Below are 110251 nucleotides of genomic sequence, written 5' to 3'. Positions count from 1 at the left end.
TGTAGTAGTAAGATCAGAAACCTGGCATAAAGAAAGTGATTAATTTTATTTCCTTTGCTCAGATTGCAAGTGCTATAAGTTTATTCCCTAACTATCTCCAAATTGTGAGCTCTAGTGCCAATCCAAATGGAAAACCCTGATATGAAAAATGAAAAGACAAACAATTACAAAGCACAAATTTCTCCAAAACAAAGTTCAGTTCACTTAGAACAGGATGACTCAACCTTCCCTGCTAGAAAGTTAGTGACTCTTTCACTGGGGAATCGGAAAACTCTCAGAATGTACTGTTATGCCACCTCCTGTAATGTAGGATTTTTCTTTCCTTATGCAACTGGTCCTGTTTGTCACTCACAACTTCTCAACCTGTGATTAAACATGCAATCATTACCTATTTATTGACTCAGCTAGAAAGGAATCCATGGGCCTGCTACTTAAGTGACATTTTACAGCTGTGTTGATGTCTTTGTTGTTCTGACTTCAAGTCCAAAATGCAACAGATGTTTACTAGGATTCCTCTTGAGATGATTTTTTTTTTATTATTATTATTGTGTCATTTATGTCTATGAAGACATTGAATGAAATGGCACTCTAAGTCTCAGCAGACTGGAGAGTTATCTGAAGTGTTGTAAACTGTTTTTCATTCTTTATGGAAACAAACACTGGCTAAGGTTATTTTCTCTATATTCCAAATCTTAAGAGACTCCTTTAGACTTTCAAGCATGTGCAGTTGGTTTCTCTTTTATGTGTTAAAAATCCATAAAATTCCATGCATCATTGACACATTAGTTCTTACAAGTTTTGTTAGAGAAAAAATGGAAGATTTTTTACCATGTTTTGGCTAGGCTGAGTTCATAGGGACTGTTGAAGGAAACCTTCAGATTAGCAGAACCCTATTAGTTACTTTGCTATCAGTAAAATATAGTTGCAGTTACAAAACAAGTGTTCCACTACTAACAGGCAGAATTGGTAGTTCAGCTGCTGACAGACAAGAAGTGGTGAGAGGCATTAGTGATTTAATATTGTCAGTGATTTTGTTTTTTATGGCAACAACAAACAATTTATTAATAAAATCCACAGGGGGCTCATGACTAACAGAAAGTAACCAGCCCTCAACTTTCCCATACAAGGCTTACTAGTTAAAAATAAATATATGTGAGCTGAACTGCTGTGGCCTGCATTGAATGCCTAATCAAGTGGGGTGGGATAAAGTTCAACCAAATAAAAGAAAATGAAAAATTAATTTGTATTAATCGATCACAGAATGACTAAATCTCCAGGAAAAAAAGTCTAATGTCTAGGCAATCTTAGGATGTAGTAGGAGAGGCATTTTCAAGAGAATCTGTTCATGTTTTTGCACACAGCAGTGGGATAACAAATCCAAAATGAAAAATGCATACAGTTCTGCTCCCCCATCTTTGAGGAAACTTAGGGGACTGGCACAAAATTACAGAGTTTATCAAATCTAGTGAGGCAAAAGTAGAGAAGAATGTACAGGTTTTTTTCTTGAAGCATAGCCAGAATAAGAATCAGCGAGGAAAGAAGAGACATACAATATGAAGAATAAATCATGAATTTAGACTCTTAAGTTAAAAAGTTTCTGACTCTCAAAGGAGTGAGTTTCTGAAACAACCAATGGGAACACAAGGAGAATAAATATAACGCAGTTGCCTGCACCTCAGTTATATACATTTGGTGAGCTTTTAAACTTTGTATTTGTGTAACATAAATAGAAAGCAAGGAAGAGGTTAAAGATGAAATTTTAAAGGAATGTGCCTTGGAATTTTTCTAAACAGGCATGCTTTATTTCTTAGAAATGAGGAGTAACATGGAAAAGCTTTATGTAAACACGCAGAGTTAAACACTAAGCCAGTAGCTATTCCTTTGCTGGAAATCTGAAAAATGACAACATTAAGATAACTATTATCAGTAGGCAAAGTTTATTAATCTACATTTATACAGCACCTTTTCTCTCAAAGGATCTTTAAAGTCTCTTTAGACCTCACCAAACTAATAGCCTGTGTGAAGACCTAACCAAACTGAACTACACTCGTGTTTAGAAAAGGTGCCGGTGAAGATGCTGGTTTCTGTCCCCGCATAGACAACAACCACTCTGAATCTGTGCAGTCTATAAACTTTAAAGATCAGTTTATCTACTCTTGTCTTCTTTATTAGACTTGCTATAATCCTGCAATCTCCTTTTTTTGAGATGGAATATGAAGAATTAATCACAATATTTAAGGTGAAGCTGTACCATTACTTTAGACCAGGGAGCTGTATATTTTTCCACATTCATTCCTGTCTCATTCCTTATAAAGTCTGACATCTTATTTGCTTTCTTGTCAGCAGCTGAACGTGAGCAGAAGCTTTCACTGACCATACAGTTAAAGCTTTGAATGCAACTGCACAGACTTGCAGACCAGTGGTTTTCATTGCAGTTTTACTTTTTCCCTTTCCTTTTCACTGCTTGTTTGTAAATGATACAAAACCAATTCCTGTTTATCTTGGCATTCAGATAACCCACAAAAACTGAGAGGATTCCAGCATGGACCAAGGTTGCCTATCTCTGTAAAATGCTCAATACAAAGCTGCTCAATTTCTCATGCTTCCTGTGTGCTCTGAATTCTAATTTATACCTAACTTATAGGTATTTGAGGGGTTTGAGAAAAACTTTAAAAAATGGCAGCTTAATGTTGCCTCGTAATGAAATATAATGGGTGCCATTTATTTATTTATTTATTTATTTCTCCATGTCTTTACCTATGTTGCATTGGTCCCTGGGAACACTGGTCAGATGCTAGCCAGTGTATGGAAGTAGAGAATGAGGACCCAAACACCTCAGAAGATAAGGGGTGGGAAAAGAGAGGCTGTTGAAGAGAGACATTGCTGGAGAACTGAAAGGAATCAATCAGCCAGTGATTGTCAGGACAAGTCAGGACAATGGCTGTTGGCATTATGTACCAGTCCCTAAACAAGCAAGATCTGATCCATGGCAGAGGACGTGAGGGGAGAAGCACTCCTAGGCCAGACAGGGTAGCTGCAAAAGCAATGCCATAAACAAAGAAGGAAAGAAATGGATCTTATCTCACTGAGAGCCAGGCACTTGAAAGAATAAGCTATGGAGAAAATCTGGATAACTGAAATTTTATTAGTCATGGAGCAAGCAGCTAAGATACAGCCAGAGAAGGAATGACAAGAGAAATGGGTAGGTGTAAAGTGAGGAAAGGTGATAAAAGAGATATGGAAGTAGGAACAGGAATGGTGGAGAAGGGAAGATTTCGAAGGAAAAAGGTGAAGGCAAACAGTGTGAGAAGAAGATAGCAAAAGAAGGGTATGGAAATGGGAACTGAATTTTTGCTGCTGGGAGAAGGCAGGGTGATTAAGATAAAAAGCAAGAAACCGACAAGCTTAGACGACACGAAGCATGGGGAGGAGAGAGTAATGAAAAGGAGCGGATGGGATCAGTATGGAGAAGGAAGGCAGAGGAGGTCTGTAAAAAAGACTGTCCAAGTGTCAACTGTGGCCAGTGTCACAGGAATATGAGCACACTATGAAAGTTTTAAAAACTGGGCAGCGTGGTGAAGGTGTTCCTGTGCAGACCTGCTAGGTAGCTGTTTTGTTGAGCATAATATTCTTGTCCATGACTGAATCATATTTTTCCAAGTTGAAGAAAAAAGAACCTGGGATGTTTTCTTGAGAATCTAGCTGATGACAACATATTTACTGAACTTCTCACAAAAATCATCACATAAATATTTGACTCTGATTGTGATTTCAGCAAGTTTATTTCCAAGAGTTTGATTTATAGATAAAATTCCATGTACCGAGTCTCCAAGCAAAACAACAAAGACTGAGAATATAAGAGAGACAAAGTTATTGGGGTTTGTTGTAACATATTATTTTCAGCTACTCTTTTTTATTTTTAGGATATAAATCACAGAAACTAACTGAAGCTGGAGAACATCCTTTCAGTTGTAACAATTTGCATTTCAATATTAACTCCTTCTGCCCCGCGACAAATGCCTTCTTGCAGTTTTTAGATATAAAGTCCTGCAAAGCAATGCAAAATCTGAACATTGCTGAATTAAAAAATTAAAGTAATGTAAGACTATTCAGGCTAACGTAAATGTAGAGTACCAGTTATAGTCTGATTTAAGTGATTGCATAATGCTGAGACTTTGTTTATATCAGTGGAGTAAATTCCTGATTTACAAGGGAGACCTGAATCAATTGAAACATTTCTAACTTTTTCCACAGTCATATTTTTAGAGAATGAACTGTTGGCCATAAAGAGGCATGCAAGGAAATGAACAGGTTCCACCTTCCATCATTTCAGAGCTGAGCTGCTGTCTGCTTGACAGCTAAGTTGAGTTTACTTGCCACTCAGCTTGATGAAAATAAGTGGAAAATCTATTAACTCTTTTGCTCTCTACTTCTTTTGGATCAAACTCTCATTACTTTAAAGTAGCATTGCTGAAACTTTTTGAAATCATATGCTTGAAGTAAGTGTCCTTGTTACTTGAAATCAGTTCTAATTCTAGCAGTAGCTAAAAGAAATGTAATTTCAGGAGTGTGAACTGGTGCAGCTGAGATTATAAACTGGCACTGTTCGTATCCTTTCTAGTGCATGAAAGCCAGTGGAAGTTTTCTCTGGCTAAGGACGTAGTATCCAACATGTCCGGGCCTCATCCTGGCTTTGCTCTTGTTTGTACATTTTGCGCATTCTTTTTATGAGTTGCCATAGAGCATGTATGAGGACCCTATTCTTTCCTGAGGACTGAAGAAACCTTTCAAACACTGTTAGCAGGCTATACATTTTCCTACTTCTTCATGGCATCTAATTTTAATATCCCCCAGAATTAGGTAGTAAGTCGTATGAAGTAGAGGCTGATGAGCTGTAGTTTTCTCAGCCCTGCCATAAAGGAAGCAGTCAGCTAATACAGGAGATGAAAATCTTTTACTCTTTTGCTGTATCCTAAAAGAAAAACAAGGTCAGGGAAATTACACTGGACTGTACAATATTTGGGAAGTGAGCTCTGCACAACGTAAATTGAATATACGAATGTACAAGCTTGGTAAAGGAATCCTAACTGTGTATATAAAATATTTCCCTGATGAATAGTCAACAGCTCTGGTTTGTGTTTAATGTCTACACTCATGCATCTAGGAAACCAGATTGGAAAAGATTCATTTCTCTTATTACCAGATTTACTGGAACAAACAGGAACACATTTACTGTGAAGAAACTCTTTCTGAAAGAGGCACTGAAGTTGTCCTGTCAGGCGGGGAAGACATCCTTAGTCTGTGTCATAGCCTCCATAGAAAGGCTGGCTGAAAAGGTCAGGATGCACTGAAGCAGCATGACGTTTTGTTTTCCCAGAACATACCACCTGCTTAACATGATAAATCACACCAAGTTTGAATATCAGATGCGCGCAAATGGCAACATTTTATCATTTAGACCTAGGTCTTCATCGACAAACATCCGATACATTTGGCCTGGAAATGTCCGTAAGAGTTATTCCTGCCTTGATGAACCCTGGGGACTGCTGCTCTCTAACAGAGAAAATAAGAGCACAGCATGGCCTTCACTGTGGCCTAACTGCAGTGCCCTGACATGTCTGTCTCATTTTACCAACCTATTTTTAAAAATGAGCAGCATGTCATTTGAAGAAACTGTTTTCAGCTTCTATTGCTGGGGTGTATTTAAGAGTCTCTTTTCTCTTTACTAACCAAACAAAGGGGGTGAACCCTGTAAGAAAGGTATCTAAATATATCCATTAATTGATGAACATGCTCACTTTGTTGCTTGCAGGACAATAGAAAACTGATCATCAAATAAACGCTAGAGTAAACAGAGGATTTAACTAGGAATTGTTTTTGTGGGAAACTGGAGTTGTGGTTGTGGCATAAAACAAATTCTTTGAATACGTAGAAAACATTAATCATTGGCATCTAAAGAGGAAAAAAATGTTAGTGATGTTTATTGAGGGCATCGTTAAATGCCACAGCTTATTATAAAACATGAAAGAAAACAAGCTTCAACAAACCACAGTAAAAGGGAGAGAATTTTTTTCTTACATTACTAACTTTTGGAAGAGCTCAGTTTCTGCTTTTTGAGAGCAAGTATTTCCTACTCCATCTTCAACCTTCCAGTAGGACAAAGGTACTGCAAAAATAAGTTAGATAGGCAGTACTAAAACAGTACACCATTCCCTGACAAAACATAGGAGAAGCAGGAGTGGTAAACTTGGAGGCAGAGGACATGCCACCTCAATGTAACCGGCAGTACAGTCACTAAGAATAGCAGATCTTTGCTGTGCCTACTTTCTCATAAAATAAAATAATAGAAAATAAGATAGACTAAACTAAAAGCATCCAGCTTTTTTGGATTTCTGTATAATGTCACAATTGAGAAGTTTTTCTTCTGAGCTAAGGTGAACGAAGGAGTACAGCATGTATTTCATCCTTTGGTATGAAGAAAATATTAGTAATGAATGGGACCAGCAGCTATTCCAGACTTAGAATAGCGGACCCAATTTTTAAAAAATATATATCTGTTTATTAACCCTCAAAAATAGCATTTTAATACTCCTTATTTCAGTATCATAGTTATCCTCCATTGAGTAATAAAGTCACTGTATGTTATTTAAATATTGAAACCAGGTGTTTTTATTAGATGCTGTTTACCATACATTTATAGCGAGATCACCTGCATTTCCAAGAAATAAAGGACAAATGTATGGAAAATTCAAGACAAAACTTTCTTGGCTTCCCTTTATCCTTGCAATTCTATCCATATTTTGTAGCTTTTGAGCAGTTAGAAGGAAAAAGTTTGACTAAACTTCAACTCTGGGCAACTCTGGCAATTTCTGGAGTAAGATCTCATATAAGAGCAGATGTTTTATAGCTTTTTATTATCTTCCTGTAGCGTTGTACCCAACCAACAGTTAAAGGCAATAGCCATTTTACAGATCTGTGTTCCAGACCTTTTTGTTTTTGTCTTTTACTACATGAAGAGAAGCAGCCAAACCTATAAAAGGCCTATAACAAACTACTATTCCATGCCACTGTCTAAGATCATCTGGATTTCTCCCATTAGTAGTGTATCCCAAACATTCCTAAACAATGAAAAAGGTTACTGTCCTACCCAAAGTCAGCATAGATTATTTTAATTCTGTCAGCTGGTATAAAAATAATCTATACTGTAGAATGGATAGCTATTTTTATGCATCTGAGGTATCCCTTGTTTTGTTGAAGTAGCCACAACTTATGCTTCATCTGGTACACGGGGAGGCTGATGTTATGTGGTTTGTCCGATGTTTTGCCTTTTAACAAACAATAAGAGCTTCTATATTTTTACTGTTGGCTTGGATACTGTTCCTGGACACAGGCTAAGTTGTTTTTTTACCTCCTTACTATATTGTAGCTCAGAAACAACATCACAGCAGTAGCAATTTCGCAATTTCTCAGTTGTTTTGCTTCTCATTAGTATTGTAACACTTAAGTAATGTTCTTGTATTCTCTGGATCCCTTGACTATGGGGAAAATAATTTACCCTTTAATACTCTTTACAGAACTGCTCTGACATGGAAGCAGGTTTTGGGCCTGATTTAAAGGATGCCTTGCTGATGCTGCCAAAAAGTACTGTACAATCGGCCTGCTCTGAGCAGTACAATAGACTAGATGAACTTCAGAGATCCTTTCCAACCTACATAGTTCTGTGTTTCTATGTTCATCTTACAGTTACATGCATGAGTATGTACGGTATGTGTGTTGCCCTACCTTTAAGAAACCCATACTCTGGATCTACTTTCAAATCTAGAACACTTTCCAGTTTTATTGTTCCTGTAACGACACTTGTTTTCTGTCTCAATTATACTAAGAATATTAAACAATCCTAAAGCTGCAGCTCTGGAGCTGCTGGACTCTCATATCTTCTCTTTGCTATATTGTTGCTACGGCTGAGCCAGCATGCTGGGAGGGTGCAAGCTGGATGGACGTGTAGCCAAAGCAGCCCCCAAAAAAACTCTGGCATCTTGTGCAATCATGCAGTTAGCATATGGGTGGATGCAACAGGGTTCTCTTGTTTCCTTTGGCCTGTTCATCAATGTCTTTATGTATATAACAAAGCAGATAACACTCCTTACCAATAGATAGAATAGATAGCCAACCTATATCGATCAGTAGCCAAGAGCAGCTGATTGAGAAAAAGAGTACAAGAAGAATGAGGTACTCAATCAATGTTCATATCAGTGCAGACACACACAAAAAGGAATAGACAGTTCTTTCTCTTTCCAAATTATAAGAAGATGGTTAGATTTGCAACAGCAAACTATGGTAAACATAAAACCTTGCAACTTGACATCACAAGAAAATGCAAAATGAAGCAGCAATTCTCATGCCTATTTCACTTTATTCAATAAAAAAGAATATGTCTGGTGAAATCTTTTCAATATTCTTTCCATATTTATCAAGAGATAAGAGAGAGAGTGATGGCACAATTTATTGCTCAGTTACTTTGGTTTCCTGCAGAGTTAGCATGTTCCCTTAGAGTTAGTATACAGTTCCTGCAAAATAGCATGTGGTATTTTATCTTTTCAAATCATTACCTTGCATTCTTTTTTTCTACTCTAAAAGTGAAGCCTATTAAAAGAAAATTCATGAAAAGTGTTAAATCAGGATTTGTACTGTTATTTGGTAACAGATGATGACAGAGGCTGCACTCCACTTCAAAGACATATCAGTCTTTTTAATAACATGCCAGCGGTAATCTTTCTGTGAGTTTCCAAACCAGAAAATGAGAAACACGTGAGACTGTTCTGCTATAAAGAATTGTGTGTTAACTCTTCACCATTCTATTAACAAATGATAAACTACATGAATTTCTACCAATGAGAAGAGAGACGGCAAAGATGATGTAACCTGGCTTCTGCTTTCATAATTAAGTAAATAAAAATACCAGTTCCCTAATGCCTCTTTTTGGTCTGTCAAACTAAACAAAAGTTAACAATAATGGAGCATTTGATTATTTCAGTGGTGCAGCCAGTGAAATTTCAGTCATTCATGTTCTACTGTCCTACTGTCTCAGAGGAAATCCTGTGTAATCAGAAATTTTTGGTAGGAACTAATTCTGGCAAGGATGAGATATGAAATACATACTTTCATCCCAGGAGTAAGAATCAATTTCCTCAAACCACTGGCCATACAGAAATTGGAACTGTAATCTTTACAGTCAATATATACATACATATGTATGTGTTTATGTATATTGTATTTTAATGTGATGCTACTGACCAAAAACCAAATGGAGTTTTTTCATTTATATTTGGGCACATAAACACCCTTTGGCTAATATGTGGCTTCCAGTCAAATTATGAGGAATTGGCAGTGTATCGGACCACCTAAAATAAAGCTATTATTTAGGTATCTGGATAAACATTGAAGTTTTAATCCTAGGTCAGATCTTGGGTCACAGTTTGTATAAGTAAAGAGTATTATATACTGCTTCTGTAGTAAAGTAAAAGCCTTTAAAATGTGATCTATCTCCTTTCAGCTATACACATAGAAATATGCACACACTGAAAAATGCATGCATACACTCGCAAACACACATATATGTATAAGCATAGGAAATAAACTTATGTAAATGTGCATAGGATTTCCACGAGAAGAGCTGTACAGCCAGTTTCTTCCCTAGGTAATACCTTTTTTGGGGATTTGAAGAAAACAGCTATTCCAGTTAAACCATTCCAGCTCAATTATAGCAAGGTTTACTATATCTGTGTCTTCACTAGACATTCGTGGACTCTTTTTTGTGGGGTTTTTTGTGATTCAAAAGCAAGGGAGGAAAGACCTGAATTTGACACCAGCCTAGAAGTTGCAGAGTAAAGAAGGAAAATCATCATAGTCTGCAACAGGTAGTTGCAGTAGGTACCCACTTCAGGGAGTACAGCTGTGCTCTGCTATCCTATCCACATATTCCAGTTGTTAAATGCATAAGTAAAGATGAATTCATGCAGAGATGATGGTGGAGTACTATGCTTTTTTATGCAGAATCTTGTCTTTTCAGGATTCAGAGTCAATTACCAGACAATAAAAACAATGTAGACTGAATATAAGCCTCCCATCATGGTAAGAAATTATATGCTAGAAGTACATGCCACATACTGAGATGAGAAAGGAGCAATGTATATATGCCTCACTAACCACTGCCTTTGAGTATGGTCTTAATTCATGAAATCTGTCTGTGGATAATGCCAACTCAGAAAAGGACAGAAAAACTGGTTTTGGCCAATAGTTTGTCAAGTTCTCTCTGTATCCTGGGCTGTACATATACACTACAGTTTACATCATAGCTGCTACAAATGCTTCAACTTGCAAGGTGGCAAATCCTCAGAGAATTTTGGGGCTTGTTTAGATTTACACATGTAATAAATACCATTGAAGTTAATAGGACTAGTGCCTTTAGGCTGGAGTGCTCAACACTTACAGTAACAAGCCCTGAGCAAGCCAGAGGAACATGCTTTTGTAAGACACTGAAAACTTATTTGGATTTCTTTGAGCACTTTCCTAATACAGCTGTTTATGGGCAACCTCGAAGTTTTACATCTCTTAGTGACTTAATCTATACATTTACTAATATAAACATTTCTTCAAAAAAACAAAGTGAAAGATTTTTGTTTCTTTTTTCACCATCAAATCAGACTCACATTCTGAATGGATCGTGACTTGGTCTCAGAAGCAAATCTGTAGTCCTTCCTCACTATTGACTGTCCAGCACCATGCACCTACATGAATCACTCAATCTTGATTATTTTTAACAGCAAGCCAGTAAAAAAATTTGTCTTTAAACTTATCACTTCTTATCATTCTGATCTGCCATTCTCCCAAGATGACTCTAAGAAGAAATAATTCATCATTGTGACTAGTGGTAGATTCAAATTTATTACAGTTATTTCAGAAATAGATATCTGCTACAGTGGGGCTACAAGACAACATTAGTTTGTATACAAGAAGCAAACAATAAAAATAGATATACAAATGCTCATCTCTCGTTTAAAGGATTTAATATCATTGAAAACAAATCATCATCTACCCACATAAGTAAGAACCATATCTCCGTTTTGAAGAGACTCAAATTTCTTTGTTAAAGAAACACATGCAACTGCTGCTGTGTGCCTTTAGCCAATAGCTTCCTGCTGAACAAATGCTGAGGGCATTCCTGACATTCCCAGAGGAAGGCTCCTGGCCGAGCAAGCTGTGGCGGCTCTGTCCGTCCCAGTTATGTACTGAGGGCTGAGCTGCACTCACGCAGAGGCCGGCTGGGAGCCTGCGCATGCTGGGATTTCCAGGCATATATGAATAACACCCCTGTGCAAACATGGTGGTCATCTCCCCCGAGCACGAACCAGGACTGGAACGCGCTGAGGTCTCATGTTATAGATTCCCAATGATGTAATCGCATGAATCCAGCACCTAAATTTGGTAGCTACATCACCGAGGCGGAGTGGATGGATTTTTTCTTCCTTTGTTGTTTTGGTTTGGTTGGTTTGGGTTTTTTTAATTAAATAAAGTGGAAATTATTTAAATAAAGTGGAATTTATTCAAAAAATTTCAGCATTTTATTAATTTTCCTAAGCTTTTGACAGAAATATCATGGATCTGCAATACGGTTTCTTTTTCTCAGCAAACTGACTAAAATAATCATTCATGTTATTTAGCAACTTGAATCTTCTTCCAAATGCTTTATCTTTACAAATCTGACTTAACACATGGAATCAGAAAAATAAAATAAGCCCCAATTTTACATCATCCTCTCTCATGTCTGTGGAAAACTACTGCTTTCACTAAATTTCTGAATAATCATAAAGGTATATTTATGACTTCTTTCAACTTAGAAAACTGAACATTTCCATTCAGAGAGTCACTGGTAAATTTTCTTCAGGTGGCAGAAATATCAAATGTGCATGAAAAGCTCTTTATCAACAGAGCATTTTTGGCAGCCAGTTATAAATGTGTTGTCACCCTTTTCTTCAACAGTAGTGGCTACCCATTTCTTTCCTTCCTTCCCAACAGTTCTGGCTACTCTGAAAGTGTAGTCATGTTACTCTGAATACAGAAGGAATCAAATAACAAAATCCACCACTGTCCCCCCGCCACTCCACTCTACCCCCTTTGCCACCTCAGACCCAGTGTTGTTCCCAGTGTTGTTTTGTTTGTGTATGAGACTTATCTTGTTATTTATGCTCTTTTCCTATCCTGTATTGCCAGTGTTTGTGCTAGCTGTCACTGCCATTTCTTCTGTCTGCTTCCAGGGATTTAACTGTTTCTTAGTGTCTTCAGTGACAACTAGTACTTACATTCAATCCAGAGTATATACACATATAAATTGCCAGTCCTTGTCTATGTTGTCATGAGATCCCTGGGACCTTGAATTATGTTGCATATGTGGAATAGTCAGCACCAATATGAAGGACCCTAGGTATGGTCTAACATTGAGGGTTATTAGGATGGTTTGCTGCTACAGGTGATCTAGGTTAAAATGTCAAGCAGAGAAAATAAAGTATTCCAGCACGGACCGAGCTTTCTCAAATTGGAATATATGCTACAAATACTAATTGCTCTCAAAGGCATGTTCTGGCACTATTTGCCTCAAGCCATCGTTTATATGCAGAAGCATCCAGCTGCATTTACATGTTAGCTAAAGGAGAATCAGGGGGTTTACACAGCATACAAAACTTTTGTAAAATACCTATAAAAATGTACCATTAACATGACCCATTTCCTTCTCTGTGATCCTTATGCATGGAGACTTTATTAGTTTTGGTGAGGAGCACAGCAGAAATGTAGCGATAAGGTATATTTAAAAGATGCTATGAGAATTAGATACAAGTTTCACAGTGAAAGTGCCCAGAAATAATTCAAACGCCTTGGATGAAATTTGGCTTTGTAACATCAAGCTTTTTGTTCCAGCACAATGTATTTAGGAACTATAATTTAAATTAAAAATAATGAGACAGCTAAAATACACAATAGTGTAAGAATAGATTAATTTGTCTTCTTGTTCTTATTCAATAAATCCCAATTTATGGGCTTTCCCTGTACTTGCCCACAGCCCTAAATTCTGAGGCAGAGATTGTCTTCTTACTGTATGTTTGTTTCATGCTTAACATAGTGGGCCCATGGGCTAAGATCAGGAGTCCCTAGGAACACCAGCAGTGCAAACAATTAATATTTTAACTAAATAGGGAGAAGAGAGGCAAATGACATAATACTTTTTTTTGTTATATTTTATTCTCTTTGAGCAAGGAGTATTTATGTATGAATTACTGTAATGTCCATTACAAATGGGTATACAAAACATATACCAAGCTATAACAAAAGAAAGGCCCTTTCACTGAAGTGCTCACTTGTCTAAGCTGGGACAATGTGTATATCTATCTAAGAAAGAGAGAGTGAAAACAGGATAAAAGTAAAACTCTTGGATTAACATGGTAATCATAGCACATCCCTTGCTTATTTTTGGTCTGTATGTATTTCTACTAAATGGAGATGAACAAGTCCAACCAGGGATTAAATGAAACCCAGCAGAACATCCAACAATTGCTTTTCAACTACATAGTGTTCTAAAAACTTGAGGCTTCCTGATCAGAAAAATGTCAGGAATTATTCCAAATCAGCTAATGTCCTGGTTACTGTATTTTTTATCATAATATCTCGAGTGACATTAAAACTAAAAATGTTAGTTTGCTCTGTCACATGTTCTCTGAAGCCAGAAACCTTAACTTGTTATTTAAGCGTTTCAAAGTACTGTCAATTAAAATTTCATCAAAATGTCTCATCTCATCAAATCCAAGCTTTTTTAGGAGATCAACATTTTCAACATCAATCAGTTTTTTGTGGTAACTTTGGCATTAGGAAAAAGGCCATCGGTGCTGCCTCTCATTCCATTATGTCCAGTATAACTGCTGTGCTGTTTGTAATCCATTACAATGTCCTGCATGTTTCTACATCGCTGTTTAGCTAACGTATGTATTTTCTGCATATATTTTGGCTTCAGCCAGAGAAGTTTCTTTGAATCTCTAACACATTTTGATTTGTCTCTACCCTCCCGGCACCTTTGCTTGATGGGCATTCCTGTGGATATTCCACAGCTACAGTGTTAAAGAGAAGACACAATCTTACATCAGTGTTTGCATTTCAACAAACTTTCTTCGACAAGGCTTCTTAGATTGATGTATTCAAGATCACTCCTGACCTGAAAGAGTTTACCATAAAATCATATGTAGGGCATAAAGAACTGCAAAAGTGAAAAGAAACTTTCTTAAATGAGCATTTACCAGGCATCACTAAGAGGTAAAGGATCCACACCATCCTCCTGGTTTGGAATACAGAATCACATCGAGCAAATGACTCTCCAAGAGAGAGCAGAGGATAGGGTTGTTTTTTGTTGGACTGGGAAAGAAGCTGTCAGCACATTCTTCAAGAATAAAAAAAAACCCAACCCTGCCATCTTTCACACAAGCCCTGCGCATAAGAGGGAAAAAATAGGCAACAGGAATATGAGGGTTCCCCCGGTACATACAATAAAAACCAAAATAAATGCCAAAGCACTGCTAGAACAGAGGACCATCCCTGTAAGCAGTGGACTGTAGCTTCCAACCAGCATTTCAGATGCCGGCTTCCAAGCAGGCTGTTGAGACTAGATCAGCTGAGACTGTCCAGTTAACCTAGTCAAGACGAAAGCAGAAACTTAATTTGAAGATAGACCCTGAGAAAGGAAGGAGAATTAAAATAAAGCAGTTCTTAGAAAAACCACCAACTGAAAAATGCATAGTCCAGCTGAGCACATACAAGGATTTAACGAGCATCCTAAATGCAATGGCAGAATAAAGCAAATTCAGATTTGCCAGACTAGAAGGCCTCTAGAGGAAGGAATAGGAGTCAAAGTCTTTCTCCTATTTGCATGACAAATAAGAGAGTGCACAGTAACCTCAGTGTTTGTGGGAATTTGCGAGTATTTGTGACTACAACAGTGAAAAGTCATTCACTTCTCAAACAGGTCAAGGACAGTGCCTTCGTAATGAAAAGTAGTGTGAGGCAAGACACAACAAAGAGTAATTCTAAGAAATGTGGCTGACATGATTCTAATCCTGACTGGAAAACGCTGGGGCGTGACTGAGGATCAAAACCAGCCCATTCCACAACCTTCAGGCTGTGAGACGACTGACAAAAATGCCACATCTCCTGAAGAAAGTCCAAGAAGGAACTAGTATTATCTCTTCAGATAGCTCGGAAGCCCACCCTCTTTCATTATTGTATGCTTTTAAACTGCAAACCATGCCTCTCCTCTTCAACAAGCTCATCCCAGAAGTATCCAGTTGCAAATGCTGAGTGGCAGGGAAGGAATAGTGTTTTGGCTAGAGATGAGAAAGTTACAATTAAAAAATTCTTCCTTGTTCATATTTGTTAATATTGTCACGAATAAAAAGCAGCAGCACCATTTGCTTTTATTTATGGTGCCATACTGAGATTGTGAGTAATAAGAAAACTGCAACAACCCCACAAAACTTTTCTTAATCCTACAAGTTCCTTAAATTTTACCCCACCTGTTTATTCACTTCACAATTCCCATCCAGAATATATCTGTTACTTTGTTTAGCCAGAAAAAATGATCTTTCATGAATTAGGTGACCAGCTATACAACACAAAAGAGACTACTGAGCCATCAGGGCAAATAACAGCAGATCAGAAATTCTCCCAGATAATTATCCAGGCAAATACTGAAAAATGTCAAAACCATGTGAAGAAATCAAGATCAGCTCGTAAGTGATTTGCTAAACAGCAGGGGAGAGTAATTCACAATAAACACTGATGTCTTTTTTCTGACATCAGCATCACCCCTCTGCTGAGCTCTACCATGTGTTCAGGACCTTGTGAGGGGAGGCAGAAAGAAGGAAGAGAAATCTTGGTAAGCTTTTAATGCCATTTCTTTTGCTTACAGCATACACCATATGAGGAAGAAAGCAAAAGACCTGCTGCTTGCCAGGATCCCTTTGCAGAGGGGCCCAAAAGAGACAGTATGGTTGGAATTCGCTCATGCTGAGCTTGTCCACACAGTCAGAGAAGGAGCCCGGGCGAGTTCATTGAAACCATGAAGGCTGGTAATGTAAAGTATGCAAAAATGACAGTCTCAAAAGCTGTCATTTTTTTTCACAGAAATACATTGTTGAAAGAATTCCTGTTTCATTCTTATGGCAATGGAGGTGCAGCTATATAAAGCTGGAATGTCTGAATAGTTTTCTTCTGCTCCTGTTTTCTTTTGGACTAACAAACAAGTGAATAAGTAGCAGAGAGAATCAATGACTGGCAGGCAAGCAGTTAACACTAAACAAACATGGTAATACTTCATCTCTCTTTGTGGCCATAATCAATAAAGGGTCAATAAACTGGACATGCAACAGCTGTTATTGTGCTTTTCCTGTATGTCTTTCTCTGTAGCAACTCTACCAAAGAATTAAGGAAGACAAGCAATGAGCTTATAGGTCAAGGCTCTCCAGCAATCTGAAAACTTATGACAGTCCTGAAAGAAGATGACACAAGAGAGATTTTAAATGAATAAAAAAATGATGTGAAATGTTTTACCACCATATTAATCTGATTTAATTCTGTTATCCTATATCCTCCATAAAAGCAATTTGCCCAGTATGATGTTACCGGTGCAGAACATGGGCAGATTACCTTCAGCAACGGATGTCTTTCTCCCCATCCCCCATTGCATTCTATGGGAGAACTGACAATAGGTAACATGCTGATGGGAAGCTCTTGCAGGGGGTACTGAGGGGTGAATAATGAAAAGTTCCTGCAGGAGGCACCTTCCAATAATGAAATCCATAGAGCGGAAATCCTTTTAGTGATGAGAAGAAACTTCAAAGATACTTCCCCTTAAAGAGTGTGAATCATTTCACAGAATCTGATTCATAGATCCAGATAATGCTTGCTATCAGTACTGAAGATGACCAAAAAAACCTTATACACACTTGATGTTGCCTGTTCTTCTTACGGTACTATTTTAATTTTTTATCTCTATCCATCTACAGGAATTCATTGCTATACTTTTTTCAGGCTCATCTGTGGCTGTGTACAAATTTGTTAGGAGACATAGCTGCTTGTCATTAGGCATCTGTCCAGGCTGCAGTGTCTGCAGTGCCTGAGCCAGGCACACTAATAAGCTCATGGTAATTATTTTATACTAATACCAGACATTTTTACAGAGCAAGATGAAAATAATCCTGTCAGATGTAAGCTGTCTTCCTAGTAGGATTCTGGGGATGAAAAAAACAAAGGCACACTTCTTTTTCAAGAATTGCAATACAGACAGGACTGCTGCTCGGAGGGAAAAATCTGTAGTAGCAAAACTTTGATATGTGTGGCTGAAACTGGAATTGTACCTTTTAAGTAGATTTATTCCCAAGGTTGATGCAACTTTCATTAAAAAAATTCCTTAGATCATATGAAACTCATTATATTCCATTTTGGAAAGGTAAAACCAGGAAACTTGTGCAAAAAAAATGAGAAAAATTATTTCAAATGAGCATGACTGCAATCTTAAATCAGTCTGTGCTGCAATTTGACAGATCACAGGGTACCTTATGGTTTGTGTAAAATAAGTTTGACTCCAAACCCATGCCAAATGCAGAGTTACTACTAAATTTCTAAACAAGTCTGAACAGAAGCTGTTTAGACCTGGACAAATCTTTCCTTCTCTCACTGATCTTTAAAAGTTGTTTTTTTAATGATATGCATGTAGACAGGTGCATAGTATAGTTTGTCAAAGAAATAAAATCCGCTTGCTGATTTTAAATAGTTAAAATTACTGATTTTAAATAATCACGATCAGCTATGTTTCATATAAAGTAAGTATATAGGGAAGGTCTTTATTGTTCCAGAAACATCACTAATTCTCATGGCCATCACATTTAAGTAGGAAAAACATTTCTGTGCACCACAGTTCTATTCCTTAAGCCATCATCTTCTGCAGCTTACCTTATCTGTCTGTTGAACCAGATATTGCAGAGTGCCAAACAGTGGACAACATCTGTGTGAATAGAGGAGATTTCTCTTCCCATAACCTACTCTGCACTGGCATTTAGAATCTGTGGATGGAATGTGGAGAGCCAGAGATAATACATCAAAAAGGCAGGTCAATAATCGAGACTAAAGAGCTCTTAAATCTAGTAGTCAAAGGCATATAAAAGCCCAAAGGCTGGCAGCTGAAGCAAGGTTCAACTTGGAAATAGGACGGAAGTTTTTAACAGCAAACACAACTGGCCACAGCTCTGCTAACCATCAGCTGGAGTCTTCTATGCAAGATGTCCTGCCCTTGAGAAAGATAGGCTCTAATTCAACTGCGGGTTTTTGGGTTTGATGCAGAAATGACTGGGTGAAACTGTATGGCCTCAGTTATGCAGGAGGTCAGACATGCTGTCCAGAACAGACTCTTCTGGAAAGGAAATTTATAAAAATAGTAACAGAAATATGTAACCCAGTGAGGGTATCAAGCATTTATTTAGGACTTGGGTTCAACACCTCGAATGTAATGTACTTTTCCCCCTCAGATTCCTAAAGCCATTTATATCAGGCCAGCTTCTCATGACTACTTATATTTATAGTTTGTCTGCCTGGTTGTCACTGGTCACATTTTTAGGCTTTGCATTGCATTTTAAATCCCCTGAGTCATTTCATGTTCATGTTTACCACTCTTTTCCTTCTTTTATGAGATTTTTCCATGAACCTGAAATTAAAAACATCCTTTCATCCTCTCTGTTGAAAAGTCACAGCCACAAGTCATCCATCACAGCTCCAATTTGTCCCTTAAAATTTTCTCTGATCCCTCACAGAAGAGGCATTTCCAAGCAAGAATTTCAAGCTCCATTTCTCCCTATTTCTCAGGAGAGCTGAAAAGAACTTGCCTTTCTTCCGAATATTTAATTTCCAATTTTTTCTTCAAATTCTGTGTAGAAAATGAATTCAATGAAAAATTGGTCTTTTCACTCCCTGGCACCTCAAGCACTTGCAGTTCCTTTTCATTTTTTTGAGTGGTTTTTAAGCTGGAGGGAGAGAACTGAGAGGAACAGGCTACGCTGTGGTTGTGTCCATCATCTCTCTCCCTCACACATAGTTCACCTGTTTCAACCTTCAAAAACTCATTGCCTGCTTCCCTTTGTTCCTTGAAAATAAAGAAATAACTCATGCACAGAGTGGAAGAAAAGAGTATCAAACAGTATGTCCAGAAAACACTGCATAGCAGCCTTTTCTTTAAAGAGCTCAGCACATTCAGCTCTGTGGTGTACTACAGGGTCAACGTGCTGATGCCAGGGATACAGCTAATATCATCCTGCATTTTACTCTGAATTGTGAACAATCTCAGGCCTGAATGAGATTTGTCACCTAAAGCATCATTCTTCCCACATGTAATAAACTTTCTTCCTACAGCTTTCTGCAGATAGGAATAGTTTAGCAGTGCCAGGTTATTACATACATGTATGATACATGGACAGCCACAGGGTCCCGTGCAGGGGACCTCAGCGAGGCACGTGTGCCTCCAGCTTCCTGGCACTTCGGCAGTGCTGTGGCCCTCACATCCAGGATAGTAAGCACATGAGTAAGGTTTGCAGTTGACTCTGTTGGTTTCTATATCTTCACATTTAGCTATCGGTTTAAGAGATGACACAATACAGAGGGAAAAATAATGTGATGTGTGGGAGCTGGCAGTAGGGATTTTTCCCAAATGCTTGGGAGGATCCCATTTCTCACAGATGGTGCTGCCAAGAAACAGCCTACTTTTCTTTCAGAAAATAAGGATTGTTAGCAATAATCTTCTGCCTAAAGTATTTCTGCAGTCCAAACGCTAACCCTACTGTAAAACAAGAAAGCCTTATTCAAAGATACTTATCAAGTAGGAGAAGAAAGCAAAGAGGCCCAACAGGTAGAGGTGAAAGGATTAATCTGACAGCAACAGAGGTAACTACAAAACTACCTTGCAAAAGACCTTGAAGGAGTGGAAGGGAGGAGAGAGAGCAGACTCCTTCCCAAGCAGGAGGTCCATTGCCTATCACCCTCAGCTGCAACTTTGGGAAATTTTAAAGCTGTGTGTGTCCAAGATCAAAGCCTGACCCTTTAGAAAGGAGGCAATATAATATTATCACATTTACTTTCACAGACCCATACATGGTTGTGTCATGCCTACTCTGTTTTATTTGTTGTTCTTTCATATTATCTCTCTTTTTACTTGATTGATAGGCAGAAAAAGCATTTCCCTACCTTAAGGAAAGATCAGGCAGGATGGCGAGTCATACACTTTTATTCTTCTGGCTGCTATTCAGTGCATTAATAAACAAGGAATGTAAATTTCTGTATATGGCTGGGGGAGAAGTCCTGTGCTGCAACTGCTGAACAGAACTGCTGACAGTGAAACCCATGCAGGGCACTGTGCAGGCCCTGGCCTTAGGAACAGGAGGGAGACAGACACTCAGCAGAGCCTGCTACCACCAGGTTGAAAGGACAAAGTAGGTTTCCTCCTGACTGAATAACTGTCAGTGATCACTCCCAGTGAAGGAAAGTCAGAAATCAGAGCAGCGTGACCTGTTTGACTTAACTACAAAAGCTAATTCAGAAGCCCCTGACGCTGCCAAAATTATGAGGACAAAAAGTTTGGCTTAAAGACACTTTCTCTCTCTTTCTTTGTAACTGAATAACTCCAAGGTGGTGTAGAACATAAACCTGCTAGAGAAATATGGAAGTCTGCAGGTTGTTTGTCATAACTACATCTGATATAATTATTGGTAGCAGAGATGAACTTGAGTTAGAAGCTATGAATCTCCAGTCAAACCTCCTGAAAATTTAGCGTGTGTTTGGGAGCGAAGGTTTGGGTTGGACTTCTCCCTCATGGGCAGACAGAATGTACTAATTCTGAGTCCAATTCCATGTTTTTCTTTGTTTTGGTTGTTATGATAGTCATGGCTACTGCTGCAAAATTAGGCCATTAAAAAAAAGGCAAGCAGTCCAATCCAAATGGTTCCCATTTGAGCTAAACTCCTTGGGCTCGGCAATAGACAGAGAGGTACCTATTTAGGACATGTGTTTTCTACTTATTTCTGCCCTTGACTAGTTTTGGATGGTACAGCTAGTTGACAGATGAAATTTCCTTCCTAGGGAAAAAGGCTGATATTTTCAAAACTATTTTCATCCCAAACTGGCATTTTCAGAGACCAATATGTTTAGAAAAAAATCAGTTCAGAAATGTCAAAATATTTTTTTTTAAATCAAACCCAAATATTCAACATTTCCCAACCTGTTTTAAGCTTGCTCCCACATGAGCTGGTGTGTGCTCTTAGGCTGGAGTCATGTTGCTTTCCTAGGGAGTGGCAAGTGCATTATGCTTACATTTACACCTATGGACTACAGTCAATATACCATCAAATTTTGAGCTGATGGAAAGCTGCTCAGAAAGTAGAATCAGTATGGGAGACTTACACTTGTGCAATGCAACATGTTGCTAAATATGGTAAGGACTGGCAGAGATGAATACCCTGGTCCAGCACTGATAGATCTTCACAATGCGGAGACAGTATTGGATCAAGAAAGCAACCTAGCCATATTATCATGGCACAGAACCCAGAAATGCTTCACTCCATTTCTCAGCCAAACAGTGTAAAAATTCCCTGTGTCTTTCATCTGTTGCTGCAAAGCTTCTATGGTGCACAAGACAAAAATCACGATCAAAAAGTTAGCAGCTGGTCAACCTTACCATAGACCTAAAACAAGTTGTTCCAGCACTTGCAGAACTAAAGGGTGGGAATGGAATGGTCTCTTAGGATCTGCAGAAATGAGGGATGGTATTATCTGAAGGGGGAAAAAGTAAAAATATTCAGATCCTGCCTTCAGAACAATTAGTGGTATTTTCTACAGGTTTCATGCTTGTTCTTTAGCATAAACTGTGCTTTGAGGTACATTAGTTTTTATATCTTGAGTAAAACATGAAAAATGTTCCTTTCTTGCTGGTTTCCCCACCTTTTAAAAGATATTGTGAAAGTACAGTATTCTCATAAGACCATTTTAATGAGAGAGAAGTGCAGCTATGTCATCTTACAGACTTTATTAAATTGTGCTTAGAACTTACTCACTTTGTTGACTGAAATTATGGAAGCAATTCTTGTTATAGGATTGTTTATATGTCCCAGAGCATTCATAACTCACTAAGTTCAGCCATCTACAAGTGTTTAATTACAGACTGTCTGTTTCTTGTAAAAAAATGTTTGCCAGCAGTCTTTTGGCAGAGTAAGGAATGAACTTTGTAGAGGAAAACTGAGTTGCTCATGAGCGGCGGCAGCAGAAATAGGGAAAAGAACTTCCCCAGAGTTCCTTGAAGATTTAGGTTGCTGGATCCTGGCATGATTTGATCTCTGATATAAATCTTGCTGGAATTGTGCTAAATTTTGCCTTGAAATTTATTTTTCCCCCCCGCTACTACAGCTGTAAATGTATGTACATTTAAGCATAGAATTTGAAAATTAAACTCACAGGACAGCATTGTACAAGATGTGAGCTCAAAATTTGTCCAGAAAGAAAGAGAGCATCTAGTCTTTGAAAATAATATTTCTTTGTTCTTTTTGAAAATATAAACACAGATCATCAATATGTTACTAAAGTGAGGCTGCATTTCACATTTCACAGGCTCAAAACATAAAAATGTCCTGTATTATTTAATCCCTGAACTGACTATTTTGAATATTTGAACTGAATAGAGGATGGAGGTTTCTTTAGCTCCATATTTCTAAACTGACTTTTTTTTCATGGTAGATTTCTATGAAAAATGTTGTCTTGCTGTGAAATGCTGAATTTATCTGATGGAGTGCTTTTAAAGCTAAACCTGAAGATTTGGGTTGAAAAAGACTGGTTTTTTTTTTTTAATTTGGAAATGCCATTGTCTTGACTCCTGGGAGGTTTCATGCGAATACCTTATCTCCCGTCTCTCTGCCTTTGGTTTAAGATTCATGGCTGCAGCTGCTGTGCAAAGCAAAGTTTCCATCGAACATCCATTCCTGAAGCACAATTTCTGCCATTCTTAACTGCTGAAGTTCAAGATCCTGCATTGGGCCAGCACACCATATCGCAACCTCAGCCGCTGCTACCTGAGATGCTGCTGCCTCACCTTAGCGAAGAAACGTGTGTAATCCTTTGTTGGTAGACATTAGATGATACACCAAAATATGTGGGACTTATTTGGAGAGTGATGTTGTCTCACCTCTGTCCAGAAGACAGAATACAAAATCGAAACAGGCAGGGCTTAAAGAAAAAAATCAAGTTATTTCAGTGTCCAGTATCTGAGGACTAGCTGAGCAAGTTTGTCATACTGCAAGCGGAATTTTTATGGGAAAGGTGAGGAGAAGGGTTTCCGAAAGCTACAAAGGTAAGTGCAGCGAGTCTGAACGTAGGAGAAGGTGCCGTTTGCACCATGTATGCCAACACGGAATCATTGTGGCCTTCCCATTTGTATTTTGGGCTCCTGGATCCTGCTCCTGACCCGCCACGCGAGGGGCCGTGTTGTGGCTGCAGGTGGTGCTGGCAGGGAGGCCAAATGCCCAGGAGGCCCAGAGGTGGCAGGAGCTCTGGGGGGAAGGCCCCGCTCCGTTGCTGAGAGGAAGGGGCAGCCCCGGGGCTCCCGGCCTTCCCCCCCGCCTCCTCTGACAGCCGGGTGCCCACCGTGTGCCGGACCGAAACCCTCGGGCAGCAGTCAGCCACGGGGCTCTGGGCGACGCGCCGGGGACCGCCCAGGCCGAGGGAGCCAGCTTCCCGCCCCTGGCCCCTGGCAGCAATGCAGGGAAGTTCTCCTTCAAAAGCAGTGAGTTACGCAGTTCCGCACCTGAGTCCTCAGCTGAGAGGGTGGAAATGGCCTCTTCAGGCTCTCAGCAGCCAACCGGCCAGAAGGCGAAGGGCCAGTTACGAGAGAGGGTGAGGGTGAGTTACTCCCCTCTGACGGCTCCCGTCGTGGGCTCGGTCCGCTCCCCTCCAGAGCCTGGCTGTGCTCCGAGGTACCTTGAGGTACTCGAGTCCTTGCAGTGTGAGCTCATTTGTTGTCATTTCCACTTCTGGGAAGAAAAGGGTCATAAGAAGAGATCAGTAAATGTGCAGTGTTCATAAAACACGGCCTCTAACAAAACAGACATATTGCAGTGTTATCATATCCAGGAAAACAGCAGCAGACAGCATAACTTCAAAATACCACCCAGAAACTCTTGTTTGGAAAGGACAACTCATAGCATCAAAGCCTAAATATATTTGCCAAACCATACTTCAACTTACTGCCAAGACACCAAATTTATCCCCTTAATAGCGATGATCCACTAGGCAACATGGTGACTGCTACAGCAAACTGGACATGGGTTTGTTTCACAGAGGTCAGGATTACGGAAAGAGCGCTTATTAATATCAATATTAATACTTGGTGAGAAAGGTAGGGGGGTTCCATATGAAATTAGCCTGGTGCTAGTTTGTTATTCATAGGAAGAATACAACAAAATCAATATAACACCTAGCTGTCAATTCTAAGGAAAAATATTTATGAAAATTTCAAATGTTTAGATAAATAGTTTCAGACCAAAAATAAATGAGAAATAAATGTCTAATAGAAATTGGATTTAGGAAGGGTAAAATTACAGCACAAGGTGTATATAACCATACACAAAAAAGGAAGGGAATGCCCTGGTTTCTACCTTGCTTTTTCAGACTGTCCTTATCTGCAGTCATTTATATGGCAGCGTATATGGAACAGCTTCCTCCTGTATCAGCAAAGACTGACTCCTTCCCTCACTGTTCCCCTCAGCATGCTGAACCAGCCAGAAAGCAGTCACCTCTTCATCTGATGTAGACTGATTAACACCCGAAAATCCTGCAACAGTGTGCTTCACATACTGAAACACAGCTCTGCAAGCACAGCCTGGCCCCTGTAACTTCTCAGACAGAGTGCATCCAAGTCAGGGCTTGTGATAATTGTAATCACGGTATCAACTGACATTCTGACTGTGTGCATGGATATGTGTATACATAGCTCCAGAGGGAAAATTCTGAAGACTGATATGCCTGACATTGCCTTATGACATTTGTGTATGATGAACTTGTGCATTGTGGTACATTTCTCACTCTGATTGCCAGGAACTTTTTGGGGGAGACGGGGGGACAAGTGGTGGAGGCAGTTTGCTTTTGTAATGTTGCTTTTCTTCTTATCTTTCTTCCTAGAAATGCATTTTGTACTCTGCACGCATCTTTCAGTCCTGGTCCTTGGACTTCTGAAAACAAAAATGTGGGTGTCATAGCCAGCTGGAATGGAAAAAGCTGATAAGGGGTTTAAACAAAAAAAAAACCCACCCAAAACCAAAACAACCACAAACTGTATGAAAAATAGATACTGCAAATATATGTAGCACAGACTTTTTGTATACACACACATTGGTGTGTGCATGCATATTTGTCACATGTGCAAATATACATGTACCCACAAAGACATGGCATTTATAATGTGCATACACACAGGCAAAAATCTTCCTGAACTACACTGAAGTGCTAGTCTTGGTCAGTAGGGAGTAGACCGGTTTTGCTGTTTAATATTTTACCATCTGAACTCAGGGGATAATAGTAAGCATATGTAATTTTGAAACTGAGATTGGTCATCTAATACTTTCCTGCAAGTGCTTGGTCTCTTTGTATCTTTTGGGGAGTGTTTGTAAATGTCCACATATACTTCTGGGAACTAAATACATGGGAGCTCAGGGAATCAGTCTGTTCTAGGTGTAATTCAAGTTGTTGATACTGATCAGCAGGACCTAAAGCAGAGTTCACTGGTTTTTGGTTTTTTTTTCCTTTGACTTCCTTTACTCTGATACAAGGTCTTAAATACCATGTTTAGATTCTAATAACCTGAAAGGGCATTTCTTAGCATAAAGGTGAAATCAGGTGATTTTTTTTTTGATGGTTATTATTGACTTTAATATGGGAGCAAAATATTCTGTATAGAGAACTGATGAAATTTATGTCCCATTTAATTATAGTCTGTACATGCTCACTCGCAGGACATAGGATTCAGGTTTATGAAGAGCAGGAAGGAGAGGGTGGTAGTTGCTACTCCTATTCCTAGCCAAAAATGACAGTGTTTGCAGATTTAATGGTGCTAACCAACCAAAGAATAATTTTTTGCTTTCTAATATTTCTATATCTGTGCTCAGAAAGAGATAGCTATGTTTTAAATCTTTTTCAGCTCATAAACACATAGACTTTAAGGAGACTTATCTCAACCGCACTACAATTTTCTGAGCCTGGCAAGTCTTACAAATTCCTAATCACAGTTGCATGTATTCCATAACGCAGAAAAGTCCAAATCTAAGGAGTAACGGTCGAAATGTATGTATACAGGGCTAACTGGTTTCAGCAGTTATATGGCATAGAAGTAATAAGGTGCCAGGCTGGTTGTAAGGACACCTGGCACCTGTTTCTAGCTCAGCCATGACTTGCCCTGTTAGTGATGGTAGTCCTTCACCACTCTTTGTCCCTGCTTTCCTTGCCTTGGTTTGGCTGTCGCAGCAGACTGTAAGCATTTGAGAACAGGTACCTCACTGCCTGTGGAAGATGAGGGTGCAGGGTGGTGTGGTTGTGAGTGGCTCCTCCATTCTTACAATGCTCATACTGTTACATACAATTGTAACAGCTTATACTTGTCGTCAGTGAAGTAATCTGACAGAAAACTAAGAACTTTCCCCAGACTCTTCTCTGGTAGGGAGATAACGATAAATCTATTTTAACAACACATTGGTTGAACCCCAATTTAGAAGTCCTAACACTTAACGTCTGATTGATGCATTTATATACCATCAGATGCAAATTGTTAGGAAATGAATCTTGTCTTATGGGAATTCTTTTGCTGATGAGGTAAGTTTGTGGTGTCTGAGCTACGATGTGTTTTTGGCTGGCCATGTCTTTAATTTGGAGTAATTCCACCTGTATCATTATACTTATGTGACTGTGCAGTCACTGACAGAGGCCCTTAAACACGAACATGGATGAGTTCCACCAGCATGGAATGATAGCTGCCCTTAGTGCAGCATGTAAAATTACTTGATAATATATGGCATAGTATTGAACAACTTTCTGGAAACCTTAGCAGTGCAGAGGTTTGAAAGAAATAGAATGGCCTGCAGTTCATAAACAACACAGGCTGAATAAGCTGCTCCTAACTGCATCAGAAACTTTTGCTCATAGATTTATCCTTTACTTCTAGAACTAAAAGTGCTAAAAAGTGGCACGACTAAAAAGGCAATGCAGCAATAAAAATTCCAGTTTGACTCTAGGGATAGCTTCAGAGACATTGTGGTCAGAATTTTCTCCATTATTTGCAAGTTGCCAAAGAAGAATGTTCTTTATTCTGGATTGGCTTTGGGAAATCTATTAAGATTTTTAATTGCATTCAGAAATATTCTTATGTTTTGAAACCTAGTCTGCAGGACTTTTAACCAGCCCTTCATTAAGGTCTCTGAGTGCGGCTGAGACTTGTGTATTAGCAAGGTGCTTTGCTTGTCTCTGCCCAATAAAAATACAAGGAATAATGCCAGTTTGGGGAATGAATAGAGCAGAAGGCAAGCGGGGGAGGGGAGGGCGGGGAGGAACGACAAGTTATGAGCTGCTTTGGTCTTCATACTCAGGAAGTACTTACCAACTTCCATTGCCTCATCCCATCTCTTCCCTTAGAAGGCCTTTATAAATTACAGGAATAAGTGGCCCTTAGCAAATAACTTCACAACAGAGAGCAACCAAATGGGACTGAAGCAGAATAGGAAACTCCCTTCTGCTATTGCAGATAGTTCTGAGCTACTAGCATTTTTTCCTCTCGGATCAGGATGAAAGGCAAAAATCTCAATAATTTCCACAAATTGAAAATCTGAAAAATGTGTGAGCTGAGTGCAGACAAAGCATTTCATTTCAATAATTTTGTAATATCTTGTTACAATGCTGATCTGTCTTTAATAATTTTATGTCTAAATTTGCTAAGATTTCAAAGGTTTTACTTTTGTAAAAAGTTCCAGCTTAAAGGAAACAAAAGCTTTCTGATTCAAGAAGTTGAAACAGGACTATTTTTAGTGTTTCTTATAAAGAATAATAATTAAAGAGCAATGGGAAATGGAGCCTTTTCTTAGCCATTAGTCATAACTCAGATCGGTAACAAATGCTATGTGTTTCAGTGTGATGCCTCTTCAGTGACTAACTTTTTTTTCCTATATCTGGTTGACTGCAGCAGCATTTGGATCAGGCCTAGTAAGATGGTTCTCTTAACTGTGCCAATACTGGAAGAAGGCTTCGCTCATATGCTGATAAGTCAATGGAACATCAAGAAGAAATATTTATTTTTTTAGCCAAGAACAGTGGAGCTGATCACAAATGGTGTGTATCTTTTGGCAATAAAAATTTTCCTTTACAGTCCATTCCATGATTAAGTCAAAGCCACTGCTTTGTTCCTCCACCTGTCTCTGTGAGTCAGCAATGGTTTCCTCTTGCTTTCCCTCCAAGTGGGATGCCAATGCCTCGCCTGGACTGCAGAGGCACAGGTGTTGTGCCCACATTTGTGAATTGTTTAGCTTTTGCAATCTTGGCAGCCTGTCTGAGCTCTGGCAAGCTTTTTACTAAATGAGATAGAGAATGGAGGGGACAATCCACTTTTCATGCTGCTTACGGGTTTTTTTACTCTAAAAATCAGGAGTTTGAAAAATCTCATCAGAACCATCTGTAATTTGTTTAGAACTGTGACTAACAAAAATGTTAACTTTTGTTCATTAACAGAAGTACTGAAATGTTTTAGAGTTTAATTCCGTGGGATTCTAAAAGTCAGAGATGAGATATACACATCTGGGCCAAATTTTCACATTCAGTTTGTGCTGTACATGCAACTCCAATGACTTCACAAGCATATCCAATAGGTAGTTTCGTACCTGTGAGTTATGCTGCTGTAATGGACACTTCTCTCATTTACTATATACATTTTAGCTTATCTCATAGCTGCATTTTGCACCCAGTTCTCTCCACTAAGGTACGTATTTGATGGCTTTTGCCAAATGTTCTTCTAGAGCCAATATGAGTATGAACAACATGAAGTAAGAGGTGCCACCTCTGCAAGGGTCATGCCAGCCCAGGCAGAGTGCTTCCCACCTAATAACAGTGGGAAAGAATCTGTGTGACTCAGAGGCAGGGAAAGAAAAATAAGTGTCGGACCTCTGGACTGAGTGGTCATCTTGCCAGGGAGAAGGGCTATCAGAGCCGGTGAACTCTCCACTGCCTTATTTAATAGATTGTAGATCCATGATTTCTGTCCCTATGGCATCCATCTCCCCCCCAGAAACACAGTTCTGTACCTGGTTATCATTGGTTCAGTGATAGCAACTGATCCAGACACTTTAAGTGTGGTGTTGCTATTACAGCCAGTAAGCATGTCAGCAAACAAGTCAACCCCAAAACACAGAATATGCATGTGTCCGGTGTGTGCGTGCACAAACTTTAAACTGAATCGGCTCATGCCATACTGATGAGCAACATATTCTGGCCATTCCTTTCCCATGGAGGCTTAGCATGGCTGATTTGTGTACTCAGCACTGAAACCTACACTTTTCCCAGGACCCATCAGGTCAGATTGCCCATAACCTATTTCTCCTTTGATGGCTCTCATCCTGCTTTCAATTGATGTGTCAGCGCGTGAATACATATGACCAAAAGCTTGATATAAACTTCGTTTGTCTAAACACTGGCTATTTATGTTTGATGGCCTGAACAATTATTAATCCTGATTGGAAATATAAGTCATTGTGTCTACAGTGTCCTGTCACAGCATCCCTGTTAGCTCCCCTGAGGCCAAATTCTCTGACAATGCACACAGTGTCCGGTTCTTTCTGCACACAGTACCATGCCCTAGCTGAAATCCCAGGGGAGGAAACCTCTTTTTCTGTATGCTCACCAGTGTGGATGATCCCCAGGAATTTTCCTGGTCTGCCAGTGTATATCCAATAAGACAGGAGACAGACCTTGCACCACTGTGTACAATAATTTCCATGGTCTCGCATACTGTTCAAAAATGCCATGGCACATGCCCTCCTCATCCTCAGTGGGCACAACATGCATCCTTCCTGCCAGGACATGAGCTCCCACACTAGCCCTGTGTCTGGGGAGAGCCCTGAAGGAACTGGAGCCTCTCTTAACCTAGAAAGAGAGTGGAAAGCTCCAGAGCAGCAGCAGGCCTGCTCTTTGTGTTAAAAAAGCAATATATTCCTCCTCACTTCCCTCTAATCTCTGAATTTTCACCCTTACTTGAAGAATCTGCTCCACCACTGCTAATGCAATACCAAGTCCAAGGTTGTCAGATGACCTACATCTGCCCAGCAAACAGTCACATATGAGACCCAGTACAGCGGGCACTAATCACCCTATGTCTTGCTGGCCTGCACCTAGTACACACATTCACCCAATGCTATTTTGTCAGTAGTTATTCTACACAGCCACCACTTGCCAGCCTGTGCACAGCCCGGCAAAATACAGAGGCTGTCCTGGGCAATGGTACCTGTTACTGCTGAGGGGGGGCTAGTCCGTACTAGGTGCAAAGGATTCCCAGCACTGCGTGGCCCCATGGCTCCTCTCTCTCCCTGCGGCACCAAGCCGCAATGCTGCGATGTGGTAGGGGAGCTCCATGGCGAAGAACCCCACACAAACCCACAGATATGTCTCTCTCCCAGGCCAGGAAATGGCTAACAAAGCCAGGGGAAGCAGTTCAGACACACATAGCTCAGCTGCTGTGGAATATCATGGTTTGGGTTCTGTCCCCAAATACCCCAGGGCTGTTGAGCATTTCCTTGGTCTGGTGTGACGGGAGGCTTCTAGGCAGCCATGGGAAATGTGGACCCGCGTGGGGGCTGGCACTAAGGGTTTGCTCTTTGCACACAAATGAGGGAAGCAAAGGTACTTACTTCATCTGTCACAGCATTTTTTTTTCTGATTCTTACAAGAAATATGTGTCTGTTCTTGACGTGTTTTGTCTCCCAGCACACTGCCCTGGGGAAGTTCTCAGCTCCCACATTCTCGCACAGGCACGCACACTGCAGGGCTCTCCCCTCCCAGATTTCCAGCAGGCTGAACCATGCCACACCACATTGCTGGTCTCCAGGATTCCTGGACCAAGTCCCTAGCTCCCTCCAGGGAGAGAGCATGATGAGTGGCAAGGCATGAATGACGCAGTCAAGTCAGGCAGGGCTGTTACTAGAAATCTCTTGCTGGTTGAATGAGAGGGGGAAGGATAGAAAAGAAACGTAGAGCAGATACTGTCCAAAGGCACACCAGGCACAATGCAGCCTAGACACCCCTGGAAAAGTGCAGAGATGATTTATGGATCTGCAAGGTAGATTGAAACAGGGTGTTTCTCCATTCTCTATTGCACTTACTGGGATAATTATCAGGAACCCTCTAGCAGGGGATTGCAGTAATGCTGTGAGAGGCTGAAGGAGTTAATGTCTCAAACTTTGTGGTGGGGCAAGTTCTGCTTAACAAGGAACGCTGCCTGGCAAGGAACCCCAGGTGAAAAGCAGCCCATCAGCAACAGGAGGGGAGGGTGGTGGGAGGGTGCACAGCTCTCGGGTCTGGTGTGCTCTTCTGATGCGCTGAGCAGGACAGCTCACCATGTATGGCGAAAGATCACATCTGCAGGGAAGGGGAAGTTACTCCCCAAACGACCCCCAAGCCCATGGACCTATTTCCCAAAGGCTACCTAATTAGCCTAATGAGTTTGAGTGCCTGCCCGAAGGAGGAGCAAGGATGATAAAAGGGCAGGAACCGAAGCCCCAGGGGCGCAAGCCCACCAGAACGACCCCTCAACTGACTGGACCAACGCTGGACCCGGGACCGGTGAAATCTTCATTGACCAGGTCTGGGACCGGGAGTGGATCCAGCCACTCCTGGGCCCTTCTCTGAGAAGGAGTCTAGAAGGGGAGGGGGTCCGCTCTGAACCTCCTGACTCAACAGGAGGGCTCTCCTTATTGTCTTCCCTGAGCTGATTCCCAGATAAGCAAGGCCTGTAGTATATGCTTGGTGATGCATGGTTAGCACATGTTACACAGTTTACTGACATAGTTTCATGCCAATTTTTGTTGTGAGCATGCCAATTCTTGTTGTGAGCGAATAAAAGTTGAGTTTTGTGAGTTAAAGGATCCCTGGTGTCATTTCACCTTGATCCTGACCTGGGAATCAGCAAACCTAAGTCATCGTCCTGAGAAATTGGGACGTGACAAATGCGTAAGAGAAATACTGATTTTGAATGTTCAATATTGTAGAAGACTCTTCAGCTTGAGTACATCATTGTAACTTCATTTTGACGTCAGTGGGGTATTCCATTTTCCATCAGATGAAAATGTTGCCCTACATATAGAAATACCAAGGCTGGTTGTTTGGTGTTTTGGTTTGGTTTGGTTTTAATACTGGGTGAATTAGAAACCCACTGTAAGACTATAAATAATATTTTATTGCTAACAGCTAAAATTCCTGGATCTTAATCCAAAAGGGACTATAACAACCATTTAGTCAGACCTCCTGCCTGAAAATGGGCACAGACTGAATGAAGGAGCATTGTACCTCTGGGTATATATTTCTATATTTCCTATTTCAGTGACACAGAATTGAGAACATGGGAGGTTAGCTGTGCAGCAAAAGCCAAATGTGCTGTCAGCTGATACTCTTGCATTTCATATAAACTTTATTGAAATGCCACGTTTCCTTTGCTTACAGTGAATCAATACAAGGATATAATCTGCTATAAAGAACACAGTTCTGGAGAATCCAGAAAGCACTTTAGTCAAAGAGTAAGTTAGTTAAGTTTCCTTAAAGTCTGAATGAAAATACATACAGAGTGTTTGTTGGTTTTTTCCATATGCATCATACACTTATTTGCTAATTTTACTTATGTTTTCTCCAAACAAAATGAAAATCATTTAGTGAATTCCTAAAAGGTAATAATGACTCTATCAGAAACACCACAAATATTTTTTTGATTCTTCCAGTTATTTTTCAGATTAGTGTCAAAAAAGTGGTAAAATATTCTATCCAGAAGCTTACACTGTGTAGATGATTATGATTAGGTAAAACTGCACACTAAATAAAATCAGACAATTTTAAGCTGAATTTATAGTAAGGTAGAAGAGGTTTGATTTGGGGTTTTTTTTATGTTTTGTTTTTGTGGTTTGTGGGGGGTTGGTGGTGGTGTTTGGGTTTTATTTATGAAATGAAATATTCTGTTTGGTGAACTGATTAAATGATGGAGTTGCTCCTGAAAGTCATTTGTCAGTGAAAGGAGTAATGAGAACATAATAGCTAATCCCTCAAAAGTTCAGCTGGATTAAAAGCAATTTGAATTCTTTTTTGGAACCAAAAATAAAGCTATTTGCAGATGGTCTTCATTAGAAATACTGGTGACAAGAATTATTTCACAGCTCTAATAGTGTGTCTAGCCAATATCCCTTAGGCCTTAATATTTTCAGTATCAGAGATGAACATTCTCTTTGTAGTCATCTGCTTGCATTAAAGAAATATACTTAGCATACACACATACAGGTATGATATACATATATATACATATACACATACACACACACACACAAAATATTTCTTTAATACAAGTAGATAACTATATGTATTAAAATATTTTCATGTATTTATATTACAAGAAAAAGAGAGAGATACACTTGTTGCTGAGAAACTTACTGGTTCAGACTAATTTTTCTTTTTTTGAATCTGCAACTCAGAAGGTTAACAACTTATTTTATACTATACTGATAACATAAATTATGCGTTACTATTGCAAAAACAATTTCCTGCTGTGGACAAAATGGATGTACCCTGGAGAACATATCAACCTCCATGTCACCCCACTGCCTTCACTTAGCTACAGTACCACACACAGGCAGGTAGTTAGATATATAGTTATCCAACCTGCATATATTATCTGATTGGCATGTTCACTTGCTCCTTGACTGCCATAAATGAGTGGCTGTGCAGGTGCCATTAGCACATGCATCTTTTTCTGAATGCACCATTGTAGGAGTAGCTGAAAAGCTGTTTGTACTACAGAGTCAGAAAGTTGGCAGCAATGCTGGGTGAAAAATGGCAAGTATGTTTCAAGAAAAATTCAAAAAACTTCATGTTTACTCTACATTTTTTAACATCTCAATGAGAAATTCAAAATACCTGAAAGTATTGAAATGAAATACTTTTCAGGTTTTGATTTAACAATTATTGCATTTTCTTCTTCTTGCCTTTCTTCCTTTCTCCTCCCATTTTCTTTTGCTATTTTCATTTCTTGCCCTTTATTTTTAATGATCAAGTAGAAGGGAATGAAGATAAAGGAACAGAAGGAATGAGAGGAGGAGGAAACAATACCTGGGAAGCTGTAACACTTTTAGCAGGTTAGTTTAATAGAGAGGCCTTCGTATACCTGTACTAACATAATAAATGTGCCAGTAGGTGAAGCCCAACACTACACAAGATAGTTTACATCTGCCCAATTTGACAGAAAGCTATTTAGCTTGCTCAGGATGTGTCCATTCAGCTGGTTGTAGGTTTTGCTGCTATCCTTTTGCTCTCTTAAAAATGGAATAGTGCTTTGTTAGGCAACACTGTAAAAGTTACTGCCTCCTTTGGCTTCATGACTTGGGGTGTTTACAATTTATGACCTGAATCGGTAGATATATATGTTTCATGCATATGTATAACATTTATGAAAACTTGGCAAGATACATCTTTGAGTTAGCAAGGAAAAGAAACAAAATGGTTACAAATTTGGGCTTAAGCTATTCCTCCATTTCAAGCTTCATTTGTTTTCTTTCTATTTCAGCAGCTGCTGGAAAGAGTAGCTGCTGCTACTCTTCAATAGGAACCAAATAAATCCATACCACCTGTCCTACTCTGAATTGGAGGCCAAATCTTTCTGTTACCTATCTCGACATTTAAGAATTAAAAGAGCATCTCAACCTCAATTTCCATGCCATGAAAAAAAAAATGGAAGAGGAATAATAAGAGCTTTGTTAGGCAATTTGCAAGCATGTGACTTTGAATTACAGTAAAATCTTCACCATTCTCCCAAAAAATTGTCTGCAATCTGAAGTACAGTGTCTTCCTCTCCAAATTTGGTAAATGCCAATATGTTTTGGCTGGAATTTAATGTTGACATATATCTATTTTATTACAGCTTAAATTTTTAGGTCTTTTGTTATTTAGCCTCTCCCCCGATATGTCTTATGGCAAGGCAGCTGTGAAGCAACATATGGATTTGTGGGTATAGAAACAGTTATCTGAGAAAACCATCAGGATTCTCCCAGAACCACACGGCACGTTTATCCCTACAGACTTGAAAGTTATTCTGCTCTAAACTCTGCAGGTCTCCCACACAATGTTCATAAATAAAAGCAGATTTTGAATCCCTGCCTTTAGTCCTAAATCCCAAGGTAAGGATTGACTGGAATATATTGGAACAGATCTTTAGGCTTGGACTAAATGCTAGTCTTTGGTCATCACCATGCCTTTCAAGCACTCAGAAAAACTACTGTAATATGTTATTTTGGTACTGGGCCATGCAAATCTTGCCCAAATTTTGAGTGTGTGAGCTGTCAGCAAAGAGCTGTATAGTTGTGAGCAGGAGACAGTTCAATGCAATTCAAGTGAAACTTGTCCCCCCATTTCATTTCAAATCAGCTGATTAGAAAAAATGGCTTATTGTGCCAAGATAAAAATAGATAAGCCAAACTACTCATTTGTTTTTCCAGGGAGAGTTTCATAGTTTATTAAATAGAGAATCCAGAGCAGTAATCAGCACATTCACTGGGATGTTAATGGAGATATGGTAAAGCGGTGTATGACAGCCAAGGGACAGAGAGCATTTCTTACTCACTCTCTCCAGCCATGAAATCAGTAACTCAGATCATTTGTCTAAAAGTCATCTACTGTTACTTTGGAGTGAATCAGTGCACAGAGGTTTAAGGACATCCCAAGCAGATTTGTTCATTTAATAGGAAAAAAACAAAACAAAAATAACAACTGCTTTATTTGAAAGCCAGGACCAAGGGAGATTTAGTTTAGCTAAAGCAAGGTTTGACTCCAGTTCAAGTTGGGCAGGAGTTCAGCCAGAAGTTATCATATGATTGGGTTTTGGGGATTCTATTTTTTTTGGAAGTCTGTATGAAATGATCCAGTAGTGGTCTCAGTCCAAATTGCAATCCACGAGTGCCTCTGTTCCTTGCAAAACCCCACAATTTGCACCATTGTTAAGAGCCTCAGAATAGAAGGCAAGAGCTAGAACCCATAGTGTGCTTGGGGTCTGCCCTGCACATCTGAAATAAGGAAGGGCGGGGGGGGGGCGGCATGAAATGACACCATTACCTTTGCTCTTTTGATTGTCCTCCGTTAAAAAGAAAAAAACACTGCTGAAAAAAAAAAAAGAAGTACCAGCTACGCCAACTGCTCCATTCATATTTTTGTCCTTGCCCTGACTTTTTTCTTAATTTTAGCATAAGCTAAAGTTGACAGTAGGATCTCAGCGAGCACTTTCTGGCATTGCCACACTGTTATTGAGCCTGGTTAAGAGTCAGCAGGATCCACACTGTGAAGATGAAAAAATTTGCTTTGACTTATTTTTGAGCCATTTGAAGAGCATGTGCGCCAAAGTTTGTTCAAAGTTAACTTTTCAGTCATTTGCCTTCTATGAGATGTAAAATAAAAATGTAAAAAAAATACAGAGATTAAGTAGAAAATATCATGAAAAACACTGGTGTGTTTCAAATATTTAAAGTTATACGGTTTTAAGGAATGGTTTTTTATGTCTTATACACTCTAGACTTCACTGCAACCAATGAAACATTTAATCTGTATTTAAAGTAAATATCCCATGGAATAGCACGTTCAAAGTACAGGAAAAGCTTTCACTAATCTCTCACCCACAATGCAGCCTTGAACTACATAATTTGCCCACTCCTTGTAGAGTTTTTTAGACAGTGCTTCTCAGAGCAGTGTAATTAAGAATGACATTTTCTCAGTCCTATTGTTGCTGGCCTCCACAAAGAATAAACTATATTTGTAAGAGTGTATCAGGACAATTCAGCACTTAAGAATACTTGCAAACCAAACTCCAGTAGGCTAGAGAGTAATGCAAAATGCATGAAGTCATTGGATATGTTCTTTGCCAACACCAGCCATAACATGCCATTAATGATTCTATACCATTTCCTCATCTGTTCATTGAATTGTTTAATCTCTCTACCTCCTTCTACACCTCCCCTCCACCTTTCCAAATGAAATTATGCTCTTAAAAATGATGCTTGTCACTCAGGGTTTCAGCTGAAAATGAAATTTCAAATTGCAGAACATGCCCTCAACTGCAGATAAATGGCTAAAGTACCATTAAAACAGATGTTGAAATCAACAGTAATATTCTGTATTTATGTAGTTATATGTGATCAAACTTTGGAGTAGTTGAGAATGTCTTCTCTCTTCAATAAGCTTTACCAAATCACACACAACCAGATACTAAAATGAAAAAGAACTGAAAATTATTTCTTCTCTGCAGTTTCATTTTACTCTTTCTTATCCTTGAACCATATTGAAAACAATAGATTGTACTGAAAAGATTTTAATCTTATTTTATGTCTGTTCTATTGAAATGTGCCATGCAGACTATGTGGCTTCAGACTACTTCTGATTCATATAACTTAAACAGGAGTAGAATCAGGCCCATGTAATCCTGCAAGAATTGCAAAGATATATGGTTTCCTTGGCATTAATCAGAACTGTTGGATAATGGCTCCCCTCAGAGGTAGTATAGGAAGCATGCACCAGTCCAGTATGTCTCCTTGCTACAAGCTGGCAGGAGGAAAGAAGATTATGCATGGTGAAAATGCACTGCAAACTCCCTTCTACAAAGCGTTAGAGATTGCCAGTTTAGTTCTTGTCCTTTATGGGAAATGACTGTAGCTAATGAATACGATCTGTTATAATTAACGATGTAAAAATATATAGGAATTTAGAAATGAAAAATTGGCATCAAGGATTAAGCTTCATTTTACAAAATATAACCAGTTTTGAGGTTGTATTAGAAGCATGCAAAAGAGAAACTTACCTGATTACATTCTAATACTTCTAATTTCTTCACAAAACTAAAATGAAGGCAAAATAACGAATAAAAGATTTCTATTGATTTAAAAGTAAATTACCTGCAAGCTAGAAATTTTAACATTTGTCCAACCAAATGTTTAGAGTGGCTCTGTGCCAGGATCAGCTATGTTTGGGAGAATTCTTTCACTCAGTAGTGTCCCATTCAGTCCTTTAAAGCTTGCAAGCAAATTCTCTTGCCTCAAAGCTGTTAATTTAGGATAACACATCAGCATGTACTCTATCCTATACCTGTTTGAGGGATTCTATTAAGGAGCACGGAAATTATTTCTTCCAATATTATCTCCTGCCACTTTTATGAGATGCATAAAAATGTTCTTGAACTGACTTTTTAAAAAATATCCTAAAAGATTTCTAAAAATTACTCACAGTTTGACCACCAGATCATTGTAGAATGTATTATTTTGACTTGTTTCTTAAACAAGGCAGTAGAGAAAAAGGATAATTTAATAAATGGAACATTTATTTGGAGGTCTACTAGTTCTTCAGATTTCTCCAATACAAGAAATAGAGGATATCAGATGAAACCAGCATGTGGCAGATTCAAAATAGCCAGGAGTAAGTGGTTCTTCATAAATGAGGGGAAAAAAATCCAAGTATATAAAATGAGAGTTTCTGAGATGACCACCATCACCACAGGAAAAGTCTGGAAGTTATAACAGGTGTAAGAACTAGGAAAACATCAGGTCAGTTCTCAGTAGCAGTTGAAGTAGCAAATAACATTATAGGAATTATTAGGTAGGGAACAAAGATTAGAAAAAGCACAGAGCATTGCCACAGTGTAAACCCACACTGCATCTTGAATTCTATGTGCGGGTGAGTCCCTAGTCTCAAGAAGAGGTACAATGCAGTTGGGAGAGGTACGGAGAGGGGCAGCTGTAACGCGAGCGTTGTGCGCCAGCTGCCACGCACGGAGGAGCCAAGTAGCTAGGGCTCTCGTGCCTGGAACGGACTCAGCTGGGCAGAAGTATGACAAAGCTTTATAAAATCATGAGAAGCAAATAAAAGGTGGATTGGGACTGATTGCTCATCACCTTTTCAAATATAAGAAGTACGGACCATGAACGGAACCTAATGGGTGGCAGGTTCAAAGCAAGCAGCAGCAGGCATGTCTTCACTGAACACGTCGATAAGGTGTGGAACTGCATGCACCTGTGAAGCTTAAGTGAGTTAAAGAGGAGACTGGAGAATTTCATGGAATAAATAGCTGTTAAATGTCTAGCTTAGGAAATCCTTTAGTGACAAATTGCTGGAGTCAGAGGGAGAGTATTTTATTTTAAAAGTTTATTGTTATTCTGTCGATAAAGCAAGGGTCCAAGTACATTTTTGATCTCTAAAGGAATTTCAGGTTTAAACATAATCTGTAATGGACAAAACCACACAGAGAGAAATTTTATATTCTCTTAGAGCTTCTGAAATGGCAAGCATCACCTGGAAAATAGCAAACCAAGATTAAGAATAGTTTCCCTTCCATCCATCTTTGCATCGAAAGTTCTAAAACACTTTTGCTCACATACACTATTTCTCACACTGTTCTAAGATGGGCCAATAGCATTTTGCATTTGTTTTTAAAATGGCTGAATAAGATAAGGAAAGACTGATGTGTCCTCGTTTTCAAAGGTTTGGTCCATCCCTATCTCTCACTGAAAGGGAAACCTGTCACTATAGTTGTCAGGTTACAATGGATGGCAAGGGAATAGTAAAAGTCTTACTCAGTACATACATCTGAACATAAACCAATAAAAAAGTTGTGCACAGTCCCAGAAAAATAAAAATCTGTTTTCTCCCAAACAAGCAAACATAAGTGATAACATGTGTGTAAATTGCTTTGTGCATCTTTCTTCATTCAAACAATACACTAATTAATTTCCTGGCCATAGAAGCTGGAATAAACTAACACTAATTAGTGCACTACAAATTTTAAGGGCCTAATACACTGCAACAGCACAACATTTCACATTTCTTCATTTATTCATGTCCCCTTGCTGAATGGAAATTGGAATAGAAAGATGGAACAAGTCCAGAGGTTGTTCTCTTTAATAACATATATAATGCTAATTAAGATGAAACATAAGATCTAAAATACCAGGAGTAGTGTTCCTCAAGCACTTTCCAGAAAGAAAACAAAACTGGTGTTTTCGTAACGCAGTGAATTTCTTTAATAAAAAACGCAAACCCCCAAATGTCAGTATAATTTTAGGGCAGCCATTTAGCTAAGAATATTACTGCTAGAATATATGTAACAGAACTGCTATACTGTTTAGATCCTCTAAATGTCAGGATATTAACAATAAGATTATCTGAGAGAATCAAGACATCATTGTGGAGTCTGAGTTCAAGAAGGATGCTTAATAATTCCTGAAAATCAGGATCCTGTATTTCAAACTATATTTCAAACAATGGCCTATTAACCCACAGCTCTGAAAATCACCAGTCCTCTTCAAAAGCCTTAATCTATGTTTTGAGTAAGTTAAGAATTCACAAAAGTTGCAAATACAATCCAGACAATGCACCTCAATGACAGAGTGATAGAATCTCACTCTCCAGGAGTGAAAGAACAGTTTCTTCCCAATCGCTCACATGAGTGAATGAATTAGTGCCATATGATCTTCTGGCATTTAGACATCTATCCAGTATGAAGAGAATTAAGACCATTATCCAGCGAGTATTCTTACAGCATCATCTGTTCATCACTTTCTGTCAGCTTTCAGTTCATACCTATGTAGTTTAACTCCTATTTTTGTATAATCCAGAACGTAGAACCTGAAGTAGGAAAAAGTCTACCTGAGCAATTTTGTTTTACAGTTTAACTGTAAAAAAACCTGTGCTTACATTTAACATTACGTTTCTATGTCCCACAGCTAAAGAAATAGCATATACCAAGGAGCGAGGGGAGAACCTGGGATGCAAGCGAGGGCCATGCTCTTTCAAAGGCATGGCTGTGGTATTAATCGCTGTGAACATGGCGGTGCCATGCAGTGCTTGGCTATGCAATGCACGTGCCTTTGTGCAAGCAGTGCCAAAGCAAGTCTCAGAGATATTCTGCCTCAGTGAGGAAGAACGAACGGCTCTTGCTGCTACCAGTGTGTTACAGCTAACACTGTTCTTTCAAATGACATATGGAAGCATTATGGGGCTGTCTTTGGCCAGATTTTTCCTGCCTGCTCTGGATGTGCTGTGAGGTGCCCTCTCTTTCCAGAAGTCTAGGGATAGAGCAGTCCAGCAGTGCTTCATCTCGCTACTAAATGTTCTCACATGGCTGTTGCCGAATATGGCCATTACTGGCTTCAGAAATAATGGCTTCATGCACCACATTATAAAAATAGAAATTAGTCAGTTTTCCAATTCAGCTGGCAGTTTTTGTTTTTAATATTTTTATTACTGCAGACATCATCGTCCAGCCATCTGCTAAAGATGAGGCAGACAATAACTGAGCAGAACTGGAATGGATTTTGCTGCATCTGCAGCTGGGCATATCATTACTGTACTCTTATGGGGAATTGATGGGGGGAGGTATTTTGTTCTTTTTATAGAGACAACCAAAATGTGATGCACAGCAACTCTTCACTGTGAAAAAGGTTGCTGTTGTTTACAGGAAGACTGAATGACCCATACTGACCTTTGCTCACCACTGTCCTATCACTGTTATGAGGGGAGAAGCAGCAAGTCTGTCTCAGTTCCTCCTCCTGTCATTCCTGAGGCTCTTCTGATCACTGAATTATCGAGATTTTTTGCAAATTTGAGAGAGAAGGCAGGCTAACCCACTCCAGATGCCATAACTGTCCTGTATCTTGCTCAAGCTCCCCATGCTGCTTCCTTTCCCTCAACTCCCCTTTTTTAGTTTTGCAGATGAGATCCTCCAGAGGAACAACCGAACCAACCTCCCTTTCAGAAACTGGCAGTCTCCAGGCTCTTCCTTGCTTAAATCCAAAATTACTCCAGAATAGACAATTAAGATGGGTAGCTTTGGCCAGCTGTAGGCCATTTTGATTTTTAAAAAGGCAGAACACTCACACTGAGATAAGCATGCTTTTCTATGAAATAAAAATCTCTAAGAAAAACACACATTATTCCTTTTTTTGGTTTTAGTTTGGCAAAAATCAAATAAAACAGTGCCTGTCGGTATTGATATTAAGTCCAAGGTGGAGGGTGGGGGGGTGCCCTGAAGATATGCAAGGACACAGAGCAGTCTTCTGCACACAGAGGTTGAAACTGAAACCTTGAAGTCCTGTAGCAGCTTTTACATAAGTTTCTCGGTTTTGGTGGTCTTTAGCCAAAACTGCTCCTACACAGTTGTCCTGTCCACCTATGTCCTCTCAGCACAAATACAGTTCTTTTTGTTGGCTCTTTCTATGAGATCTTTAAACAACTGGTAAAACTCACTGGACTAAAAGATACTTATAAATACAAAATTTGCAACTTGTGTAGAATTACAAAAAAATGCAAGAATTGCCTCTATCAACTTCAACAAATCTCAGCATGAAAACACTGCAGAATTAAAGAATGGAGAAAACACAGCTAGAAGTAGCACATAAATGAGCCCTGATCCACTGCCCATTGATGTCAGTGGAAAGACTTGCACTGACTTCACCAGATCAGGCCTGTTGTGAAGGTCTGAAAAATGCTAATGGTATCTTTATGCAGGGTATTTTCAAAACCAAATGGGATGCTTTTTTTTTTTTTTTTATCAATTGCTTATATAGTATGACATTGCTGCACAGAATGTCCCTGTCCATAAGAAACTGTAGCAAGGAAAGCGGAAGATGGAAAATCTCTTTAATTAGCCTTTAATTAGTTGGAAACTTATCTATGCCAAGAAGAAATATAATTGAGAACAATATGTGGTAACATATTAATTACAGTTGTTCATTTTAGAAGACACAAATAAAATAATTTCATTGTTACTTTTTTATATTTTTACTTCCCCCCGCCCCATACCACATTTCTTTTTAAGAAATCCCTTAGCACAGTTAAATTGGAAGGCTATACAGGAATTCTTATGCCTTTTTATTATTTTACCAGATGAGGGTTCAGGCATGTTGTCAGGTCATTTGACCTCCTTAAATGCATTGGCAGAGCTCTGATATTCATGGCCAAGAAATTGTCCTTGCTTCCTTTTCTTAAAGTTGTTTAAGTAATAATTTGTATTAATTACAGGAAGTACATTCTTAATTAACTGAGGAAAGACTTGTTTTTTTCCCCAGGCGTCTCACATTTTAGCTGATGAATCCAATGATTAGAGAGATGGAAGCTGATTTGTGAGCCTGTTATTTTGTCTCATTGGTAAAAGGAATGGGAGTGATGAAGGAAAAGGTGATCAATACACAGAGAGAAGATCACATATGCGTTTGCAATTTGAGTCCAAAAATACAGATGTTAGTAGGAGAAACTGGAAGTGCAAGCTTCAAAAGATAGCCCATATTTTATGGTGCAAAGTGATATACAGGATCTTGATTTAGAAAGGATTCTGCATACTGCAATGAGTAAAAAAAACTTAAAAAATTGACAGGGACGACTGTTCCAAACTGAAGCACATACCTGAGAGTGCACATTGCCTATAATATCTATTCACACCAAAGGAAGGTTGTACCAAATTGGTGCATTTAAACCAAAACAGAGGTGCCCTTTGTTAGAGGAGTATGCTTCTGGGAAGAACAGGATGTTATTAAATGTAAATGAGTCTCTCAATCAATTATCCAGATAATTATTCAAGCTTATATGCCTTTTCCAAGAATACTTTTTTTTTATACTTTAGTGATGGAAGTCAAGCACAAAAGACATTATTGCAAATAATACAAAATAAAAGGGCCTGGTTTTTACAAATGCTATCAAGATCCAACACATATCTGAAGCCAGTGTTAAATAAAGCATTTACTACCACAGAAGTAGTCTACCTTTTCTTTTGGCTGTAAGGTAAAGATTTCTGAGCTTAAATTTTTATTCACAGATATTACATTTTTGTCCTTGCAACTTTTGAGTACATTTTCAAAAGTGCTTATGCTATTTAGATGGTTTTCAGCATCTAAACCTCTGTATTTAGGGTAGAAAACTTGCAGGATTGGAAGTGGAGGAGCTGTGAATTTGCACATTCTGCAGCTCCATCAGAACAGCCTAACTCAACAAAGCACCAGTCTGACAAAGCACTTACCTATGTGCTTAATTTCTGTCTCATCCATGATCTTGGCTATTTCAGCAAGGCATTCGCACGCTTTAAGTCAAGTGCTGGTTTCAGTACTTTGCTGAAACAGAGCTGAAAGGTTGCTTCACCCATTCAGAGTGCCAGAGCACTTCAGGTTCTCACCCTCTCTCCGAAGGCCCTGTGCACTTTGCAGCCCTGTTAGCTCTTCTTTCAAGAGCTGTTCTTACACACTGCTCCAGCCTCCTTGAATGCGCCATATACAGACAGACAGTATATACCAACACTCCTCAGAGTGTCCTGACACTTTAAGAGAATAGCAATTTTCCAAATCCAATATATATTTTGCACTCAACTCATGAAAATAACTAAATGATTGAAAGAGTCTGCACATGACCTTAAAATGCATGAATTCCTTAGTTCAGTACTAATATTTCTTCAATTTCTGATTACATTCATAGACTACAAGAAAAATAATACAGTTATGGATACAAAATGCAGAAGCGCTCATTCTAACATACTCATTTACCATGTTAATGAACATTCACTAATTTAGCACTGTTCTGGATCTGTATTAGGATGGTTTGAGAGGGCTTGATTTTGGCTGGCTTTCTGCAAATGCATCACCAGAATAATCACAGGAAGGTATGGAAATGAGTGGTCTCTCTTTTCCTTGAGAACAGGTTGCTACCACAATGAAACAAGTGTTGTATGAGTAGGAAGTGTAACCTCTCTGTTTTGGTATGCAGGAATGGACAATCAAAAGATCCTCAGCAGTGCAGGTGGACAGAAGCAGCTAGCTTCACATATGGGATGAAATATGAGAAAATACTAATGGACTAGTGACAAACTCACACTCTTCTAGGGCAAACAGGTCCAAGACAACGGGAAAGAGAGCCAAGTAATAAGAGTTGGCTTCAATAACATCTTTTTTTTCCTCTGAGGTTTTGGGATAGCTTTTCTTCTTTCTAGACAGCAACTGAATTGCTTGATAAAATGTATTATGGACCACTTAACATTTCTTCATATTAAATTCTTCAGAAATATGTAGGAATCCTTAGATGTTACAAACTGTGTTCGCGGACAGTGTCAATTCAGGTTTCTCCCACTGAAAGAGTGAAGAGCAAAGATCAATGCAAAGTCAAAGCTGGACTTTAGAATAGGTATGCAACTTTATTAGTAAGGCAAGTATGTTAGCCAGATAGGGGGGGAAACTCATGAGGGAAGGAGAGTATCTGTCCGACTCAGGCAGGAGCACTGCCCTGTTCCAGTGATACGTTCCAGCACAGTCTCAAAATGACCAGCTAACTTTATAGAAATGACTTTACAACCTCATATCCAGATCAGATCTCATGTCTAAGGTAAGGTTTCCCTTTTACACCCCTCAATACTTCACCTCTTCTGTTACCGTCAGTGGATTATCACAAGCTTTGTTTACTATGTGCAACTAAGGATCTTATTTAAGTAACATCAGCTTCACTGGGAGTTGAATCTAGACCACAGAAATGTTTGAAACCATTAAAAGGGAATGTATTTACATTGCTGAGCATGTACCCAAATACAGATCTTGCATATTCAGGTCCTGAGAAACAGTCCGTAACTCCTCTAAGACTCTCAGGGTTACCATTCTGTTCTCCATAGATCCAGCTACTATTTTTGTTGCTAGTGTTTTAATTCATTTCCAGCTGCAGAACTGTTCTCAGCAAATTTTTAAATTTTTAGTACAGATATGCATGTAATATCATATATATATGGGAGACAGCAAAAACTCAGCTCTACAATTTTCTTTTTTCTAAATGTAGTTAAAGCATTTTTATGACAGTAATCCTTTCATATGTGAGGTGGCCCGTTATACATGACTGACTGAGAGTAAAACCCTTAATATGTGTCCTTCTATCACATTGAAATTCATCCTAGATAAATGATATGCAAGCAAAAGTTTAAGTGAGGACAGGTGTCATAAGAGTGGTATCTGAAGTAGGTACCTTTTACCTTTCTTAAAAAGTTGTTTCATACTTACAAATTTATTTAATAAATAAGGTCATGACCTCCAGAAATAACTTCCTAGGCTAGATCCTATCTAGGATTTCTTTCAGATAGTTGACCATTTTCTTTCTAATTATGCAAAGATGGCCTTGTCAAATGTCCTGTCTGCCCAAGTAGGAATTACGCTGTCACTGGAAAATATGCTGAACAATCAACCCTGTTCTCCAATATACTGTGATAAAACTTTTGATGGTTTTTTTTTAGATTACATATAGCACCTGTCATGCTCTGCCAGAGCATGTACTATACTGGTATTCTCCTTCTGAAGACCATTGCTATTTCATCCTGGAGCAAGAGTCTCAGACATTGAGGCATAAGAGTATGTAGTGAGACTTTGCATAGAACAAGCCGTCAATGTCTCCAGACAATGAGCCAGACACAAATGAATTTGCAGGGAAGTTGCCCTTTGGAATTCATGAGAAAATAGAAAACAATTCTAAAAACTAAGCAGGAAACCACAAGTTAAGTAGGGAGATTAAATTAAGCACAAGCTTGCAATATACATACTGTAAAGAATGGAAGAGGAACAAACAGCTTCATTATTAAATGTATCAGAATACTAAAGCACCTGCACAACAGGTGCATTTTTAATCCTTTTCTCTGACTGGAGCAGCAACACCAGGACAAAAGGATTACATTATAGGCCCCCCCCCCCTTTTTATCTTGAGCTTATTGTAGCCCATTACTAGTAATATTTGTAAGACTTATACCCATAAAAAAATAATATTGAATTCCATGTTGAGCAATACTATTTATAACAGAAGGTGGTTGTTAAACTGACAAACATCCAGAAATATAAAGGGTGTGCATAAACACTGCCAGGGATGGGAAGCCTGGATAGGTAGAGAAAACTTGAGCATTGCCTGCCAGAAACAATGAGAGCGGTATTCCACAAGGAGAAAGTGCGCTGCAAGCTACTACTTGTGGCACCTGAACCACTTCATCTGGCTTATCACTAAGGTTAAGAATCACTGTGCTTCCCTGGAAAAAGCTGAGGAATCACCCAGGCAGTGAAAGATAAAGCCAGGGAGTTTGCAACAACTACTCCCATGAGAAAAATGATAGACAATAATCCAGACGCTCTCTAGGCTGGAACCATGTGCCTTGTCAAATGAAGATAAGGCCTGAGAAAAGGAAGCATATTAAAAATAGAAGCATCCTGAAGAATTGCTCCTGTATTTCTTCTCTGGAGAGCTAATATTTCCAGATCAAACCACCATTCCTCAGTTTAGTGAAGACCAGGAAGGGACTGCATACACTTGTCACCCTAGAAAGGCTGAACACAAAGAGAAAAATCATTAAAAGTGACAGGGGAAATCAGAGGGTGCTATATCATGTAAGAATTACAAACATTCAAGTGTCCTCCATTTGCACTGGGTGTCTCCAGAAGACAAGCTGAAGACAGGGTTCCTAGCACAGCTCCCGGTATAGCACATGTGCTCCCTCTGATATGACTTAAGGGGTCGGAGTATCATTTATGGAAAACAGTCTTTCACTGAACCCAAATCTTCAGTTATAACAAATGTGCTCTTTATAGTTAAATCATTAAAAAAACATATATTGGCCAAAATGATTATATAACTCCTCAGGGAAGTGCACGTTTAAGATGGCTTATAACAATCTGCATCTAATTTGGTTTAAAAAAAAAAAGAAAATTCTCAGAAAGCTGCAGCAAGTGAGTAGATTACAGACACAACTACACCGAATCAAAGAAGAGGTATTACTATCTCTTCTTAGCTCATTAAAATTTATACCTTATGAAATTAAAAATATAAATTGACAAACCCTCTTTGGTTCTATATTTATATCAGAACTTCCCCTGTGTGTCTGAAAGTCAAATATTGCAAGCAGCTTTACGTCTGAGTTTCAGAAGGAAGTTGAAATCATGGAAAATACCTAGAGGTAGAAAAGTACAATGTGTTTTCTAATGGTTACAGGAACAAAAATCTGTGAACTAGGATTCTTGGGTTTGATTCCTGATTTTATCAGAGACTGGCTTAAGACACATCCAGCTTAGATGTTTCAACAGCTGAAAGATGCTTGGCCACAGTAAGAGGATTCAGAGTGCCAGTTAGGAACCTGTCTCCTTAGTCATTCAGCAAAGAGATTTTTTTGGGATACATGTATTGCCAGGATCCCAAGATAGTCAATGGAGACTGATAGGCTGCTTTTAAGAATGAGTCAGAGCAAAAGCATCAGACGGTTATTCCTGTAATCACACTCTGGAGAAGCCCATCTCTCACTGTTGGTTGGAGAAAAAGTGCATGAGAAGCATCACTGAGTTGAGTTAGCCTCAGCTCAGTCCCAGGGGAACCGATCCCTCTGTGTCTCACGTGGAAGCTCAGCCAGCCGAGGACATTGTCACGTCAGACGTAGGACTGAGCTCCCAATCACTGAATACACAGCAAAAATCACGAATACACAGCAGGACCTAATGTAAAAGAACACTTAAATATCAGAATTAATAGACATAATTATTATTTTCTATTGAGATGAAGCTACCGTTTCAGCAGACCCTGTGCTTTTAAACTGTGGGTTTCATAGTCTAGATTCTTTCTGATTCAGAATCACTTTTCTAGGCAATGATACTTCTTCGTCTCCTCTGAGCTTGTCTCCTGATGTTATAGATATTCCAGGATAAGGATTTCAGCCTCCTGTCTCTTGTCTAAACTATGCACTTCAATTTCTCAACCACTGCCATATGAGGGGGCTTCAAAAGCAGAATCACTACAGCTGCATCCCCACGGACCAAGTAGTTCTCGCTTGTGCTGCTCCATGAGCTGTGCTGCCAGAGCTGCACTACACCATGTGGATGCTGGCCTAAGGGCCTCTTCTACTGCACTCTCTTGGTTTCTATGCAAACACTCTCTATATCTGAATATAAAGTATGTTTTGTATTGCCACATCATTGTTCATTATCAAAGGCTACGCTGACCTGCATACGACATATTCTCAGTGCTCTGAATGTATCAGAGGGGCTTAATTCACATATTTTGGTTTCTAGAAGAAACTATTTCACAATCCTATGGATCTCAACATTTAAGAATCTTTGGGTTTCCATTTATGAAATCAGTAACCTTTTCTTGTTTTTAAATTTTTATGCACCATAGCTGTACAAGTGATTTTTTTCATTAATTATCACCTTTTGCTGCTAGCAGTTTAAGATTGAATTACAAAACCAAAACCACTTTCTGAGTAGCGAATCCTTCCAGACTGTGAAAAACTGTTGATACCAATACAGCAGCACTGATGTTAATATGTATATACTGTATCTTCTGTGCAGTTAGACTAGAGTCTGGAAAGCTCTCAACGTAGCCTCTTTCAAAGGCATGTACAAAAAAAAAAAAAGCCCTTTTGTTATAATTAAGAAAAATAGCTAGAATCCAATATACTATGAATGGCTGTTTTTCAGTAAATTAGAAAAAGAAAAAAAAACAGAACCAGTTAAAAACAAAGAGGGATAAGTTACTCTTGAACTGCTTGAACACTTGAATCTACAAACAAATTATGGAAAATCTGACAGATTAACCTAGGTACAATGACGTAATTTCATTTCTGCTTCTGGGGGAAGAAAAGGAAAGGGGAAAACTATTGTGGTTTTGAAATCACAGCAGAATGAACTCACTCTCATTCTCTGACCTATTCATTTCTCAATACTTATTTTTATAGCTCATGTTACGAAGTTGTGTAATGATAATTTATAGGTCAGCTTGACAGAACCAGGCAGGCAACACTTAACATGATCCTTACTGTTCCGGCCCACAAATCCAACAGCCTATATTGCCTCTCTTCTTCCCCAGACTATTTGAACTTTTCTCACAGAGGTGCGTGATGAAAAGAAACACATGAACAAAAATACGGAAAAAAGGGGAGAAAGGGCAGACTTTTATATAACTCATTCAAAAACATTTCTAAAAGCCCCAAGAAGTAGTAGTCAGCAAGGATGCTGCATTCCAAATGCAATTCGGAGAATGCCTACAGAACTGGTGCCCATAACAGAGATAGATGTCTATTTTTTCTGAGTTCATGTCTAAGACTCCGGGTTCAGCATTTCAGCAGCTCATCGGTAAGCTTCCAAAGCGATGCAAGTGTGGCTTGCCATGAGTGCAGAACTGATAATTCATCTCTCACCAGCAGTCACATCCAAGCCTGCCCAGACAGAAACACCCACACCAGAGGCAAAATGTGGTTCCTATGTATAGGAAATTCTATTTTCAGCTACTGAGTTACCTAAAAATAAACTCCTACTCAAATGCAAGAGTATCCTTCAGTCCATTTTATTAGTACTATTAAAATACGAAGTACAATTTTGATTTGCAAGAACTATTCCTACTCTAGCAGTGTCAGGTGGCTGGGTTCCAGTATCCTGTGAATATACTTTACATTCTTCTAAAGAACTGGGCATTTTCAAAAGGACAGTACTTTATATTTTGAAAAATATCCCTCAGTGATTTGCTGCCAGCTGAAGCATCCAAAGAGTCTGCCCTCAAAAAAGATTCAGTGTTTTTGGCAGCATTTGCAAGCTAGTCTGTTTTTTCCAATCCAGAAACATTTTCTTTGCCAGACAGTCATCTGAAATAATGTTCTTACACAGAAAATACATGTTCAGTATGTTTTGCATTTATACACTGTAAAGAGGCCAGTACGCAAGAAGTTCTGAGGTCCTAGAGGCTGGCACTGGATTACAAGGGCAGTTGCTTTCCTTCCAGATTGAAAGTGAAGACACTGGAAGACGGCAAAGGTGGTAAGAAAGCACTGGGATTTCTAGGACCGTGACTAGGACAACATCACTCTCAGGACTGCAGGGTCATGGGGCAGTGATGCTAAAGAGTGATACAGGGTTACCCTGCAGTGAAGGCTGTGGTAAAATGTCAGCCCCTCACTGTGAGGAGGGGAAGAGGCCAGCAGGTTCGTGATGTTCTGCCATGGGGCAGCAGTACCCTGGCTATGTAACCGGCATACCCGCCCAAGTTATTTCCAAGGTGAAAATGCTGAAGGATTGTGAACAGGACAGCAATTCTGATGATGTGATAGAAACCTCCAAATTCTATATGACAAATGTTTTCCTCCCTATTCTATGGGACTTTCCAGAGTGGTTTTTTTATTTGAACATTGAGCTAGCCTTACAATTCAGATTATAGATTACATTGCTCATTTTATGAACAGAAGTTCCCAACCAAAATAGGATTTGGAATCTACCATGATTACAGATTCTGAGGTATCTGAGTGGACCTCTCACAAGCCATAGTCTGCATTCCTTTATAAAAAGGAGCAAATGCAAAGAATTTAAGTATGTGAAAAGATTTTTCAGATGCAAAAACAGTGCACAGCACTCTAAAGGTGTGGTCAGACATAGTTGGTCAGACTGTCTGACAAATCTAGCTGCTTCCCCAGCTGCCTGTTCCGTTCTGCTGACAGAGGTTATCACCCTCTCAGCAGAGCAGGACTGGTACGCGTTCTTTATCTGCTTCTCTGTGAACACAGATAGCTCTGCTTACTCCGTTCTTCTTTGACAGGATTAGCTCAGATTCTGCATTTTGCACTGAAGAGGTTAAAAAATGTGTATTCACTACACACTGCCAGATACCTCTTCTGCCCTTCATTCCAGAGGAATGCACGGCCCAACAACTTGCAGACCAATCTGTCTATGGTCTAAAACATCATCACATTCAAATTTAGTAAGAATGTTGCAGCATTATGACAACTCTAATATCCTTCAGAACTAATATTTTTGAGGGGCAGCCTTTCCTTTTAAGTTTCATGATGACCTTGTTTTATTCCCTCCCTCTCTCTTTTGGGTAAAAGAAATACAGTTTTCTGGGGATGTACAAATAAACAGTACTGAAATTAAATACACATACTTCCCACTGACAGTCATCCTGAGTTGTTTTTGGTTTTTGGTGCTGAGGGTTTTTTTTCATTAAAATATAATCTCAGAATTTAAAGAACTCGTTAATCATGCTCCAAATTCTCACAGGGAGCCTGCCCCTTTTTTGAAAAGACAGACTATCTGTTCTCAAGGTGTAGTATAAAATGTGACATAAACTGTCAGTGTGTGTCCTTCAAGAAAATTACCCACCCACAGCTATTATGAAAAATATTTTTTAAAAAAATCACTTTCTGTGTGTATCTTTATGAAGGATGTAAGCCTTTTGCTTTTCTTCTGTGAAAATATGTGTGAAATGCCATGGCGTATATTATGTGTAAGAGCAGATGCGATAGTCAAACGGTCCCAAACACGCATGTAGGAAAAGGTCTGTCCAGAAGACTGTTCACAGAAAGGAGGTGTTTTTCACATATATTCACAAGAAACATTCAACACCTTCTAGGCACGGTCAACCTGTCATTCCTACAGCCAAGGAGAAGATACAGTGCCTGTGTGAATACAGTTCGAATACACACAGTTACAAAAAGCAGTCTTTGAAGTGACAACGAAGCATCAGCGAGCCATCCCTGGGCCACTCGAACACGTTTTTAACATCACACAATGGACACAAAAAAAGACCGGCCTGCACTGAGCCTGCACAGGCATCATACGAAGGGCAAGGACGGCAATGGGGACTGCCGGGGCCTCCGGCCGGAGCTGACCTGCACCGTCAGAGCAGTCTTGAGAGCCGCCAGGAGCCCACAGCCCCCGCGGCAGACATGCTGCAACGACTACGTACGGGTGGCCTGCGCAGGAGTTAGGTCATGCTCTGCCGTGACGTGGGCCAGGGCCAGCATATGCAGGCTAGCTGTCTGGCCAGACAGCAGATACGATCTCCAAGGCAGCCGCAAAAGGCAGCCTGCAAACAGGATCCTTGTGCAGCTTGTCTGCTACAAGCTGAGGGACTCGTCTGACGGGAGGCTTGGCACCGGGCGCAGATCACCTGGAAAAGCAGGAGGTGAAGGGCCGGTGTGAGCGCAGCCCGTGGTGCCAGGGCGCCCGCTGTAAGTGCACAAAGCCATGCTGAAGACCTGTGGAGCCCTTCCCGGGGAAGAGATTTTCAGGCTCTTGCAGCCCACCATCCACTTGTGCTTTTATTCCAGTTTCCCATTTCACATGTCACCCACTGAAAAAAATCGAGTATCATCTTTTCGGTTCCTCAGATTTCACTTACTTATCACACTTTTAGCAAGTTTTCTCCATTGCCTTCCTTTTGTAGCACATTTCTCCATCTCAAAGGTCCTTTGCACTGCTTTTTCCATCAGTTTTTTTGTTCTTGCTCTCAGGTTGCTCTGACTAGGCTCTAAAATAGCCATTTTCAATTCTTTCTCTTCTACTGATCACTAGATCTGAAAGAGTACTTCTGGGACCTCCAGACATTTTCTATCATCTCCTTAGTCCTCCTTCCCTTTCTGAGATCCTGCCAAAGGTGGCAGAGTGGTCACTGGACTTAAAGGGTCAGTAACACTGTACAAAGGTTTTGTTAAATAAATTTTCCTTAAAAATAGCCTGCCCAGCTCTATTTGTGACAGTGGCCTGATATTTTTAGGCTCTTGATTTAATAATAAGAAAAACAAAGCCCAGCTAAATTCTCCATCTGATTGTTAAACCAGCAATCTGAAAGAGCATTTCCTCCTCTAGTGACAGCTGAATTGAGGTCCAACTTTGGTTTAATTTCTCCTCTGGCTTCAATACTTGGATAATGTTTTGTTTGTGTTTTAGAGCTTGCTTACCAGGCAGTTTCTCCAACCACTCATCACTATACTCTTTCTTTCAGCAGTATATACTTCAGATGTCAGATTTACTGACTAATCAGAATATTTGGCATTGGCAAAAAAAAATATCCAGTGGGTCTTTTTAACCAAAGAAAGAAGCACAGGAAATAACCTAATGTGATATTAGTTACCAAAGAAGTAATGGTAAAAAAAGCTTTAGCCATTGGGTCATGACATCTCTAGCTGTATGTTTCTGCATAGAATTCTTCCCTTTGGGTTGCTTTACAGTAAAATAATAATGCTTCTTCGACATGCCACACAGCTGACAGTCTTTAAAAAACATAATTTTATCATAGAACTAATTCTTAACACGATCGACCTTAGTTGCTTAGTTCTCTAATACACTGTCACATAGAAGCCCCTGGTGGTCAGATTTAATCACATTTCTGTTGTGACTAGCCCTTGGGAGACCACGGCTAAGATTTTCTTCGGTCCATGTAACCAAGTTTTGTATGACTTTATTCACAAGTGTTGCTCAAAATTAGACAATCTGTCTTTCTCCACATGGTGGAACATTTTAGTAGTAATTCTAAACTACCTCAAATACATGTTGTAAAATGTTCTGCATCTGTGTGGTTTCTATATTCCAAATATGCGTGTGTGTTTCCATATTACAAATGTGTATGGCAGAATCTAATAAATCTAATGGTTACTGCAGTGTTGCACATTAATATTGTGACTGTAAGTCTAGGCAACAGGCAGTATTTTACTAATTTTGAGTATCACATTATATGCAACCACCATGACTGCAGGAAGAAAAGTAGCGTAGCAGATCAGTAAATTAACTACTGGACATTGTGACATCTCGGTGCAAGGCTATGGACAATCTAGGCAAAGGGCTATGGACCAGCAAAAGGGAGTCACAAGATCTGGGGAAAGACTCCATGCTATTTCTTCCATCATACCCCCATGTTAACAGGCGACAGCACTCAAAGCAATTATACCGAAGTATGCCGTGGTACTGAGGGAAGAGGATATCTGGACAGGCCATGGCAGACAATGCCGTGTTAGCAGTGAATGTTGAAACAGTCGTCATGATATATTATTACAGAATGCCAGACTCAGTGAGAGCTTTAACAACTCAAGCATTTAGCAACAAAGGCAGCCAAACAGTCATATTCACCAACAATATGTAAGTTATACACAGTAAAGGAAGGACAGAAGAGAGAGAAGGCAGGGCGGAAGAGAGGGAGGAAGGAAGGAAGGAAAGAAAGAAGGAGGGAGGGAGGGAGGGAGCCACTTTGGAAATAGTTTTGAATTTACAGACAAGAAAACACTAAACAAACAAATAAAAAAGATCAAACTAAGAAAAGAAGCTTAGAAATCTAAGGCGTAACTTCAGAATATCATGACACATTGTTTCCTGAGAGTTCAGGCTCAGATACCTAATTCACACATATGAAATATGCCTCTGACCAAGTCCTCACATAATACAGTGCAGTCATTCAACTGAGTGGATTAATGCTTCATGGGAAACTTCATCTAGGAAAAAAAACCACCTCAGAGGGTAGAATGGGACTGCTCCCATTCTCAAGAGGTAATTTGGAGGAGATAATTTACAACTCTAGAAAAGCACAGTTCAGTGTGAAACTGAAAAGAAATATTTCTGGTCAGTTCAACAAACCAAATCAAACCATTTTCATTCTTCAATATTGAAATATGTCATTTTAATTTAAAAACAAAAAACATAACAAGATGTGGTTATTTCTGCGTACCCATTTTGGAATGTTTCATCGCAAGCGAAAAGAAAAATTGTATTTCAGTTACTTGATCTGATAGGGATTGAAATCAAGCAATGAAATGCTGAAATTTCCTACTGGGTGGACATCCAAATTTGTATCAAGTCTAGAAAACAACTGTTTCTTTTTCAAGGAAATATCTCATTCAAGTAAGCAAGGGTTATTGAGGCTATCATCTCTGACACAGAGATAACAGCAACTTGGTTTGTGAAAGAAGGAAAAATTCTAAGTGTGCTTACATAAATCAATGAAGTTCAAAAGCCAGAAACTTTGTTGTGCAATTATTCTTCTGCATTGTTCAAAAACAAAAGGTTATTGGCCAGAATTTTGGAAGACTTGTTATCTCAGTGCTTTGAAACACAAATAAGTTACCCTGGAGCATATAAAGCATGGTAACACTCTCCACGCTATTTCCCCATGTGACACTGAAGCATAAACATATGGTTATTTATTTCTCTTCTAATAAAGGGTAAAGTCTTTCACATTTACTGTGGAATAACACTGTGCAAACAAGCAGAACAGCTGACCCACAGTAATGTTTCCCAGCAATAAATTTTTCATATGTCAAACCTCTCAATAAGCAATAACTACACAAATAACATTGTTTTTTTCAGGTGCCACTACCTCAAAGATCATAGCTAATATGCTTTCAATGATGAACAGTTCCAAGCACAGGCAGCCCTAATAAATAAGAACATAATTTTGTTATTGTTTTGTATTAAGAAGAGCGTGACGAGGGAAATATTTGGAGACAAGTAAGAGTGCATCAAGATACAAAGTTGCTTCTAGGAGGTTTTATTTAACTTGTTTATTAAGACTGGAATTCAGCTCAGCACAAAACTTTCTGTGACTTTCTGGAAAAAGTTTTCAGTCAAATGCAGAACAGCTGTGCTCTCCTGCAGTTGCACTAACCAACAATATCTGTCACAGCGTTCTAGCAAAAAGGGTCTATTCAGTTGAATGCAGTGTTGGGGATAGGAGGAACCTCAGAATGTATCTTAAAATGATGCCATTTTAGCACATTGTCAGCGACTCAAGAAGGAACTTGTGTATGATTCTCCCATGGGTTCAGAAGATCCTACTGCAGTCAAGGTGGTGCTTCCCAGCTGTAGTAACAGAAGTAAGCCAGTCTGAGTTTTCTTAAGCCATGAAGATGTGCTCACACTTGCATGGTGCAAAGCACTGAGGAATAGAACAGGCATGGTTAAGAGAAACAGTAGCAGAAGCTTTGGGCTGAGTCCCAACCACATGCAACATTAGGCTTAGTAGAACATATCCCAGGATTGTTTGAATGTTAAGAAATGGAGCTACCTAATGTACTCCTTCCCAGGAAATGACAGAAGTACTGTCCTTACTAGGAAAACAAGAATTCTGATAAGGCATGAGGGGACTGGCATCACTTGAATTTCACAGATTAGCTCCCATGTTGTAAAGTGGTCAAACTAGCAAGGGATGAATTTTCATTAGAGCAGCTCTAGTGAAGTCAAGCTCTGAATCAGTTCAAAACTGCTTTGAATTAAACATTTTGCTTCTAGCAATCTGTTGAAATAAGTGCCACGATCTGCACCATTGCTGCTGCTTTTCTGCCAGGTCCTGTCAGCATCCAACCAAAATAAACAAGCAAAGTTTATATGAAACTGTGCATTTCTCCCTATGATCATCATTAGGTACCAGAGTTTTATAGAATAGACATAAGTTGTTTTATGTTTGATTTTATAATCTGCATGCAAGAAATTAAAAGATAGGTACGATGGTTAAAAAAAATACCAGCACTAGAAATGGATTATCAGTCTAACTCATGTCTCTAAATAAGTTCATTAATACCCTCAAAATGTCATCTGATACATAATTAGCAAATCACAAATCATTGACCTCTCGAAAAGGCACATGCCTTATCCCAGTCTGAGATATTAAAAACCTGCTCAGCTATTATTTAATGTGGCATTTCCCTCACCCCTATCACCCAGATAAATAGCTCGAAGTTTAGCCTGTTCATCTGGAATTTAGATATGCACACTTGATCCTGTCTTTGTATGAACTGAATCAACTCCTTGAGCCTATTTCTCCTTCCTCCATGTGCATGTTTTAACCAGGATAAGCAGGTGAGCTCTATTTATAGCCATTACGCCTTATTACGAAGTTGTTTGAAGTAGAGAAAAAAGAACTGAGAATGACTGCATAGTGCCTTGCTGCCTTGCAGGTCCTGGATTCTTTCCTTAGCCCTAATGGGATAGGGAGGCTCTGACAATGTGACATAATGATCATAAAAGTCTTCTGTTCCTGGATTTAGTACAGTTTGTTATGCTGGCTGCTTGAGATGAAGCTGCAGAGTGTTCAGTTTTACATGTGTCTATTTAAAAAATTTAAAGAATACCTAAAACAAGGCTGTATGGATTGCTGGAGTATATATATGTGTGAATCTAGATAAATCAGTAAGTCATGCCCCCTTCTACCCGCCCCTGCTCAAACAAAAAAGAGTTACAAGAAAACTAAAGGATAGGGAAAAAATAAAGAAATGCCAGAGAAAAACAGTAAGAGACTGAGAGCAATCCTGTGACATCCTATCAAACAGGTACTTGGACATGGAGAGTGATTATCTGTATTTGAGGAAAACTGTGATTGGAGGTCCTTTAGGGTATAAATATGTACAATGAAGATGCAAAAGTTATCCAGTTACTTGAAACAGAGCTAGAAAATTTAGATTAGAAATGAGATTCGCTTCTTATTAACCAATGAGAATAAATACCTAGCAGATTACCTAAGGTTCTAGGTCTGTTTGTTGGCCTGTTTCTAAAATAAATGCTGCAACTCAAATGAGGATTAGTCAGGGTAGTACTTTTGTTTATTTTTTCACTGCAAAATTATATTCACAACACTCCCCCTAGTTTTACAATCTGTTCATCAGTTAGATATGGCAAGGGCATTAATAACTCATGTTCAGTACATTCATAAAGCAGTTGTTTCAGAAATCAATCGCAGTCCATAATTTTATCACATCTTTGTGTATTTGATAGTATGACTACATTAAGCACTCAATATGGTAGATATTATTCAGAAAATCCCAAGAAAAATATTTTTAAACTTAAGGATTGTTGTAGAAATGCCAGCTGTTAATATAGCAGTGTTAGCAATTTGCACTGTACTAGGCTGGATGTTTTCATTCAGGAACAAGTCAACATGAGAGTGACGTGAAGATAGCTTCCTACCACATCTCCAGTGTCACTGGGCACAAAGTATCCTGTTTTCAGCTGGGATAGAGTTAATTGTCTTCCTAGTAGCTGATACAGTGCTATGTTTTTGAGCTATGTATGAGAAGAATGTTGATAACACTGATGTTTTCAGTTGTTGCTAAGTAATGTTTAGTCTAAAGTCAAGGATTTTTCAGCTTCTGATGCCCAGCCAGTGAGAAAGCTGGAGGGGCACAAGAAGTTGGCACAGGACACAGCCAGGGCAGATGACCCAAACTGGCCAACGGGGTATTCCGTACTGTGTGACGTCCCATCTAGTGTATAAACTGGGGGGGAGTGGGGGGGGGGGGATCGCCGCTCGGGGACTAACTGGGCATCAATTGGTGGGTGGTGAGCAATTGCACTGCACATCATTTGTATATTCCAATCCTTTTATTATTACTGCTGTCATTTTACTACTGTTATCATTATTATTATTAGTTTCTTCTTTTCTGTTCTATTAAACCATTCTTATCTCAACCCACGAGTTTTACTTCTTTTCCCAATTTTCTCCCACATCCCACTGCAGGGGGGGAGGCAGTGAGTGAGCGGCTGCATGGTGCTTAGTTGCTGACTGGGGTTAAACCACGACACCATTTTGGGTGACAGGGTATGTTTCCCCATAAGATATCTTTGGGGTTAGACAAATTCTTTGGGCACCAACCCAAAAGATGGAATCAATCCCAACTCCTCTTTTCATGCTGCCTTCTGACCTAGGCAAAACCATCATGGAACTGGTCTAAAAATCAGAAAATGCACTTTTACTTAGTATTTTGAAAGGAGGGTTAGAGACAGAAAACATACATTGTTTTCTTTCTAAATCCAGGCAATGGTTTTTTTGGGGATAGCTGCTTGATTTGTTCCAAAGATAACCCTCCATATTTTTTTTTTCTTATGTTAATTCTTTCTCCCTTCTCCTAATGTTTTGCTTAACCATATTCTTATGCATACATACTATGATCATAAGCGCATTAAAGATGGTCACTCTAAAAGCCCATAAAACTTTTCAGTAATAGTACTGAAAGCAAGAAAACAGGGGAAATAAGGACACACCATTAAAAGCAAGATTCCTATAAAGCTCTGTCTTTCCCAGCTAGGTGTGATATTGTTTATGAAGCAGCAGGAGGATACTCATTTTCTGGCTTCCAACACTCTGTCTGCCCTGGGAAATTTAATCTAACTAACAGTAGGCAAAAATATTATACTTTGACCAGACTTCACATACCGTGAAGAGAGAAAGGGTTGGGACATATCTATTTTTAACCAAAAAGTTTCTAAAATTGTATCACTTTTGTGTTCCCGCTCAGTAAAGAAAATAAAAAACTATTACTTTTTGTGGTAAGCCACACAAAAATAAAAATCTGTTGGACTTTGATTGGAAAGAAAAAAAACAACACAGCAATAATACACCCAGTAGCAGATTCAAAACATAATAAATCTTTTTTTCTCTTTTATTTTTATTTTTTATTTTTGAACAGCAAGGAGTGTCAAATTCTAACCTTTTGCCTGAAGAAGCTCAAAACGACTCATTGCCTTTCTCCCAAGTATGGACATGCGAAGAGAAAGGATTAGCTAACAGCAGAAAGGCAGTTTGGCGTTATGCTGGTTTACCTCCATCAGTTAAGTAAGATGATAAAGATGCCACTAGACCCACAGGTTCTCTCTCTAGTTTTTCAGCAGGTTTATGTATGCAAGAAAGACACAGAATATAAGCCACCTTTCAGCTTATTTGCTGTATGGCTGTCACGACAGAAGGAACTTTCAGAATTGTGCTGCTGATTTAGGATTAGATTTAGATGAGCGACTTTTGTTTATTTTATTAATGTGTCCTAATTAGATGGGTTTGATATGATACCTAGCATGACAGCAGTTAAGCGCCTGTGTGGGGTGCCTGCACGTTGCATCGTCTCTTGTCCCTCCCGAGAAACAGAAAGGAAGTATCTTATTTCAATTCTTACTTGAATGCCTTCACAATATTTTCCTTGTATGATCAATCATTTAAAGGCAGTACAGCCTAACAGACTTAACAAAGAACTGAAAAACAAGAACTCATTCTCAATTTATCACTAAAGGAATACTCAGCCCTTGGCAACACTAATAATTCTTTGTGAACATTTCCCATCTGTGTCAGAGCTGTATCCAACAGTATTAAAATTAAGATTACTTAATAGGTCTCATTTTCTTTTTCCTCAGCTACATGGCTTATTCAGATAAAACTATAGTGCAATCTCTTAGCTCATACCATCAATATATGTTATAGGTTAAAGCTTAATATGTTTGTGTGACGCTATGCAGATGTAAAGTGCTAGCTGAGCTCCAAGTGTTTTCACTGCCCTAAATGGGACTGGCTTTATCTGAAGCATGTGCAGAATTATGCTTGAAGGTCAGAAACACGGCAGATAATTTGGAAGCTTATTCCACAATGGACCTTCCTTGGCAACATATTCTATAATTGTCACATACTACAAAAAGTCCAAAGATCATCCAGCTTCTATGCTAGATCCTATATCAAGTTATTCTTACTGTCATCAAGAGATTTGTTTTCAAAACTAGGTGTTACACCATATTGTGGCATTTGTGTCATTAACGTGAAAGGCATAGCATTTGCTCTTCTGATGTGGCATGTTACCCTACTTGTTCTACAAACATGTGTGTACAAAAACAAAGCCTTAACCATAACCTTGAAGACTTAAGTGACTGTATAACATTCTAGCTGTGGAAAGCACCAAAAGAAAAGCAGTCTTCAACAGGAAAAAAGTGCAGCTCTCTTCTTGTGACAGGCTGCAACAATTCTGCAGACAAAGTGGCAGAAACTTTGTGGTTTACCTTCTGAAGTTCCTACATTTACATGAACTGCTGATAGCATATGACTTTCAAGACCAAGATGTAGAATGAAGAGTGATCTATGTTTTACATCATCCAAGAAATTTCAAAATCTGATTGCACAAATGTTAATTTTTTTAAAAAATGCTAAAATGAATCCATTAATTTGGGAATGTTACTTTTTCTACATGTTCTGCTTATCCTTGTGAAAAAAACATCCTGCAATATTTAGATTTCAGATATATCTGAAACAGTGCTAGTATGGCATAGCTTTTCAAAATTACTTCAGAAAAAAATTATTTCTGCTTAATACTAACTGGTCTACAAATGTCTCCCTAAGACAAAAGAAACACTGTCATATTATACATTTAGAAAAAGATGAGTTAATCCTTCTTTAGATTATTAGAGATCAGATTTAACACACCAAACATTCATTTTCTGGCAATACCAACCATTTTTTGTCACTTCCAACCGAGTCTGAAGAATGCATAGGATTTCCCAGTACCTGTGAAATCAAGAACATGTTTTGTTCAGCTGATCCTAAGACAGAACAGTAATTATATATCAACAGAAGGGAAAGAGAAAAAAAACCTTTACATACCCAGCTGGATGATAAAAGTGTAGTGTAACACCTGGATAAAAAAGCAGATTTAGTTGTTCAGATACTTTAATAGTTTTTTGGCTGATTACAGGTAAAACACAGGATTTAGGAAAAGGTCACTTCATTACGAACATAGATAGGCCTTCTGTTTTCTCTATCAGTTGTACTGAAATACCACCCAAATACTATAACCAGTCTATTGGTGTGTGCTGGCTAACATATAGACAGACATGGCTTCTGCTCAAAACCAGACTGCTCAGACTTCCACCCTACCCTACGCTTTGGATGTGACAGATATGATTAATAAAACTTTACAATGTTGCATGCTTTACCATCCATTATTATTTAACCTAAATCAATCAAGCTGCAGGGTTCCATTTTTATAATTAGATTTATTATCTACAAATAGACATCCTCAAATGGAAAACCTCAGAAGTTCCAAAAAGTTACAATTTAAAAAAAAAAAAAAAAAATCCCTCTATTTTTTTCCTTTCTTCTAGTCCAAACCAGACTTTTTCTATCCTTTAATTCCATTCCCAAGCAAGCCTCCTACTTTAGAGACTCAAGCCCTAAAATGCAACTCTTGGTTGTTTGTATGAGAGGGTTTCACATTCCTCTGTACGGCCAGACAAATAGTTACAGTCAGACCCAGCAATGAGTGGAACTGTTCCATGCCATAGAAATCCAGAATGAATCCAACCAATGTGCCTTTTACATGGGATGTGAGTCAATCTGCATCAGAATAGTTGGCAAAGTCTCAGTAACTATTGAAAAATACCATTTACTGAAATGCTACTGGAGCTGAGAGAGATGAAGTTGAGTCTGGCTCAGCTCAACAGACCAAGATGCATTACAGTTGGAGTCATATCTGCAACTCCTGCCAGATCATTCACTGTATTATACAAAGCCCTTTACTGTGCCTGACTGCATGGAAAGTGGTAATGACAGCTGGTTTTCTGCCTGACTGTCTGGGGACCATTTTATATTCTAGTGTCTTAAACAGTGGATGTAGACCTATATATGTCAGCTTTTCTTAGAGGTACAGAGGTCTAAAGCTGACCTCTTATGCACTGTACCCTGCAGTGCATGCATCCCAGCTACTACCCGGCTCAGCCGACTGAGTCAGATCTAGGCTGGATCTAGACAATCAGAATTTTGAAAGGATGGACTGCTAGGTTTCTCTTGATTCATTCAAGGGGAAAGGTTGTACGTAATTTTGTTCGGAAGAAATGTATTTTGGGGTAACGCTATCTTTCATTTCCATTTTGCTTCACTATTTCATGCAGTACTGTTATTGAACATAAGCCAAATTCTCCTTTCAGTTATATTTGTGCATGCGTTATCAACAAGCAGCCTCCGGTTGCCTTGTAGCTCAGCAGTGAATTTGGCCCATTTGTTTTAATTCATACAGGCAATTGACAATTATTTTAAACTTGACTGAGCTACTTTGTGAGTTTAGTTCAGGAATACCACAAAAGTATTACCTTCTAGCTTGAAGCAAATAGAGCACAAGAAGTCTTGTAAATTATTTCAATAGGCCACTCAAACCACGCTGGCCAAGGAGCACAAGCTGAACAAACTATACAATTCAGAAAAAGGCTGGTTTTACTGGCACTTGGGCAAAAGAGACAGTACCTGCCTTATCTTGTGACCTTTGAAACTGTCTGTATCATATCAATCCCTTTTACATTTCCGAAATGAAAACAGTAAGGACTTGCTCTTACCTTCCTTACTAAAGGGAAGTTTTACAGTGTCTGAGTGGGGAAAAAAAGAGAGTGATGTGAATCTGGGTCTGATCCTGATCTTTCTTAGTGCAAATCAAAAGTAATTCCACCAAATATAAACTGGCTTAACACATAAGAGGATTTCAGAATCAAGCTTAATAGGTTATTCATGAAAAACTATAATCATGATGAATAATTGGCAGTAAATTGCTATAAAACTCTCCTAAGTAACTTTCCCGGTGTATCTGTAAATGTTTACATAATTATGTTCTGACTTTATTAGAAAGTCAACTAATAGGCAACCTAGCAAGGGAATAACATCCACTGTATGGACTTCTACCAGCCCAACCACAACAGCTTAACAGAAAAATACAACTCTAGGCCTGGATGACACACTCTGATGACACTCTGTCCATTCCCTGGCAGGATCAACTGTCATGGTTCAACCCCAGCCGGCAACTAAGCACCATGCAGCCTCTTGCTCACTCCTCCCCTGCCCTGGTGGGCTGTGGAGGAGAATCGGAAAAAAAGTAAAACTTGTGAGCTGAGATAAGAACAGTTTACTAACTGAAATAACAACAACAACAATAATAAATTATTAATAATAAATTAATAATAATAATTAGTATACAATAACAGTAAATAAACACAGTAACAGTAACAATAAATAGTAACAGTAACAGTAATAGCAATAGTAATGAAAAGGAAGATAAAAAAAAAGAGAGAAATAAAACCCAAGAAAAGACAAGCGATGCGCAGTGCAATTGCTCACCACCCGCTGACTGATGCTCAGCCAGTCCCCAAGCAGCAATTGGCCCCTCCTGGCCAACTCCCCCTGGTTTATATACTGAGCATGACATTCTATGGTATGGAATATCCCTTTGGCTAGTTTGGGCCAACTGTCTGGCCATGCTCCCTCCCAGCTTCTTGTGCACCTGCTCGCTGGCAGAGGATGGGAAACTGAAAAGTCCTTGACTTAGGATAAGCACTACTTAGCAACAACTAAAACATCAGTGTGTTATCAACATTCTTCTCATGCTAAACTGAAAACACAGCGCTGTACCAGCTACTAGGAAGAAAATGAACTCTATCCCAGCCAAAACCAGGACATCAACACAAATCAAACACAGTTGAGATGTTGGCAACTGAATCTTGAAATAAAGCACATAAATAAATTTGGACTTGTTGAGAGAAATGTTATGGCCGGTATGGGACTGTACGAAGTCCTTGTTTCACAAAGCTCTTCCTGTTAATCATCTTGCCCTTCTATTGAATGGGGTTTTGACAACGTTTAATAGCATGATAGGTGAAAGTAAGCCTAAGAAGGTTCCAATTAAAGATAAAATTGACCCACTTCAACACTAGCTTAAACTATCCTGCATTTTTCCAACAAGCTTGTTTCTAAGTAGTAACGCTCTTCTGTTCAATGCAGTCACTTAGAGACAAACTTCCAATGATAATGGAAAGTAAGGTCAAGAGAGCTTTCCCTACTACATGAATAAAGCCCACCAAGCATGATGTGGTTAGGCATAAAATCAGAAGGTTAGTTGCCTCTAGAAAAAAGAAAGTATAATAAATACTATAAATAATATAATAAATATATTATATATATAATAAATATATAATAAATATAATAAAATATAAGAAAGTGGACGTCAGGCAATATCAGCAACAAACAGCGAGTGATGATTCTGTTCAAGTGCAAATATAAGTCACTTTATAACTGGGTCAGTTACAGACCTACACAGACATCCATATTAGAAAGTTTATGATAGAAAGAGACATTACTCAGTCTCCTGTGTTTGGAATCTACTTTACTGAGTCAGAGGATCATTAAAGCCTGCAGAGTTTGAACAACATCCAGATACAGGACTCTGGCAGGGACCTCTGAACGTACACTTGGAGAGCAGTTCCAGTTTTCAAGTCCTTCTGAGAAGGTTTACTGGACACATGTAGTTTCCCAGAAATATCCTTGGTTTTGAATGGGAAATGGCATCCATGACTTCAGACTGTCTCACGGCCCTAAAAAGTCAGCTATTTCTCATCCAACTAGAGGGTTTCTGGGTAATTCCAACCTGAAATATGGAATCCTTATTCATGAGGGCCAAGGTCCCATCCTGTCCATGGATTTGTGCAACAAAGCTGAAATGCACTTTCTCATAGAGCTCCAGACACACAGTACTTCACCTTGGGATTTTAACTCTTCAAGACATGCAAAGACATAGATGGAAATAGGCAGAGGAAGACACTTCACAGGAATCTGAAAAAAGATAGAGAGAAAAGACTAACTAAAATACATGTACACATCCATGTCCTTTTCTCTGCATCAGTTTTCCCACCATTCCAGAGATATATTTAGGCTCTAATCATAGCTAAAATGCCTAGGGTTCCTCTGCACCTTGCTTGTGTTTTTAATTATGACGCTTCCATTCACAGTTCACTTGCTTTCATTTACCTTCCTTGAATCTATAGTTAAACTGTTTCCTTCCTCCTGCCATTACAACCAATCTCTTCCTATGCCCAAGCTACCTTATATTCCAAGAGACATATGCGCCCACATAGCCTCCTAGGGTTTTAAAGACAAGGATCAACATATTGCTCTTCTGCTGTTTGAGATTTTCCACCTGCAGAGAAATTATGGGTCTGTTCCTCACATCTTTATTCATTGCATTGTCCCAAAATACTTCTATCAAAGCAGTTGTCCCAAAATACTTCTATCAAAGCAGTTGTCCATTAAGATTTTACCCATGACCTTTTCCTCCATCCAGCAGAGATGTGAAGCAGCCAAAGTTTTCAACTGACTGACTCCACTTTCACTGAAGACACTAGCAGCATAACAGTATGATGGTAAGACAACCATAACTTGAACTAAGATTCATAAATAGTGGTTCCTCAAAATCATCATATCCTTGAACCAGACACTGTCAAAAAAGAAGGATATGTGGAACTACTGTTACAGTCATACTAGCCATCTGCTTCTTTCTAGAAGGTTTTCTGTGGGCCTAAGTGAGGAGATCACGAAGAGGAATATTTGCTTCCTTTTGGTGTGAGCTACTGTGAGGGGGAGAGAGATATGTGCATTTCATGACCACTTTATTTCCCTGTGTAGGGTTTGCATGGCAAGGTTTTGGTAGTGGAGGGCTACAGGGGTGGCTTCTGTGAGAAGCTGCTAGAACCTTCCCCTGTGTCTGATAGAGCCAATGCCAGCCGGCTCCAAGACAGACCTGCCCCTGGCCAAGGCCGAGTCCATCAGTGACGGTGGTAGTGCCTCTGTGATAACATAGTTAAGAAAGGGGGGGGAAAAACTTACTGTGGAGCAGCAGCCGGAAGGAGGAGTGAGAATATGTGGAAGAAAACCCTGCAGACACCCAGGTCAGTGAAGAAGGAGGTGCTCCAGGTGCTCCAGGCACCAGAGCAGAAATTCCCCTGCAGCCTGTGGTGAAGACCATGGTGAGGAAGGCTGTCCCCTTGCAGCCCACGGAGGTCCACGGTGGAGCAGATATCCACCTGGAGCCCATGGAGGACCCCACGCCGGAGCAGGTGGATGTATCTGAAGGAGGCTGTGACCCTGTGGGAAGCCCACACTGGAGCAGGTTTGCTGGCAGAACTTGTGACCCTGTGGGGGACCCACACTGGAGCAGTCTGTGCCTGAAGGACTGCAGCCCATGGAAGGGACCCGTGCTGGAGTAATTCATGGAGAACTGTCACCCATGGGAGGGATCCCACACTGGAGCAGGGGAAGAGTGTGAGGAGTCCTCCCCCTGAGGAGGAAGGAGCGGCAGAGACAACATGTGATGAACTGACCCCAACCCCCATTCCCCGTTCCCCTGCGCTGCTGCGGGGAGGAGGTACAGAAAATCGGGAGAGAAATTGGGCCTGGGAAGAAAGGAGGGGTGGGAAGAAGCTGTTTTAAGATTTAGTTTTTATTTTCTCATTATCCTACTCTGATTTGATTGGCAATAAATTAAATTAATTTTCCCCAAGTTGAGTCTGTGTTGCCTGTGATCGTCATTGGTGAGTGATCTTTCCCTGTCCTTATCTCGACCCATGGGCCTTTTGTTGTATTTTCTCTTTCCTGTCCAGCTGAGGAGGGTAGTGATAGAGCGGCTTTGGTGGGCACCTGGCATCCAGCCAGGGTCAACCTGCCACATCCCCTTTTTACTGAGATGAAGCAACAGGGTACAGATCACCTAGCTTAAAATAGTCAAAGATGGATTTCAGAGGGAAAATGAACATAAGATAGTTTCTGGTAGTTCTAAAAAGAGTCTTTGATTTAAGAGCAAGACGGACTAATCTAAAAAAACACATTATCTTTAATTACCAAGTCCTTGGCAAGAAATCTGAAAATATCTTTAGTAATCAGTTGGAGAAAATAGTTTCAATACAATAGGAATCATAATAGCAGGGCCCCCAAGAAAGGACAGTGGGGAGAAAGGGTAGGAATTAATTTCCAATGAAGGGAAGGGACTGCAGTTGCTTCACATGGGTTTGCCAACCAACGCTTAAGGAATCAAGGAAGATCACACCATGGTGCAGCACAATTTGTAGTTTTAAGGACAGGACTGTGTACAGTGTTCACTACTGCAGCATCCTTTCTGTGAGTATGATTCATTTGAACAAATAGAATATAATGGTTTTCCATGTTGGATACTGAAACTGAACAAAATCAAGTAGCTATAGCACTGCCAAGAAATGGTTTTCAGGTTAAGACCCACAAGAAATATATGTCAGACATTGCAGTGCATGCTTCTAATTTTTCCTTGATAGACTTGCTCCCGGTGAAGTCAGAGCACTCACTCTGTCTCTGTTCTTCTGGTTGGAGAATGATACAAGCTTTCAGGTGAGCTCTTCTGTAAGTAAGGGAGAGAGATTTTTAAGAGAAAGGTTGGAATCCTGCAAAATTCACATATGTGAATATCTGCATGTTCCTTGTTAACGAAAATATGGAGCAGGCTAACTTGCTCCTTTTAATTTTATTGTTAATGAATCCATAATGGCTGGAGATATTAGAGAATAAATATCTAAAAGGAAGCCATTTCCAGGCTGGGAATAAATACTGATATCTACTTTAAGCTTTTAATTTTTTTTTTATTTCTCTGAGCAAATGCTTCAAAAATTTGGGGCTAAAAACATAAATAGAAATCAGCAACATAAAACTCATTAATAAAATTATGATAGTAAACCAGTCTGCATGAGCAATACAACAGAACAAATATTTGGTCCTGAATGTATTTCTGTTCAAAGCATCCGGGAAGATTTTATAAAGATCCAGGTTAAAGAGACTGTACAAATTATTAGCATATTTTCTAAGTAGAATATGAACTGTTAAGGAATTGCTCATAATATTTCCAGTTATGCATTCCTAAGATACAAATAAAAATTCTTCTGCGTATCACTCAATTCATTATGAATGCTTCCCATTGAAGGCAGAGTTAGTTTTTGCCTTTTATGGACAGTTAAGAGCTGCACCTGCTTTATTCTGTTTTATGTAACAAAAGCACATTATCTTTTTTTTTTTTTTTCCCTGTAATGTTTAACAGCCCATTTTTAAAGGCACAGCTTGAATGACAACTAAAAACCAAGCCTGTCTTCCATTTCTGGATTTGCTTTTTTGGTATTTGTTTCATGCAGTAGCCTATTACTGTCAAGGTACAGTAGCAAGTTACACCTGTTAATAGAAAAAAGGGAAACAGTCTAAAGCAGTGATACTCAACTAAATCCAGTTCATCTGAAAAAATGCTGCTCTTTTCACTAGTCAGTAGTCCCAGTTCTTTGCTCATTTATGTCAGCTATGGCATTCAAGCAACTTTTCTGAAGATCTTGCTTGAATACCTGGTACGGTATTATTCCTGTGTAACATACTCCTAACCAAGGCTATCAAAATATAATTTGTCACATTCCATGAGGACATAGAGAAGACTGAGACCACCAAAGTCAAGACTTTGGGGGATATTAAATTTTTTGTACCCAAATCACTGCACCAGACAAGTATGTTTCTATCACAGTAATCAACAGCATTCCTTATAAGAAAAAGAAGCATTACAACGTACCCTAGAGGAAGGATTTTAGTCTTGGGTAATAATAGCAATAATAATACACTTTGATTTGGGGTTATAGTTTGAATGACACTAAGTGCATAAGTCATCAGATTTACTCTTCAGTCCACAAAGTAGCGTGGGAGGCAGCAAACTCTGAAGGATACTCTCAGTAACCCAGTGAGTTCTGAATGTTGTTCTTTGTCCTCTACTGCAGTTCAGACATCTGGCATACCTCAGGCGAAACTGCTCTGCTGCACAAACTAATCCCTTCCATTGCCTCTTCAGTTGCTCAGTGTTTGTGGAAGTCCATAACGCCCTCTCACACTGCTTTCATTAGCCTTTAACTTCAGCTGTCTGTTACCCTTGCCTTTCACTGCTTACAGCTTTCAGTCATTTAGACATAGTGGGCCAGATTCTGGACATTATTAACCTTGTAAGAGTGCTTTTGAAAACAGAGTGAATTTAGTCAGCTGGGAAAATGCACAGTTTGGTGCATTGCTTTGCAGGCAAGACTTCCCAAAGAAATCAGATCTGCAAAAGTGCTGGTCTACCACCTATGCCTGAAAACACCAGTATGTGGACATTTTTCTGGTTAAATCAGTTCACAGTACAACAGAATATCTGTTTGCATTTGTGGTCCTGTATTAGACTGCAATACACAACATACCTGATCCTATAGAAAAACAGCTGTTGGGGCTATATTCAGGTTTTGAAGGAGTTTAAGGCAGGTTGAGGTAGAACTTGGTGAGTCTGTGTCAGTTTTGAACAGATATGTGTCCTTCTGCCTAAAGAGTTATGAAACATAAGTGTGACTTCCCCCCAGCAAGTGTGGGCACTATTCATTTGGACTAGTCGGCTGAAGACCAAGAATTTTCTCCCTTCTTCACAGAAGATATGGATGATTGGTCTACCAAAATTCAGTTATTCTAATTCACAGACAAGGGATCTGTACAAGAGGCATTTAAGGGAAGAAGGATCCATGGCTTGGAGAAGAAAGGGAAGTATGGAGTCGTGCTCCTCAGGGATAAGAAAGGAAAATGAGGGAGGCTGGAAGCATTAATTTCCATCCTGCTGGCTCTGTGACTGCACTGAATCACCGGAGCCTAATTAATTCTCAGAAAATCTGAAGTTTCAGGCCTCAACCCCCTGTTTTTTTTTTCTAGCAGAGAAAAAAAAAATATCTAATTTTCTTTACTCCTGGACATCATAAGTATGCTATAAGGTTATACTAGCAAACTATTTGAGATGCTTTCTATAAAAGGCAGTGAGGCGAGTCTGAGTATGGTCAGCCAGTGTTTATGGGGCTATATTGTTTTAAACAATTTTTGGAAAATGTGTTATAGCCAGCATTTCAAACATGCCTCATGCTCAGCGTAAAAGAGGCTTTCCTGTATTAATTCAAAGCACTCTGAAGCCCAGACACAACACAACACTCAGCAGCTCATAAATTTGTCAATGGATGAATTTAGCTTAAGAAAAATAAGCTGCATGAATTATAGGTGTGGCAGGGAGCACCACCTATATTCTTCAAGTTGCTTTGACCCTTTCCAGTTGGTTGTAACTTGTTATAACTTTGCCAAATTTTCACTTCCAGTTCAGAATTTTTTCTAATTTTAGCTAGAAACCTTCCATGCAGTTATCTGCTATTTGAGCTATTTGGGGAATTTTCAGTCAAAACAGCTCAGCGATTTCTGAGGGCAAGTGAGGGGAGAAAAAAAGAAAAAGGTTTTTACGTCCAGGGTGATAAATTCCTTTGCTCTTCAAGATGACGAAGGGGTCCCACGCTATGGCGCAGGATGTCCCATTCCTAACTCTGTGCAAAATCCACCATTCCTTGTCCAAACGACAAATGTTTCAGAAGGCACAATTTGTACATGAAACTGTAGTAGGCATTTGCTGATCGGCAACCGTTTCCTAAAATCACTGCCTACGCTGAAGATGCAGTGCCCCTGAGCTGAGCCAGTCTTAGCCTTCTAAATGGGGTTCCCAGCTCCTGTGGGGAGCATCAATGCTGCCAGGGTGCGGGGGGTCCGGCAGCTCCCTGGGGCCAGGAGCCGAGAGTGCCAGGGGTTCCCCATGGCGGCGCTCGGGGCAGGGCCCGGCAGCCAGGGCCCAACTCACCCCCCTGCCAGAAGCAGGGCAGCGGGAGGGCACCACGATGGCCCCAGTCCTGGGCATCAGGCACCCCTCTGGGGCCAGGCCGGGGTGTAGGCCTGCAGGGGAGCCCAGCTCGGGGCCCATGGCCAGGCAGAACAGAGCAGTGGGGAGCTGGAGACTGGCCCTGCTGGGGCATTGCTGGGGCAGGGGCTGGTGACCCCGGGGGGCTGGCGTGGGGCAGGGTGGGGGGAGCCCCAGGGGCTGGCTAGGGACGGGAAGGTCCATGAGTGCCCTCAGGGCCTGACGAACACAGTGAAAAGGAAGGCAGCCTCTTCTGTACGCTCCGGCTACGGGGGCATTAGGTATGAGCTGACGGGGGAGAGAAGAATTGAAGTGGAAAAGACGTATGGAAACTGTGAAGGATGAAGGTGGGAAGGGTGAGCATGAGGAAAAGAGCGGAGTCGGAGTGAGAAAAATGGGGGAATGGGGCAGTAAGCTGGAGACAGAGATGAGTCTGTGACACAACCTGGTGGGCAGGCTAGGACATAAGGGCAAGAAAGGTTTGGCTCAGCTAGTTCACATTTCTTTGCAAAACATGGAAATGAATCAAAAATTGCTGAACCTAAATACATTTCAGCTCTCAATAAACAGCTGTAAAATACATGCCTGAAGTGCTACTGAACAAATACGATGATAGCCTACTACTTTAATCAGGATTTCCTTACTAATTTGAGTGGTGTAGGTCTATGTAGTGATCTATAAAGCCTCTATTCTGACAGTAATCAATGGAACTCTCAGCATGATACCACTTGAAGAGGTTCCTGCATGTTTCAATGTCCACTTTCAAATGCCTGCTGTTAGTGTCGCAGGGTAGGAGACAATCTCTCTGGGCGGTCCTGGATTCCTTCCAAACCACCTGCTCATCCCTAGTAGAATAAGCCCACCTTGGGCTTCAAATAAAGCTTTTGTCTGTGCTACTAATAGACTTCATCAGTGCATACATTTTCCACATTACACACATCCATTTAAAAATGCCATTATGTCAAAGTCGTACTGCGAAGTTTAATATTAATACCTGAGGTGTGGCAACCATGGAAATAGCTGGAAATGTGACTCTGAAAATGAATGGCCAAAGGAAGGAAATAAAACCACAACAAAATTCTGAGGTATATGATCCAGAGGCAGTAACAATGAAATTAATGAAAAAAACAACCGAGTATTGGAATCAAATAAGTAATAAATAGGTCCCTCAGAAATTGCTAGATAATAAAACGGCAGCTGAATCTGTGCCTGTTTTGAGCACTTAGCTCAGCATTAGTTTTAAATTGGTCTATTTTTCTATTATTACTATGTCTATGTGGAGCTGTAATCCACAAAGATTCAAAAGTATTTTGAAGAGAAGCGCTTCACTTTCACCTGAAATACTGCCACTTTTGGTGCAAAAACCCTCCCAAACAGGCTTTCCACAACAGAGAAATTCTTTAATTAAATTAAAAGAAGGAAGTGAGGAATAATTTTCTCCAATTGAAAACAGGTAAGTAATTTAGGTAGGCTAAATGCAATGACCAGAACTGGAATTTATAAGGCAAACAAGGATTAAACACTGTGCTGTTACCAAACATTCCTTGGATTCCTTTGAAGCCACAAGGGACAGATTGTCAGTTTTGTATCTCCTCTGTTTGACTGGGGCCGTGTCTACAAGGGGACTTGTTGCTTCCATGTCAGACTAGAAGGACCCAAAAGCCTATCCACTTTTTTCAGCTATAAAAGACAGTGGTTTGGTTCCCACTTTATTTGCCAGCATTTCTTCCTTTGGCACCCATGTTTTTCTGGATGTCTCCTCTCCATCATTGTCAATGACCCACTCTGGTAGTATGCCTCACACTTTCAGATTTATCATCAGTTTCCTGCCATTTATGCACCCTATTTGAAATACAAGGATTTCTCATCTTGAGTCAGCTGTTGAGTTCTTGTGAACAGAGACTAATTTACCAGAGAAGAAAGATTACTTCTGACTTCACTCATACCAACAAAAATGGAAGAATGTTTCCTGGTTGTGGGCAATGCATCTGGACTAAAACCCCTCTCTTATATTTCACTTGGTGTTAACTTTAAGAAAAGTCAAACATTCTTAGGCCAGAATATTACAGTTTCTGAGAACATAATAATAGAGGGAATTCCATATTTTGTGACTTAAAATTATAAACATACTAAAATTTGCATCATAAGGCAGTGGACCAGTTATATGGATTGTGCAGCAATGGAAAACTGGTAAGAAGGAGGAGTTGCCCATCAACTGGTATGGTCAGATGGGTTCTTCCATTATGCTATTTGTGAAGTGTGATACTCTCTTCTTTGTTGCATTGCCTGATTGCTATGATGATTTTATTAGCAGCACTCCCTTGTTTTAGGATTTTTGATCTGCACTGTTCAAAGTCACTCACCAGTTGCAGTGGTTCATAGGTGAAAATGGCTATTTTCTGTGTAGCTTCATTATACCCAAACTGCTCATGTAGTTCTCAATTAGCCTTTTATGCCAGCTCAGGGTTTTACTCCTCACTACAAAATTAATGAGTAGAACAAGTCACAAGGACAAATGTGGGGATTCAGGTATAATTAACAGAAACAATGCCACAATATCAGTCTTTTTCCTGACATTTTCTGTATCTTAACCTCCTATAGAGGCTCCCATTGCCTCTGGTGGTACTGGCTCTTGATTATTCCTCATACCATTCCTCTGAATCATGGAGCAAATTATTCAGAAACTCTTGATCAGAGTGCTACCATTTATCCTTCTGCTTCCACACTGAATAACTAAAATTTTCAGTTAGGGAAAATGAAAGGAACAAAGCAAGTGTTTCATGGATGTTAAAAGAAAGAAGATCCTAATGCTCAGAGCTCCTGATAACCATCACACAGCTTTGTGACACCAAATCAGTAGGCAGAATGAAATTTTCAAATAAGAAAAGGAATATTGTCCTTGAAAGCTCAACATATCAACGTGTATATGTGGTGAAGAGCTATGTCAGATTCCTATATTCTGAATGTCCCATTGAGTACAAATGAAGTGAAACACTCGTAAGAAGCATCTGAGAGGCCCACATTTTAGTATCTGCTAATAAAATTCTCCCACAGTGCCTTTTTCATAAACAGAAAATCAAAACTGCACATATGCTTGCACACATGTATGCATTCATGCCTGTGAATTGGTCACAAAAATAGGATATACCCTCATATATATACAAATGTGTGAATTATGTATAAGTTGCAGGCATTCATTATATTTTTGGTTGGATGCTTTTATGCATGTGATAGCAAAAACATTCCTTAAAGCTGTACTGCTATGCTAGTAGGCACTGTGTCAAGACCAAACAAAGAGCCAGTTTAGTAGTTCTGCTCTGTAAGTTGGAGTGTACAGAAGCTTCCCCATTTTCCTCCACAGGTGAATTTTGTGGATCTACCCTCCCTCTGCGTTCTGTGGCTCCTTATTAGTTACAGTATCGAGGACTCAAACTCTTAAATGATTGCCATTTTACCCTAGGAGATCATGGAAACCTGGCAGCAAGATGCTTGGCTAGCTGCACCACAGAAAAAACATACTGCTGTGTTTTAGAAACTCAGTGTTATAACACAGCAACTATATCACAGGGCTTTTTTTACATCTTTCCAAATCCTACACTGTTTATAACATTGGCATGATAAATATGTCTGAAAAAGTAAGGTTTGAAAAGTGCTTCCCTGGTGCCAGTTAACTGTTAGAAGGATGCCCAGACCACTGTGGGAAGGGATTTAAACACTTAGTGTCCTCTTAGTCCAATTTCATTCAGCAAATGGATGTTCCTCTAATTAGTTATAGTTCAGAAACTGTTTCAGCTACATTCAGCCAACAACATATTCAAGAATGTCTGTGACCAGGATTTGTTCAAGTAGCAAGGCCATGCCTTCAGACATATGTTCCTCCAAAGACTACCCTTGGAATAACAACTTGTTTCCATCCTATGTTTCACAGACTAATTACAATGACACTTTATATTCTAAAGGAGATTTCAGGGATGGTTCTACAATGCTGACTACCATACTTATATTTCTGCCCCATCTATCTGTATGCATTTGTCAGCTATGATCTTCCTGCTTGAGTGTAAAATCTCCTTTTCACTTTGTAGTAAGGCAGAGCAGGAACTGGACCTGTCTGGGTGAGCTTCTGGCTACAACGCATAAATAATAGTCATTCTCCATATATTTTCCACTCAGTGAACAAATACCTAATACACTGACTATTTTCATCCAACATTTAACTGACCAAAGTTCAAGTAAGATACTTGAAATTGCAAAGTAATTACTTCATCTGTCAGTCTACCTGATCATCTAGAAATACCATGCTAGAAATTGTCTTTCGTCTGTCCCTTTTTGTGCCAGGTTTGGACTAGCCTTTGTTACTTTTCTCCGAAGCCTCTTTGTTGTACATGTTGTTGGGTATTTTCCTTGTTTAGGCAAAAGTGTACAGAGAAGAGGCTGTTCAGTAGTTGCTGTTTTTTTCAATACGGCCACTTCCTTTTCCACAGACACAAAGTAGCTCTGTTTGCAGTAGAGCATTTCTGGTGGACCAAATGATTGCTCTAACAGACTTAGCTTTTGGCAGTAAGTGTATACTATTCCTAATGCCTGCTGTCCTTTCAAATACAAGTCATACATATACATATGTATGTATTTTAAATATAATTTCTATATGCAGACTAAGCTCTTGGGAGATGTATTTTCAGTATCTAAATAAAACATATTTTTAAATGTAAATATCTTGCTTTAAAACCTAAATTTCAGAGAGCTCCACAAAGCTGTAAACGTGCTTTAATTTCCATTTCAAAATGCAGTTCATAAGCCATCATATTCTCCAAATTCAGATTCTTCCTTTAATTTCTTTTGCAAGGACCATGAGGTATCAACACAAATAACAGTTAAATCTGAAGGCCTACTTCAGTAAAGTATTTAAGTGCTAGTATTCAGCTGAATACTTAAAGACATGACTAACTTTAAGTGAGGTTTAGAGCTAGCCAGGTGCTTACACCCCATGATCAAAGAAAAATGCTTTGCTCTCTGAGCAACATCTCAGAATGGTTGATCCAGCTGGTAGAAAATAAACTTCTTAATTCCCATTGGAATTGTAAATTGTTAGTGACAGAGGATCTTTTTCCTATATAAATCTATGAAGTACTTACAACGTTGTTAGTGCTCTAAAAATAGAGATTATCATAATTATGAACAACCATAGTGCCAGTTTTCATAAATATGCTATCAGAATATGTTCAGTAGAGACCACAACTGAGCACATATGCGCTTTAAGTTTTGATAAATAGGGTCTGAAAACTTCCCCAACGGCACTTACCTTCATATATTCCAAGTGCAGATTTTTTTTCACCAGGGTTCAGAAATTTGAGGTTATCTTTTATCTTTCGTGTACTTAGGTTCCCTTTAGACCTGATTCTGATTGAAATTGAAAGAATACAATTAACATCAACAAGGCTTTTCTTTAAATATTCCTGCTGAGATCTGAAAAGGAGATGACAAACCACATGCAACAAAAATTATTCTCATGCTGTTGAAAGTCCAGTTTTACTGCCTGGTGAACTTCCATGCTGTTTAATGCACATTTTCTTGGTCTCCTGTAATCCCATAGCAGGAACTTCCCGTCCCAAAACCAAAGGAGACTTGTGCATTACCGGTGCTAGCCACATACATTAACAGACAATTTTTAATATTTAAATAGAAAAAGGTTACATACTACTCTCAGTCTTTAATTATAGTCTTCCATATCAGGAGCCATGATTTTTTAAATTTTTTTTTTTAAATCTAGCATCACAGATTGAAAGTCAAGCTAATATCTAGTTCAGCAACTGCTACTGCAAGAATAGCTAGAGTAACGCAGACTCTATAGAGTGCATGCAGTAACAGAGGCACAGCTGATAACCACTGTTTCCTAGATTAACTGATCACAGGAAAGCAATGCTTTATTTGCATGCATGAGAAAGACTGAGTTTGGTTTTTATGAATTCATATACAGCCATGCGGGAAGCATGTGGTCATATTTTTTAAGGACTGGTATTTGTTTTCTCATTATTAGGTAAGTTGTTGGACAGTAAAAAGAAGCCCAATAGCAAAGGGGAAATTAAAGAAATCTGTGGAGAAAAGACAGCCCTGCCCAGGAAAAGTTGCTGAAAGCATTTATTTTCAATCTTATTCCAATAATGTTCTGTTTAGCTTTTCAAGTGTGCTCTCCATAGCTGTGTATGTTCCTGCCGTCTGTTCAGAGATGAAGTTACTTTTCAATTTTGTTTTTACTCATCTTTTTTTTTTAAATAGATGTTACTCTTATGTGAGTGAATTGTGAGTGGCAGAAGTAGAATGGATCAGAAAGAAAGTAGTCTCTTAACTTGAGATTTCCTGAACTTTTAGTCTCTCTGTTAGTCAGGAATCGTCAACAACATGAAATGCATGTTAACACTTCTATTTTGAGATGGTGCTCATTATTTCTGAGTGTATATTAAAAATGAGGACCACAACAGAATTCTTACTGCAAAATTTTTCTTCTGTTTTTCCTAGACTCTGTGTACTCCTTTCATACGTTGACTTCATTATACTAAAATGGTTTTCTTCTTCATAGCAAAATGTTCCATCTTTATAGCAAAGTGTAGCCATCAAATTAGCTTATTTTAACTTTATATATCTTGATGAAAAAGAAGAAGAGATGGAAAAACAAGGTAAGTCTTTTGTAACTTTAAATGCACCTATCCTCTATTGCAGATATTATCACTAGTACTTAAAGATAGACAGTTCAGAGCTTCAACATTAAAACAGAAATGTTCAAAGGAATTGTGGAGAATAGTTAATAATTTTCAAAATATTTTGTTTCTAAAATAGACAACGTTTCAGAAGGATCTTAAAAACCATAAGTTTTGTTTGCAAACAGAGGGAGAAAATATCTTCTGCATTTTTAAAAGAAAAATAAAACACCTCCACAGATTTTATCCGGGCTTTTCTACAGTTTTGGCTAAGCAATAATGAAAAAACCTCTACAATTATGGCTAGGTACTGCCTGTAGGGTTAAAAGGAAAGCATATTATATACCAAATCTATCACAAGAAATGAGACAAACACGTTTTTCTCATAAATTTCTTCTGTCCCATTCCTATCCTTATTTTTATGTTGACTTTCCTTCAATTAATAGCTTAAATCAGACTGTAACCCACTAGAAAATGTCATATTTTTAGCTCACTGTTGAAGTTTCCAGAACAATTTGTAATCCTGCAACAATAATAAAGCACCGGATAACTTTTATTTTCTAAAATTTTGTCTGGAAATTTGATGGAAAGAATCCTTTCTGACATTTCTGAAATTCTCAGTTTTAACCAGTGACAGTTACTTTGTTCAAGTTTAGTTCTTTTTGCCACTGATATCACAGAAAAAAAACAGACGAATGAAAATGCTGTGGAGAGCAAAAGTAACCAAACCGCCAGGGCTTTTTATGAACTCTGCTTGAGTTTTGCATTATGTTTCAGTTCTCTGAATTTTTTCTTACCACTGTATCTGTAATTACTAGTAAGAAGGAACCGTAGTACTGTTTATTACAAGTATCGAGTGCATCTGAACAAATGCAATATGTTTTCTTTTCAAGACTTTTGGTGTATGTTTTAATTTTGGTCCATCTATATTTTTATCCCCTTGGCTTGACTTTGAGCAAAATGAAAGGGTAAAAGTGGCATTCAGCTGGTACTGTCAAATCAGGTTATATTCGAATTTTGCAAATTTTCACCTAAGTTCATAAAACTCCAACTTCATCCCCAACCCACTTTTGACTCAATTCAGATTCTTAAAAGTTTGCAAATATACCTCTACCAGAGAGGAACCTGATCCATATTGTCAAATTAAGACATAACTTTGGCTTTGGGCTTTCCTGTGAAGGATGCACTCTGCTCTACTGCTGGGCTTCCTAATTTCAGAGTCCAGTTCTAAACTGGAATCAGACCAAGATCAAATTTACAGGTCTTTGTGACTGCGAAGATTAACCTTCGGTTTTAGAATCTGGCTCAAAATTATAAAAGCATAGATATTAGAGAAGAGAGAGACATGTTAAGCAATATGCTCCATCTTCTGCCAAAATGTTGTTGTTTCTACACTATATTTTCCAGAGCTCTATGGAAGTTCTTTTTAAATGACTCAGACAATAAGGTTCCTGTTTTCCCCTTGGGAAGCTATTCAATAGTCTAATAGATTGCTGCAATTAAGTGATGTTTTCCTTATAAGCAGTCTAAATTTGTTTTGCTTTACTTCATCAAGTAGCGCTGGTTACTTGCCCTGTGAATATACATATGAATATATCATGCACAAGGGTCATTATTAAATGTTACCATTCCCCCTGCCTGTTTACCATGTTTTATGTCTGCATGCCAAGAACACCACACTCTACAAATAATAAACAGAACAATAGCTAATATTCCCTACAGGTAAGGGTATCCCATATGTCCCCACATTATTCTCATACAAAGTTAGCTTTAAGTTTTTCCTAATGAAAGACAAGGGATTTAGTTCTGCACCTCACTAATTTTGAAAACAAAACAAAACAAACAAAGAAACAAAACCAATAAGAGGCAATCTATTACGTTTTGGAGTGAGGAATTAGATCTGACCTACTAGTTTTACAGTTTCCCATGGGACTGTGTAGAGTGCAACTGCTTATCACACTTAATTCTCTGTGGCCTTTACTAGCCCTCAAATTAGGGACACAGGCTATTCCTGGAACAGGGCTTTTCATCAGACTGCTGTTTATATGGATGGAGTCCAGATGTCCTCCAGAATATGACATTCGAGCGGTTTAAGAAGTTACTGTCCTCAATTCTTCAGTGTTACTCTCCTGTGCAACTTGTTACTCTTTCGGACAGCAGACTTGTTAATCAATTTCAGTGCATCCTTCTTTAAAGCACTGCTACCCGACAACACAGCTGGTTACATTCAGGTCAACAAGATGTTTTTACAAATAAGTAAGTAACACTGCCTGGAGGAAGCTTTTACAAGCACAAACAGTGGACTCCAAACAAACAATCTCTCAACATTTGGGAGCAAGTAAAATGTCTTATCAGAGATGCATCCTAGGATTAAACACAGAATGACTCGGGGGTTAGTGTTCTTGACTTCAGGTTTGTTAACTATATTAGTACTTACAGTTCCCCCTCAAATTAACAGAGAATTTTGCAGAGTAATCATGCAGCATATTCATTGGCTTTGTCTAACCATGTTCTGTGTTATTTCTATGGTAGACATTTTTGTCCTTCCACAAGGCAAAGGTGCAGTTGTGTGAACACGTGTAAAACCTAGAAAGCATAGTGAAGCCTAATCTAGTGAAACTTAGTCTGGACTGAGAGCTAGTCTGGCCTCGAGCAAGTTGATAAGTACCTTATTAGTGCAGTGAGACAATAAATACAAATCTCTTAAAACCCAGGAATTTTTTCTCCCATAGTCCAATCTATTTTGCCCAGCATACTTGCAAACAAAAAACAGTGGGTGAGGGTCTATGGTTAGATGCAGAGTAAAAAAGTGATTCTCCCTTTATCTTTTGGGAAGTCTCCGAAACAGACTTCATTTTGCATTGGCCATACTCGGTTCTCACTTCTGAATGGTTTCAGAGTCAGACCCAGGCAACCAAGAGAGCAATAAGAAACAGGGGCAAGGAAGGAGCTGCTGATACATCACAGCACATTGCTCATGAGAACTTCTGTTTGTTTAATTCATGATCCTGGGGATTTGCTGAAACTACTATTAAGGCATCACTCCCAAACATTGTGTGGAGAAGAATCTTACCTTAGACAAGATCTCTGTCTGGTGGAATATTTTCATCCAGCTCTAAGGAGGCAGAATGGCACCTGCCACTGGCAACTCAGAGGACATGAGATGTTTCTTCAGGAAAGGGGCTTCAACATTCTAGAAATGACAAGATTTGGGCTGGTTTTCTTCACTAGAAAGGGGCAATACCTTTCACAACTCTTTTCTTCCACCTTAAATACAACGGAAGGAATAAATAGGTACAAGAGCAATGCATTAAGAAGTTGTTTATGACCCATTCAAGCATTCCCTGCTTTAGGTACTTTTTGTCTGGTTCAATTCAATGAAATTGAAGACTGTGCGCCTTAGTGATAAGCAGCAAAACTATATGAGACCAGCAAACAAACATGCTAACTGTGATGCATTTCAGTTCAGTATGCAGAAAATCATTTCACATATGTGAAAGTTCACCTGAGGCAGAGCTAAGCATAGAGGGTAGGCCCCTTGTTTACTTTTTCAGAAAGAACATGCTAAAAGCCATGTGCTTGACTTGGCTGGCTCTATCCAAAAGCTTTGCTGCTTCCATAGTCAGCAACAGCAAGTGGGAACAGTGATGCTAAACTTTCTGCACTATGTCACAGCTGTACAAGGCATAGACAAACAGATTTTGGTCACATTGTAGCTACTGGTCGACAGAGGACATAAAAATTCCTTTTACTGACAATTTCAGCTTAATAAAGTCTGCAACTGCAAAGTTTTTGAGAAGCCTGTGTTCAAAGCTTCCCTTTGACCCTGGCATCAAACACAGCATGTGCTCATGCAAGGGAAGGTTGTACCACAAGAACATGCCCATGATCCATGAGAAATCCATGAAGCTATCCTGACTACATGTACATTTATAAAGACAGAAATTAGCTCATTAAAATACTGTGCCAGAATTGTTCATACATATAGCTGCAAAACCTGGCAAGTATTGTCTCACATAGAAATCCTAGGTAGGAGAGTGAATGACTGAAGGAAGGAGAAAAAAACAGAGAAGGGTAAATATTTCTCATGGCATAACAACAAAATATTCAATTGCAGGCCTGAGCCATCGATTGGCCTGAACTTTAAACAAACACCTCTGCCAGCTGAATACTGGCCAAGTGGCAAGTGGCAACCTCTCTGCAGCCTGATATATACCCAAATGAAAAGGTTTTGGGTGCCAGATACCAGGAAGCCAGTGCTTTTAACACCACCACCCCATAATTTATAGCATTTTGGTTTGTGCTACTGCAGTTAAGGGTCTGTTAATGTTTGTCTTCTGAATGTTAATTCTCAAGGGTTTATAATTTGGCCATTAACATGCTCTCAGTATCAAAACCTCGTCACACACAATGGCTAGCCAAGAACAGTTTTTAGGTAATTTTTTTAGGAAGAATGTTAGTTGGTTTCCAAAACATGAGAAAGGAAGGAAAGAAGGCAGGAAGGAATGACTAGTTAAAATAGTTAAAGATTATAATTTCTTGTGTGCTTGATGACTTGAAATGGCTTGTATTTTAAAACATGAATTATTGCTATGAGGTGATATTATTTTTCTTGCTTTAGAACTCTTTTTAAGATGAAGCCTTTTGCAGGAACCTAACCTTTCAAGTGATTTTTGAATGGCAATTGTTTAAAAAACTCTCAGCCTCTCAAAATGCCCATAGCTGCACATGGATGCAGAAGGTATGGTAGTGAATCCCACCACTATAATTTTAAAAATGCAATTAATAAGAACAAGAAAGGAAAACACATATGTAGGAATGTTTTCTATCAGTTTACAGCCCACACTGTCAAAGCACTTTGAGCTCTGAAGTACATAGTGCCTCTGCGTCCTTTTGTGGCTGGATAAAATAAAGGAGTTCGAGCATAGACGGTACCTGTTCAGCTACAATGCAATGACATGTTTCTTCATTTTAATCAAGCTACAGCACAAAGAACAATATCTATGGATACCCAGGAGTACCATAGTGGCCCGTACAACCCACTTTAGATCTCTGTGCCTCACTGTACTCCCAGGGATGCTGATAGGATGTCAGAGATGGAAATCCTAAGCTAAAATCAATCCCAAAACTACAGTGACTCTTGACTTTTCACTTGAGCAAAAGTAAAAACTTCAGGAATAATTTCAGCTTCTTGCAATTGGCTTCAAGCTAATAAGTGTTGATTAGCCATGCATTTTAGCAGGATTTTTGGTTAGGATGATTCTCAATATTTCTCAGAATGAAGTCCATACTCCTGAAATCTGAAGCTGTTACTGTCATTTGAAACAAGGACACACTGTTCAGTTCCTTTTTACTTCTACCATATTAACCTACACAGGGACTGCCATAAGGTGCATAGAGCTCACTAATAAAACTCTATTTACATAAATATATACAACTACTATGTTGTAAACACCAAGTATTTAAAGGTTCCCTATATAAGGTAACAGCTTATTAGTTTCTAATTGAAGCTTTACACCACTGAACAGAACAAACGAACACTGTGGTTTGCATTTTCTGGTATTGCCTGTTAAGCACCTCTCAAGGTACATGTCTGGTTATGCTAAAAAAAATGTTTAAAATACAGGTATATGAGAACAAAACTACAGATAACCCTGACCAAAAAATCAGGTTTGACACTACCAAGTTTGGGGGAATTTTAAGCCAAGAGCCGGGTTTGGCTTTACATTCAGAGTCATTAGATAGACCATGGAGTCTCGGCAATGATTAGAAAAATAGAAGCCATTAACTGTTCACCCTCTACTGAATCATGCTGTCTAGGGTTTGGTAAAGGGAAAAGGTATTTACAGCTGCAATACACAGAAAATATTCTCATTTCATATGCACTTTATATAAATATTTTTATTAATCTAATAGGTTGAATAAACTAAATCCCCTTTCAGCATTACATTCAGTGAATTGCCAGAGGTAGAATCCTTGAAAATTGTGCACTGGTCCTTTAATGCACATGCCCCAGCTAATCTGCTCTGGGCTGCACAGACTGGCATAGATGAGATAAAGAAGAGTGCAAGAACAAAACAGTGGCCATGATAGGAGAGATCAGACATTTCTATAAGATAACATCTTTTCTTTAACATTTACAAGTACCATGAGCTGAGGGACAGAATATAAGAATGTGAGCATTTTCCTTTTTCTAGCAGGTTTGTACACTCTGCTTTTATTTTTGTTTGTTTGTTGAGTTTGGGGTTTTGTTTTTTTCTTCCTTGACCACATTATGAAAGTTCCTTTTTGTTGGCTTTCATGTTTGGCCCACAATCTGGACCTAAGTGGTCAGCCAGTCAGGATGCTGTAGGAAATACATTGGCCCGAAGATTATGACTTGGCAACACAGGCAAACTGATTGCATCCCCTGAGGCTTTTACTGTAATGTTCTGTGGATATATTGTTCAGGATTCAATCACTAATAACTTATGACCACTCTGACCAGTGTCAATTCTAGAAGCTGAATAATTGCTTGTTCCAAGATCTTTGTACAAAAAGAGGACTAAGAAACAAGGTGTAGTTTGACAGCTATTTTGTGTTGTATTGTGTTATTTTAGCTATAAGAATGAGATTATTACCTTCAAATAAGTTACTTCTAGAAGTAAATGGGCTTTTGGAGAAAGAAGTATCAAGGAAAGCATTATATCTGACTATATCCTTACCAGGATTTTAAAATCAATAGTTGTAACCGTCTATCTAAAGAAGGTCTCTGTCAAGATTGCCACTTGAAGAATAAAGTATGCCAAATGATGGCAAGTCTAACGTCTTACAATAAAGACAGTGAAGGAGAAAGAGACATCTTTAAATTTTAACTTCATGGAAGCAGTGTAAATACACCTTTTCTTCTGGCTTTTTTTAGCTTTTTTATAAAAATTGACAACTGCATTGCCTATTTTGGATATTATAAATGAATGCTTTTATTTACATTTTACTTGACTTGAGTTCACTGTGATTTAAGGTAGCTGGTAAAACAAGGTGTTCCAAGTGTGGTGACTGTGAAACCTTTACAAGTGCTCCACATCCAGATCACACAAAATTTGCAGTTGGAAATAATATCTTTTGACAGATAGCTAGAAAAGGTGGACAAACTTGCCTCTAGCCTGAAGAAGATTTTAGCTGCGTGAAAGCCTGTTTGCTTTACCCAGCTATAACAGCCGGTCTAATAAAAGATTCTACTTTTATCTGCAAACCTGGCTTGACCAGCATTCTTTGACCATGAAGGCAAACAACAGATAGCAACATAACCACTGGCTGCCCAGGAAGGCCCCAGAGGACCCAAAAGAAAGCACTGTGTGCCCCACAGAAGCTGTATGAGACAGATTGAGCACTTAAGGGTCAGAAGAAGTCTCTTCCAGTGGCTGATGATAACATGGAGGAAGGTAAAGATAGCATGACTGAATCCAGAAATTTTCCTTGAACAGCAAAAGGTGGGACATAACTCCAGTTACCTTTGACAGGTTATACCCAGTAATATTGCAGGATCCACAGCCAGTGGACTGTAGTTTTAGCTTCACACCAATCAAACCATACTGATTTGAGATGTGCAAAGAAATATTCAGAATGCCAGGCAGAACATGTGAATAGGAAAAGAATCAAAATGTGGGTTTCAATTTAAACAAGAAGGTAATGTATTCTTCATGAGACAAACCACAAGTTTTGACACAATGTCTTTCTCAGACTGCCTTTCAAGGCAGCAGTCATTCTGGTTACGTTAAATTACTCTTAAGTGGAGGCCCAGATGTATGTTTATCATCTTCGTATAAAACCAGACTTCCTTGAAAATAAAAAGATAGTTTTGCCTTTAGCTATTTTTTCTGACCAAACATTGGTAGTAATGTTTGAATAAGTTTTAAAGGAAAAACATAATATAACAATTTACTCAAAGTTTTGATTGCGGCACTTTTACTTTTGGAAAGTACATTTGCATTCTTTTCAAACTGCCGTTTTATAAAGGCTTTATAAAACATAATTGAATTTTTTTTTTTTTTATGGAAGGTGATTCAATGGCAAAGCAATTGCATTAGACGCCCACAAAATGAGAAGAATAAGAACATCTGTCAGATGACTACCATGCTCCAACACAATTGTAGTGGGGACTCTGCTGGAGAGTAGATATCTGAAATGTCTAGCCAAGAAGGATGCACATTATTCTGCTTTAGAGGGACTGCAGTGGAAACTTAGAATCCTAGTTTCTGTTGACAGCAGGAACCGTACAGAAACTCCTAGCATACATGTGAGTTTCTCTTCATAGTATGGTTCTCTGATGCACTGGACTGCTCAGAGAGAGGGATCTCATCCTATTGCAGACAACCATTACTAAGGCCCTGAAGTACTTTGAGCTCTACAGCCTGCTTTTCTGGGCTAAGTACCAAGGTTTGCCCTTTCACATTCAAGAAATTATTTGAAATCTTTTTTAAATAATAGAGAGGCTCCGGATACTTTTACAGAACACTCAGTATTTCTTTAATCATTAGCTTGTTATCCATCACTGTATTGATGTCATAACTAGATTTGTACTTAATAAGCCTGTCCAAACTTTTTTAAAATTCAACATGCTTTTATATTCTACTCATATCTCCAAACTGTTTTACTAGGAAGCATGTATTTTGCAGCCATTTTTCTTAAAAGAAATATACCTATCCACCTGAAATTAAGCAATGGATCAATTCAGGTCAGGATTGTTGGAGGTTTTTTTGGTTAAATTTGTAAGTCATGCCCACAGAAATGAATAACTCAATAAAATTGGGATGAGAAATAAGTGGAGCACATTTTACTTTAACGAGGAGGCCATCTTCTTTTTTAATGTTTCTTGTACTGGTTTGAAATTTCCGGAAGAAAACTCAAAAGACATATCAAACAGAACAGATATGTTTTGCTGTGGATTTTAAAGAGAGAGAGAGTTTCATGAAAAGTCTGGTATGTGTTTTTATACATCACATTGTTATGATGTCTTTCAACAATACTACTGAAGAGGCTGATTTCATACTATTTCCAATATATTCAAAGGCCCAGTTAAATATATTTGGTCTGATGTAAGTGTAATGTGTGCAAGGATTCTGATCTGGAATATGGCCTGCTAACAATCACCAAAGGAAAGTTTAGCCGTATCCAGTTTGCCTCAGGGATGGTGATTCTTACATATATACTGAGAAAACATTGTATGCAAACTACTGAAGTGTGGATTCAGATCATAAAATGTTGTTTTTACAAAGATTATTTTTAAGGTTAAAACAAGACTTTAAAACCAAAGATTTCCACATTGTGTTGAAATTCCTAAAAGGAGTACAAATCCTGAATAGCAGTATACATGGGTGGGACATCTATGCTTAAAGCTATGTGAAATTAATGACACCCATGTGGCTAATCTTCAGTAAAAGCAATGGACACTGTAAAATAATTCAGCAGACCTGCACAGAGGCAGGGTGCCACTTTGTTAGACATACAGATTATATTCCTTGGCACTAGAGTTAAGGGAGTGGTTATTTCATTCCTATGTATTTTATCCTGCTGGGAAAACTTCAGCATGCAAGAATAGTAAATCTATTGGTGAAAATAAATCTGATATTTTACAGCAGTTATAGTTCTGTTATTGGTTTGAACAAAAGCTGTCTGGAGTTCTTACATCCAGTGGAGATCTGCCAAATAAGAGTAAGAGACCCTGGTGCGCATCTCCAGGATATGACAAAAAGAAATCACTGGGACATAATCATAGTTGAGTATTAGTCCTTCCTCTATACAGTTTGTTCATCTGTTCTTAAACACCTACCAAAAGTGACTGAACTTTAGAAAGAGCCAATACTTCACAACATAAGCTAGTAAAATTGTCAGACTTCTTCCAAAGTTATTCCAGCCATAAAGCTTTCCTGGAGTGACATGTATTTTTTAAATCCTTTAGTGAGATCTTAAAAATGTCTGATGGAATAGTTCAGTACAAGACAGCATTCCTAACCAAAGTGCAGCGCTGGAAGTGTGTACATACTTGGTACAGCTTCAGCTCCCCACCTCGTTATGCCTCGGCAGAAGTGTGCGGGCTCTTCAGAACACATCTTGTGGTAATAACAGGAGATTCTAGTGTGACTAGTGTCACTTTATTTAATTGTGTCACTGCCTCAACAAGAGCAAAGTTAGCACAGTATCCAACTGAGTACAGAGGAGCTGTGTAGTAGCTGGGTTTTGTGTAAGGGAAGGAAATTTCTATATAAAAAAGGGAAAGATTCAGGACTATAATACTGAATTCTGTGGTGATCAAGTCCTTTAGACCCAGAGTGGAATCTGGTAGCCATACGTATTTTCTTCATTCTGTGAAAGTTCAACACATTTTGCCCAAAAGATGTTTTGTGTCATTTACATATGCTGTGGTAATTGCTTGTCCTGTAATTATATGCTTTGTTCTTTTTTTACATTTTTATTTGATATTTAGGTTCAATTCAGAGCAAAATTGCGAATGAAAACAATTTCTTGTAATCAGTATGACTTGTACTGAGAATTTGGTGCAGCACATCTGTTAAGCTTGTACTGATGGGAAATAAATCTTAGAATCATCTGAAACCACTAGGAAACCATGGGAAGTAAGAAGAAAGACTGAGGAACTGTTGAATTGGTTGAGATTGAATGAAGCTTTACTCACCCCTTGGACTAAACATTTTTTCCATTTTTTTCATCTGTACCTACCTCTGAAGAAGCTGATTTCCTGGTATTTCTGGGACACCAGAAGATGAAAACATCAGAAACCTGTTCTCATTACAACATGAGCTGTTTTTCATTTCCTTATGAGAGCGTAACCTGGAAAGAGCAGCTCATTGCCTAAAGCAATATTTTGAGTCAAAGAAATTAATGCAGAGAGAAGAGTTGTTTCTCATGATAAATGCAGCCGCTAAGAACACAAATCTTTGCTGACAGCACATGAAAATCATGGTTAAATGAGATGCGACAGAGTCACCTGATGGTGAAGTAGGGATGGACACACTCTGCAGATACTGGGTATTTCTTTACTGTACCTACTTGACATACTTTTACTGATGAGGGGTGCATATTATCACAGTGCATATGGCTCCTGGAAGTATCTCTTGGGGTTACAAGTGTGCCTTTTCCACCAGTGTTTTTCAAAATTTGCCTTCCCATTTTGTGTTCCTTGGATATAGCAATTTCTATTTTTGCAAAGCAGAAGTTAAACTGAATAGCTAAAAATAAAAAGTGTCTTCACCTCTGTATTTTTGTTACTGAACTGCTAAATGTACAGGTTAGATTTTTGGGATGATGATTTTTACTCCAATCAAATCTTAAGCATGGTTCCTGTTTTGGTTTGTTTCTTCCAATATGTGTGTCCAAGTCCTGTGGAAATCACACACAAAGAACATTCTCATTGGTTACCACAAAATTACCACAAATATATATCCTGTTCTAATTGCAGGGGAAACAGTTGTGATCTCAGATGTTTCATGTGGTAGCTGTCGGCAAACGGGAACATTTAATCGTAACCATAGTATATTTATTTCAAGTCACTTCCCTAAGTATAATGTGCTCTGAACAGATAAGTTTTGAAGTGAAAACCCAGCTACAAGCTCTTTTGGTATATAATTTAAATGTATTTTCAGTAAAGACTATTTTTGCCTTGTAAGCAGAGACAATGTTGGTCTTCCCATGTTACAATCTTACTTTTTGCTTGTGTTATGTAAATTATTAGGGAGTTTTTGGCTACTGTTGCAAAATCTAACAGACAAGCAAAAGATATTTTCCATGTTTAAACAGCATATAGGAGTCAAATTCCTCAAAGAAATCCAGATCCTCCCTGAATTAATGCTCTTGGTTTTTAAAACTTCTGGTATAAAATTTAGCTCATATAATTAATTGTTTAGGGGTTTGGGGGTTCTGTGATAGATTATTATTTTGAATATGCCCAGTTATTCACTTGTTAAATGAAAAGTTATTCTCATCCTAATGAGTTCAATTGATCTGTCCTGTGTTTACTGGTCTTTGAAAAGTTTGAGTAACTGCTCTCCATTTTTGCCACCCTTGGAACACAGTAGTAATACAAAGTTTATGGGCTAAATGAAAGTCTACTACCAAACATTTTGATGTTTCCCCCTACTATATGCTGAATCTAAGATCTTTAATAGCAAGGAATGGACTACAGCCCTTAATATAGAAAAAAAAAGAAGTATGATTACCTCCCCTCATTAAATTTCAAATCACCTCCCTAAAGCTTTGTTTATCTTAACCCAGCTAATCCTCTTGGTGCCCTCTTGGTGTTCCCATCCTGCTGTCTAAAACTACTGTGTTTGTTAGAGATAGTAGTGAACCTATTTTAGTCTTCCATCAGAGAGGAGAGAACATCCACCTGCACTGTCAGTTTGGTATTCTGAAGGGACAAAGGAAGGCAGAAACCCTTTCATTCCTCAACACCCAATGAAAATCATCTTGTGGTCAAGCCAACGTAATTGAAATATTCTGAGTTTAAATGAATTGCAGGGATGGCATTAACAGAACGTCAGCAACACCAGTAGGATCTTGGCAATGGACAGTTGGATAAATTCAAATTCATCATATGTACACAACTCTATAATCTGCATGTTTCATTGGAAGGGAAAACACTGCTTGTAATTCCTCTCATGTACGACAATTTATTTACTATTTTGATAAAAGCATAATGCTAAACACTACCAAAAAAATTGTTATAGATACAAATTGAAATATCTGACAGGTGGAACAGATTGAGTGTCAACTATCTGAATGCAGAGTACCTATAAAATACATTTTGTTGAATATTCATACAAGTCATTTTATGGCAGTGCTGGAAATAGACTAAATGCACAACATAGACTTGATGTTTTTCATTCACTTTTATAAAAAGTATCTGAGCCAATGTTAAAATGTTCAGAACACTTAGAATAAAATCTGGACCAACTACATTTTTATGGCAAAACTTTCCCTGACTTCAGTGGGATGAAAATCTCCCCCAATGTCCAAACATAATCTACAGGTAGCATCCTGGCACCTGCTCCAAAATAAAACTAACAAACTAAAAACTGCAGCCCCATCCATGGGCAGAATAAGGCATGAAGAATATTGTGTCTATTCCAAATAAACCTGGATGGGCAGTTTATGAACACGGAATTACTTTTCCTAGATAAGATTTCAGGCAGTATATTGAGGTTAAGACTAATTTATTTTCAAGAACTAACCACCAGATCTTTATTTATTCCCACTGATAAGGATATTCACTGATACCTCTATCTAAAATGCAGTCCTGCTTGTAGATCCTTGTCCTGATATGCCCTGCTGGGATATTGGCTTATATTTATTTAGAGGAAAGAGTGCTTGATGCTAAATCACCCAAACCATTTCCCTTAGCACCTTAGTGTTCAATGGAGGTCCTTCATCTATATCTTAGTGTATCTCCAGTGATTATTAGACTGTCTTTCAACTTCTTTTCACCATTTCATGAAGACCACGAACAGTGGAGTGAAATGTTGCTGGTGCAGACACCGGTGATCTTCAGAGGTGCAAACCACCTGCAGCAAAAAGCTGAACTTCACTTTCCATTAACTTCTCCAGAGGAAGGGTGGATACATGAAGCATTCAGCACATCCTGGGACTGAGCCCTAACTTCTATGTAACCTTTCACCTTTCTCCTAACAGCCTTTCAGGAGATGATGAAAACAAGCTGAGAGACAGAGTCTAATAATCACATAAAGTTACATGGAATTTCCCCTTGGACAACCACAAGGTTATACTATCCAGTGACCTAGCTGTATTTATGGAATACAGGAAGCCTTTACCTCCTTTCCTTTAGGCTTTAAAAATAAACAGTCTTACAGAAAAATACACAACTGCCACACTGTGTCTCACACCATTTTAAGGCATCTTACCTCGCAGTGTCTGCATCCAAACACGTTAGAGATGAGGAAGGGAGCCTTCTGTTTCCCTTGCTGTACCTCCTCAGGCACTGTCACCTATAGAGCACAGAAGGGGTCTGTATGAACAAAGCGTTGTTTGAGTGCTGGATTGCGAGACTTTTGGCAATATACAGTGGTTGATTGATCATTTCACAGATTTGTTTAAAAGAAGAAATTTTCAAACCACCCCAAACTTTTCAATAACAAGCTCATGCATTTCTTTAAACAGAAATGAAAGGTATCTGAGCTAATTCTGATACAGGTCAGAAATTGCCAGGCAAGACACATGGAAGTATCCAATTTCTGTGAAAAAAAGAATTCTATAACTCTTACTTTTCTCAGGGTGAAATGCCCCAAAGTAACTGCTTTCTCCAATTGTTTAAGTCCTATTCAGATTATCCAGGAGACAGGAAGTTAAGAGAGCGTATCAGGACTATTTTGCTAACATCTGTGAATGGGAACTAAAATACGCTTAACTTTATGCAAATGCAATTAAAACAGTCTGAATTTTAAATATCAAACACAATTAATGGACTACTAGAAAGCAAACTAAAGTCAAGTATTATGCCAAAATTTGATTACTTGCTTCAGGAAAATTGCAAACTGCTCACAGACAATATAAAAATGGCAAATAGTAAAGTACATCTACAAGTTATTTAAATCATGACATTAAATAATTTGGAAAAAACCACTGTAATACCAGATTACAAATAGATATGATCTAAGGATGGAATTACAGTCACATTTCTGACATCATTTCTTCCCCAGCATCTTCTGAGACTGCCAGTTACTATTAAATTTAACAGATGCTTCCAAAAACAATAATAAGGATGTCTGTGTCCATTAGGAAGCAGGTGACAATCACCCTTCTAGTTTAATGGGCTGCTAAACAATTGAAATGACAATAATGCTAAATATTTTACCTCAAATAGATTTCTGCCTACCATGTTTAGGAAGAAGTCCATTTACAGTCCCTAGAAAAATTCGAATGAGTGCTATGGTGCAGTGCCTCACAATGCCTGGGATGCAAAGTCTCCTCGAGGTAACAGTAAAACTGCAGCAATGAACTTGGTTTTTTTCTTTCTTGATGTTTAAAGAAAACAATGTCCTCATGGTTCAGGGACACAAATGAAAACCACAGCCTAAATTCAGGCTGCACTTATAGCACCACCCTGACCAGTATGTGGTTCTTTCTAAACCTTTAACTCGCAGAAGGCCACATGATCTTGGGCAGGATTTAGCTTCCAAGAGGTAGTAGTTGGTTTTAATATTGGGAGTGATTTTAGAAAGCAAGAATTTCTGACGTTCATTGAAAACTATGTGACTTTTCCAAAAACAAACACCATCACTTGTTATTCTTAAGCCAAAATAGTAAACCTGAAATATCATGACAGACCTGAGGATGATGGATAGTGTGCCTTCAACCACTATGGCAATGGGGAAGCCACATCTACATTACCTACTCCTTCCCATAACAAGGCAGGAAGGTGGCAACAGCAGGATTGCTTTACTGGTTTTCCTAGGAGGATTCTCTCTTTACCATTACACTGTCTTCTAGACTGCTGGCTGCCACCAGCTGACCCACAGATGAAGCTGTGAATCATGGAGTTTAGATCCAGATTTGAAAGAGAACCTGACCAGAATTTGAATAGGGATAGCTTTACTGTTTCACTTTGGCCCTTCCTAAATAGCTATAGGCTTTTTTTTGTATGCATAACTTATTTCTCCTTACTAAGTATTTTAATTGAGGGAGCACACAGGAAGGTACATTCTATATCCCAAACAGTTTACAGCAAACTTTTACATAAGATGCAACAAGCCCACATAACAAGAATCATAAAGGAAAGGAGTGAGGTGGAGTGTAGGAATATACTCCAAGTATAAAACATCCCTTCACTGCTCAGAATCATCCTAGCCTTCCCTTGAGCTCCTAGATAATCACGTCTCAGTAGCATTCTGCCCATTTGTGCTGCCTGTCTCTCTGTTCCTCATCCCCTTTTCCTAGGATTTTGTGCAAAACAAAGTTCCTAATACTATTCATACTCTGACCATAGATTAACCAAATATTATTGCTTGACAGAATCAGTAAAAAAAATTGAATTATCATTACATGCTTCGGCACTCTAAAGACATTCCAAAATACTGCTTAGGGTCAGTATGTTAAAGACAATAACAGATTATGTTGAAAGAGTCAAAGTCCCACTGTAGCATTGCTATATGCATGCATACAGTGTCAAATGTAAAAGGACAGATTCTGGTATCTTGGAAAACAGCTATTATGATAAGAAAGACCAGAGAAGGGAAATGAATACTGAGTGTAAATGCCAGGTGCACTATAGTGAACAAGCATGTTCTCACTATTCTACCCAGCTCACATACTCTGTATTTTGTCATGTCTTGATATTTCTACACTTACAGTCTCTAAATCCCAGAGCTGAATGTTGGCCTGTAAAAGAAGTTTTTTGTTTTCTGTCTGTAAAAATGAATGAAATGCACTGAAACCATATGGCTAATCTATTCAGTATGTTTTCGAAATGTGTTCTGGTTTTTCTTCCCTCAGTCATGGTTAGAGAGGTGTCCTTTCAGCCTAATCTCTCTCCTCCAACCAGATGTGCAAACATGCCTCTTAGAAAGCAAAACCGCTGGAATGGAATGGAATGGGAGAAGGTTAAAAACACACATCAGTTTTCAGTATCTCATGATTTTCCCTTCAATGACATACATTTGTGGATGTATTTGTGTATACAGCCTGTGTATTTATTAAACTCCCATCCTCTCACTTTACTGAAATTCCCTTTTAACCAAAGTCCCCCAGAATAAATCACTTCCTCCATTGTTTATCATTTGCCAAACTTCTTTGCAGTTCCTGCAATACTTTAAGAACTTATGGTCATTCTTGAGCACATGCACAATACATTCATACTAATATACAGGTAGTCAGACCTGTTTCTTCCCTACATTTTTTCAAGGGAAGAAACAACTTATTATCTTACTTCTGAGCTGCATGAACAATGTGCAGTAACACATTTTTTTTTCTAATATGCTTTTAATTTCAATATCTCACAATCATTTAATATTTATTTTCTTCAGCAAAATCAAAGTGAAATGGAAGACTAAAATTGTCACTGCTCACAGTTAATATTTAAAATCTTAGTCCAGTAAACCTAGCATGCAGAGCACCATACTTACTGCTTGTATGTAGGTGCATCTGCATTAGAGTCAGAAGAGTTACACCCAATGATGCCTACAATCTGTAGTATTTGTAATGCTTTCATCCATCAAATCTATTTTATCAGTGGAAGCTATTGAGAACCTAAGACTCTCTGCAGTGCTAGAATTAACTTGCTGGTCATCAGGGCATTTTTAAATTTAACTTAGATATCTCACTCTTTAGGAGATCAAAAATTTCTCCTCCTTTTCATCTATGTAACACCAGCAGTCATTTCCACTAGTTGAAATAGTTTGCAAGAATGCAACTGAGGTAGAAAGAGGTCCCTGGTTCACAGCACACCGACACAAACTTGGCAAGGCTTTAAAATGGAGAACAGAGCTTGGCCCAACAAAGCACTAACTACTTGAAGTCAATTTAGTCGTTTATTAGATTTACACTTTCAAAATGACTCTTTAGCCAGGATTTTCTACTGCTTCCTCACAACTACCTGAGATACTGTGTTAGGTTCAGCCTCAGAAAAATGTGAGCAATATATCATAGGGTTAAGACAGCTTTTGCTATTTTATATCCATGCAATCATTTTTCTGATTTATTATAAATATAAGCTTAATAATTTAGGTTCATCTGAGTATTAAGAAGTGTATCTTTCTTACCCTGCAGAATATTCCAGTACCTGTAACTTGAATATATAGAATGTAGGTAATAGGAAAACATGCTTCTCCTCCATTTCGTAATAACCCAAGCCTGTTTGTAGTATATCTAAAAACTGACTCTGGACTCATATAATGTGCTCCACTCATCTTTTTTTCCAGGATTGCCTTGAAGTTGCTTAAATTAATACAGAAATGAAATGGATACTGTATAAAGGAGGACTTCAGTATCAAAGCAAAATATAACTTTGAGCAAACATTGTAAGGATTAGTAGTCTTATTCCAAACCTCTAAAATCATAGAATCATAGAATCATAGAATCATTTAGGTTGGAAAAGACCTTCAAAATCAATGTGAATGTGGCCACTAGAATGGATGGAGCTCCTACCATCTAGGAAGGAACAGTTTCAGTGATGGCAAAATAAGGGTGGTTTATAGATTTAAAGTAACTAATTTTGAAAGTAAATATATTTTAGATATAATCTAAATATCTTCCATGTACTATAAAATTCCCTTTTATCAGGGTTCCCTGCAGCTAAAAGAATGTGATTCAAGCAGAGGCAAATGCTGAACCATATTTAGGAAGGACACTGTGCAGAAACTTAAAGGTTTTTCACTGAAACCTCTAATCCTTTTCTCTTCTCTCTGAGCAACATTGACAATGGGCAAGTTCATAATAATAGATCATTTCTGTCTGCAGATCCCACCTTCCCAAATATAGAAGTCAAACACTACCTATGAACTGTAGAAGATCTTCAGATTTGGCCTGTCTTTGACGACTAGTCTTTGACCTCTCCTGAGACAAGAAACAAGGACGCCAATTAGTTCCAGCGGTGATTGTCCTTTCTGCATCATAGTCATCTGAAGTGACATAGGAACTTGACTGAGCTCACGTATCATTAAAAATTTTTATTGTTTTCATGCTGTGCTAACTTTGGACTGTGATGTGGAGAGTAGAGGCTCCACATTCCCCTAAGAAACAACAACCATTGACCCTTTGCAATCTAAAACCCCCAGAATTCATAGTGCTATCTCCACTCAAGGAAAAATGCAAGTGAAAACTCAAGTCCTTCTGAGGACCAGGCAGCATCTTTGTCACTGACTAAAACTGTCATTGGAATGGATTCAAAATGAAGTTTGACTTGAAAAAGATAAATTCTTTGGTGAAGGCATGGAATTATTTGATGGAATTGGGTAGCCAATAAGCATATGCTTTTTAAATCTTTTACAACTTAACTGCGTCTGTCAAGAATGTGAAATTTATTGAACTTCACTGCAGGTCAGACGTGGGTACCAAACTAGCAAAAATCATTGCAACAGTGGTACAAGCAGGATGGAACATGCTGCAACACTTGGTTTTCCAGATAACTTAAAGTTTGATGCCAGTCAAATTTACTTGTACACTTTTCTGAAATAAACAGAACACAGGAGGTGCCTTCCTTTGCCAGCTCTAAAATCTTCACTTTGAAAATGATTACTGCAGATCACAGAACATGAGGAAAAAATCTTGGACTTTAGATCTGGATTCAATTTTTTGTCAACCAGAAGGACCAGAAAAACGTCTTTCTAGTAGTAAGGAGGACCTGACCTAAAAATAGCTTTTTGAGTCTTAAAAATATATGGAAATATAATATCATTTACTGCATAACAACTTTTTTCATTGGGGAGCGAACACAGAAAATTTGGCTCAAAGTAACTGGACATAATCATCTTGTGTCTTAAAAGAAAGAAAAATATGAAGCAAAGGAAAGACTGAACTTAAAGTATTCGATCTCTGTCTTCCATGAGCTGTGCTGTGAATTCTCGCAATCTGCTTTTAGTTACTGCTTTTTTATGTGATGCAGACTGCCATCTTTTACTATATTGTCCAAGTCATATGATTTGAAACAGCAATGAATAATATTGCTTGCTGGATTCTTTTATTTCCATGAATGGGTAAAGTTGCCTGTATATCCCATAGCCAGTATGTATAGTCTTAAATAGTATCACACTTTGTTTAAATACTCCACCTGCTCAGAATATAAGTATAGATAGTATAAGCAACAATGCTGGATCCTCTTCACAGAGTGCCAACAGGAGGTCCCAGTCCCAGCCTGAAATAGAGTATTTTTAGTGATGAGAAGTAAATTCAATTTCTAGAACTCATACCAGTAAGCCATTCAAAAAGGTACACGTTTTCATTCAGGTTTCTGAAATTAAGAGTCCCTTTCAATTGTAAAAGGAACAAGTGAAAAATTAAATAGGATATATTTAAATGCCCACTTAAGGAATAACTTGTATATCTGCTAGAGTGTCATTACAATGGTGTTTTTAAGTATGCAAAAGAGGTCAAACCCAAGGACCTCAGCTTGGAGGCTTTTTCTTTGAATCAGTACTTTGCGGGAACTGGCTAGGCACCAGGAGCTTGCATCTTGAAATACTAGGAAATCCCCCTACAGAACTCATGACCCCAGGACCTGTAGATCCTGTGAAATCAAATGGCTTTGAGTATATTGTAATGCTCATAAAGGACTGCTCACAGGAGACGTCATCTCTGTGCTGTGCACTCCCCCTGATTTCAGTGAGACTATCTCATGAAAGACAACAGATTTCACAGGATTCTCTTATTAGTGATTTATGTAATTCATGTAATTTGTAACTTCTATATAATTTCTAACACTTCTAATGTCATAAATGCATTAGTATTATTAGCTGTAGCAAGAGTTTCACTGAAGCAGTACAGATGTGCATATATTAAATTTTATAAAACAAGGTTTATATAAAAGAAAACGGCAGTTACCTCAGCAGTTCAAACCAAGTCTGTGCAGTCCACCAACCTCACCTGTCTGATACAAAAGTCCAAAATATAAATGAGAAAACATGAAATACGTTACCACTAACATGTGATATACAAAAAAAACCCAAAGTGAGCAGAGATGTAGCAGTGATGCAAGTGATGGGATCATTTACTGCCTGGGAATAGGTAAATCTTTTCAGCAAGACTGCATTTCAAAGCATGTAAATTGGACTCCATTTTTAGCTGGTATTTCAGAGTATTGAGAAGCATTGGTATGGCCTCTCTTCTTGTCAGTCTAGTACTAAAATCCAAATTCATTCTCTGCTATAGAGAAATAAGAGAGAGAGAGCATCCTCCTTGATTCATTCTTTATACTCTGGTGGGGGACTTCAGAACAGTGTACAGGTAAAATCCCTCGTTATTTGAAAAAAAAAGTAACTTAACAGAATCCAAATTTTTCATTTATATTTTAAAATTTTTTTTGATCTTTCATCTGTGTTTTTGATACTTTCTGTATTTACCTTATTAGGATTTGTGAGATAGGATCATACATCTTTTTTTTCAGAGAAACTGGCATGGCTGGTAAAGCACATAAAGTCAACCTTTTTGCTATATCTGCTTGAGGGTAGGGAGGCTCTACAGAGAGATCTGGACAGGCTGGATCGATGGGCCAAGGCCAATCGTATGAAGTTCAACAAGGCCAAGTGCCGGGTCCTGCACTTGGGTCACAGCAACCCCATGCAGCGCTACAGGCTTGGGGAAGAGCGGCTGGAAAGCTGCCCGGCAGAGAAAGACCTGGGGGTGCTGGTTGACAGCCGGCTGAATATGAGCCAGCAGTGTGCCCAGGTGGCCAAGAAGGCCAACGGCATCCTGACTTGTGTCAGAAATAGTGTGGGCAGCAGGAGCAGGGAGTTGATCGTCCCCCTGTACTCGGCACTGGTGAGGCCACACATGGAGTACTGTGTTCAGTTTTGGGCTCCTCACCACAAAAAAGACATTGAGTTGTTGGAACGTGTCCAGAGAAGGGCAACAAAGCTGGTGAGGGGCCTGGAGCACAAGTCCTATGAGGAGCGGCTGAGAGAACTGGGGTTGTTTAGTCTGGAGAAAAGGAGGCTGAGGGGAGACCTTATCGCTCTCTACAACTACCTGAAAGGAGGTTGTAGTAAGGTGGGTACTGGTCTCTTCTATCAAGTAACTAGTGATAGGATGAGAGGAAATGGCCTCAAGTTGCGGCAGGGGAGGTTTAGATTGGATCTTAGGAAAAATTTCTTTACTGAAAGGGTTGTCAGGTATTGGAACAGGCTGCCCAGGGAAGTGGTGGAGTCACCATCCCTGGAAGTATTCAAAAAGCGCATAGACAAGGCATTTCAGGACATGGTTTAGTGGGCATGGTTGATGGTTGGACTCAATGATCTTGAAGGTCTTTTCCAACCTAAATGATTCTATGATTCTATGATATTAGCTAGTCTAACAAAAGCTATGACTTCTCCCCACAGATCTGGATTCATTTGTATCAATAGACCTTCATGGTTACAGCAACAGTTTGATTACTAGTTTTAAAATAAGGGCACAGGATTTATTTAAAGAAATTAATGTCTAATTAAACAAATGAATGTATTTCTCTAATTCATCATGGAACATACCTTATAAGGTTTGTCTGGTGATTAGGTGTCGTGGTTTAACCCCAGTCAGCAAGTAAGCACCACACAGCCGCTCGCTCACTTCCCCTCCCCTCCCCTCCCCGGTGGTTGAGATAAGAATGGTTTAATAGAACAGAAAAGAAGAAACTAATAATGATAATGATAACACTAATAAAATGACAGCAGTAATAATAAAATGATTAGAATATACAAATGATGCGCAGTGCAATTGCTCACCACCCCGCCGATCGACACCCAGTTAGTCCCCGAGCGGCAATCCCCCCTGCCCCCACTCCCCCCAGTTTATATACTGGGCATGACCACATGGTATGGAATACCCTGTTGGCCAGTTTGGGTCAGCTGCCCTGGCTGTGTCCTGTACCAACTTCTTGTGCCCCTCCAGCTTTCTCACTGGCTGGGCTTGAGAAGCTGAAAAATCCTTGACTTTAGATTAAACACTACTTAGCAACAACTGAAAACATCAGTGTTATCAACATTCTTGGCATACTGAACTCAAAACATAGCACCGTACCAGCTACTAGGGAGACAATTAACTCTATCCCAGCTGAAACCAGGACATTAGGCCATCCTTTTTGAAAATGATCAACATTTTTACATGCGGAAATTTTCTGGGAATAAATTAGTATAAATTGCTAGGAGATTCTACAATAAAAGAATAATGCCTATTCTGCTGATCTAAACATTGATATTTGTGCAAATCAGCTGTACATGAATGAGCAGACCAGAAACACTGACAAATTCAGGGAAAACTTTCTTGTCTCAGACTGCATATTATTAAAGATGCAGAACATACAGATGCCAGCCTAAGATACCTCAGAGATTTATTTTGAACCATAGGAACACAAAACCTTTTCCAAAATGTAACCACAAGACTCAATACTCATAAAATGGCATAAGGAAAACACTAACTGCAGAATTTCCTGCATATATCCTGTTGGATATAAGCGCAATTTCAGACCTTATAGGCTATATAGACCACTCAAAATACTCAGCAGGTCAGGCATAAGCAGCATTAACTGGTTCAGAGTGACATGATTTGCCTGTGACCACAGCATCACTGACACTCACTTCATAGCCCCAGTCAAAGGCAGCAGGCAATCCACCTGCTCCGGGTCCTCAACATATTGAATAGTAGGAACCCACAGCTCAAGAATTAATGAAAGCAAGTAAAATATTTGTACAAAACATTCTTACACATAAACAAGGAGATCTGGGTCGCTGTTGAAATCAGTGACTCATCTGGATTTCTAATTTGCTGTGAAATATTCTTGGATGATATTGCATACTCAGAAAAGACATGATAGATGGGAGCATGTGTACTTTTCTGTAAATATTAATCAGGAAAACAGGACATAGTTAAGGAATTTGTTGGCTAGTAACTCCAAATTGAAAGAGAAGGAAAGACAGAGGTTATGCTTTTTTCATTGGTAAAAAAAAAAAATAATATTTGCCTAGTATTAGGAAAAAGCAGTTCTGTGATTATTGTCGGACAGCAGTTGCATTATCCTCACACATTCCCAAAAATATCAGACTCCATTTGTGTTCTGCATCTTTCACAGAGAGAGATAGAGGACTTTGTGAAGTCTCAGCCTTCTTTCTTGGGTTCTTCAGTTTTCATTGTGTGGATTTATGCTGACTGAGAGAGTCTGAACAGTGTAGCACTGCACAAGGTTTCCACTCTTTGTCTGGTCATGTCACGACATAGGAAATAAAGGACTCAATTCACTCACCAGCGTTTGTCTTACTACTTGGCAGAATTCATGTACCCAAGCTGGATGCCGTCCTGGAGCTGCAGGAGAAATGGGTGCCTATAGACGGCATGTGGGAAGCCAGAGTGCTGCGAAAGGCTCACTGCGAGACAACCAGTCACATTCTGCAAAGGGACTGAAGTCCCTGACCCATCTAACTAGCATGTACGCCAGCGCTGCCAGGACGACAGGGTTGTAAGTAGACGTAGCCGCTGAGAAAACTTTATTGGTCGAAATGAGTCAGGGGAATTTATGCTCCTAAAGTTTTAAGCAGCAGCTGCATAATCGTTTTGTGACTAAAAGAGGTACCTTGCTGCTAAATTTACACTTATAGATGTTCTTGTGAGTCCAGCTCCTCTGGTTAAATTTTGGGCCTTTGGGCCTTGAAATAATTTATTAATATCAGTGTTGCCAACACAATCCTTCTGGAACCACTGAATTACACATTTGAAGTAAATTCAATTAAACTAAAGCCCCTTTATTCCAAAAAAGAAATAGTGGAGTTCTTGAATAACTGACTGAAGCAGACACTGAAAATAATAATACTCCCAGTCAGTGGGATCATGTGTATATTCTATTTCACACAATCTTCTTTGGCTTCCAAGAAAAGACAAACTTTACATGGTAAGAAATCCCTTCATTAGGTTAGTGATTGAGAAAGCAACCCCAGTGCATTGCTGTAAGCAGCAATGTGTGAATTTTCTATTCAACACAGCAACAGTGGTCTATTTATTCGGCTTATGTGCATAATTAGTAGTAAAATTACATAGTCTTTTTTTCTTTAACATACAGTAGTTATTCTTTATGGGTCTGGATTCTGAACAAAAATATTTCCTTTAGACTGTATTTGAGTAATGCTTTCTTCAGGTGAGCTCTGGCAAATGCCATAAAAAATTATAAATCTGGAAACCTAGGAAGTATAGAAAGGGGAAGGAAATTACCTCAGTTTGGCATGAGGTACAATGTTACTTTCTTTAAATAAAATGTATCCTCTGTCCTTAGGAACCCCTTGCAGGCTAATTTAACATTTCATTGTACTCGGTCACTTACCCTTGGCTTGCCAGACACAGACAAGGCAGCTGATATTACAGTATTTGGAGTTACAAAGACCTTATGTTTACATATACTATTTTTTACTTCTTTCCGAATACATGGTTGAATGGCACCTTTCTGATTTATTCATAAATGCTCTTTTACTTACTAAAGCAAATTAGCACATAATGGAATGTGCATCACTAACAAAACTGTAGGTAAATATAGAGGATATCATACACTTGTCACCAAAACTGCAATTTAGCTGGCTGTATTACCATGTTAGCTACTTTTTTTTTCCCTCAGCTATTCTTATCTAAGCAAGGAAAAAAAACAATTTTAGAAAAAATCTGCTTGTGAACTGAAGGCCTGGAAGGAAAAGTATGCTTGATAGAGGTGAGACTTCCACTTGTGCTTTTCACATTTTAAAATGTATGATGGAAGAAGAAAAGCACTTTCAAAAGACTAAGTATGATATAAGACCTCAACATCGTATCTTTTAGTAAAGGACTTAAGAAGTTATATCTTTAAATTACGTGAGGGAAGATTAAAGCCAATTCTGGTATTTATATGCCAACAGAAAGCAGAGAATTAGAGCGTCCTTTAAACAAACACAAAGGCAGGGACTAACCAATAACAGAAAGATAAAAAAATACATTCAAATGAGCAATAAAGCAACAATTTCAATTTCTGTGTGCTTAGTTTTGATACATTCTTACATTTGTATCCTCTCGGGAGGCCAATAACTACCCTTCATTGTTTGGAGTAAAGACAGGGTAATGTTGTCCCAGACCATCTCAGACAAAACTAGACAGACTGCTTATCTATCCATTTTTCATTAAACCATCACAGGCTACGATGTACAGACAACACTGGGAACACAGTCCAGTACTTAGAAATGTGTTCTCAAAAGTTTGTGACGGGGTACTTCTCTAGCCATGCAGAGTTTAAATTCACTTCTGTAGCATACTTTTATGTAAGGACAGTAGCTTCACCTACTTAAGGGAGTAGAGAGGGTAAACGCTTTATTTACTAGGCTTTTATTAAAAAGTCCCTTTCTTAAATGTCTGACTTCTTACCTGTGAAATCTCAAATAGTGTCCATCATGCATTTCCAAAGGACAGTAGAGGTTATGAGTCAAGAAGAAGGATTTGGGCTGCAAACACCAGGTTCAAGAGGTGCCTAACGCAGGACAAAATCTATAGAAAAGAAGCTTCTTCCTTGTTTCCCATTGACTGGGTTAAATAGCCATCAAACGCACACACGCATGACCAATGTGCCCAATCCTGTCCTCTCTGATTTGGGATTCAGGCACTTCCACAGCTTGACATAGTGTCTCTGTATAGCCCTTAATGGCTTTTCATTCCATTACTTTGACCAAGGTTTGCCCAAACTGCCCAACTGTAGGATCACTGAAGAATTCCTGCATCAGGCATTCTGAATTAATCTTCCTCAAAGACCCTGACCCATCCAGCTTTCTCCTGAAGAAGAGTCTGAAAGAAAAGACAGGCAAGTAAGGGAGGCAGGCATGAATTCCATGTTGCCCAGCAGTCTGTCTTTAGAGACATTGTAGGAGACCACTTTTAATGCCATTCCTCTGCCTAGATTGAAGAGGGGCATGAACTTAGCATGTTTAGGCATTCAGGCAGGGCCCTCACCTGCAGAATATTCTAGGGATACGGCTGTTAGCAGCTCTCAAGTCAAAGCTGTCATATTTTTGCATAAATAATGAAATGTGTGGTAATAGAAGAATGACTCTAAAGCTTGTTAACTAGGACTCTTGCCCTGGCTTTTCCAGGCAGATAATGGAGCTGGCTTCCCATGCTTAGGCACCTCAGAGCTCATGCACTGTGAAGGGCCCTGGACAACTAGCCGGAGACTAAGCAATTTTAAAAGCACCTTTTTTATTGACCTCTCCTTTACTGGCAATATGTCAATGCATCAATTTGATATTAGGTGGATTGGATCTATTACTTCATAAGAAGATCCAGAAGTTACCTTTAAATTAGGATTGAAACAAATTAACAATTCCCATTCTTCTAATTACAGTCACACTCCCTAGTAATACGTCTCATGCTTAACTCTCTTCAGAAGAAAAAGTCACCTTTCTCTGAACTCCTCACTTGTCTATGCGGGTAATTAATCAGTCAAAAACACTCAAGTATAAAGTTGATCTGACAAACTCCGTTGAGAACATGTGTGCTGTAATTTCGCAGAATCCCTAGTGCAGGACAGAGTGCTGGCTAAGCCAAAAGGTTTATCAAAACACAGTGATAAATCCCAGATGTGATCTCAGCTTTTCAAGTTTTCTGTTTTGTTAATGTCTCCAAAACCACTCGTGGGATTTTTGTTGGGTGTTTTCTTTCTTCCCCCCCTTCCACAAACTCAAAGTAAATTGGTCTGGCTTCTGGTACCTGGCACAGTGGCATGCTTCCTCTCAACAACTGCAAGCCTGTCTGAAAAACAGAACAACATCTTTGAGATGGGGTGTTTATATGGGCAACATTGAGCCACTGCAGTGAATGTGTTCCCACCTTCAAAGAGACTCCAGAGCACTGCTCACCTGATGAAAGCATTAACTGTTTATGGTTGACTTGATTTACATGGAAGCAGCCAGCTCATTAGCTGAGCTGAACCCAAAGAAGTAAATGTAATGCACGTGCAGATGTTTTCCTAGCTACTTGATGTCAATGTTGCTGCAGCTTTCCTCAGGGTAAGAGTACAAAGACAGCAGTGATAAGGCTTTGCAGAATCCCCCAGCAGCTAAAGGAGAGCAAGCTGTTGAAAAGATTTACATCAGGGCTACTTAGGTCAAAGAAGTTAAATTAATGTAACCAAATCTTAGTGGTTAATATATAGGAATGCACTATGCACTGCATACAGGACTGCACTATACGCATATTTCAGAGAAGTAATAATTTAATATGACCAAGAGGTAAATGGAGGGCTTGGCATTCACATACTGCTCCCTACAATTTTTTATAAAGTTCTTTAGATTTCTATGCTACAAGTAAAGTAATCCCTAATTATTTTTATAACTAAGGCATCTCCTCTAGGAGTAGTCTTTCAAACATGAAACTCAGATAAGCTATATTTCTCTGATCACTAGAAGAAAGAAGTTCTTCCTGCTCAGTTGCTTTTCAGACACTGTTCTTTCCTTGAGTAAGAAGGTTTAAAATAATAGTCTAATGAATATTCAAACAGGTATTCACAATATGTGAAAAAAACAATTCAGCAACAAAATGAAAATGGATAAACTTTAATGAACGTGATACTAGCCTCTGTTCCTAACTAATATGGAAATTGTTTCATACTCATCACTTCTTAAATGTGAAAGCTATTTTCTGCTATCTTTCACTCACAATCCTAATTAAAATTGCACCTCAACATCGTTTCTCAGCTAGAAAGCTTAATAGGAGCTCCCTATTATGGTTGCTTTTCTTGGCTTGTTATCAAATCCTCACCACAGTCATAACAGCTAAAGATTAATCAACCTGCTTTTCCTCAGTTCATTAATTTAGCTACTTTGCTCATATACTGTCTATGTGGAATCTGAGGGTCTTTTATTCCTACTGCAAAAGATGATATAATTTGATCTTTAGTTAAGCATATGTTTAGAGTATGACATCTTCACTAGTCTATAAGAGAATGCCTCACTCATCACTTTACTTTTGCTTCTTATATTCTTATATTCTTTTTGAGATTATTCTGCTTTCTAATACTTGTCTCACATATTGGGACACTGGAAATACCCACGGTCTTCCCTCTCCTTTTTGTCATCTATTTATACACCTTTGCATCTTCCTATCTCCTAGATTAGTATTATGTTTATCTTAGATTTGTAAACCAATTTTTCCCACCATTGTCCTTTTATGGATTTAGAAGACAATATAGTGAACAAGAAACAAAGTGAAAAAGGCAATGTGAATGGTGTTTGTATACGCATATGTTTAAGTATATTTAGTTATAACCATGCACTAAATTCAGTGGCTTCTGTTTCTGTCTGGAGATCATTATATGCTTGTTTACTTATGAAGTTGGGCAGGGAATGAGAATTTCACTTGCAAAGTTCACCACTTGCACAAGAATTTCTATCTATGAATATCCAGCATTAAGAAAACAAAAATCAGAATGGGTAGATGGTTAAGGAAGGAGATGGCAAGCTTGAGAAAAGAAAGAACAGAGCATGTCTATGATTTGTGGTAAGCACTGTATACCCAAAGGCCTTGTCCTCCCACTTTAGAGACAAGCAATTTTTAAAAAGTCAATGTCAGTTATTCATTTCCAGTGGCAGGAGAATACGGTGCCCAGGTAAAAAACACTTTAGACCCTGAATTTCAATTCCCAAATTGGCTATTCAACTGTAGCCTTATAACTACTTTTCAGATTTTACATTCACTGCCTTTAGTCAGTGGTCTGATGGTCATAATAGGCTACTGTGCAGTTCTACATGAGAAACCATATGCTTTTCCCTGACAAATGCTCTTCCAGTCCTGGATGCTCAACATAAGTATTTTATATTATCAAATTCCAAGAAAGGAAACGTCATTTTCCAGTGTTCATACATAGTCACTGTGCTATGTCTCTTATCATAGTGGAGACTCTTTCATTTCTGGAAGAAAGTTTACTCAGGGTCTAACCTACATAGATAAATTCCTCAATTTTAGAAAAATAAGTCAATATATATAATAAGGTGATTAAACTTACCGCTAGTTATTTATGCCAGGCAGTAGTAAGAAATACCTATGTCTTCATCTTCACACTCCAGCTTGAATTTGTAAGCACATGATTTGCTGACCTGTTTCAATGTGTCGCAGAATCTTCACAGGTCATTTTGGTACTTGAGATCCTTAAGGTAAAGCCAAAACTAACTTCTTCACTCAGCTTATAGCATTTATTACATCAGTAGTAAGTGCGATAGCAGAAAGCCTTTACCACACTTCATAGCATCTAAGCTGAGCAAAGGGCAGGGGGGGAGCTGTAGAAGCAGCATTAGCTCTGTCCTAGTGCAGATTCCTCTGAAAATTTAAAGTTCTTTTTCCTGTCTAGATTTTACTAGCTATGATAGATTTGCTGGTAAAGTTCCGCTATGATAGCTTTACTGGTAAAGTTCCTTTTACCAGCTATTAAAAAGTGGCTCTACCTGAAAAGAAAATGTGGACTGAATTTTCTGCTTCTATAATTTTGGAGACGGGCCCCTGTCAGTGCTATAGGTCTAATATCAGATGGATCAGAACTACTGTATATGCAGGGCGGACATACTCTGCGGGTGTGTAGAGGATTCCTATATTGCACATACATTTGCTGCAGTCCCTCTGAACCATCTCCCACGGCATTGCAGAAGCCATCAGTTAATGTCTTATGTTCTTTGGCAAGGCCAATACTTAAGTCCTTCTGGGTGGGCACTGGCTGAACCAGCCTCCTATTTCTCAGCATCTGACATAAAAGATCTGCAAATAGGGAATCTCTGGCATTTCTCTAGGGTAGAAGAGATCAGGTATTTCTTCAAGAGGAGATACAGGGACTTTCTCTGATGTCACTCAGTCTGGAGTAAATCCAGAGAATAACAATTGGTACAATTCTATCTAAATGTGAGGAATACTGTCTATTATTCTAAACTGTAATGTATTTGCAAAGTTAGTTAAGCCTCTTCCATATTCCTCCCCCTATCTTTTCTGATGTCTATCTAAATATTCATGCAAGCTGAAAAAAAAATCCAGATAGCTCATTCATTTTCTTTGTTTTCCTGTAGTGAATATCAGTGTTCAACTTCTCATTTTCCCACACTTCATGATAGACTTGCACAATAGCATTCTAAATTAAGAACTTTGCACAAAGTCAGTTTTTACAAATGTTATTTTGTTGGCTAGTCCAACACCTGGGAGTGAAGCATTTTGTTAAAGACTTTCTAAATACAGACTGCTTTATTCATTCTTTTTTTTTAAAGTTAAGGGAAGGAGAGAGTTGGAAACATTTTGCTGCCAGAAATAATGAATAATTTAAGACTCCATTAACAATTAAGAATAATGCATTTTTCTCCTCAAAGAGTCTGACCTGGGTACATTGAAGGAGGCGTATTGGAGAAGC

At 38.8% G+C, this 110251-nt stretch overlaps 1 long non-coding RNA gene across 2 annotated transcripts; it reads right to left on the bottom strand.

The window, feature by feature from the left end:
- Positions 1 to 23535: 23535 nt before the first annotated feature.
- LOC115338688 lies at positions 23536 to 93186 on the bottom strand. Of its 2 annotated transcripts, XR_003922501.1 has the most exons (4): positions 93099 to 93186; positions 82262 to 82381; positions 25192 to 25346; positions 23536 to 24149 (listed from the first exon to the last, which is right to left on the bottom strand). It is a non-coding gene; the product is annotated as an uncharacterized LOC115338688 (long non-coding RNA). The 2 variants fall into 2 exon arrangements; XR_003922500.1 differs by lacking the exon at positions 82262 to 82381 and having other exon boundaries at positions 93099 to 93182.
- Positions 93187 to 110251: the final 17065 nt, after the last annotated feature.

This window comes from Aquila chrysaetos, chromosome 2 (genome assembly GCF_900496995.4).
Source record: "Aquila chrysaetos chrysaetos chromosome 2, bAquChr1.4, whole genome shotgun sequence".
Taxonomy (NCBI): Eukaryota; Metazoa; Chordata; class Aves; order Accipitriformes; family Accipitridae; genus Aquila; species Aquila chrysaetos.
This window is presented reverse-complemented; position numbering and strand designations above follow the sequence as displayed.